This window comes from Scatophagus argus, chromosome 6, assembly GCF_020382885.2.
Source record: "Scatophagus argus isolate fScaArg1 chromosome 6, fScaArg1.pri, whole genome shotgun sequence".
Lineage (NCBI taxonomy): Eukaryota > Metazoa > Chordata > Actinopteri > Scatophagidae > Scatophagus > Scatophagus argus.
The window spans coordinates 1,005,943-1,147,519 of NC_058498.1; the positions used below are offsets into that span (position 1 = coordinate 1,005,943).

General features: G+C 47.0%; 6 protein-coding genes, 2 long non-coding RNA genes and 1 other non-coding gene across 16 annotated transcripts in view; 4 read left to right on the forward strand and 5 right to left on the reverse strand.

Annotated features, from left to right (window-relative positions):
• The window catches only part of diras1a (DIRAS family, GTP-binding RAS-like 1a), a 5,799-nt gene extending 5,733 nt beyond the window's left edge, over positions 1-66 (forward strand). Inside the window, exon 4 of the mRNA XM_046392726.1 lies at positions 1-66. This exon is cut by the window's left edge and continues 731 nt beyond it. The gene's annotated coding sequence lies outside the window, so the exon portion shown is untranslated.
• Positions 67-33,963: 33,897 nt separating this feature from the next.
• trnad-guc lies at positions 33,964-34,035 on the reverse strand. Its single transcript has one exon. It is a non-coding gene; the product is annotated as a tRNA-Asp (tRNA).
• A 22,524-nt stretch (positions 34,036-56,559) lies between these two features.
• Positions 56,560-63,561, reverse strand: LOC124060131. The gene is made up of 3 exons (XR_006843513.1): positions 63,416-63,561; positions 58,629-58,690; positions 56,560-57,011 (listed from the first exon to the last, which is right to left on the reverse strand). It is a non-coding gene; the product is annotated as an uncharacterized LOC124060131 (long non-coding RNA).
• A 129-nt stretch (positions 63,562-63,690) lies between these two features.
• LOC124060130 (growth arrest and DNA damage-inducible protein GADD45 beta-like) lies at positions 63,691-65,375 on the reverse strand. The gene is made up of 4 exons (XM_046390705.1): positions 65,109-65,375; positions 64,813-64,914; positions 64,498-64,720; positions 63,691-64,345 (listed from the first exon to the last, which is right to left on the reverse strand). The coding sequence occupies exons 1-4, from the start codon at positions 65,150-65,152 to the stop codon at positions 64,232-64,234; spliced, it is 483 nt and encodes a 160-aa protein (XP_046246661.1). The 5' UTR covers positions 65,153-65,375; the 3' UTR covers positions 63,691-64,231.
• A 183-nt stretch (positions 65,376-65,558) lies between these two features.
• On the reverse strand, positions 65,559-77,537 carry LOC124060132. Of its 2 annotated transcripts, none has more exons than XR_006843514.1 (3): positions 76,379-77,537; positions 68,744-68,969; positions 65,559-67,019 (listed from the first exon to the last, which is right to left on the reverse strand). It is a non-coding gene; the product is annotated as an uncharacterized LOC124060132 (long non-coding RNA). The 2 variants fall into 2 exon arrangements; XR_006843515.1 differs by lacking the exon at positions 76,379-77,537 and adding an exon at positions 69,540-69,861.
• On the forward strand, positions 69,879-74,939 carry zbtb37 (zinc finger and BTB domain containing 37). Its single transcript, XM_046390704.1, has 4 exons — positions 69,879-70,262; positions 70,935-71,873; positions 71,957-72,056; positions 72,262-74,939. The coding sequence occupies exons 2-4, from the start codon at positions 70,954-70,956 to the stop codon at positions 72,784-72,786; spliced, it is 1,545 nt and encodes a 514-aa protein (XP_046246660.1). The 5' UTR covers positions 69,879-70,262; positions 70,935-70,953; the 3' UTR covers positions 72,787-74,939.
• A 1,556-nt stretch (positions 77,538-79,093) lies between the features above and the next one.
• On the reverse strand, positions 79,094-92,782 carry serpinc1 (serpin peptidase inhibitor, clade C (antithrombin), member 1). Of its 4 annotated transcripts, XM_046390701.1 has the most exons (18): positions 92,637-92,748; positions 92,333-92,450; positions 91,684-91,791; positions 90,919-91,034; positions 90,598-90,782; positions 89,610-89,854; positions 89,436-89,519; positions 88,682-88,768; positions 88,449-88,608; positions 88,244-88,347; positions 87,665-87,773; positions 86,396-87,301; positions 86,180-86,279; positions 85,860-86,082; positions 85,441-85,525; positions 85,054-85,358; positions 83,839-84,935; positions 82,954-83,060 (listed from the first exon to the last, which is right to left on the reverse strand). In XM_046390701.1, the coding sequence occupies exons 2-17, from the start codon at positions 92,410-92,412 to the stop codon at positions 84,377-84,379; spliced, it is 3,456 nt and encodes a 1,151-aa protein (XP_046246657.1). In that variant the 5' UTR covers positions 92,413-92,450; positions 92,637-92,748; the 3' UTR covers positions 82,954-83,060; positions 83,839-84,376. The 4 variants fall into 4 exon arrangements, with proteins under 4 accessions (XP_046246659.1, XP_046246658.1, XP_046246657.1 ...); XM_046390700.1 differs by having other exon boundaries at positions 92,333-92,782; XM_046390703.1 differs by lacking the exons at positions 82,954-83,060; positions 85,054-85,358; positions 85,441-85,525; ... (12 more) ...; positions 92,333-92,450; positions 92,637-92,748 and adding exons at positions 79,094-79,433; positions 79,915-79,979; positions 80,431-80,605; ... (2 more) ...; positions 81,958-82,173; positions 82,312-82,666 and having other exon boundaries at positions 83,839-83,995.
• A 1,818-nt stretch (positions 92,783-94,600) lies between these two features.
• On the forward strand, positions 94,601-113,056 carry ptbp1b (polypyrimidine tract binding protein 1b). 4 transcript variants are annotated; one of them, XR_006843583.1, is made up of 16 exons: positions 94,601-94,710; positions 99,026-99,059; positions 103,298-103,358; positions 103,573-103,745; positions 103,890-104,036; positions 104,612-104,740; positions 105,132-105,242; positions 105,372-105,549; positions 105,854-105,931; positions 106,292-106,434; positions 107,480-107,513; positions 109,098-109,190; positions 110,013-110,229; positions 110,352-110,429; positions 110,796-112,249; positions 112,373-113,056. XR_006843583.1 is itself a non-coding variant. In XM_046391571.1 (15 exons), exons 1-15 carry the CDS (start codon positions 94,703-94,705, stop codon positions 110,926-110,928), a joined length of 1,617 nt encoding a protein of 538 aa, XP_046247527.1. In that variant the 5' UTR covers positions 94,601-94,702; the 3' UTR covers positions 110,929-113,056. The 4 variants fall into 4 exon arrangements, 3 of the variants coding, with proteins under 3 accessions (XP_046247527.1, XP_046247530.1, XP_046247529.1); XM_046391571.1 differs by having other exon boundaries at positions 110,796-113,056; XM_046391574.1 differs by having other exon boundaries at positions 106,310-106,434; positions 110,796-113,056.
• A 7,163-nt stretch (positions 113,057-120,219) lies between these two features.
• The window catches only part of LOC124060776 (ephrin-A2-like), a 54,925-nt gene continuing 33,567 nt past the window's right edge, over positions 120,220-141,577 (forward strand). Inside the window, exon 1 of the mRNA XM_046392074.1 lies at positions 120,220-121,226. Coding sequence (XP_046248030.1) covers positions 121,063-121,226 — 164 coding nt within the window. The 5' untranslated portion in view covers positions 120,220-121,062. The remainder of the gene's footprint in view (positions 121,227-141,577) is intronic.

The window sequence follows — 141,577 nt, forward strand, 5'->3', positions numbered from 1 at the left end:
CTGTGTAAGATATTAGAAGGTTGTCATTGGCAACACCTGATGACATACGAGACGCCAGACGATTGGAGGAGTCAGACAGAAAAACGCTTTATGAATTAGAAAAGAAGACCTGAACCCGAACCCGAGCCCGACGCAGACGGGATGAGGCCAAACAGAACTTTGAGTCCTGCCTGCTTCAGAGTTCAGACAGAAGATGAAGAAAAGCCGCTTTGTGTTTTCAGCTGCTGACCAGTGATTTTATAAACCTGATGAAGATCAGAGCTGCTCTGCGGCTCAGACGGAAACCCAAAGAAAGCAAAGCCGACAGCCATTAACCGGCTGAAGTGAACTTTTCCTTAATCTGATGAGACGACTGACGTCCTCCTGCTGGCGGCTGTGGTCCTCAGCACCAGGATGTTTTCTGCTTCCCGCCTACGTACAGGCTGGACGTGTTCAGCCTCCACGTCAACGCACTCATCGTGGTGTTCGCAGCAGCTGACAGCAGACGCTCTCACGTTAAAGCACCAGGAAACAAGCCGGCCTCTCACTCTGTGTTCACGTCCGTTAGCGGGAACGAGTAGCTGCTGATGGAGAACAGGTGCGGAACAGGTGCAGCCAGGTGTTTCAGGGATGGACGAGTTCGAACTAGCTTGGCTCACTGGAACGAAGGCCAGCCGAGCTCACGGCGGCTCGTCTGACTTCCATGTGGGATCCTGTTAGCTGACAAGCTCGTCGCCACCCGGTGGAGCTGCAGCGACGCTGACACAGCAGTCCTGTACTCAGCAGGGTTTGTGTGTGTGTTTTGTGCAGTAAAAAATGTGTGGAGATTCTTTTGTCCTTCAGGCCTCAGTGTTTAAAGAGAGAAATGCAAAACAACTGCAGGCTGAGTTTCAGTTTGATTCCTGAAGACCACTTAGTGATGGTCCGCTCTGAACCAAACGTTCCTCCTGCCAGCTGAACCCGACTGGACGGATGGAGGTGGTTACCGCTGCTGTCTGTAGCTGTGGTCTGTGCTGTGTGCTGTGTGATGTAGTGACACTGCTGGCGAGCGCCTGACGTCCCTCTTCTCCTCGGACTGCAGCAGGACGTTGGACGTTGGACTGCTCCTTCACCCTGCAGGAAAGACACCTGCTGACGTCAGTTCCTGCACATCTGAGATGCCTTTCCTACCGCGTTTACTTTACGTTTGGATTCTTTTCTGAACATAAGTGGGCTTAACACCTTACGAAGCACAAACACAACGAACTGGAGACGGAAGAAGCACACATTCATCCTGCTGGTCACGTTTTGTGCACCGTGTTTCTTTTCACTGTAAAAAGCTTTTTGGTTCGTGTCTGAGACGTCCCCCCCGTCCCCCCGTCCCCCCGTCGCGTCTCTCCGGCTTTAGCGATATTAAAAATGGCCGCACTTTGTATGCAGGCTGTGCTGGGGCTGCAGAGGGCAAATGAAAAGCTTCGGTCTGTAAAGCGTGACCTGCAGCGACGCCGCAGCTCTCCTGCACAGGTGAGCTGTCACTCACCCAGCAGGGAGGACAACCTCAGAGGAGGCAGCACGAGTCAGCTTTGGTTTGGTTTGGCTGCAGCACAAAGAAATGAGTTTATGAGCGACTGAGTTTCCTTTGACAGGTGCTCCTTCTGCTTACCTGTTTACCTGTTTGTCTGTTTACCTGCTTGTCTGTTTGTGTCGAGCTGCTTGCTGCCAACTGAGCAGTCGACGCCGTCAGCTCCAACAACAGTTTGGACTAAAATTTGCACTAAACCTGGAAACCTTTTGGGGGAAATAACATTTTGAAATTAATTTTTAAAGGCTCCTCCTCACTCTGTCACACCAGGTTTGTAATTCAGATGAATGTTTAATTATTTGTTTTTATGTGATGTATTTGGGGTTTCTTGTGTCAAATTTGAGGCTTTTCAGGCTGAAGAATCATGAGAATGAGAAGCCCTACACGTGTGATCTGACACACACACACACACACACACACACACACACGGCTGCAGCTTGTGTTTTCATTGTTTCTTCTGCTGGATGAGCTGACAGGTTGAGTGCAGCTTCACGTCTGTTCTGACGGTAAACGGAAGCTTTTCTCATGTGAAGAAAGTGAATAAAAACAGCGCTGTTGTACAGAGAACATCTTTGATTCTTTAATACGCAGCCAGTTAAAACTGTTGGATGTGCTGACACGTCACACTGATGGCGAACTCAGAGTAAAACCAGCAAACTCACTTTAACAGTTTGTCTGAATCCTGAAACGCTTCTGGAAATGGGATTCCCAAACGTTCATCAAACCTCTCAGTGTTGTGGGTGTTTTGCCCTGAGCACAGTCTGTCAGGCAGCGCTTCTTCTCAGGCAGCACTCAATACATTTGGACACATTTTCCTGCTGTGTGCACAAAAAGTGTGCACAAATCATACGCATGTACACGATAAACATACCAGCATTTACAGCTGAAACAGAAACCCTGCAGGCCATTCGTACACAGCGACAGTAACAGGAGTCGATCAGGAAGTCTGAAGTCTGGTTTCTTTCCTCCAAAGTCTCGTCTGCTGAATCAAAGGTTAAACCAGTTACAGAAGCAGCTGTTTCAATAAACCAGGTAACGCTGCATCCATCTGTGGAGGCGATGGTGTCACCTCAACCTCCAGAAATATAAAAAGCTGATGATATCTGAGAGAAGAGAGCTGCTGCCACCTGCTGGTCGTGGTGTCACATCACTGCTCAGAGTTTCACAGCACAGCAGGGCGTGCTGAGCAGGCTTTGACGTGTCTGTCAGTGCTAACCCGATCAGACTGATCACACATCAATACAAGCATTAAGTCTTATTCTGCTGCCCTCTGAACTTTAATCTGATTTGATTTTTAGGATGAGATGGTCCTTGTAGAAAAATCAGAAGACATGAGGTGTTGCTTTCAGGATCTTCAGTCTTTGTGTGTCGTGATGTTTCGTCAGTTCGCCTTGTTTCACGTGTGTGGAAAAGAAAGAGGACTCTGCCGCCATCTCGTGGACTGCAGGCTGAATGTCAACAGGCAACAGTTGCTGAGGATTGTGGGAGATTTTTGAAAACTGTTTTCTGTTTACTCCCAAGGCAGGGATGCTCTGATGAAAGACGCCACCTGGATGCATTATGGGAAGTGTTCTGGACTAAACGTCGGGGTGTCTGCTGCTCAGATTTAATTTCCCAGTCTTTAATCTCTCATTGGCTTAATTAAAGTGTAATAACCCTTTAAGGTGTGTTTCAGTGACCCAAAGATGAACCAAACCAGCATGTCTGTAAACACAGCAGGTCAGATTTTAAGTTTCAAAACTCTGTATTTCCACAAGTCCGTTTGAGCGTGTTTATAAATGTTGATTTATGAATATATGCTGTAAGGTATATGTATAATATGCTGTATAGAATAAAAATATGTAAATAAAAGTTGTTAATATTAGTCTTGGTCTTGAGTTTATACTAAAGAAGCTCATTTTAAGGGACGTTTGCCACAGAAAGACCCTCAAGCCATCGTGATGGTTTAGTCATTAAACTCTCTGTTGTTCCATTGACCCCCCCCAGGCCTCCGGGCCCCTCGGCTCCTCGGCTCCTTGGCCTCCGAGCCCCTCGGCCCCTCGGTTCCTTGGCCTCTGGGCCCCTAGGCCCCTCGCAGCGAGGTTTCCCTACTTGTAGTTTTATCATAGGAAAGTCTGGTTCTCAGACGGTTTACGGTGCTCACACTGACTCATCCTCCACCTCCAGCGATGCTAAACACACACCAACCCTGGAAATATTTTCTCCATCGCCGTGGAAACGTCTGTAAAATCCAAAAACTGCTTTGCTTTCTCTGACTTTCCACAGTTTGGGTTTTGTAAGTGTTGCTCCATTAAAACTGTCTGTCTGTTTCGGACGTTGGATGCTTTTAGAAACCTGAAATTGTCTGTGGGTCCATGCTAGCTGGCAGTTAGCGGTTAGCTGGTGGAGGAAGTGAGACAGAAGTTTTTCCTTGTGTGTTGGAGGAGACCAAACTGGAGCTAAAGGAGAGCGAAGACTTTGACTCGTAGCTTCAGCATCTTTCTGCTCCTCTCAGTGTTAAATGACGTTCACTTCAGGAGCTCATCAAACAGTTTGTTCATCAGCTCAAAGACTGTGGATCACAACGGTTCAGTTTAGCTAAAGCAGTTTGGCTCTGAGTGTCACATTGGTGCTGCTAACATGTTAGCTACAGCTGCTAACATGTGAATGTCAGGTGGTGTTTTAGCTTGTTCTGCTGGCCTCAGGTGGGCAAAAACCAATCAGTGTCACTTAGAAAGGCTGAAGCCACAGACAGGATGTGACTTTAACAAGCAGGACGTGTACTCAGACCTACAGTGCAATCAGCCAATCAGGACCACCATCGCCATGTTGATCCAGCAGCATCCAGGTGTATGCTGGACTGTATATATTAAATAATAATGACCTAAAAACATGCAGCAAGAGATTTAGTTCAGCTGTACTAACTTCAGTTTGAAGAACTTAGCTCGAAGCACAAGGAAACTTTAAAACAAGCACAGGAGCAGCACACTGATGATGTCAGAGGGTTGCGATTGGCTGGTTGGAATCCCGATCCAGGAACATAATGTGGGAAGATTCGGGAACGTGTCCTACTTGGCAACATCGCGTTGTGCGAGTTGCATCCTGATATGAAGCGTGTTTGTTGTTTATCTTTGTCGTTCAGCTGCAGGAAAACCAAACACGGCCGAGTACAAGCGAAGCAAACAGAGCGGACACAAACAGCAGCTTCGTCTCTATGGCCTCCTGGGACAAACTGCTGCTGGAGGCGGAGTTTCAGGTGTTCTCGTGATGTCCACGATGGAATCAGGCTGGCAGATGTGAACACTGAGGGTCTGCAGCAGGAATCTGCTCTGCTGTTCCCATCACACTCAGACTCCCAGCAGCCTTCCTGGCATCAGCTCGGGAAAAGACTGGACTGCTGAGAAATCCTGCAGATCAAACAGAGTGTGCCTCACATCTGAAGCCTGAAAATAACCGCATTACTTCTCCAGATTACTGTGAACCCAAGCATGATGGGAACCTGAACAATGAAGGGACAGAGCACCAGGAAACACAGCTTGGAGAAGGACAAAAAGCTACATTTTTCCTTCCAGAAGAATTCAGAAGCGACAGAAACTTTATGCTCAACAACCTGACACTTTGAAGTGAGACGATGATTTCAGTCCTGCTTGGTTCACACGTGGGACGTTACACAGACGAAGCAGGGCGGGGTCGGCTTTGGCTAATGTCCACTGATGTACTCGTACACTTCTACTTCGTAAACGTTTAAAGCAGACTTTTACTTTCAGAGAGTATTTCTTCGGAGTAGTACTCTGAAGTACTCCGCCTCTGCCTGTTCCTCTGCCAGTCGGACATTTGGACAAAAACAAACACATGTCTTACAGGCGCACCACGTCAGCTGCAGACAGGAAGAACCTCCACCCAAATTTGGATGTTGTGTCTCTGGTTACTGACAGCGATGACACTTCAGCAGGAAAAACCCAAAGTTCAGAACGTCGTCGATGACACACTGAAGTTTTCTCTCAGGGTGTTTGACATTTTAAATCCAAACTGTCCCAACTTTGTACATCAGGACTGAATCTGCTGTAACTCTGTGTTTTTCTCTGTTTGTTTGAGTTTAGTGTGTGTGTGTGTGTGTGTGTGTGTGTGTGTGTTGTCAACATGGACTCATCACCAGGTCAGCAGATCAAACACAAACTCTTATCATTACACAAACACATACACACACACACACACACACACACACACACACTCTGTCCTCCTCTCTGACACTGACGGGAACTCTCTCTCTCTCTCTCACTCTCTCTCTCACTCACTCTCTCTCTCTCTCTCTTTACAGTACATCTCCATCCTCCTCGTCTCATCTCATCTCTGCCCTGCGTCTGATTGGTCGACACACCTCAGAGCTGCTCCTTGATTGGCCTGAGACTATCTCAGCATCAGCCAATCAGCTCACTCCGTTGTGGTGGTGCACTGCATCTCGTGAGGGGTCTGACTGCCGGGAAGAGTCAGGAGGGGACGAGCATCACCTCCTCCTTCCCCGCTGCTCACTGTTTCCGGGAAGTAAATGTGTGTGTGTGTGTGTGTGTGTGTGTGTGTGCAGTAAGCGTTCCTACAGGATCGTGACTCAGCATTTGTGCAGGCCTTGAACTCCCTGTTTTATCCGATGGTTTCTGAAAAGGTTTGAGATCAACAGGAAGAGGGATGAAGGTGGGGCAGGTGAGACCTTCAGGTGAGGAAGCAAATGAGGGGAGTCATGGCACATGGACAGCGATGCTTGTGGGTGTATTCTGTAAAATACTGTCCAGTTCTCAAGTAAAACCTCATCCCGTAGTTTCTGTGTGCTGCCACAGCTCGAGGCTCGCAGGTGAAGCTCACACTAAGGTGACAAGCAGATGCAGGAAGTCCAGACAGAAGCAGTCGAGAAGGGTTAACGGGAGACCAGTCACAGACACCTGCAGCCCAGGTGGGTCTGGAGTCCTCTGATAGAAACAGGATACGGTGCCGTGGATCTGCGCTTGACCAGATCCAGGTTTTAGATCAGTCTTTGCAGGTTACACAACACAGAGGCTGAGATGTAACTCACCTGCAGGCAGATCATCAGAAGTCTGATCAACACGGAGATCAATAACCAGGATCAGGGTTGGGGTTAAGGTGCATCGTCTTAACGGTCAAACCAAAACCAGGTCTTCAAATCCAGAACTGAGTGTGTCAGCCATGAGGAGCAGCTGTTTTTCCTTTTTAACTGATTGATTGATTGACATTTAAAGTTTTTCCACTGATTTCAGCAGTTGAGTTTGAAGTTGTGTGTAGGAGAGAAAACAAATCAAAGAAAGTGAGACCAGTCAGATTTACTGATCATTAACTGTGAGCCGCTGCTGCTGACCACCAGGGGGAGCTGTGACATCACAGATCAGCTGGTTTATGAGCTGCAGGTTGTTATGAAGACAACCAGACATCAACATGAGTCACAGACAGACAGACAGACAGACAGACAGACAGAACAATCTCTCCTGACTCACATGTCTGCTTCACTGACCACCTCACTGTCTGTAAATCTTAGACTCTGTCAGTATTTCTGCTGACTTCACTTTCACCTCTCATGACTCAGCTTGAACCATCTCTTCGACCAAAATGACACAAAAACATTACAAAAGTTTAGATCCCTCATTATCTGCGCTTTTGTTTCACACCATCGAAAAACTCAACCAATGCTGCCACTCAAACTGCCAACAAAAAACACAAACTGTTTTCTCTTTCAGCATGTGAAGATGATGTTTGTGGGTTTCTGTAGTTTTTCACTCATTTTTCTTGTCGTACATGTTGACAGACAGAGAGAAGAGCTGCTTTGTTTTCCACAGTGTGATGTGACCTGGCAGTGTGTTTGTGGCAGCAGGCCAACGCTGTTTGCTGAGTCATGTTGTTGACCTGCTCTCTCTCTCTCCTCCTTACTGGAATCAGCCTGTTATGATGAACTTTTATCGCATGTTCTGCTTCCACATGTGATTTTTTCTGCATTTTGTCATCTCTTCTGGTTTTCACTCATTTCGTCGTGTCAGCACGTTCGGCTGCTGCTGTTCTGCACAATCTGCAGTTAATGTGCAGTTTTAGTCGATCGTTATTTTACCATCTGCTGTTCTGCCCTGTTAGCAGGAGACGAGATGTCAGCCTGCACTTTGCTCCTGTCAGATTCACATCAAACGCGCTGCTTGTCGCTCCTGCAGGGGTTCAGATCCCGATGATCCTGCTGATGTGCCCTCGAGTGCCACCATCAGGTGTACACAGCACATATCGAAACATCAGAAACTGATCTCATGCTTTGTGAGAGAAATGATTCACTTGGTGTTTAATAACATCTGATCAGAGTCAGCACTGCTGCTGCCTCACTTCCTCCTCAGCACAGGGGAAATCAGAGCTTCATCATCATCACCAGCAGCAGCTGTGGTTCGGGTTGAGCCGAGCTGGGCGGTTGCCTGGTATCATCAACACATTCCTGGGTGAGGGAGGGTGGAGCAGGGTATAGGTGAAAGAGAAAGTGAAGCTCATGGGAGTCACACAAAGAGAAGGCAGATTGTTTCCCTGCAGCAGCTTACTTGTTTTACTGCTCCACCCTGTTCTCACTGATCTGAGGTCAGTCGGTGTCACAGAGAGCCGTCAGCTTTTCCCCAGCTGCTGCTGCAGGGACTCAAACAGCTGACTGGACTCATCCAGGAGTCGACTCTCAGGTGGTCAGCAGCGTGACAACGCAGAGTAAATCCACAGTGAGGAACAGACATCATGTTCAGACACAAACTGATTTAACGAATCCACTTTTATCTTCAGGTTCTGAGTTCCTCCACATGCTGAACAACCAAAAAGCACACAAATTACACACCACTTCTGTGGTCATTTTGCTTATTTTAACTCATATCATCAGCTTTTCCCAAAACCAACCAAACTGCAACCATAGACAGCAAAACGAACGTCTACCTTCCTCCACGTGTAAAACTCACAAACTGCCGCTGGCTTCAAATGAAATGCATGACATAACATGTGAAATGTCTTGAAATGTGAGTGCTGTTCATCACCACCCACTGAGATCACGCTGGTGAAAAACCTCAAAGGCAAATCGTAATTTTGATAAAAGTCTGAGTTGAAGAAGAGCCACATGCAAACAAGATTGTGTCATCTGCATAACAGCGGACGTTATGAGTCTGCTGGAGAGGTGAAGTGGTGTGTGCAGAGTGTAAATGTGTCATTTGTCTGCACTTTTTATTTCATATGTAACTTCTTTTGTCTTTCTAATCTTTTCCCCCATAAAGTTCCACCTGCTGCAGTCAGACAGAAAACAGCCTGACTCTGCAACTTTCCTCTGCACTAAAATGAACTCAGCAGCAGCTTAACTTATCATAAATGAGCCTGGGAAAAAGTGATTTCGCATGACGACAGCAGCAGAACAGCTCAGTGTGACATGAAAGCCAAGCACTCGAGTCTCCGTTCATTGGAAGCTGCGGTTAAAACCAGAAAACCAGAAAGCCTCAGCGGCGGAGACAGAAGAGAAACTTCAGAGGGGAAGCCCCGCCCGGCAGGCTCGTCCGGTGGGCGGAGCCTGCAGCTCTGTGGGAAAACGAAGGTCATGTGGCACCACCAGTCGCGTTTATAGCATTGCATCGTCTTTAACGGTCAAACCAAAACCGGGTCTTCAAATCCAGAACTGAGTGTGAAAGCCTGAAGTTAAAGGAACAGTCCAACATTTGGTTAAATCCTCTTGTGCTCTGTCTTCTCCTCAGCCACATGTTTCAGATGGATATCATCTCTGTGTGGGTGTCGTCACCGACGTGCACTCGGGTGTTGTACTTCCCTCACAGCAGTAATACCACAATGTAGAAATACTTTGTCACGAGTGAAAAGGCTGCGCTGTGAAGTGAAAGTACATTAGCTTTACACACTTACTTTACTTACACTTACACTAAAACAGAGTTGAGCAGAAAGGCCTGAGCAGGTTCGTATCCTTCAGGTGGTAAATATCTAGTGAACATTGGAACAACATGTCGATCGTGTCCTGAGCAGATCTTCCTCCTCCTCCTCCTCCTCTCTGACTACCACACACTCCTACTCCTCCTCTGAGTGTGTGAATTCATGCTGCAGCGCGTGTGTGTGTGTGCGTGTGGTATAGATTGTATGACTAATGAACACACACACACACACGCACGCACACACACACACACACGCGCACACACACACACGCTGACTGTGACCTTTACAGGGTGACAGCAGACTGAGTCATCGGCATTAGATAACACATGATGATGATGAAGATGAAGATGCATGATGGGGGAAACCCTCTTTTGTAAGTAAGTTGGTAGTTAGTAAAGGTCACATGTGGTCCAAAGCTGTGACTTAAAGGGACAGTTCGCCCCACACCAAAAACCTGCAGTGCTGTAATGTTGCTGAAGATGAACATCACCATCAGTGGGGTCGCGCAGGCCTACTTCAGACCGCACTGTTTCAGAGCACGTTCACACCGCGGCCACTCGAGCATCGAGGCGGATCTCGAGCACAAGGAGCAGGCTGGTCGGACAAACAGCCGACCGCAGGAGAGTCAGTGACCGAACACCACTGACTGCAGCCGTTTGCTCAGCTTCGTCAGGAAAGTCCGACCATGGAACACTACAGTACCACATTTAAGGCAAAGAAAGGATGGTGTCCTGGTGGCGTGCGAGTGTGAGTGCAGAACAAGCTGCCATATTTGATGCTTTTGCAGGACTTTATGCACATTAAGCATATTTTGATGCACACAGACAGCTTTGCAGCTCTAACAGCTTCCACTCTTCTGTGAAGGCTTTCCACAACATGTTGGAGTGTTTCTGTGGGAATTTGTGCCCATTCATGCAGTAGAGCATTTGTGAGGTCACACACTGATGTTGGACCAAAAGACCTGGCTCACAATCTCAAAGTTGGACGTATAGAATTGTCCAGAATGTCTTGGTATGCTGAAGTATTAAGATTTCCCTCCACTGGAAGTCAGGGGCCGAGCCCAGAGCATGAAAGGCAGCCCGATGAAGAGGTGGGTCCCAATACTTTTGTCTACATAGTGAATTTAACTTGAAATGTGCAGAACAAAGCTGAAAACATGTAGTCATTATTCACTTGCTCATTAAATTCTTAGCGCTGGCCTTTCTTTGCTTCCATATTTCGGTCTCAGTGGGTGTTGCTGTTGGAGGAGCTGCTGACCAGCTGAAGGAAATTCTGTTCTTTTCTAAAGAAAAGGCACTTAGTGCTAAAAATAGAGCTGAGAGCTGCAGCCAAACACACACACACACACACACACACACACACACACACTTTCACAGCTAATGACCACGAACTGTGGAGTTCACAGCTGCTTTTAGAAGCACAACACGATGTCAGGTATCAGCACATGTGTCAAAGCAGCGACTGTCTCATGGAGGACATGCTCAGCACTGTCTGAACTCTGTGGTGGGAGGAAAGGTCTCGGAGACATGAAGGACGTGCTGGGGAGGTCTGAGGTGTTTATCATTCCCAGGAAGCAGCGAGCGTTGCGCCGGCCGTCGGGCAGCCTCAGACATGATGACTTGATGTCTGGATGGCTGATGTTGAGCTGCTTGGACTGAGCGTCTCAGAGTCAGAAGAGTCTGTCTTTTGATTGGCTGGCAGGTGTCTGTTAAGGTCATATGTGTGTTCACCTCAGGGTTTAACTTCTGTTTGAAATCAAAGCTGAATCGATCAAAAGATTTTCTGTACGAGCAGAACAGAACAAGAAAAACATGTGGTGTCTGGATGTCTCGGTTGTGATCTTCCAGTGGTGGTTTGACGCTTCCAGCTCCTGTTGGACAGACTCAGCCCTGCTGGTCCAGCTCTGATGGACAGACTGATCTGTGCTGGGACGCTGTGTTCAGGTCAGGACAGCAGACCGGAGGAATGCGTCTCTGTGGTTTCCTGCAGATTCTTCTGGTTTGGCTCGGCGCTCAGCAGCCGCCCGTCCGTCACCTGAGCGGAGCTGCAGCCAGCGGACGCGTCACCAGTCAGGAATGTCGCTTCAGCGGCGCCCAAAATAACTTCAGCACCTTCGGGAAGCAACAACTGGAAGCCGCGGTTGCAGGGAAATAAGCTGTTGACAGCAGGAGACGCTTGTCTGCGTCTTCAGTGCCATTTCTTGAAAATCTACAATGTCAGTGAATCAGGAACCGAAGAAACAAAAGTGATGTAACAGTGAAACTTGACAAACAGGAAGTGGGAGCTGTGATTTAGTCAAGGGCCAACCTTCCAATCAAACCATTAAAGCTGGTGGTGTTTGAGCCTGATGAGCACACAGGAGTCAGCTGAGGACAAGTCTCACTCTTATTGTATAACATTAAACGTCTGATAACACGTTGGTGCTCCAGCTGCCTCAGGAGCCTCTCAGCAAAAACAGAATAACAGCCAGCGGTTTGATGACGCAGTGAAGTCCAGGGGAAGATGTTCTGCCATCAGCATATTTATGATGGGTTCTGTAGCCACACCAATAGATTAAATTAGATTAAATTAAATTAGCTCCAGCATAAAGTGAGCATATGTCCACAGAAGTTCAGTCTCTGGAAACTTTGTGTGGTGCCACACTGAGTCACTGCAGTCTTTCCTCGTTTGAAACGTATCAGTGAAGCTTGTCTTGTTATCTTTTGTTTTGCTCTCAGTGCTCATATTTATCAGTCCTCCCTCTCTCCTTTCTGCTCCACCTCTCGTTTCTGACCTCCTTATCATTCCTCTCCTCCAGCTCTCGTTCCATGATGACCTCCGCCTTTTTATTCCTCCACCCTGACGCAGGATTCCAGCCGAGGAGGAAGTTTTCCTGCTCTGTTAGCGGGAATCAAACAAACGGCCAGGAGGAGTCCACAGGGAGGAGGAGGAGCAGGAGGCTTTCTGACGGTTAGGAAATGATTTCAGCCAGCAGACCTCTGAGAGGAATTTCAACGTCTTCGTGGGAGTTTTTCCTCCAAAATTCATCAGAACAACAACAGCATCAACAGATTCGGTTTGGATCAATCGTCTGACAGTCCAGTCCAAACAGAGCCAGACAATCCTGGACTGGATTCAACACACACACTCACACACACACACACACACACACATGCAGATCTCAACTGTGGTTCTGGGCTGTTGATAAAGTTGTGTGAATGATGATTCTGGGTCTCGTCAGCCTCCTGAACCCTGAAACTGAACCAGGTCTACACCCTAAGTGAGGAGGGCCCACAGTGTGACTGTCGGGGACATAAATCCGGCTCTTGCGTTCGGTGTGAAAGGGCGTAGCCAGCAGGTGTTTATCAGCTCAGCTCTGATTGGCTGTGATGTCAACACGACACCTTGTCCGGTGCGATGCTGCGATGGCTGTCGGAGTCCAGGACATCCATCAGTCTGGGTTCAGTCTGAAAGTAAGAGACGTCCAACACTAACCGCAGCCTCCATGCACTGAGCATGTGCAGAGATCTCTACAGAGATGGGAACCAAACACGATGGCTCACTCTTTCACAACTTCCATCATCAGCAGCGCCCCAAAAATATGAATTCAGAAAGTTACTGATTAAGAGTTCTTAAAACAAGTTTTATCTTCTTCTGGGTGGGAGTCTGGTGAGATTAGGACCTGCTGCTTCCTCAGAGGAACTACTGGCAAAAGAGTTTAAACAGTCTGCATAAAGTGAAACGCTGACATCCACGTCCACAGGAGTGATGATGAATTAGAGGAACACATTAAAGAAAAGAGTGTGTGTGTGTGTGTGTGTATGTGTGTGTGTGGAGGAGGCTGGCTAATGATGATGATGATGATGATGGTGGTGGTGGGAGGAGGTCATGGCTCTGCAGGAGGTCACAGTTGGAGACACATTGTGGGAACAACACACACACACACACAGAGAGTCAGAGGTGTGAAGTCTGGGCTTTGGCTTTCAGTGAGTTCAGGTGCTGATTGTGGCTGTTAGCTTTAATACCTTTTTTTATGTGCGTTTCTTCAGTCGCTGCTCTCACCCACCTGCTGCTTACTGGTTGTACTGGGAGACTCTGGGGGGCTGCTGCTACCGACGCCCCTGCTTCAAGTCCGACTGCTGCAGCAGAGTTCACTACGCGTGTGTGGATGAAGAATCCAGCTGTCAGGGTCGAAGCCCCCAGGCTGTAAATGTTCACAGCTTTCTTCTTCATGTGCTCAGTTATTTCTGTTCTGTAGCATCACGAGCTAGCAGAGCTTCAGAAACGTGGGGTTATGCTAAGCTATTAAACAAGCTATTAGTCAAACGTCTTCAGCTTAATGTTTATATTTTGAGGTTTTACTTTCGTGACGTGTGATCTTCACTGAACAGATCCATCGTGTGTGTGTTTTGGAGGCGTGAAGCTGCAGGAGGACAGTGTGAGAACTTCATGCCCGGCCTGCTCCTCTTCAGCAGGGGGTCGGAGGTCACACGCCCTCGTTTTCATTCATCACCTCCTTTAATCACACACACACACACACACACACACAGTGACCTGCTCCAAACCTCTCCCTTCACACCTGAGCTGTTTGAATCAACACATGGCCTGAAGATCTTCTCACGCCCAGCGTCCTGGTGGCCCTTTTTTGTTCGTTGCTGGGTTGATTTTGTTAGCTTTAAGCAAACTATTTCCAGTCTTTATGCTAAGCTAAGCTAACCAGCTGCTGGCTCATATCAACCTGAACATCTGACTCAGAGAAGAAGAGGATTTTTCTAAATGTTAAGCTTTTTCTTTGAAAATGTCAAAGTTCATCCTGTCCAACAAGTTCACACTTAAGTGTCGTGAACATTTCAGCCTGTAGGAGGCGCTTTTAAGGCTTAAACAGGAGCTAAACTCAGACAGATTCAAACCAACAGCTGCAGCATCTGAAACTCACATTAACTGGACAACTTCCCATGATGCACTGCTCCTCCAACCAGGAGAGTTCATGCACCAGTTAGATTCACACCTCTGCAACTCACACACACACGTGCACACATGCACATGCAAACACACACACATTTTGACTCTAATTAGTTCAATACTTTAATACTCAAATTTTACATTTTGATGAAAGTATTAATCTTTGAGAACCAGCCCTTCTGTGTGGAGTTTGCATGTTCTCCCTGAGCCTGCGTGGGTTTTCTCCGGGTTCTTCCTCCCACAATCCCAAAGACATGCACAAGAGGTTAATTGGCTGCTCTACTTTGCCTCGAGGTGTGTGTGGTTGGCCCTGCGATTGGCTGGCAGCCAGTCCAGGTGAACCTCGCCTCTCGGCTCCCTGCGACCCTGACGGATGAGCAGTATAGAAAATAAATAAATGAATAAATGAGTACAGTAACAGTACTTAAGATAAGATGAAATTTGTTGATCCACAGCGGGAAAATTCACTTGTTGTGGCAGCTCACAAGAACAGAATTTATTTTATTGGTCCAAGTCGGAGTCTTAAAGTATCTGATATCAAATCAAAAGTCATACATGTATTTAGTCCTACATATAAGCTATATACTGCCAATAAAATAAATGAATTCAAAATGCAGCAAAACAGAAGCACAAAATTATATATAACTACAGTACTGGAGTAAATGTACAAAAGTATTTTTCAGTACTGCAGATGAATATGGTCGGTGTTTAGTTCACTGTCCCAGAGTTCACAGGTTGTTTTCTGTTCCGTCTCCCTGCTGCCGAGTCTTCTGGGAAACTCAGACCTCCCACAATGCACCTCTGCCCCAGCAGCTTACCACCACATGGACATGAAGAAGAAGGGCGGCCGGCTGAACCACAGACGTCACTGTGCAGTTTTCAGCCAGCGTTTCCCTGAAGTCCACACTTCTTACAGACACACAGATATAAAAAGACGCTGAAATGACCCAGTTTGTACTGGAGTCAGTAAATCAGAATCCCGGGTCCCAGAACTGAAACCTCCGTCAAACCACCTCCTTTTTTAAACTGTAGATCAACTGTAGGCCACATTTGGTTTTGATGTGCAAATGTAAGTTAATCCAAGTCAAACACAGAAGTTTGTCTGCCTGCCTGATAAAGAGCTCGTTAATAAAACTACAGTACAAGTACTGCTAATCACTAACTGTGAGGAGCACAGCTGGAGGACTTTTCATGTCTCTCCTGCAGTACAGCGTTGTACTGTTACATCTGACCTCTGATCAGCTGACTGTGACTCCTGCATTAATGGAACAGCAGGATGTCAACCGGCTGATTGTTAAAACACACGCAGGACTGAGCTGCTGGCTGGGGACTGGAGTCCGTCTGCAGCTGACAGCTCTGATCTCAGATCTGTTGTCAGAGACCGAAACGCAGCAGGTGTGAAGGAGTGACGCCTCAGACTGTGAGAACATCTCACCTCACCAATCAGACGCCTCAGGTCAGAGGTCAACGACAGCTTCCTGCACCGCGACCCCTGAGGACAGCACGCGACAGCTGTCAGTCAGCAGGCAGACAGGCAGACAGACAGACAAGCAGACAGACAGGTAGGCAGGTAAACTGACAGACAAGCAGACAGAGAGGCAGGTAGGCAGACAGACAGACAGGCAGTCAGTTAGCAGGTTGTTTTGCTCTGGCAAACAGACTTGTGAAAACAATGTTTTGCCCTGATGCTGATGACATCATCAGGGTCTCTGGAGTGGCCTTGATGACATCAGCAGTGACACTCGCACTCCGGTGTGGGAGGTGTGTGTGTGTGTGTATGTTTACAGTGTGTATTGCATAGAGTAGAGAACTAATACAGTACTACCACTGTTACTGCTCCTGTCCTGTACTACTCATGTTACTTCTACTGTTACTGCAACAGCAGCAGTTGGTATTTCTGACATGTATACACTATCCAATCACAGCGCAGCAGAACAAGCCAATCACAGTATGTTGACGCTACCCAGGCCGTCAGGTGTAAATACCTGGATGGCAGCCATGAGGCCACTCTCACCTGAGTGCAAACAGGTGAGAACTCTGTGTTGGTTTCAGGAGAATTTCACTGAGGCTAAATGGCTAAATGAAAAGTAAAGAGTAAACGTTTGTTGTTGTTTTGTTAACCAGCAAACCATGCAAATGGGTTTTTCAGCCCTGAGTTACGTCTGCAGGTACAAACGCAGGGCAAGTGAACATGACTGAGGTGAGAGATCTGGAGTTCAATAGCTGGATGTCGAGAAGAAGTAGCAGGGAGTAACTTCCATCCCCAGTGGAGGTTCTCCCTGCTACTACTACTACTACTACTACCACTACTACTGCTGCTGTTACTACTACTGAGGCTGCTGCTGCAGGTCTGACAATAAGAATGGTGACTAAACCTGGACTGAATTAAAATTCTGTGTCTCCCGTTCATGCTGTTAGCTGACATCCCACACCGTTACCATGACGACAAGCATCTCACTGCCCGGCCTGTAAGTAATGACTTTGCTCACCTACACACACACACAGAGCCTGCTGTGTGTTCAGGATAGTGTGTGCAGTGGCAGGATGGGATAAAATGTTGACGATCAGGTTCGTCACACACCTGACTGATTCAACATGTGAACTATGAGGGTCGACGTGTCGCTGTAAGCTCTGCGGCGTGCAGGCAGGAAACTGCTGTGATCAACGCAAACCGTGACAGAGAGGAAACAGAGCGTGTGTCATCTCGCAGCAGCAGGACGGAGCTGCCGACGGGCGGTGGAGGCCTGTGGGTGCAGCGCGGGTGGGTGACAGTTTCTGTGTTACCAACCGCCGCGCAGCTTTGTTTGATTACACACTAACATGTTAACAGCTTCACTCGTCTTACACACAAGCAACACAAATAATTTGACATTATTTCACCAAACACGTATTGCTGGGAAATTAAATGAGAAATAAGTTTACTTACTGAAAGCTGATTAAGTCTTACAAGCTAATTTAAGTCAGCTCAGAGCACATGGTCTCCATCATCATGAAGATATAAAAACAGCACCACAATGTTGTGTTTGGTATGCAGATGAAACTCGGCTCAGCTCATCAGGGACTGGAGACACTGGTTTGAACCAGCTTCAGAAACTGAACTAACAGACCAACAGAGTGTCATCCGCATCCACACAAACATCAACCTGTGCAGAAAAACACATCGTCCCAATGACCTGAGGGTGGCGCTAGAGGAAATTTCAGTTGTCAAAGTGTGAAGGGTGGAGATGTGGTCTGGTGTGTTAGCTGTAGTTTCTGTCTGAGTGGGCGAGGTAGCCTCAGAGTGGAGGGAGAGCGAGGCGGTGACGTATGGGGAGTCTCCTTTCACTGCAGTCCACATCACTGTAGTCTGTTTACAGTGTGTGGGAGGTCAGAGGTCGGGTTTTCCTGCTCAGATGTCATCAGAGTGTGTGTGTGTGTGTGTGTGAGTGCTTGTTTTGATTCCTCTTCCTGTCTCGTCACTGTGAGGCTCAACCATCCAACCTGCAATCAGAAAAATCTTTACCGACTTCCTGTTTCTCTGTGGCAGAGTGTGAGCAGACTCCTGCAGTGTTTCTCTGATGTGAAACATGGAGCACCTCAGGGCTTCGTTCTTGGCCCACTGATTTTCTCTCTTCGTGTTTCACCTCTTGTTTCTCACTCTCATGATGTTCAGCTGTGTGGGCCTGTTGACGCAGATGTTTATGCCCAAGTTGCTCCATGAGGAGCCTGCTTGTTGGCAGTAAAAGCCTGGATGTTGTGTAAGTCCCTGGTCCTGGACTCTGATGAAACCGAGATGCTGTCCGTTGACCCTGACCGACATCGATGCCAAAAGTCTCAGTGCTAAATTTGATCCCAGCCTCTCTTTGGATCAGCACATTCCTCCTTTTCCCCTCCACATTAAAGGGTTCTCTTGGAGATTTTAATGATCTCAATCAAAGGTTTAAAGACAGAGGTTAAATAAAGTTAAGTTGACTTGAAGGTCACACTGAGCTCGCAGCTCCAGGAACGATTACATCACCGTCGACAACCTTTGACCTCTCTCGTCTGAAACACGGTGCTGTTAGCTCAACACGCTAAACACTGACAACAGAAGAAGACGCACCCTGCTTTTATCTGCTCATAAACAGCCTGAGACTCGTCTTCTGTCTTAAACACAAAGTCTGTCCACAGAGAATTTTACAGTTTCACAGAAACCATCACATGAGCCCTCAGGTGTCCTGGACTTTACCGCTTAAGCTTCCTGATGATTCTGAGGCTTTATGACTTGTGACAAATGGCTTTGACAAATCATTTCTTAACTGCTCCACAGAAGCAGAATAACACACACATGGTGCTTGTAGGTCAGGTGACAAAAACATGTCGATCTGCTGCGTCTGTGGAGGAAGAGGAGGAGGTGCGGGAGTCACGACGGTGGTTTTCCTGCAGGAGGCGGAGCTCTGTCAGACATGATGTGACCATATAAGGCCAGAGAGGGAGGAAGTGGGGATTTCTCTTCAGAGTCACATGACTTCCAGTTACAGTGATGCTCTCACCACAACACACAAACACACACACACACGATGCAGAGTGTGTGTTTATTATTTATGAAGCTGCTTGTTTGCTGCCTCATGTTTCAGTTTGTTCTAAAGTTCCCGCACATTAAATCTTCACTGAGCCATCTGTTTCAGTCCTCGTGTTCCTCTGGGAAACTCTTCACGCCAGCGTCATTTCAAAGAAAGGTCGAGGTCAGAACAAGAAGTCCACCTCTGTGTCCTGCTGGATTCCTGAAGCGCCGATACGACGCTGCATGCTTTTCTAAAAACAGAATTACCAGGAAGACACAGAGAAGCCTGATGGACCACATGACCACACACAGCCAATCACGAGGCCAGGAATAACTGAGCTGCAGAATCTGTTACGGCTGAGCAGAACAGTACACACACACACACATACACACGCACATGCACACACACATACATACACACACACATACAGACATACACACACACACACACACACACACATACAAACACCTACACATGCACGCACACACACACACACACACACACACATACATACAGACAGACACACACACACACATACATACACATACATACACATACACACGCACACACACACACGCGTGCTGTAGGTGGCTGCTGGGTGCTGTTAATGTTTGGTGTCCCTAGATGGAGTTCAGAGAAGGTCTCTGCAGTTTCTGCAGAACTCAGTTACAGTTTACATCCATAGAAACACCAGAGAAGCTCAGACACATTAACACAAGTGAGTAAACACCTTCTGTTTCCTGTAACTGATGCTGCCAGTCCAGCAGAAGCCAGCGCAGACCTCCACCCTGCAGGCCTGTGTGGAGCTCTGCCAGTGTTTATTAGAGCATAACCACAATCTGAAAACAACTTCTTATTGCAGTGAATTTGTACTTTTTAACACAGAGCCGACACCTCCCCCTCCTCCTCCATCTCCCCCTCCTCCTCCTCCTCCATCTCCCCCTCCTCCTCCTCCATCTCCATCTCCCCCTCCTCCTCCATCTCCCCCTCCTCCTCCTTCCCTCAAGTGTAGGTGATTAATAATAATCCTCAGAAGCAGCTGTGTGTGTGTGTGTGTGTGGACAAAAACCTGTTTACAGAGTTGCTCGTGGGGACTCACCTTCCTTATGGGGACCAAAGGTACAAACCTCCGTGTGATTGGCTGAAACGCCGGTCATTCAAGGTGATTACTCACCCAAACGTGTTTTTTTACTGAAAGTGTTGTGTTTAATTGTGTTATTTGTCACAGCCTGATATGTATTTTATTTTGACTCGGTCCCACACACACCGTCCCGCTGCCACAAACGCTCACTAAAGTAAATGTGGATTCATTCGCCGCTGAAAATAGTCCCTAATAATAAATGCACCCTTTACTCGTGTTTGTTTGAAAGAAACCACAAACATGAAACCAAAGATTAGTGAGGTGTTTTTAAAGTCTTCCGGAGGAGCCAATGGGCTGCAGGGCGGGAGTTCTGTAGCACATTTCATACGCAGAGACAAAAAAAGAACATAAAACACATTTAAATTAAAATTAAAAGGCAAATTTAAAGATTAACAACTTTTTGAAAAGGAAAACAAAACTGTGGATCTTTTTGTTTCTTGTCTCAGCTGGTTTCATCAGTCTGACACAAACTTAAACAGAAAATGAAGTTGACAAATGAGGCATTTTATTGGATGTTTTTCTGATGTTTCGTTCAGCGCACGCAACACTGCTGTTCCTGTCTGCATCCGGTGGGACTGAAGACCTGAACCGAGCTCAGACCTGCAGCGTCTCCACAGCCTCACACTCTGCGTGCTCCGTTCAAAATGAAACATCTGCAGACCGGTTTGGATCCACCTGAGGCTGGAGGGGGAGGGGCACCTGTACCTGTATGCAAACCCTGCACCTCACCCCCCCCACCTGCCCTCCCACCACCCTGAGGGAGCCTATTCTGAATCAGAGAACCAACTCCCTGCAGGCCTCAAACACGCACAGAGTGATTTGCATGTTGTGACTGCAGAGGGACACGCACACACACACACACACACACTCACACACACTTTGTGCAGCTGATGACAGACGCTCAGTTCAGTATGAAACAAAAGTCAATTAGTAAAATCAGGCTGTAAGTTTGTTCGCGTGTGTTTGCGTGTGTGTGTTCAGAGCTGCGGTTCAATGAGGGACACGCGAGCAGGAACGAAGGCCTCCGTCAGGGGATCCTTCCTCACCTGAGTGAACGTTCACACCTGATGCCGGTGCTGTGATATTCAGACGGAGGTCTCACACCTGAGCAAAGAATGTGGCTGAATGAACTGAAATCAGCAGAGACATATTCTGCAAAATACACTAAATACAAACAGTGCAAATAAAATGTGTTCTGCCCTCTAATGAGGAAATGATCCCTGCGGGCTCCTGTAACCTCACATCCTGCCCCACTGACCTCCAGTTACAGGTGTAGCTTCAGGCTGACGGCTGCATCCCTCCATCCCCTTCTCTCTGTCCAGCAGGTTCGTCCTGGTCCTCAGCTCGTCCTGCAGGTCTCGGATCAGTTTGAACTTCCCTCCCATCTGCAGGAGGAAACCAGCACCTCACAGGAGAGCCTTGACTGCAGAGCCACAACTGAAGATGTGGTTGGGACGGTCTGAGCTTTTTAACTGGTGCTTTCATACTTCTGTCTGGCTATACACAAGAGAAGTTATTTTGTAATGTGATCCAGAGGAAAATATTAAAAAGCTAAGAGTACAGCAAAGATACAGAAATTGGTTGGATGGCCAGAGAACAACTCTACTTCACTTGTTCCTTCTTTTGCTCTTCACTTCATCCCTTTCTGTCTCTTGCTCTCTTTTAGTCTCATTTTCACTCAGACTTCCCTGTCGGGTTTCCCTTCTTCCCGCCTCGTAAACTCAGTCTGCTGGAGGCTTGTTGTGATGACTCAGCTTCAAGACATCAACTGTAGCGAAGTTTCATTCATCGGTCGGCCTCAACTGTCAGTTTGCTTCAGAAGATGTTTGACCTTCTTCCTTCAGGGCGTCGGATCCTCAGAGCAAACAAAACTGCAGACTGAGTCAGTTAAAGTAACAGAAACTCGCATGCAGGTGTTTTCGGTTATGTGGAGTGATTGGACCTCCCAGTTTGCTTCACGTTGAGCTGCATTCACCAGCAGCTCATGAAGCTTCTGCTGAGACGCCTGGACGGGCTGCAGAGTCACGTCCGCTGACGGCAGGACGGGATGCTTTAGTCTGAAACCAGTCAACAGGGAAACAAAGTAAAAAAGTGGTGCTGTGGCATCGTAGTAGTTTGGTGTCTGGACACAAACCAAATTTCCTTCATGATGACAAAAAGTATTAAAAGGTATTACTGCTGTTAGTGCTACTGCAAATACTCCAAATCCTCTCAGAGTGTGGGAGTTTCCCAGCAGCCTGATCCTCTGTGTGTGTGTGTGTGTGTGTGTGTGTGTGTGTGTGTGTGTGGGAGCCGGCAGGCTGCCCAGTATCACATGATGGGGGGGGAGAGGGGGAGGACTGTGAGAAAGAAGGAAGAGAGGGCGAGAGAGCATGACAGAGACTGAGGAGAGAGAGAAGGAGGCCTGGGAACAAACAGAGAAGAGCGGCCGTCGTAAATAACGACCGTCTGACAAACACAACAAACTCTAAAACCAGAAACACGAAAACACACGAAACCTCTGCAGAAAGACGGACTGTTCAACATTCAGGAGCAGAGCGACAGAAAACAAAGCTACAAATACTCACATTCTGCATGTACGCTAACATAAAGGCAATGACAGACTCCCCGGCAGCCTCTAGCACAGCTATGCTGAATGCTAACATGCCCATGCTGATGTTAGCTGGTTAGCATGCTAACACAAAGTGCAGCCGCAGCGGACGTGAACGTCCCGCTCGTCATGACGACGTTTTGTCACGACTCTCACGAAGCACAAAGCCTTAACGTGCTGAACGTGAAACACACACTGTAACTACGCCCTCAGCTGCGTTTGGTTTCACACGGGACATGACTTTCGGTCTCCGGGTCGATAGCCATGTGTGCGATCTGTCGCTCGACCCCGACCTCCACCCGCTTTGTGACCTCCGTCACACCACGCGGCTGCTCTGACGGCCTGACGCTGAGGCCGTCTGCGTCCGGACGAGACGCTGAGCGATGTGCCAAAAAGGAGGCATTTGATGCCCTGGGAAGTGGAACTAACAGGTTGAGCTGATGATGGCGCTACATGGAGAGTCAGAGGGTCTCCGGCGCTCTTCGCTTCGCTGTGAGGGGAACATGAATGTGTGACCCACTTTAAAGCCACAGCACAGCAGCTGTTGAGTTGTTGTGTCGGGAAAAGGTTTGTGTCAGGTTTCTGAAGGTCTGGATCCAGACACAGTCAGTGGGTCAGGACTCAGACAGGGTTCCTCCTCCTCCCTCCACCCTCGGCACAGCTCGCCACACTCCACACGTTACTGAGCGTGTGCGGGGACCAGGATCTCCTGGCTCAGTCCGGCTTTCCGTCCGCCAGAAATGCAAAGCTGCTGACCGCAGCAGCAGCCAGCAGCCAGCAGTCTGTTTCGAACCAACTCAGAGCCTCTTTGTGTCTGTGAGCTGCTGAGACCGACTGAACCGAGTCTGAACGCGGGGCTCCTCCTCCGCCTGCCCCGTCAGACCGTCAGGGTCAGATCATTAGTCCTGATATAATGCTGCAACAGCTCAAACCACATAATGAGGGGTGAGATGATGATGAAGACGGATCAATAAGATGCTGAGCGTTGAGGCTGCTGTTAGCATCCATTAGCATTATACTGCAGCAGAAGGAAGAGCGAACAGCAGCATAACAGCATTACACAGCAGTGAAAGTCAGTAACATGAGCTCCACCCTCAGCAGCAGCAACACCACAGTGATGAACACATGAACGCATCAATAATCCAGTAATGTGACTACAGCAAACATCTGGGCGCTTCTCCCACCTGAGCTCAGCTCCCTCAGTCCCTCCATGTGAACCTGCTGAGGTTTCGCTCACACTGACTTTCAGCTTGTTTACTTTTTCTGTTTTCCCCAAAACACTGAAATCTGTTTGTTTTCACTCTGTGGTTTTCTGCAGCTCAGGAGCTTTAAGTTCCCCAAAACAGATCGCAATTTCCCAAACCTGGTCTTCCTCCAGCTGGAGTCGGCACGAAACACGACACGGTGACCGCAGCTGCCAGTGGAGGATCTGCTGGCTTATTGATACGCAGCAGCAGCTATCATCAGCTATCAGCTGTCAATCAGTCATCAGGGTGTTTGTGTGTGTTTACATGTGATGTCATGAGGTTGTAGTGACAACACGACAGGAGCAGGTGGGCGGGGCTTCCTGCTGAGTGACAGCTCGGTCCTCGGCTGTGACCACAGTGCAGGCATGTCACTCTTTGTTTGTGTTGTCTTACTGTTTACAGTCTGCTTTACTTTATTTCATTTCGTGTCGTCTTCAGTCCTTTTTGCTTTTGCTTTGTTCTTCCCTGGTTTGTCTACTTCCTGTCAGAGAAAAACATCAAAACCCCCTCAGGACATGCTAGCTGTTGTTTTGAACTTTCAGAAGTTTTGTACTTCTAAACAAGCTAAGCTAAACAAGCTGCTGTTCTATGCTTTGTATGCTTTGCTTTGTAACCAGCTTCAGAACTTTTCATTTCTTAGAGGCTTTCTGTTTTCCTTCTCTAGCTGTGACATTTGATGTGCTGAATTGTTTTGTTGTTTGACAGTCTGTGTGTCACATGCGAACGCGTAAACAGAAGTGACTAATCTGTTTTTATTGTTTTCCAACGCAGATTGAGCTGAAAGTGACATCATGTGATCGTCCTCCTCGGTCTCTCTGCCTCGCTCGCCCACCTGCTCACTCCATCCTCAGCCTCCTCTGATTGGTCCTCTGAGCCCGGCTCACCGTTTGACTCATCCAATCCCGTGGCTGCTTGAGGGGAGGGCTGATGTCATAAGCTGCTGAGTCACCAATCACATGAGATCAGCCCTCGTTCACTCTCCTCCTGTGTTTCCCAAACAGCTTCACCGCTTCCCGAAAGCACATCAGCTGACTGCGTGTGTGTGTGTGTGTGTGTGTGTGACATCATACGGTTCATCTCCTCAGCTGATGTCAGATTACATTTCTAAGTGATGAGGTCATTTTGCAAAAAGAGAAAACCTGGCAACCTGCCAACAGTGTGTGTTATCTGATGTTAACGTGTGTGTGTGTGTGTGTGTGTGTGTGTGTGTGTGTGTGTGTGTGTTATTTCTGCAGCACCTGCACTCACAACATTTCTTTGTGCAGGTTTTTATTTCATTACAAGCAGATGCAGCCTGAGACGCTTTCTGTCCTTGAGATGATGATGATGATGATGATGATGATGATGATGATGATGATGTATGTGATCACAATCATAATAATAATTATTATTGCTGTTACACATAAACTCTCTCACACACACACAAATACAATCTGCACTACATTTCCCCGCTGCAGGACTAATAACGGCCTATCTCATCTCTCATCTTATGTAGACAAAAGTATCCAGACACCTGGCCCTCTTCATGGGGTGTTTTTCAGGGTTTGTTGAAGGCCCTTTTCTATTCCAGCATGACTGTGCCCCAGTGCACAAAGCAAAGCTCCATAAAGACATGGTTGGATGAGTTTGGTGTGGAAGAACTTGACTGGCCCACACAGAGCCCTGACCTCAACCCCATCCAACACCTTTGGGATGAACTGGAACGGAGATTGTGAGCCAGGCCTTTTGGTCCAACATCAGTGTGTGACCTCACAAATGCTCTACTGCATGAATGGGCACAAATTCCCACAGAAACACTCCAACATGTTGTGGAAAGCAGAAGAGAAGAAGAGCTGAAGCTGTTAGAGTGTAGAAACAATGGGACTCCAGCTGTTAGAAACTGTCCTCTGTGTCCTTTGTGACATCTCTGAAGTCATCTCCTCAGGCAGACCTTCTTCAGCTACATTACATCTGACACACAAATGGAGCTGAAAGATTGTGAGTAAAACATTAGTTTGGATGAGGAGGGAGCATATAACACATGTAACAAGTAATTTACATAATAACAATAAAGTTTAACAATAAACAAATCAGTTTACAATTTCCTGCTGTAATTAACACTTAATCTGTGTGTGTGTGTGTGTGTGTGTGTGTGTGTGTGTGCACTGAACACTAATCAGCACAGAAGGAGCCTCAGCAGAAATTGTTTTTCCTTATATGGACAGAGAGTCGCTGGAAAACAAAGGCAGCAGTCACGACACTGAAGGCTGTGTGTGTGTGTGTGTGTGTGTGTGTGTGTGTGTGTGTGTGTGTGTGTGTGTGTGTGTGTGTGCAGATGATGGGTGGGGTGGGGGAGATTCCCTGGAAAACAATAGCAGCTTTTGCTCCATGTTGCAGCATATTTGAGCCAACTATTAATGTCAGCAGTGAGTCAGACAGCCGCCTGGAAAAAAAACCATCCAGAGAGGGAAAACATGCGCTCACTGGAAGGGTGGAGGACGAGGGGGGTGGGGTTCCTGTTAAGCGGGGTCGAGGGGCACGAGTGACCCACAGGCTGATCTCAGAGGGCTGCTGGTCGACGTCATCAGTCAGGAAACTGTGAGAGGAGGCCGGTGCTGCGTTCAGGTTCCCGCAGGAGAGGATGAGAGATTCAGGGGCACCCGGATCAGCTTTCAGGTGGCACACAGACTAAGTGTTTGGTGTGGTGGGTGTGGGGGTGCACATCAGCGTGTGCAGGTTTAAATACTACATTACCCATGAGCCTCAGCTGCTACAGCCTGACAGTAAACGATTTACACTGATGGATGTCTCATCAGGTTTCCACAACTCTTTACCGTCAGCTCAGCACCTGCAGCTGTTTTGAAGCTCTGTGATTGGCTGTTTGTTGGTGAAGTGCACCCTGGGAGTCGTAGTTCTCTCCTCTCCTTCAAGTTTTATGTCTTGTAGCTTTGACTTTTCATCAGAGCAGCAAACGTTTTCTGACTGCGCTGTTCATGTGAAGAGTTTACACGACTGGCACCCTGCAGTACATGTACCGTGCAGTGTATAGTACATGTACAGTACATGTACTGTGTTGCATTTGACACGTTATGTTTGATTAGATTAAAGACAATAAATCATAGACAAGCAGAAGTCTGAAAACTGTAGTAAGATGTTAATGTTGTCTCCATGATGACTTTCAGTCAATGTTGTTAGATGGTGTTGTAATGAACTTGGCAGCCTGAAGGTGGCGCCGACTCGGCTGCAGGTTTGGGTGAAGTTTTGGTTAAAATCAAGACGCTACTGTTTTAAATCTGCTTCACGTGACAAAGAATAAAGCTTTTCTTCTTCTGCTGCTGCTGTCATCAGCCAATCATCACATGTTTCCTGTTTCTGTGAAAGTCAGCTGACACACTCACACACACTCACACACACACACACACACACACACAGAGAGAGAGGCTGGCTGACACTAAAGAGGTGACAACTGATTCTTTCTCTCTCATGCAGATTGTCCCATTACTCAGTGTGTGTGTGTGTGTGTGTGTGTGTGTGTGTGTGTGTGTGTGTGTGTGTATGTGTATGTGTGTGTGTTGTGGGGGAACTCAAACACCCAAATTACCTTGAAGGAAAATTCCAGCCTCAGTTTCCTCCAGAGACCTGAACGCTCATTTGTGGCGCCAACGTTTTCCTCCCAAACCCCCAACTCCTTCTGACTGCACAGTAGCTGAGTGTGTGTGTGTGTGTGTGTGTGTGTGTGCAGCTTGTTGAGAGAAGATACTGAATAAAGTTTGAAGCTGTCAGAGCTGAATAGATCAGGAAATCAGAAGTGAAACTTTGTGAAAAGACAAATGTGGTGGTGATGTAATCCTGACTCATAACATTCATCACAACAGTCCACTCAGGCTGCTCTCTTATCAGTTATTGATTAGATCCTGCAGGATCCAATCAGCAGCTCAGGGACAAGGACAGAAACGTTTTCACTTTGTGGGCTGTTGTGTGCCCACTAAAACAATAAAAGGAGTTAATTCAGTCAGGATTAACATTACAAAGTGTCACTCACTAACATTCACTTGATACCCATTTCAATCCTGCAGGATGGAGGAGATGCAGGAGGTGGAGGAGGTGGGGGAGATGCAGGAGGTGGGGGAGATGCAGGAGATGAAGGGGGTGGGGGAGATGCAGGAGGTGGAGGAGGTGGAGGAGGTGCAGGAGGTGGAGGAGGTGGGGGAGATGCAGGAGGTGCAGGAGATGAAGGGGGTGGAGGAGGTGAGCCCTGCAGTCAGAAGGACTTGCTGCTGTCTTCTTGCTGAAGGACAGAAGGTGCAGCTCTGCAGCAGTCCGGTGTGTTTTTACAGCACATAACTTCACGTTGGCTCCGTGTCAGGAAGCTTCTGGAAATCCTGAAGCGTCGGCTGTTTGTGTGTTTTGTTCCTGGAAGCTTGAATTTTCTCTGAGACGTCAGCGTGAGGCTCTGCTGTCCTTTTGGGAAGTGAGGAGGAAAAATCTGCTACAACTGTAACAGCCTGCAGGCTTCACACTGCTACACACAATACAGTGTGTGTGTGTGTGTGTGTGTGTGTGTGTGTGTGTGTGTGTGTGTGTGTGTGTGTGTGTGTGTGCGTGTGTGTGTGTGTCCTTCAAAGCCTTTTATCAGCTGAGAAGAAATAAGATGCAGTTACAGGAACTGTAAACTAACTGTAATCTGCCCTCAGGCAGCAGCAGAGTGTCAGCCTGACAGACACAGTTTATGGAACACACACAGACACACACACACTCAAACACACACACGTACACACATACATGCACAGACACACACACACACACATACACACAAGTACACACACACACATGCATGCACACACACACACATACACATGCACAGACACGCACGCCCGCACATGTGCAAAGCTTCAGGTCAGGGTTCAGGTCTTAATGTGTACCCTGTCTGTGCACATGTATGCAGGCTTGCAGAAGGCAGGTTACTGCAGTGCAGACACGATTCCGACTCCATGACCTGATTTCTCTGAGTCATGTGGTTCTGCGCCGTGACGCGTCCACCATGTGGACGTTCTGTGCGTACTCGCCATCCTGCTTGCTGTGTGTGCTTTTACATCAATCTTTACGTTTCATGGCGAAGACTTGGAGGTTCAAGGTGAGGCGAGTCTCCTGGACTTGGGTGCAAGTCTACGTGTTGTCCCCTGAAGTGATGGGAACATTGACACACATGAAGATGGCCGACATGTTTCCACTTCCTCCCAACAGTGAAGACAAAACATCCCTGTCAGAGCCGCGGTATCGAGTCCCCGCCCACGCACACTTCCGAGCCAATCAGGAGCAGCGCTCAGCTGTCAGTCATGACATTTCAGTCCCTTTTCATAGCATCAATTAACTAATTAAAGCCAAACTGGTCAGAAAGATGAACACTTGAACAAACATCAGCATCTTAAGAAGGACCCAAAATGACAGAAAGCATCTTTGGGAAAAATTGATTTGGTGTGTACTTTGAGTGTTTAGTTTGGCTCACGTCCCGTCTGATAACATGGAGGGGGAGGAGCTTATCTTAAAAACTGACTTTAATGTGTAAAATGCTTTTGCTGGTAGACAACAGAGTCAGTGTGAAGAGAAACTAAGAGGGTTCAGTTTCAGCAGCAGACAGAGAGAAAGAGGGAGGCTTCTGCACAAACATGACCACATTCTTCACACACACACACACACACACACACACACACACCTCAGGAGTCAGAGTTCAGGTGGAGTTCCTAGAAGTGAACAGACAGAGTCCTGGTTCCTGGGTGGGCCGGCTGACAGAGGGACAAAGCCCAGGCATTCAGCTCACTGCAGGGTCCTGTGTGTGTGTGTGTGTGTGTGTGTGTGTGTGTGTGTGTGTGTGTGTGTGTGTGTGTGTGTGAGGGTTTCAGAGGGATTTCTAAGAAAACCTTGTAGGAGGGGCTGCAGGCTTGCTTTCCTGCTCTGTGAGTTTTTCACTTGCAGCATCTTCTGCTGCCGCCACAAAGGCAGAAGAAGGTCAGCTTTGGCAGAGTTCATTTCAGACTCACATCTGACACTTTCTGATGGATTTCAGCTTTGCTAGCGAAGCACCAACAGACCTGAGATCTGTTTCAGACGGACACACAGACAGACATCATGTCACACACACACACTTTCTCTCCTGTTCCAGATGTTGCTGATGATGTCATCGTCTCAGGGCTTTCTCCCCCATGAATCATCACACACACACACACACACACACACAGAGGGGTGGAAATAACCTTATAAGGAGTGTGTGCAGCAGCAAACCCTTTGTTTGTTTGTTTGTTTGTTTCAGGTGATGCAGGTAAACGCAGCTTGTGGACGAGAGACAGACAGGCTGAGACTCGTCTGCTGATGAAGACCACGTTGGAGGGGCTGAAAGGCCCTGAACAGTCGGTGGGTGCAGGTCTGTGCTGTCTGCCCGAAGCCCTGACTCGGACACAGTGCTGACCACCCGACAGTCTGATGACTCAGCAGAAACCTGCCACATATTCCATCTCTGCTGACTCATGATCTGCATGTCGTTTTATTCTCTTTATTTAAATTTCCCCTCGTGGGCTGTTGTTGCCAGGCAGACAGAAACATTTGCTCAGTACAGATGTGTCACAGCTGGACGTCTTGTTGTTGTTGTTGTTGTTTCTCTCAGGTAACACGTCTGAATTATTGAGCAGCATCTGAGCTTGGTTACTTAGCAATGGGACTCCCTCCTCCTGCTCCTCCTCCTCCTCCTCCGTCGTGGTCGCTGTGTGTTTGTTTTGGAAGGGAAACACCTCAGAGCGGGATCGCCTTACAGCTGACCTCAGAGCAGCTCAGAGAGGCAGGCGGAGCCTCAGCGGCGTTTCTCGGGGATAAAAGCGTCTTTGTGGGGGGGGGGGGTTGCTCTGCCGTCCATCACACTGAAAGTCTTCACTGAGGAGAGGAACAGTGAACAGTCTGTCATGTGATCTGAAAACACACTCACACGAGATGTGTGTGTGTGTTACAGTAATGAGGCTGACTGAGTCACATGGTCTCATGACTGCGATGGACACTGAAGACTCTGTGGATCTCATCACTTATTGTCTCTGAGCTGTTTGGCTTCTCTGACTGACTTGTTTTTGGCTTCAGTTTTCTTTCAGAATGAAGACAACAATAGTCCCCCTTCAGACATGATGTCCCACACCAGAGCGTGTCAGCATGTGTGTTTACAGTAAAACCAAATGCAGTATCTGCTGCAGTTTCCACGCCTGTCAGTCCAGACTAATGCAGTACTCAGTATGTGCAGTGACCTCACTGACAGGGAGCCTCATCACCTGAAGCTCAGTATCATCCAGTCCACTGAGCTGGTGGTGGACCACAAAGCTTCAGACGTGGATGCTGCTGCAGAGAAGCTGCAGGCTGTAAAACATGGAGGCTTCACACACACGTTCAACCCGACAGAATAGAAGGTCACACAGTCAGCAGCAGGAAAGTGTTTAAGTACTGATCAGATTCTATCAGACCTTGGTGTGTTTGCAGCCCGGCTGTCCTGGGAGAACCAGGACCTCCAAACAGGTTTCTGAGTGTTTGTCTCTGGGATGTGGTGCAGTAGAAGAAACAAATACAGTCAAGCATAAAATCTAAATACTGAAGTAAAGTTCAAGTACCTGCAATCTGCATTTAAGTACTTAAGTACTTACTTCAGAATCAGAATCAGAATCAGAATTCTTTATTTGTCACATGTGGATGTGCATCCACAGTGAAATGAAAAAACAACACTCCTTTTAACAACTGTGCAAAAATAATAAAAATACAATTGACATGAGAATTTTTTTTTATTTTTTTTTTTAAAGATAAAAAGTTAAAAAATAGAATAGAATAGAATAAAAAATAAAAAATAAAGATAGAGATCTAACCTCAGTGGCAGAGGGAATGTAAATATACATAAATATACATATCGTATACATAGTATACAAGTATGCATGTGTGTGTACTACTTAAGCACCTGAATAAAATTCTGGTTTTCCTCAAATGCAGCTCATGCAGAAGTCAGGTGATCAGAACATGAGACAGCAGTCGACCACAAAAATACGACATGATGGTGACGTTACGTAATGCATGTGATTGGTTAGTCACAGTGTCACATGCAGCCTCATCAATGCCTGTCTTTGTGTGTGTGTGTGTGTGTGTGTGTGTGTGTGTGTGTCTGTTTGTCCCCTGCAGCTGTTTTGCAGCAGTTAAAGAGTCAGACAGCAGATTTCAGAGTGTTTGCTGCTGGTTAATAATAGAATCAGGCTGGACACCAACAGTTAGCCGACACATGAACTCACCCACAGGCTGCAGTTCAGAAAAACACTGAAGTGTCCTTTAAATAGCAGCCAGAACACAATGAAGCTCAGTGCTGAAGTTCTGACACTCAGACGTGATCTTTAAGGGTTTTTATGACTCAACGGATTGTAAATCATGTGGAGAACGAAAGAGCAAAACAAAACAGCTCAGCACAAAAAGGGAACGGCTGAGTCCAACCTCGTTTACAGACACACACACACACACACACACCGAAATGAGAGAAACATCATCTTTTCATTATCCTGTCAGACAAAAGTGTCTGCGAGCAGATTCAGTTTCATTAGAATTAGAGAGTCTGTTTATTAGCTCAGGGACAACACATTTAACTTTATCACAATCAGGATGGTATTTACTGTATCTTCTGTTTCCTTTGTCACTTCCACTTTTCACTAATCGCTGAGCCGATCGTCAGTTGTTTGATCGACGTGATCAGAAACGAAAAGTTCTGCTGTAAATTGATCCCAGCTCGCCTTTAACGAGTGTTTTAATTAAATCAGAGACTCATCATGTGGATTAATGAATTAATGAGTTGTAAGTTAGCGTCCCTCAGTGTGTGTGTGTGTGTGTGTTAATCTGCTCAGACATCTGCTGTGTGTGTCTGCCCTGACAGCAGTGTGTTCCACAGTTTGGCTTCTCTCACTGTTTGCTTTGTGGGGATTAGACCTGAAGTCCGTCAGCTGTTGGGTTCGTTAGGCTTCATTAACGACGCTTGTTGTGTGTTTTTAACAGATTCATGGGAGGGTTTCAGGTTTCGTGCTGCTCAGAAACCCATCAGAGTTATGAGGTTCTTTTACAGACAGAAACTGCAACACAGGTTTGCTCCAAATGAGCTGTTTTGTTGGTTGGCACGGCAACAAGGTCACAGTCAACGTGTGTGTGTGTGTGTGTGTGTGTGTGTGTGAGGGGTTCCGTGGGTGTGCAGCAGCCTGTAAAAACTTTTAAAAAGTGTTCAAACAGCATCAGGACGGTGCTGAGTCATGAGGAGGACTGCTGCTGTTCATACACACACACACATGCACACACACACTGAAGCAGCATTCTGGGTCAACCCCCCCCCCCCCCAGCCCTTGCTGGCCTCCATCAGCAGCAGATCAGGGAATCCCTAACAATGTTTCGTTGCCTCAGCCTTGTTGCTGCGGTAACTGGACTCACTCACGGTGTACACACACACACACACACACACACACTGTGTACTGCTCACTTCTCCCTCTGAGTGCAGGTCAGTGTTGACTTCTCACCGTCTCAGCCCCTGCGTTCTGTACCAAAGAACGATCCTGGATCAGGTGTTCCCGGGCCACAGTGTTCTACAGCTGTAAGTCTCTGAGACCAGGACATGGTGTTCACACGTGGTTGGAGACATCACACCCCTCCACCCTGGTAAACAAAAAGGTCAGAAACGATCAGCTCCTTCAGGATACTGAAGAGGGCCAAAAGTTCCTGTTAAGAAAGAATCACTTTATTGACAGCATATATGTTTTTACATACACACACTGAATTCGTCTTCTGCATTTATCCCATCCTTAGCTGAACACACACATGCAACACCCGGCAAATTACATGCAGTGAAACACACACAGGAGCAGTGGGCAGCATCAAGCGCCCGGGGAGCATATTGGGGGGTGAAGTGCCTTGCTCAATTTTTTTTCACATTAATCGCTCCACCACACCCAAATTTTTCCTGCCCGTCCGGTGGGGGAATCGAACCAGTGACCCTCCAATCACAAGCCGCTTCTCCAACCTCTAGGCCACGGCTGCCCCAATAAGAAACACTCCCCGTCAGGGAATCGAACCCCGGTCTTCCGCGTGACAGGCGGAGATACTGTCCACTATACTAACGAGGAGATGTTAACTGTTTTAAAGCATCCTGATCGGAAACATCTCGGACTGGTACAGTTCTGGTTCCTGTGTGGCTCAGGACGGGAAAGCTGACCTTCCAGAACATCTCTGGTACCATCCACAGAGTCTCTGCTACATAAGTGATGTCAGCGTCACCCTGACAACAGATACAGGAGTAACCAGAGCTTTGTGTTCAGACACAGAGTGCACACAGTGTTGGCTTATGAGACTGTCAGAGGAAAGAGAACAAAACCATCAGAGATGGCTGAGTGGGATTTCCCAGGTTTTTAATTCTTTCCAACAGTCACTGTTGGTCCTCTGAGTGACCAAATAAGGAAACAGGTTGTTGGCTCAGTGTGGTGTGATGTTTTACTGGAAAGATCCACTGTGAGGCTGAAACAAAGGAAGTGTGAGAGGAGGTCAAACACTCGAGGAATGTGAGGAATGATATGAACGCTTCTCTGGAATCAGGACTTCACTTCGAGTCATAGCAAATACCAAAAACACGACATCAGCCTGTAAGTACCTGCAGTAAATGTACTCTGAACGCCAGCACTGTGCAGCCAGAAGTTAACAGAAGAAGAGAAGTTTTGTCTGGTTTGTGTGGAAGAACGTGACTGTTGGGCGGAAACCAGTTTGTGTCAGGGTGATTCAGGACTTTTAAATTCTTTTAGCTTCTTTTACTCTTTCACACTTCACAGATTTTAAGCTTTTCAAGCATCATTTAATGCCATCCACAGGTTTTGAGTTTTGATGCGCATGAAAGGACAAAATTAAGTGACTTACAATAACATTTTGGTTTTAGTTTAGGTATAAAAAGTACTGTGGCAGACCACAGTTTGGGTGAAATATGTTCACTCACTTTGTGAATGTGACCTAATGATGTTTGAAATGTCCCTTCTTAAAACTACAGGAGAAAACCTGTTTGAGCAGCATGTGATGGTGTCCTGCGTGATGATTGTACTAACATTAACATTAACTAACGTTCTCTTTTCTTTTCCTCTTTATTCTGCATGCTTCTACATTATGACTCACTAACTTTTTAAACTTTTTTACATTCTGGCTTTTGGCTCATTTGCAGCAGTTTACTTGTGTCTCTCTTAAACAAATCAGTCAATAAACATAAAACTGGTGTCGCATCAGACTGTCTGCAACTCGAGACACTGGAGACACTGGACATGGACTGAGACACACACACACGTCTTTCCTGCCTCTGTGTGTGAAACACTGACCTGAGGACCGTTTGTGCTGGAGTCCAGCTGATCTGAGAGCAGCCAACACGACTCCTGTTGTGTTGGCTGCACTAAACTTTGACTTGCGTCAGAGCCTGTGGACATAAAAACCAGCATTTGTACTCTGGGTGCAGTGGGCTGAGGGCCCCGAGGTGGACTCGGCCAGTCTGAAAGGCAGGAGCGAAAAGCCCCTTTGAAGCCCCAGAAACAGAGCTCAGCACAGCCTTGGTGTTTTGACAGGAGCGCCGCAGTACGCCACCAATTTGTGCTGCCCTTTAATCTAAATTTAGCCCAGTTTCAGCCTGGGTGGCTGAAAGAGGAGCTGCAGAACTAAAACTGTCCCCGTCAGTGTTTGTGTTTTGACACTTGGATTACGGTGGTTCCTCTCTGCTCTTCTAATGCAATGGAACTACAGAAGAAACAGTGGAAAAAGTCGTGCAGATCCTGGTCTGAGGACGCTTCACATGGACACTCTTTTCTCTCTTTACTCTGGCTTCAGTTACAGCTTGTTTACAAGGTGGAGAAAAGAGGGCGAGAGAGGCGGGAAGACGGAGAGAAAGAGAGGGAGAGGACTTCCTCCCAACGGCTGGAAATACCGAGAAATGGGGGAAGGGGAAGGGGGGAGACAGAGGGGAGACGAGGGAGGGCTGCAAACATTCCTGCACTGATGCTACGAGCTGCAAAGCACAACAAGACTCCACGCCACAGCACCTCCTCGGCCCACCTGTGGCCTCACAGGGGTGTCGAGCAGATCCTCAGGTGAGTCCAGCTCACAGGCAGGACCAGTTTGTGTTTAACACGTCTCATAAACTTCATCTTTTATTGTGAGATGGCTGTAAGGGAACCCAAGACGCTCAAACAGATAAAATAACTCACTAATTCAAATCTGTGAATTCGTTGACTGTGCGAGTCAAAGCTCACCAAACAGGCCATGTGACCGTTAAACCGCAGCTGATTGGCCGCTGGAGTCGTGTCATCCGTGGACCTGCCGAGGACGAGTAATGAGTGACAGAATAACGACGTCTTTGTCTGTGGCGTCCTGAGGAGACGCGTGGACACTGACGTCTGGTTGTTAATCGTCCACTGAGGACTGATGATTAGATGACCTGCCTCAGCCTGAACGGCAGGAAACACACGGCGTTACGGCATCAGCCCGCAGGACGGGAGATCACTTTGTTTCTCCCTTGTGCTGCTTTACATTAAACGTATAAAAATCATGTGAATGGTTTCAGCTGCTGCAATCCGAAGTGAGCTGTCGTAGCTTTTTAGCTGCTGTTGAAGCTGTCCTGCTCCACAGCACAGCCTGACCTCCCGCCAACAATCAGCCCGAAGAGACAAGCGCCGCCGGTAATCACTCAGACTGCAGAGACAGCAGTTTGTGAGGACGTGCTCACGCATTTTGGAGGTGCTGCTTTCAGGTGTTTCTGGACTTTGTTCACCCTTCATGCATCATATTTGAACATGTTAGTCAGTTACAAAATCGCACACGTGGTTGTTTTGATGAGAGAAACAGGAAGTGATGTCATGTTACAGAGATGGAAAACCAGCCAAACTCACCTCATTTATCAAAAGGGGACCTGACTGGAGCCGATCAGGCGGCGAGGTGCTCCACCTGTTAAAGGTGGGGTGGCCTGTGTCTCTGTCTCTTTCTGTGTAAACATCTTAATACTTTTCACAGAGAACACTTTGTTTTGTTCGATGATTATCCCCTGCAGGAGATTCATCTCATGTCCCAGCACGTCATGTATTTCAGTGAAGGCACTCGGTGTTCTGAGCAGGTAGAAAGTCACTGAGTTAGAGCTGAAGAAAACCACTAATCACATCAGCATGCTGCAGTCTGAACACCGTGTGTTCCTGCAGGAGCTCCAGAAACCTGTGGGCACAAAGCGGGACAGAATTAGGAACACAAAGTCTTTTCAAGAGCTAAGCTGACAGGAAACCTCTTGGTACTCTGCAAAAACACAACTTTAAACGTTATTCACTGAATCTGGTGAAATTAACCATTTGAGCAGCTGAATTTGATGCAGACCTTTGTTCTCCAGGGAAACCAAGCTGCTGTTGAGGCTTCGTCTGTCTGCAGGCTCAGACGGGCAGCAGCTGGTCCTGCAGACCCCGACAGGACGGGTTGGGGTCTGGGGGGGTGCTGAAGATGCCCAATTAGCAGCCAGTCGTCTGTTTTTAATTGACCGGCCGGGTTCTGTGAGCTGAGGACAGATTGCAGAGCTGCAAGTGGTCAGAAAGACTTTGGACACTTCAGCATCTGTCGGTTTGATGCTTTGTTTAAACCAACCGGAGCGTATCCTGTGTTTGTATTGTTGGCGCTCACGGATCTGAACATCAAGACCACATTTCCCATCAGCCCCTCCTGATGCCTCATGTGGATGAACAGGCTGGAGGTGATTTGGTTTTCACTCCTTTTCACCATCTGCTGCCAGCTGAAGATGAGGATCATCTCAGCGTCTGAACATTCAGACAGACAGACCTGCACTGTTTTGCCTCTAAACCGCCCACAGGATGTGAACAAATCTTGGATCAATAACATACAATATAATCAGTAATCTAATTTTCAAGCCCTTTCATTCTGCACTGTAGTGCAGACTTTAGCTTTATCACTTTACAACCTTTTTAAAATAAAACTATAAAACTATATTTAATATTTTTCTTTACTTTAAACTCAAAATGTTACAGTTTTTTCTGATAAAACAATAACTTTATACTGTAATTAGACTTTTTAAGTTATTTCTTTGTGAGCCACAAAGTGACCCAGCGTTCACTTCGTTCTCGTAATGTTTCGTCTTGTTAAATCCAGCGCCGTTCCTCATGAAGTTATCAATATTTGTAGTTTTATTCTCAAATTCCAGCTTTTGTTTTGTCAGATTACAGCCAAACGTTGACAGTTTTCCAATTCTGTTCTCCGGATGTCCCGACAGGTTTTCCGAACAGGGTCCAGACAAGTCGTCCAGGAACAGCCGTCTGAACGTCTGGAAGCCTTTGGTCTGCCGTTTTGTCCTGACGACGTCTTTCAGAGATGTCGTTCAGTGTTGCAGATGGCTTTTGGTCTGACTTTAACGCTTCTGTCAGAGCTACCAAACAGGTTTGCTCTGCCTGTGGACGGATGTCCTGATGTGTCCCGTCCTGCACCAAGTGATGTGAGGTCGGTGTCTTCTGAGATTGACCGACGCTCCTGAGACAACACGTTGATTCAGATGTTCCTGCTGGTGGTTTGACTCCTCCTCCTCCTCCTCCTCCTCCTCCTCAGAGTCGTGACATCCAGGAGTTGATGTTTTGGCTGCTGACAGCTTCCTGTTCTCCCCTGCTGGAACAGGATGAGACCAGAGGGTCCAGAGAGGAAGTCTTCTTCAGATTCTTACCATCAGATCTCATGTTCAGACTCAAACCAGCAGCGTATTGTGTCTGAGGTCTCCTCTTCCTCTGTGCCATGAAAACACATCAGTGAGCCACACTGTTGTTCACCACTAACACACACACACACACAGCATCCTGCTGCCACAAACAAGCACTAACGGTGGATTCATCCGCCACTGAAAATAGTCCTCAGCAAATGCACTATTTCCTCCTCCCTACAGGCATGAATCACATATTTCTAGACTCAGTTTGAGGACATAATTACCTCTGAAGTCCATCATGAACAAACATCCGTAAATCTGCTAGGAAATCACAGGGAAAAAGATGCTCCTTAAAACTGGAGATCATCACGTTGTCAGAGTAAAGATGGCCGTCTGCACATCCAGGGCTACAGCGCTAACAGGAAGTGCTAACAGCTAATGTAGGCCACTTTTAATGCAGACTGTCTGACTAAATGTAAAATTGGGCACAGAGGATTCATCCTGTGGGGACCACGAATGTCTCTGTGCAGTTCTGTCCCAATCCATCCAATCGTATTTCAGTGTGGACCAAAGTGATGAACTGACCAACCTACAGATTTTCCTCGGTTGGATGAAAACGATGTTTTTAACTTTTCTCCTCAGGTTTGTGTGCTGAGGTGACAAATGGGTCACAGAGAAGGACTTTGTCTGACCCACAGATGTCCAGGTGTGTCATGGCCGTTGGTGAGAGACAAAACTCTCCCAGCTCTCCCAGCATCGTCTCCAGCCTTAATGTCTTCCTGTCTTTGTCCTGGTGAGAACTGAGCGTGCTCGGAGTTCCTTCAGGACAACAGAGAGCCTGAACGTGTAGCCTTGACTCTAACTCTGATCTGTCCTCACACTCTGAGCTCTTCTGTTCTCCTGTCGGTCCACCGCCGCTGCGTATTGTTGTCCTGATGTGAACGCTGGACGCCGCTCGCCGCAGCTCCGCTCAGGTCGCCTCACAGGAGACAATAGTCTTTTGTGCTGGAAACAGTGAGCGCTTCCTCTCCACCTCCGCGTCCTTATCGTCCGGTTGCCGCAGCACAAACGACCTGCTGACAAATCAATAAAAAAAACTGGGACAAAAGTCAAAGTCCTGCAGTCAGACAATGAGATGCAGCCTCAGTCGTCTCGCTGGCTGCCGTCCTGTACACATCATTGTTTTATTCTGAGACTGTGCACACAATCAGTCAGGAGAAAGTGAAGTGTCATGTCTGTCCTTCGATGTGAGTGAAAATGGCACCTGAATGAAACCAGACGGTCTGGACTCTCGACTGACAAGCTGTGAGGAGACATCTCAGAGACGGAGACAAATGAACCCAAAACGCACTGACTGAACAGACCCGAGAGAGGGACAGGAGAGACATGTTTACACAGAACAAATATCACATATGTTAACATGTCCTGTTCCTGCTCCTCAGGGGACCAGCAGCAGCCTGCAGCCTGGATTTTATCCCTCAAGGCCACAAAAGGTGATACACAACTCCAGACTGTGAACTTTGCTTCTGCACTATGGGATGCTAAGACCGACTGGCTCTTCCTGACATCTTTTTCTTAATGCTTTGAGTTTCTGGCATATTTGAAATGCTGCACACACACACACACACACTGACCATGTAAGGCTGTGTTGCTTCACTGTGTCTCTGCCTGTTGTTTCCTTGTTTCCCATGAACACTCTGTTCCCTCTGCAGCCTCTCAGGCCTGCACACTTCACGGAAACAAAGTCCTCTGGCATGTGGCGGGCGTCCAGGATCTGGACCTGGATCAGAGGGAGACGGACTCTGTTTACCGTGGCTGCGTTCAGACTAACCGCTGACATCAGGAGGTGACAGTAAAACACAAACTGCTGCAGGTTACTGAAGGTCACTTTCTCTCTCGGTTTCACTTCATGCACAAAGACGAGATTTAAAAGAAATGAGCAGGAAGGTTTGTCACATTCTCACATCATTCTCAGGCCTGAGTGCAAGCTCATAGACCGCCGGTGCATCTCAGGTGACACACTCACACTGCAGTGACAGCATTAACAGACCTGCTCTGTCCTGAGATCACCTCACCTGACGGAGCTCAGGGCACATGAGGGAATCTGACTGATCGGGTCGAAGTGCTGGAAGAAGCCTTTCGGATCAGCAACCTAAAGACACCCGGCTGCCTTCGCTTCCAGCACTTCAACGACCACGACCCGGACGACTGAGAACCCGCAGCGACGCACTGACTCATCAGGCTGCAGAATTAAAGGACCATGCTGGTGTTTTGAATGATCTTTTGTTTCAAAATCCATCCATTATTCAGATTCAGTCCAGCCACTGATTTCACTAAAAGTCCATGAAGTCAACATGCAGGAGATGAAAGTCGCTTTGTTGTCTTGTTGTCATGCAGACATGAGACAAGAGAAGTTTTAACTCATCAAAAGCTGCATTTTGTCCTTATTAATGACATTTGCCGATTTGCTCATTTTGGATGCTAACTGACAAACAAACCCAACATCCGGCACGCAGCTGAGACAGAAGCTAGCAGAGTGTAACATCACCTCCAGCAGCTCGTCCAGATGGAAACATCTGAGAAAGAAACTGGTTGGGTGTGCTGACATGGTGAAAGTTAAAAATAGAAACAGACGTCTGCTCTGTGAGTGTTAATACACAAATAAAATGCTAAAGAGCCATCAGCTGCGTCACTGAGACAGAGGATTATCAGCGCTAAGCTAGCATGCTAATAATGGGAGTGTATTTGCAAACAATTAAGACCTCTTTCAGCGTGTGTGTGTGTGTGTGTGTGTGTGTAGCCTGCAGGCCTCCTCCTGCTGTTTAAACCAATAATGACTGTTAGCATTAGCCTCCTCCCTGAAAGCACACAGAGCTGCTGCAGTGAAACACAACACAATGAAACAGAGTGACCGTGCAGCTGGGGGGTTCTGCTGGACCCGATTCAGACCGCACACTCACTGACTGAGAGCCCTGATCGGGTCAGGGTCTCTGGTCCAAAGTCCCAGTTCTAGAAAAGGATCAGTTCACCCAATTTACAACAACATTTCCTCTCCCTGACAGGTGTGTGTGTTTGTGTTTGTGTGTGCACATGGACATGCATGTGTTGTATGTGTGTGTGCATGTCCTCATATGTGTGTGTTCACATGTCTTGTTGTCAAACTGTTTGAGTCTTCAGCTCAGGTGTGAAAGTCTGACCTCCGCCACACACACACACACACACACACACACACACACACACACACATAGCCTGACCTCAGCGCCTTCCTGTCATGGGGGGAGTCAGCAGGAAGTCAGGAAGAGCACAAAGGTCAAGGGTCAGAAGGAGAAACAGCCTCTGCGTCGCCTTCCTGTTTCACTGATGACATTTCAGTCAGATATAATTTGCTTTTAGTCACTTGTTGACTCCCTGTTGTGTGCTGAGCCCAGCGTCCTGCTGTGACTCACCTTGTTTCAGTCTGCGTAGCTGCAACACAAAAACTGAACCTTAAAAAGATAACCAGAACGGGATCAACCTTATTAAAAGTCGAAGTAAAGCTGCCAAAACTCCTTAAAAACTCCTTAGAACAGCACTTCAAACTAAACCCATGATCTCTCCAAGAAAACCTCATCTTCCTCTAAAATCATATCCTGGGACTATTTCTAAAATATTTTTTTACATACTTTCAGGTCTGCACCGTTTGCATCCACGTTTACTCCGTGTTCACTTGCTTCACCGCTCCGTCGGCTGGTGCGTTTCCACCACAAACTGATAGATGTCGTCGGTGGTCAGAAACATCCCAGCAGGAGAGGAAGGTGGAGAGGATGATGTGAGGGTTAAGAAGAGGAGATGTCAGGTTGGAGGAGGAGGTGGAGCAGGTGTGAAGCTCTGTCCTCTCGACCTCCTCCTCCTCCCAGTGCGCCCAGTAAGGTGAGTCAACAGGACAGAGCTGAGCCACAGCCTGCATAGCATCCTGCTCACACACACACACACACACACACACACACACACACACACACACACAGGTACGCGTGTTTCCAAAGCTCAGGTGTGAATGTGTATAAAAGAAGCAACCAGTGTGTAGAATATTATTTTCCGAAAACATGCAGTTTCAAACCAGCTGATGAAAACAGTCTTATTCCAGCTGTGTTGGATGTTATTGTCAAACACACAGTCAACACACTGACGTCTTTTGTCTGGACTGCACACACACACACACACACACACAAAACACACCTGTCTACAGTGTGTCAGCGTGCAGCTCTGCTGTTCTGTCTGCTGGTTACTATAAACACACACACAGGCCATAAATCAGTCTGACACACACACACACACTCCCTCACATGTAATTATCAACACGCCAGACTCTAAATCCACTTTTTCAGTTCAGCAGCAGATCTGCAGTCACTTCATCCCGCTGATCCTCTGAGCTTATTGTCATTTTCCAGAGAGGATCCAGTAACTGTGATGTAACCCCAGGCTCAAAGAGATACTGAGACTCTCTGATGTTAGCATGTTAGCAGTTAGCTGCCCTGCCGCACCGGTGAGTCGTCACTGGGGCTTCACAGAGTAAAACATTTCACTGTGACAGTTCGTGGTCAAATTTTGTCAAATTGTGTTTTAAAAAAAGCCTGAGCTGACAGTAAAGATAAAATGATAACACAAACGCTTCGTAGTCTGAACCAGGACGTCATCACAGCAGTTTACATTGTTATTTAAAAAGGTGTCCTGGAGCGAGTCTCTGGCAGACAGGTTCTGCTGCAGGACAACAATAACAACACACTGCTAACACGCTGCTAACACGCTGCTAACACGCTAACACCTGAGTCATCACACACATACCAGGATCAGGGAGAGGGAGAGGACTCACCCACAGGAGGACGACTGGGAGGGGCTGCTCTTCACCGTGGAGTTAGAAAGACAGACAGGCAGGCAGACAGACAGACAGGCAGGCAGACAGGCAAGCAGGCAGGCAGACAGACAGGCACCCAGACAGACAGACAGGCAGGCAGACAGACAGACAGACAGACAGGCAGACAGGCAGGCAGGCACACAGACAGGCACACAGACAGACAGGCAGACAGGCAGGCAGACAGACAGGCACACAGACAGACAGGCAGGCAGACAGGCAAGCAGGCAGGCAGACAGACAGACAGACAGACAGGCAGGCAGGCAGGCAGGCACACAGACAGGCACACAGACAGACAGGCAGGCAGGCAGACAGACAGCTGCTGATGATGAAGAAGAAATTTTCAAAGTTTCCAGGAAACGTTTGGCATCAGATTCACAGGCTCACACAGCTGTCTTCAGTCCACTGAACTGCAGCTTCATCAATAAAAGCTTCGGTGTGTTTCTCAGCACTGGGAGAGAGACTCTGCTGTTCAGATCAGATCCACGAGCCAACAGCAAACAGCAGCTGCACGACCTGCACTAAGTGTCACTCTCTTGGTTAGGGATCCTACATACTACAACAACAAAATACTGCATTTTCACCAGGAACATGTGGATGTGCAAACTGAACCTTACTGTGGGTCAACTTTGGGTACTTCTGGTTTAGAAGAAATAAACTCAGTTGTAAGAAATGTGGACTTCATGTTTTCACTGCTTCCTTTTTCTCTGAAGTGTGTGTGTGTGTGAAACTGAAATCATGTTTAGTGTTTGTCACTTCCACATCATAAAAAGTGTGACACCTGATGTGGAAACTGCATGGTTACAGCTATTTGTCCTGCTGTAAAATCCACAGGTTCCTTCTGAGGGGTCAATAATCAGTGAAGAAGAAAAGCTTTAATGTCAGGGTGGTGGGCGGCAGGCAGCGGGCAGTGGGCGGCGGTGGGCGACAGGTGGCGGCGGGCGGCGGCCAACTGAACCAAACATTCTTGCCCGACGGCACGCCGCGCGATCCTTCTAATCAAAAAAGGTTGGGAGCCACTGGACTAATGGATGATACGGCCGCATTAATCCGGTAATTTCTCAGTCAGGTGACACACGAGCAGGGCTTTGTGTTTCTCTGAGTGTTCAAGTGTTTTCCACCTTCTGATCGTCTGCTCAGTGAAGCCTGGTGTTCACTATCAGGTTTGACTTTACGACAGGAAGTTGAGGAGCTCTTGTCCTGTCACTGCAGTGTGGAAACTGTTTAATGGACCTTTAATCTGAAATTAACCACAAGCCACCAGGCTAACATGCTAAACAGGATCACTGTGAGAATAATTTGGTAGAACAGTGTAAATATGAGGTAGACTTAGCACGTCTTTTGTCGGCCCTGTTCTTCTGTCTTCTTTGTGGATCTTACTGCTCAGTGTTTTTGTCTCTGCTCACTTGGATCTGGATCAGAACCAGGGTGGACCTGGAGGATCCAAGACTTTCCAGGGAACACTCTGAACACTCATTTACTGGCTGACAGCAGGGGGGAGTCAAGGAGCACGTGGCAGGAAACACTTGTTGTGGTTAAGCCCGCCACAGTAAAAGCCCTGTGCTCCCCTGACTGCAGTCTCTGAACTGTGTGAATGATTGTTATTGAGCCATACGAGACTTTAATCACTTCACTTGACTCATCCTGCGTTCAGTCGACTCCCTGTTGTCCTCCAGCCTCCTGGTAGACTGTCAGTGAGTAACTCCTGAGCGACTCCCCCCCTCCTCTCAGCCAGCTGCAGGGTGGAAGGAAATGAGAGGTTGAAGCAGAAAGAGGCTGATAAGGAAAAGACTTGAGCTTCCTGTGATCTGGTTTACTGTTTGGACTCAGATCAAAGTCTGTGGTTCAGATGTAAATGAGCACCAAGTGAACACGGAGCTTAAAGACTCACAAAGGAACTGAGGTAGTTTGATGAGTGATGAGCAAAACCATCAAACGCTCCGTTTCATTTCAGTCCACATTCTTGTTTTTTTAATTTGCACATGAAATTTATTGTCCCGTTTGTAAAAATGTCACAGTCATCCTGCAGCCGTGGGCACAAATCCATCCATCCAACCGAAACGTTTGGTCCTCTTCCCCTTTTGTGGTTACATCAAAGCGTTTATGTAGTGCTGACACTGTGGACGAAATGCTTCTGTAACACAGAAATCGTACAATAACTTAACCCAAACAGAGTTAGTCCACCACAGGAAACAGGTCACTGTGTTCATCTCCAGGCTTGTGCTTCTCAATTACTGAACTTAAGCAGCATTTCGAGATACTTGTGCTCAAATGTTGGACTTTTGACTTTTTGAGGATGACTTTGCAGATTCAGGTTATGAAAACAAAATATAATCAACCAATAACTTGTGATATATCGCTACAAATCAAACTAGATCGGAACCAGAGCAGACCTGAAGGCTCATGTAAAGTCGTGAAGATCAGCCCCATCAGCTGCAACTTAGTTCAGTAAAAGAGAGAAACTTGAGTTCAGAAGGTGTTGGGTTGTGTTTTTCTTTTTAGTGAAGATAACACATGGGAGAATATTTCTTTTCTGGACATTTTGTGAGCTTGCTTTGTTTCCTTGTTACAATAAACTCTGAGACAGTTTGTAAAACCTAGCGAACTTAGCTCGTATTCACCTCCCAGCTGAAACTACAGGGGCCTCTAGACTGAACGGGCCGCGGCTAGCTGGTTAGCACGCTAACGTCAGTTACCTCTGCTACACAACACGTCAGCACTGTTGTTTCTTCACATTCTGTTGATGATGTTAGCTCATCGTTTTAACGTTTTAAACTAAAATCTAGACATATTTTACAGACTGCACCTTTAAATGTATTCAGAGACATAAATAAAAATGTTGATCGGAGGAAGAAAAGAAGAAAAATTTTCTTCATGTCGTGGTAGTTAAGGTTGTAATGTGAAGAAGTGAGAAAATGAAAATGATGACGTGAATACAGTTCACGAGAGACGAATGAAGCGACTTTTTGGATTTCGACACACGAAGTCCTTTAAAACGCAGTCGTCTGGTTTAAAAACGAGACGCTGGCGATTCTCCTGCAGCGCCTGCAGGGTTCGTCACCTTCGGTCTGAGCCGACCTGCTCCGAAAGTGAGAGCTCAGGAGGTCATTCATGTCCCTCATCAAGCATCTCTTACTGGTCAGACGTCAACTCAAATGGAAACTGTTAATAGACGGTGGCACAAAGTGCATCAGTTGATCAGTTCATCAGGTCGGACGGTCCGGTTTGTCGCAGGTTTGACCCCGTCAGCAGCCTTTTCCACCACAACGTACCCGAAGAACACGCAGCCTGATGAGACCCGGCGGTGAGTCACGTCTGTGCGTCGGACTCAAACAGGCAGATTATATCACCTTCTCCCTGATGACTCAGAGCTTCACTGCTTCAGATTCACACCCTCCTGATTCCTCCTCACGCTGAATCAGCTCCAGGCTTCAGTTTGCTGAAACGAGCGTCCGGGGGCCTTCCTGTCACAGCTTGAAGAGCTTCGGCTCGTTCAGGCCCCTCGGTGGGCTTTTACTCACTTCTGTGGTCAGAAAAACGCCGCAACAGTCATCTAAAACTGTTTCATGTCGTCCCAGTCAGCACCAGGAGGATTCTGGGAAATGAACCGAGTGTTTAATGGCAGGAATGTGTGATTTTATCAAACTGCTCGGCTCAGGACGAGTCAGCTTGATTACACAGATGACACACACACAAACACATGGAATTGCTAATTAAAACCAAACCGATCAGAATCTTTTCACTCCATCCAGCATCAGTGAAGAAGAAAAGCTTTAATGTCAGGGCTGACGTCTGCAGAGTCACTCAGCAGGTTTCTGAGTGAAAGTCTGAAGCATGATGTAACACGTCTGCTGGATCAGGCCGTGTTTGTCCCATCCAGATGTTGGGAATCTGTTGTTTATCTGGACTGAGACGTAACTTGAGTGTGTGTTGAGACAGCAGAGGAAGACGGTGTGTGTGTGTGTGTGTGTGTGTGATTAAAGCAGACCGGTTCCTGTCTGGGTCCTGTTGTGTCTCTCAGCTCTGGGTTTTCCCCTCTCTGACTCACTTTTACTCTCTGAAACTCTGCTGTTCAGTCCAGTCCTCCCTCGACAGAATCTGACTGATCTGAAGACGTCTCTAAATGAATGTAATTCTTGTTTTTTGTTTTTCGGCTTTTTGTCTGAGTTGAATCTGTAGTGCAGCAGATTTCATTTTAAATCACCACGAGGGTGAAGCTGAAGCTCTGCCTGCTGCTTCTGCAGCTGCTGACTTCATGAACACTCGGCTTCCTTCGCACGTCGGCACGAATCCTTAAACTGCTCTCAGCAGGTGCGATAAAACCGGGCTGCGGCCGTGAAACCAGGCAGCTCATCAGGTGCAGAGTGAAGCTCCCTGACCTCAGATCAGCCGGAGGAGGACGGTCACACGGTCACGGTGGACCATTCACACATGACCAGCTGAGGAGACACGAGGAGGATCAGCCTGATTTATGTTTGTGTGTTCAAGAAGAAGATCACAAACGTCAGGCTCCAGGATGCGTTGACTCAGCGGCTTCGCCTGTTTGCCTTCAGGGCTAAAAACCTTTCGCCCTCCAGTCGGTTAAAGGACGGAGGCGTGTAGTTAAAGAGGGGATCGCGGGTGGAGCAAAGTAAAGTACAAAGAACAAGAAGAAATGCGAATGTCTTTCTGCATGCAAATAAGATGCAAACGTCATGCAAATGAGCTGCAGGACGTGAGCCGCTGCAGCAGGAAGACGTCTTCTCTGCAGGGACAGACGAGTCCAGACGGGACGAGCCTCATCGTGTGTGTGTGTGTGTGTGGTGTGTTTTCCTGATGTTATTTTTAAAAAACACAGGGTCAGCTTTTGATTCAATTTACTGTGAATGTTCACGAAGCAAACATCATGAGGGGTTTTGGTTCCTTTAAAGACACCAGAGCAGAAGTTAAACTGAAACACATCAGACCCTACTGGACTGGTTTCCTTCTAGTTCACTAAAAATACCCAGTTTTAATCACATCATTAAGTCCCAGCCTATCAGACTGAGCTGTGGTCGATTGTTCCACCTCAGCTCCACACTGACTCCGCCCGTCTCGGCCTAGCGGAGGCTCTCTGGCTCCAGACGTGCGGTAAACCCAAAGTGCAGACTTTAATCCGCCTCTCCAGAAACCAGAGGGGGACCACACAGACTCTGCAGACTGGGTTCACGCAGTCTGACTCCCACACAGCATTTACAGACAGTGATTCAGGCCTCTGAGCCGCGCTGCCACCAGAACTCGCTTTTCCAGAATTTTCATTTTTCAGCCGGCGACTGCACAGATCCCGAGTCAGTTTGCCGCCTGCAGATTTCCCTCCTTGTCCCTGCAGAGCTGTTAAAGCGCGTCTGTCTGTCCACAGCAAACTTCTTCCATAAACGGACTTGGTGCCCGTGTTTGTTGTCGGACCTGCAGCCCACCGGCCAGCAGGGCGAGCAGACCTGCTGCTGCTGACGGTTTTCTGGGTGTTGCCGCCGAGTCGCATTCCTGCGTGCTGAGCAGCCGGGCGGGAATGTGAGGAATTCAACCGGCATGTGACAACACTGACAGTCCACACAGACACATTACAACTGACTCACATACAGTCAGAGTGCTGCGAGAACACATTCAGACATCATGATCAGAATCCAGTTTTACACCAAATCTGTTTTTATTCTGCACAGCGTGAACTTTTGGTCCCTCGGACTTCCTGCTGAAACAGAAAACACAAACAGCTGACTGAGTTCTGCAGCAGGGTGACGAGTTCAGAATGATTTGTTGGTGTTTTTCAGCGAGGAGGGGGTCTGTGGGGGGAGCACTGGGTCTCTGGGTCTCGAGGGGAGGGGGTCAGCAGCTGAGCAGGTTTTCTCCCTCTGAAGACAGACAGGAAGGGTTAGGGTTTCACTGTTGAACCTGAAACCTCCGGGCTTGGATGGACTCTCACCGCGTTCATTTCCACGCAGTGTGATGTCACTGCGATGCGTCTGATTCGTGGAGATCTGACCTGTGATCGGTTTAGCTGCTCTGTGGTTTTGGGGTCAGCATCATTATGCAGTGCAGTGAACCGGATTATATTCTGTGTGACTAAGCTGAGTATCTCCCTGTGACCCCCCCCCCCCCCAAGGGTCACAGCTGGGGGCACATTCACACCTTCAGAGCTCGAGAACCTGCAAACACACACACACACTCACTGAGCTGGTTTGTACTGCAACTGGTGCTCAGACCACCTGGGACTAATCGATCAGCTGATTGATGGGAAATGACAGTCAGAGGCTTTGATCGTGGATCATTTGATCGTTTTCTGACATTTTACAACCAGATGATTCACTGAAAACAGTTCTTATGTCACATCATTTAACCTCCAGTTTGATGATGGAGGAGGAATGTGAAGAATGTGGAGAAGCATTTTCATACCTGAACACACCTGAACGTGAGGATGACACACACACACACACACACACACTTGTTATTTGTTTCAACATCCTGCACTGAGCTCTAACTTTTATTCTTCTGTGTGCTGTTATTCAGTGTTGTACAGATAAACTAACTCTGCAGAGTTTGTGTGGATTTAATGGAGAGTTCAAATCAGGCTGTAAACAATCAGATTTACCCGAAAATGAAATTCTGTACTACATTCTTGTAGTGCTGCTACTACAATCCTGATGGCAGCGTGTGTGTGTGTGTGTGTTAAACAGTGACAGCTGATCGGTGTCTGCTCAGCGCTCTCGGGGTCGTGGCCTCAGCTGACCTCCTCAGGTAAATGAGCACAGGTGTGCGGTCTGGACTCTCGCTGACACAGCATTCGCAGCTTTGACGAGCTCACTCAGCTCATTCACTTTGGTTCTCTCTGACCACCCCCTGAAACTGAACCCTGAGCTTCGCCTGTCAGGCTGCTGCCCACTGACTCTGAAGGCGTCTCTTTTCCTGCTGCAGCACCTGAGCAGGTGAGGCCTTCCAGCAGGTCAGGCGTGCGTGGTTTTATCTGCTGCCTCGGCTCCAGTGTTTCAGACGTTTTGGGTGGGACTGTGTGGCAAACAAAGGCCAGAGTCAGCTCCAAACTGTCGTCAGGATTTATCATTTTTGTTTAAGCAGATGATTAGTGCAGGTTTACCTGCAGCTCAGGTGCACTCAGTCAGCTGGGTCACCAGAGTGTGCAGGATTCTTCCTCTGGGGAACATGAATTTCATGACAGTGTGTCCAGCGACTGCCTGAAGGAAAAGAGCAGATGACGTAAAATGTTTCCTGTGGAGACGGCGGCGATGAGGCTCTCGGTTCTCGCTGCCTGCAGGCGTCCGCCGCTCAGAGCTACTGTGACAGTTTGTCTCCTCTCCGTCTGGCGTCAGACATTTGGACCCGGGCTATTTTAAAGTGGGCCGACTCTGGTCTGAGTCAGGGTTCAGAGAAGAAGAGTTTCGTCTGTCGGCTGCGTGTGTGCGTGCGTTTGCGTGTGTGTGTGGGTCGGCCTGGCGTTGTGTTTGCGTCTGTCGGCTGCAGGGCGAAGCCCATAGTCTGCTGTGGGTGTTTGTTTCTGATTTTACACTCCAGAGTGACTGATGAAGCCAGCATGAGTCACACTGAGGCTGGGTGTGTGTGTGTGTGTGTGTGTGTGTGTGTGTGTGTGTGTGTGTGTGTGTTGTAAGATTCCTGCAGCAGCTCCTGTTTATCCTGGAACGTATTTTGGGATGAGTTGTTTTATGCTGCACGCTATCTGCACATTTTCTTCTGCCCCTGCAGAGACACACCTCACCATGTGAGCTTTCACAACGCTGTGTGTGTGTGCGTGTGTGTGTGTGTGTGTGTGTGTGTGCGTGTGTGTGTGTGTGTGTGTGCGTGTTAGCTGTGTTGAGCTGTGCAGCCAGCTCTGTAGCTCCTGCACACTAAGGCCGACGGTCGTCCCGTGTTTTGGAAAGGAGGCCCCTTGCTTAAGTAAAGTAATCAGTGAGTATTTGTACACGGTGGCATTGCTGGGTGTTGGTAAAATATCTCAGTACTTCTCCACCACGTGTGATGACAAACAGGGCGTCATGTGAAGTCCTTTGTGCGTCAGGCTGAGACCTTTACTTTTAAAGGGTTGTTGTGTGACGCAGACTGTTGAGTCTGCTGAGACTTTGACTCGTCCGTCCTGCGACTCACTTCAGACCTGTGGCTAAAAACGTGAGACGTCAGACGCTGTTGTGCCTGCTGGAGCTCAGCCAAACTGTAAACTGTAATTAATACCATTCGGCGTCTCCTGAACCTCACACACATGAACCCCAGATAGTCGGATCAGAGTGACTTCTGTAGGTTTTGTGTATGAGCAGTTTAAGGGTTGGAGTCTGCGATTGGGATGCACAGATTTCTTTTGTTTTCCTGAGGGGGCTCTGCTGCGGTTGGAGCCCCTCGCTCTGCAGGGCGAGGCCTGTGGTGACGGTTTGGTGGTTTGGGGCGTGTGGAGGGTCTTTAGGAGCTGCTGTGGTGTTTTTGGGGGACAGGGTGGGGGCTCTTGAGGTCTATTATTGTCTATTTTTGTCTCTTCTCCTCCTCCTGATATCCAACCAGCAAAGAGAAAAGAGTGCAAGGATGGAGTCAAAGTGCATCAGTAACATTTACTCAAATACAAATTGAGGTACTTGTACTTTACTTGAGTATTTTCATTTTATTCTTCTTCTAAGACACAAAGATAGAACTTCTCACTTACCTTTCCTGTGAAGTTTTCCCGCCATGCTTGGCTCCATGTGTCCGTTGCTCGGCAGGTCAGGTGTGTTATTGTGTGCAGGTTAAATGGAGGTGTGACACTGAGTGAAACTGACACCAAAAGTCGTTACACACCACAGAAGAAGAAGCAGGTGTCGTCCCAGCTGGAGGGGACGAGTGAGACAGCTTGTCCGACCATCTGATTGGCTGTGACGGTTTCTGCTCATTAAGTGGGCGGGACCAGGTGTGTCAGTCACAGTCCATGTCAGGGCGCACTTTGTTCAGGCTGGTATCCGTGGCAACAGAGATGAAGGACTGATGTGAGCTTTCCTGTGCTGCAGCAGGATGAGGACAAGCAGCCACCGGTGTGTTCAGGTGCTGCTGGGAAACCGCCTGCAGATGGGGCTTGAATGCACGCTGGAACAAGATTAAACAATGACAGTTTACTCAAAAATGAAATTCAGTCATCATCTCCCTCCCCAAGTTTCTTCAACCACAAAACATTTGTGGAGCTTCACAGCAAAACAGCATCGCAGCACTCTGCTAAACTGCAGCAGAAGCTGGAGACTAGCTTTAAGAAAACATCAAAGGTGTCCATGCAGCTCATCCAGTAATCCAAGTCTCCAGAAGCACTGAAATCCCCAACTGATTTGATCTGTTATTGACACACTTCGCAAGCTGAAATCTTCACTGTAGCCGCTAAGCTAAAAGCCTCAGCACGTCTGAAGTGGGTGCACGAGCTGGAACTGGACGAGATCAACGAGAACTCGTGACCTCTGCATACCTCATTGTTCACCTGCCGCCCTGAAGCTCACACACAACACAGAGAGCTGCATCTGTACTCATAGAATCTGGGGTTACGACAGAAACTATCGGGGAGGAAAATGAATGCGTGAACTGTTCCTTAAAGATGAGTAGGTTACTGATGCAGTTCAGTCACCAAGTCAAAAAGGAGAAGTGAGACGCACTGTGGTCTCCTGGGGAGACGTATTGCATCCAGCCTGCCTCACCACATCCTGACTTTTCCTTAAACTCCTCCACACGTGACGAAGAGGAGAAGCTGCAGCGTCACACACCAACCAGGCTGACGCACTGAGTGACGACGGGCTGGGATTGGTGGGCTTCAGCCAATCACTGTGCTCACACTCATCACACAAAGACAAAAAGACAAACACACTAACGCACATTCCTGCTACTTATTTCATGATCATAGCAATATTGAGTTTATGTTGCCTGAATTTGTGGTAAAACAGTCTTGTTTTAGCTGTCAATCAACCATTCAGTCAGCTGATACACACAATTTTAAAACACATTTATTCAACATTTTTACATTTTTAGAATTTCTATTTTAAATTCATGATAAAATGATTTCTGATTGCTCAAAAGCTGCTCAAAACCACTAGAATTACGTGCAAAGTCAGTGAGTTATGAATGAACACAGACTGCTGGATTCATCTGAAGTTCATCTTCTTAGCTTCATCGTCACAAAGTCAACCACTGAATTCATTTTAGTTTGGACGCAGACAAAAGAAGCAGATGTTACCCATTTTAGATGTCTGCTTGTTGCAGCTCCTCCTGCTCCTCCTGCCCCTCCTCGTCCTCCTCCTGCTCCTCCTGCCCCTCCTCGTCCTCCTCCTGTCCCTCCTCGTCCTCCTCCTGCTCCTCCTGCCCCTCCTCGTCCTCCTCCTGCCCCTCCTCGTCCTCCTCCTGCTCCTCCTGTCCCTCCTCGTCCTCCTCCTGCCCCTCCTCGTCCTCCTCCTGCTCCTCCTGTCCCTCCTCGTCCTCCTCCTGCTCCTCCTGCCCCTCCTCGTCCTCCTCCTGCTCCTCCTGCCCCTCCTCGTCCTCCTCTTGCTCCTCCTCCTCCTCGTCCTCTTCTTCTTCTTACAAACGGTTCCTGTTTGAACATGGTGTAACCATGACAGTCATCTTGTTTGCTGTGTTTATGTAAACAAAGTGAGAGATGCTGATTGGTGGGGGTCAGCAGTGTGTGTGTGTGTGGGGCCCCTGTGGGGCCCCTGCTCTAAAGACGTTAGTCTCACCGCAGGAGCTTCAGGTAGCATTAGCATTAGCATCAGCGTCACATTATCACGTGACTGACGGACATTTACACTTCAGCCCTGTTTGCTTTAACATTCTCATTTCCTTCATTTGTATTCACGTCCTCTGCTCATTGATCACAGCTTCCAAACTGATCAATAACATTTCGTTTACTGTGATCAGCTGTTTGGCCTCAGGGGCCAATCAGAGAACAACTGAGAGGGACCCAAATGAATAGATTTTTACGTAAAGTTTCTTCTTTTATGCAAAATCTGACACAGTTTTTACAATTCCATCCTGTTAAACAGTCGACTGTCATATTCGATGTTGACAGTTGACCTCATTCAGCATCATTAGCATCATCAACACAGTGGACTCAGATGCTTAGAGTTAAGTAGAACTTAAAACAAATATCTCATTTATCTTCTTCTCACAAATGAAAAAGAAAATAAATAAACATGAAGGTAAAATGAGTTTCTTCAGGCTACTGCAGCCACTCACTTCACCTCCCATGATGCACTGGGCTCCCTGTGGTTCCTCTGTTGTGTGTTGTCATGTGAGCAGAGAGAACCAGCGCAGCCGTGCCATCATGGACGTCCTGAAGACTTCACCTGAGAATCATCTGAGCTCAGCAGGTGAGCTGAGCTCTCTCTCTTACACACACACACACACACACACACACACAGGTCTCTTTGATCCTCCTCCACTCAAGCTGAAGCAGCAGGGAGTTCAGACACACAAACCAGCGCTGCTAGAAGTATTCCTTTACTGCAGCAAGAGTACAAATACAAACATGATTTCTGTATCATAATCAATAACTCCAATTAGAGCAGGTCTAGACCAAACTCTTCAATTAAATTGTAATGTAGAGAACCCAACAACCCCCCTTGAGCAAGCACTTGGCGATGGTGGTGAGGAAAAACTGTCTTTTAGAAGGCCTTGACTGGTTTTTAGCAAAAAGTCAGTGTCCAGCAGTGCACGTCCGTCTGCCAAAGTACAACATGTGCACCTAAAGGTGAAGTAAGAACTGAAAGTACTTTGTACCTTTTTGTGTCTTTGACTGTTTTTGTTTCCTTTGCATGTCTCATATGTTTAGCTGTTGGGATTCCTGTTTTTTTAGCTCAGGTTTGACTCCCAGAATGGGAATGAATGGTTTTCAGAATTTCCTCACTGCAGGACTAATAAAGGTCTAATTTATCTTATTTCGTACTTAAATACACTACTCAATGCACTTAGTAACATTCTGCAGAACATTCATTCACAGGTGGAGGTCTGTGCTGATGGAGTTCAATTACCATCAAGCTCGTCGCCGTAGTTCCTCATTGGCTGAATGGCTGAGTCTTGTTTGCATGTTACTGCAGTCAGCTGGAGGGTTCAGGTGGGGTGGGGGTCTCAGGTGTTTGTCCCTGCAGAAACACCAAACAACAAAGATTTGCATAATGACAGAGAAAAGAACCAAGAGTGACGCTTTGTCCACTCTGACAGTTTCTGTGCAAATACTTCACAGTACATAAAAATGGGCTTTTGAGGTGTTTGTACTTTATTTGTACTTTATCTGATTTTATTTTATTTTATACTTACTACACTGTGACATTTTTTAAGATTCAAGGATTCAAGATTCAAGGAGCTCTATTGTCATTTCACACATGTAGAAACATGAGGTGGAATGAAATTAGTTTCCCCGGTCCCGGTGTAATCCCAATAACCTACAAAATATGTAATACTATAAATATAAAACAACACTATATAAATATAAAAACAACCAGGATAAGAAAAGATATCAACAGTGACAGGGATATAATATATAATATAATAAGCCAACTTAATGTAGTTTTACAAGAGTGAACAAACAGCAGACCAAATCGTCTTCTTATTAAAGGCTTATTACTAATATTTACAGCCTTAATTAGAGTTATTAAATTCAGTAATTGATGGCAGAATGTTGTGAGATAGAATAGCATACAATACAGTATCATCTGCATAAAAACTGATATTATAAGTCCGAGTTAGAGTACAGTTTTTATTGCCGTAGATTTGAATTAGTAGAGGACTAACGTATTAATGAACCTTGAGGTTCTTATATATTAAAAAAATCCTCAAATACTTCATCAGATCTGCAACCGTAAATGTTAAAAATTAAAATAAATATTAAGCTAATTATACAAACTCTGACACTTGAAGACTCGGTTGCCTAGTGGACATTATGTTTCACCACTTTAGTCACTATCCAAGTTTCAACCTGAATTCAGTGGAAATATGACCAGAATTTACAGAGACAAAATGAATTAATTAAGAGGTAAACATGGACGCCATCATTTATTCTGCCTGAGCTTTCATCAACACAACAGGAAAGACTTTGTAGAGACATTTAGATATTTATTTTATATTAACCCACCCAATGAAAATGCATTTCACCTCAGACGTGAAACAGACAGAAGCACAGCAGTACAAGTTGCCTTAAAGATTAAAATACTGAAGAATGAGTTTTTAAATAAAGACATCTCCTTCTTCTTCAGTGTTTTCCAGGTTTCTCCAAGCCTCTCTCTGCAGATCCTGCAGCTCCTCAGCCAGCCGGTCAGTGCAGGTCTGGAGTCCTCAGAGTCCCTCTGGTTTGTGGTCTGGAGCAGAAACAGAAGCTGGAGGGAGGGAGGGGATGTTTGGTTTGAGATCAAAGTGTGGTTTGGGTGGGTGGGGTCAGGTTGGCGGTGGGTGTGGGGGGGGTGCCTCAGCACATGGTCTGTAATTGTGGGCTCGTGCACACAGAGAAAGGAGACTGTGTGATGGTGTTTAGATGAAGCTGCTGATGGTCTCTGATTGGTTAAAGAGAGAAAAATCAGACAAGGAGAAAAGAGAAGAAAGTGGTTTTTACTTTAACATCAAATTAGCAGCAGATTCTCTTCTTTTAACCAATAAAACTCAAAACTGAAACATACATGTGTGCGCACGAATAGAAGAAGAAGAATTTTATAATGCTATTTATACACGCTAAATGTTCTGCAGGTACACTGCCATGGAAAACCAGTAGTACCTGAAAACTATACTTTAATACTGTACTGGAGTAAATGTACTCAGTTATATATTGTACAGATGTTATACATTTGACTACCGTTATTAGAATTATGTGGATTTAGAATAACAAAGGATCTAATACAGAGTCCTGAGGTGCTCCAGTGTTTATTAAAAGGTACTGATGCTCTTTGCTGAAAATATGATTCAGAAAGGAACATTTCAGAGTGGTTTATAGACAGAAATGAGAGCGTGAGATGAGTTGTTTCCATTCTTTGAGGATCTATAAAACTCACTGAATGCAACACAAAATCTAAACTGCAGCCAAGCTGACGGAATTAAACATCAGACGTTTCTGCAAACCACAGATGGCGTTGATTTTGTATGTTTTATCAATAAAATAGAATAGAATAAAAAGAATTTCTCATCATCGAAAATACAATACATGAAATGAAATTAGCAACATGTTATGCATGTTGATGAGCTGACTTTCCTTCTCGGGGGTGGGAGGGGCGGCGGGGGCGTGATGACATCACTGCTCGAGGCCGCTTCAACAACCAACAAACTGGCTCATTTTTGTGACTTCTGGGACATTTTGTAGCCGTCTTTGTGGCACCAACAGCTGATATTTAAAGAAGATGTCAGGAGTTTCCAGTGGCGTTTGTGGTGGCTGAAGCAGGTATTTTAAGGCCAAGCGCGATCTTTTCCTGACCCTGACCAAATGTTTTAGTGCCCAAACCTAAACAGACCTGAAGCACAGCGTTGTCCCAACATGAAGTAGAAAACTGAAAATGTAAATGAGAGTAAAGTTTCAACATAATCCCTGGTTTGCAGAAACGTACTCTGCCAACGTTTATTCTGGCGATTGGGTTGTCAAATTCAGACTTTTAACTTTTCATATTTTTATTTTGCAGCATTTCGTGAGAGTTCTGAAACGGTAAATGAGGGTTTTCTGCTTCACTTTGACCCGTTTTTGCGAGCAGCCTGACACTCAGAAACACACAGCGGCCTCAGCTCTGCGGTTTGGCTCCCGAACACAGCGGAGAGTCGGGGGAGGACGAGTGAGGAGAGGGGAGGGCTGGGGGCAATTCTGCGGCTGGACGGGCGGGGAGACGCCCGGCTCAGTAAATTTAGCCTGAGCTGAGATAAAAATAACCGTCGTGGTCCAGCAGAGATATTTATAGTTCAGACGGTTTGAGCTGCGAGAAGAACGAAGCTCCCTGTTCCCCGACTCACTCCTCAGTGACTCAGTACAGCTGAAACCAGCAGGAGGAGTTCACTCCTAAATGTTTTGTGGACAAACAAACGTAACTACTTCAAGTACATTTTAATGATTTACTTACTTTTACTGAAATAATATCTTTACTTGTAACATAGTGTTTCTACAGTGTGGTCTTAGTACTTCTACTTCAGTAAAGTACCTGAATACTTCCTCCATCATCGTCTCTGTTGTTGGTCATGTCTCAGTCTGATGCTCTATAATCTGCAACAGACAGAATGGTTCAGTATTTGTTATAGTTTCTCCTCTGAAGACGTATTTTATATTTTTACAGCTGTGTTTTATGATGCTGCCACTCATCATCTGTTTGTACAGCAGCGTCCACAAGAGGAGAACATGTTTGTCAGTTATAAAGCTTATATGAATGTTCAAGTGTTACATATGTTCACTTGGATGATCATTTGAACATTCTGTGTTTTAAATGCACGTATGAATGTAAACAACACATTTTTACATCTTCTGGGACGTTTGAGGAGCAGAATTCCCTGCAAACGAAGCCTCCAGGCTGTGGTTTCACTTTTATTTTCTTCTGGAAAAACTGGAGGACGAGCTGGAGGAGGGGATGGAGAATACGGGTGGAGGAGCCTCCACTGTGAGAAGGAAACAGTCAAAGAGACAAAACAGGCGCCGGGCGGAGGTGGAACAGAAACATGAATTTACATGAGACGTGGTTCAGCGCTGTTTACGCTGTCTGGAAAGTCGGTCTCAGTTGGAGTTGGAGGCTCGTCACGTAAACATCTGAAGTCTTCCACTTCCACTGTTGTGGGTTAGCAAGTAACACTATAGTATTACTTGTATTTTTAGTCAGTTTGACTTCTACTTCATCTTAACGCAGTTATTGGAGTTTTTCAGATGTAGTTTTCTTCCCACAGGTTTTTCCTCTCTGGTGTCTTCAGATCAACAGCCGTGTTGTGGTCCAGTCCCGATATGAGTCATCATCATTACGATCATCTCAACTTTTATGTATTTCATCTGTTGGACTACACAGGACCGGATACGTCCAGGTTAACACAGTGTTGGGGGTGGGGTTAAGGACCGACGGTTTGATGTCAGCAGGAATGTGGCCTTTGTGCCAGAAAGTGGTGGTGAGGTGGTCTACGAGCCAATCCTCACCTGAAGTTAAGGGTTCAGGTGAGCCACGTTCACCATCTTAGGTTAGCCTGTTAGCATGCTAACATTAGCTAGTTAGCAGTAAACACAAAGTGTTTCTGCAGGTCATAAACCAAAGAGCTGGACTCTTTAAAACACTGACGTGAGGATGGCGCGGGAGGAAAAGTCAGAGGATCAGAGTTCGTCAAGTTCTCTCAGTGTGGTGAAGTCAAAGCTGTAGAGTTTAAAGTTTAAAACACGCAGAGACAGGAAAGTAAGAGGTGAAAGGTAATGTCAAGTCTTCTGGTTTTCCTTCCAGTAAACAGACCCCCACCCCCCACAAGCACCCAATCCCCCTGAACACACACACACAGGAAGTGGTGTAGTTTCTGGTGTGTGTGTTCATGTTGCAGTTCCCGTCAGAGATCAGAGTGAAGGACAAACATTCAGCAGGTTAACAGAAACCCGTTTACAGATTTCCACACAGAGATTATAACATAACTCACTGTAAAAACGGGCGTGAAGAAACGCGGCGGCATCGTCTGAGTATTTGAGGTGAACGGGTTAAATCTCAGCATAAACTCAGAAGCAGTTTTCCCCTGCAGAGCTCACACTGCGGCGTTTGACCCGCTCAGGTCAAAGGTCACCATCTGATCTACAGCAGCCAGCATCTGCAGCTTCCTGCCCCATCTGCTGTGATGACATCACACAGCGGCAGCCAGTAGAGTCCACAGTCGACAGCAGCGTTTTCGCCTGAATCATTCAGTGGTGCTGCTGCTCAGAAACCTCAGAAAACTTGCTCACATCTTAAACTGTTGGACTGTCCACATACTTTCGGCCATGCTTTAAGCCTGAACCGTCGGGTCACATCAGGAGTGTGTTGTTCACACCACCTCGGTTTACATGGTGCCACTCCAGTGTGTGTGCGTGTGTGCGAGTCTGAAATGCACTGAGGGAGCATGTGGATCTGCATTCATGAGATTCCTCAGAGCGAATGAGTGCGAGGCCTTCACTCAGTGTTGTCCTCAGTGAGACGTCTCAGTGGACAGACAGACGGTCAAAGTCAACCTTCGACTTTTCGTGTGAACGGCAGAACACATTTGGTCAACAGACGATCCAATGGACGAATAACTGAACGAGTCAGTGGTGGTGATCAGCTGCAGAGGAAGTGAAGGAAAAGGTTCTGTAGATCAGGGAGACGTGACAGCTTTAGACCTGATGCTGCCTTCAACAGCCTGCACTCTGTGTCAGAAATCGGAAATTTTCCAGCATTTTTCTCCTTTTGTTCTGTCTCTCAGTGTGTTTCTGTGATCTCTGCCTTCATCCTTCGTGTTGTTCCCTCTGACAGTCCTCTCCTCCTCCTCCTCTTCCTCCTCCTCCTCCTCTTCCTCCTCCTCCTCCTCCTCCCCTGTGACTCATCCCTCTGATGCTCTCCGCTGGTCCTGAAGCAGCCTTACATGGTTAGTGACGCTGCAGCAGGATCTCCCTACGTAACACGCTGCTCGGCTCGACCACGGCTCTGGGCTCCCACCGGCTGCTCGGCCTGACCAATCGGCAGGCTTCGTGTGTTTCCACGGCGACGTGACGCAGGGCTGAGAGCAGGGAGGCCTCCTCGCTGTACGCCGCAGCAGCACAGAAATAACCGTGAGCCACGTTTGTCTAAAAATAAAGCTGCTATTCCTGTGAGATCTACAAAACAGAAAACACACATGGCGGGACATCGCCATCACACATCGTAAATCTCAGCACATTGTTGTCACATTACTCCATTTTCTGTTTTACTAAATTTAGCTTTGGTTCTGCCATCTATAACGCGACAAGCAGGTTGTTCCATTTACAGAAACAGTCTGGATGCATTTCATGGCCAGAGGTCTAAAGGAGAATGTCGGGTTGGGGTTAACGGGTTAGCTTTTAGCTTTCAGGAAACGTGCTGGTTTTGTCCTGTCGGATACATCAAGTCAGTCTCTTTTTTCCAAACTTTAACCAGGAGCCAAAACAAAAACTCCATCATGTTTGGCTGAAATTTACAAAATGTAAACGTTGTGTGTTTCTGATCTCTCAGCATTTGTTTTTAGCAAGTAAATACTTTTAGCCAAATCTGTATGATGGGGAGACAGTAATCTCTGTCTTTCTTTGGTCATGTGACCTCCAGGAGGACTGATGTGTGGCTGAAAGCTCTGGAAAAACCTGGCAGTGTACCTTGAGTCAATCTATTTTTGCCAAAGTTAAGAACAGAACATCATCTTTAAAGAATTGCCAAAAGTCACCAAGTGGTCAATGTCTCTCACAGCAGCCAGGAACAAACATTTCGTATCACAGCTCCAGCTGTGGTGCAGGACTGCTGTTACACTTCCTGTTTTCTGTGTGTGTGTGTGTGTGAGATCAGAGCAGCATTCCTTCCATCATCACACAATGTGTGTCCGTCACATTAAAGTCATGTGACGTCGTGTTTCTGCATCACTGATGTCAGGTCAGTTCATGCAGCTCAGTGTGCCGTCAGGGTGTGAGATGGTCATGTTGTTAATATTATGTAGCCATGACAACCACCTTTTATTGATGTTGAGCGACTTGTGTCACCTGTCGGGACTTTAGAAAATGAAACTTCACATCGTCAGAAAGTGTGAAACCACCAGAGCTGCAGGTGGACTCTGACGACTTCAGTGTGAACTCTCCGTCACAAAGTCTCCATGACGGGTGAAGCGTCCACGTGAAGCCGACAACACATTTTACTGTGTTAGTGTGACATTTTCCTTCAGGCAGCAGACTATTTCTCTCCCTCTAAACCTCTCGGAGTCGCGGCCCCGTCTGCTCCGCTGGCCGGCAGGGACGGGCCGGCTGCCAAAACAAACAGGCCTGTGGCGTCAGCAGAGCAGCGGATTCCCTGTTACAACAGGATGTGACATCAGGATGTGACATCACCAGGAGAGGCCTGAAGCTCTTTGTACAGAGTTGGCTGCAGAGCTTCAGTTTACGGCCCAGCAGGTTACACACAAACACACAGCTGGAAGGACTCAGTGTACTGTGTGTCTGTTCAGGAATATTTAACACACACACACACACACACTGTTCAAAGGAAAACACCACAGGAACAAAAAATAACCTTCAAAGGTCAGGAATGAGAGAAAAACTTGGGAGGGAACCAATGACATGCTGTTCTCTGCTGTTTTGTTCTGTTTAGTGATCAAAAAATACCAAACTGCAGCCATGTGTCTGGTTAGCTACCAGCCACAAATCAAGACTGAGAAGCTAACTAAAAGCTAACTACAAGCTAGCAGGAGTTAGAGGCTAACTGAACAAACTGAGTGTACGAGGTAACTACAGACCTACAAGCTAATGCTAAGCTAGCTGGATCTACAGGTTAACTCTAAACTAGCAAGACCTATAAGCTAACGCTATGCTAACTGAAGTGTACTTGTACAAAGACATTACTGCTAGCAGGCAGTGGTATTTTGGAAGGCCTCAGCGATGGGTTAGCGTAGCTTAGCACAAAGACAGGGAACAGGGGGAAACTGCTAGCCTCCATGTCTTCTGAGCAATGCAGCAAAACTGCTGCTGGTTCACATCCCACAAAACAAGAGCAAATGTAATTAGAGCTCACACACACACACACACACACACACACACACTGGAGATGGCACCATGGAAACGAGGTGGTGTGAATATCTCCCACACACTCGATCACAGTCAGACTCTTATTTTCTGTTTTTACATGCCAAACGGTTCCCACGACTCAGACTGAAACACCAAGTCAAGCGAGCAGAGAAGCTTCAGTTTCCAGTGTGTCTTGTGTTTCTGCAGCGTTTAAAACCAGCTGAAGTTTGAAAGGTTGTACTGACTCACATGAACACCGAATGAAAAGAGAAGGACCGGGGGCTCGTCCTGCAGTTTGCTGGCCTTAGAGCTGCAGGAACACCACACTGGACAGCTGAAAGCCACGCCGATGACGTGTGGCCGAGGCCGAACGCTGATCTGTCATGAGCTAGTAGTGTTTGGGAACCACGGGTCTCTGAACGCTACACAATCAGGCTTTTCTGTCAGTGCAAATAATCAGCAATTTGACGCCATACTTGTCTCACACGCACATGCACGCTGGATGAAACACTCAGAATCAATCATTTCTCCTTCAATAATTTATTCATCAGGTAGTCAGTAAAACAGGTGGGTTCACATATATTACTCTGTTCAATTAAATAATCGGCTGTCCGTCACAGTGTGACTCCAAAGCCTCGCTGAAAACAAGAAACAACAGCTCGTGACGTCACACGTCCTGTAACGTCACGTCAGTTCGTGTGTGTGTGAGAGCACCTGCAGCTCAGGTAGTTGCTCAGTTCAGTTCAGTCACGTGACATTTGATTTAAAAACTCCTCCTCTCTGCAGCTCCAGGACCCGAATCCCCCTGCACAGTCCTCTCCTCCTCCAACGGGACTCCCGCTCCGGCTTCCAGAACCCGTCTGGACCGGTGCCGGCATGTCACGTCCCTCCCCGGACAAATCGATCACCCAATCAGGCAGCAGAAGGGCTTCCGGTTCGGGTCGGTCAATCTCCCATCTCAAACGCCGTTAATCCTCTTCAGCAGGAGGGCGGCCATTTGGACCGTTTCCACTCTTCCTCACCGCTCGCGGCGGTCTGACTCGGTTCGGCTCGTCCCGGTTCGGCTCAGCGGTCCTGCAGATCCAGGCAGGGCACCCACTGGTTCCTGCAGCGGCTCTCCTCACAGAAGCTGCTGATGCTCTGCAGGGCCTGACACTGCAGCGGCTGCACCGGCGGGTTCTGCAAAACACAGCGGACAGGACGGTGAGACTCCCGGTGGGGCGACAGGATGTGCGTTTGCTTCATTCTAGTGCTTGTTTTTAGGAATGATTTACTTGTGCAATTTCATTTCCTGTACTTTTTAAAAATGAAACCTTTCAGGGTGGACTTACAGTGACCAGGATGCAGTGCAGGTCTCGGGGCTCGTTGCCGTTGCTGTCCTCCGTGTCCTCCTCCAGCAGCTGAGCCAGCCGCCTCATGCCGGACACCCGCAGGATGTTGATGTCGTTGTCGCAACAGAAAGCCTGCAGCAGCGTGAAGTGGATCTGCAGCGCGATGTCATCTTCATCCTCCTCATCAGTGGCGAGGAGACACAGGACCACGCTGTCCGGGTCTCTGCAGGAGGAGGAGGGGGAGGTTAATGTCTCCATCTTCACATTTTAATATCAGACGTCATTCCTGATGGAAGCTGAAGAACGCATACTTACACATTCATGAGTTTGGCGGACTCGTAGACTCCCAGCGTGAGGCAGTCCTGCCGCTGAGCCGCGACCAGCAGCTCCTCCAGAGCCTGACTCACCGTCTCCATCCTGCAGAGGCACAGAGGCGGTTAGAACAGCCAGCACACACAAGACTGCACGACTGACGCTGAAAGACGTGGACGATCACACAGAAAACACGAGAACTCACATCTAAAATGTGATCCAAAATGTGACCTGACACCCGTGCAGCTGCGTGCCAGTGCGTGCCAGTGCGTGCTTACGCATCACTCACAACAACTTACTTTTTCTCGGTGCTGTTGGATCCAACGACCTCCTCCAGAGTCATGTTGAAGTCAGTAAAATAATCCACAAGATCCAGGATAGTGAGAAATATCCACAGCGCGGATCGGCTGCTGTCCCGTTCAGTTCCCGTAATAAAGTCCACACAAGCGGTAATCCAGATCGGTACAAAGCTCCGTCCAGAGTCCGTGCAGAAGGATCACGAATTCAGAGAAAAGTCCGCGGGCTGTCGGCAGCGACGAAGCGAGATCTGCTGCCGAAAGCCGAAACTCACCGCACTTTATACGCTCCCGTCGCGGCAGGCGTCACCCCGTCCGGCCGCCCGCCGCCTGATTGGTCAGCAGCTGACAATAGAGCCCCCGTACTCTGCGCCCATTGGCTGAGTGCTCGACAGGCTCAGGCATCCCACGTGGGTGGTTTCGGAGAATCCCCCGCTCTCCCCCCCTCCCCCTCCTCCTTCCCTCCTCTCTCCTAACGCTCTACCAGTTTGTTCTTTCTGAGTAGAGGAATTTCCAGATCTGGCTTCTCCCTGATCCCGGGATCTGCTCCTGCCGCACTGGAAAAGCCGCGGAGTTCACCTGAATCACAGCCGGACGACAGGAAGCTCCCACCCGACACTGCATCCCGTCACACCCGCTCACAAACACCCAACTGCAGCAGCACAGCAGCGGCGATACATAAATTCTTCTTATTATAAATGGAGTCTGGTTGCAGAAGCACAATAAAGGAAGTTCGAGCAGGTGATCAGCTCGTGCCACAGCACGAGGCTGGGCGCAGAGCTGCATTGTGTAACGGAGGCCCGGCTGCAGGTTGTGCAACAGGGGAGTTTAAAACAAAAGATGGAAATGGGTTTAATAAACACTTGGCAAAATTCAGGTCACAGTTTAGGTTCTCGTTTATTTCACAGATGTTTGCACTTGCAGACACTTTGAGGCTCTGCTGCAGTTTCAGCCTCTGGGCCCGGACGAAGACTGTCCCGGACCGGGTCACGGGGCCGGGGCCGGAGCCGTTAAGCCTGCCGAGGCCGGAAGCTGAACCTGAACTGAGCCGAGTGGTGGCAGAAACATCACATTCATAACTGCAGAGTGTTTATTTGAGTAAATGCACGCAGTCGCTCTGCTGTGCTGCATGCACGAGCAGCGCCTGCAGGCCTGAACTCAGGCGCCCCCCATCGGCCCCCCGGCGACACTGCAGCAGTGAAACCTGCAGGACATGTCGGAGCACGCTGGCACTGCGAAACCGGTTCTCGAACTGGGGGGGGCCCGGAGAAGTTTGGGAAGGTTTCAGGGTTCGTTGGGGGGGGTTGGATGCTTTTAGGGGCTTTCAGGCAGAAATGAAGAAGTTTAGGGAGGTTTTGAACAGAGTTTCAGCTGCTGCAGGGAAACTCTGATGAACTCACTGCAGAGTTTCCACACATTAAACCGAAAATTAGCCAGAAGAAACAAACCTGCAGCTTGAATTTGCTCAGAATTGATCACTTTTAGGGGAAAATCAGATTTTCACTGTCTCCGCACCCTGGACCCCTCAAATCCCCGAACATCAGACCTGAATATGAAGCTAACTAACCTCAGATCATCATCAGACTGATGAGGGAAGGCAACATTCAGGACTTCAAATCACTGGTGTCATCTTTACCCTCGTCTTATCACTGAAGGTCTGAGAGCTTAAATGGAAGTTTAAGGGGTCTTAAGGTAAAACGTTTAACTCCTCTTCACCTTCCTGGCACCGATTATGAACATGATCATGTGACGATGGCGTTAAAGGGATATTTGAGGCATAAAGATGAAGTTTAAGGGAGTTTTAAGATGTAAAGGATTCAGAGGGAAATTATTCTGGGGTTTTCTAGAAGAGCTGAAGGGGTTTTAGAGTTCCTCTGGGACGCCGAGGGAGGATGATGATCCACCATCTTCAGCCTGTAAGTGAGTGAGAGAAGGAAGGAAAGACAGATTTATCTGTCTGTGGTCCTGTGGCGCCACCTGCTGGTCACATCCGGGTCATACAGGAGGATTTTAATATTAAATACTTCATCAGCTGGCTTGTTTCACTTTGTGTCATTTGATTCGTTTCATCTCGTCTCCTTTTCACTGATGCTGAAAACTCATTTTTCACTTAAATGTTTTACTGAGTCACTCAAACTCTGACAATAAAACAACATTAAAGTCACATTTTCCGGCCGTTGAAGGAGTTTAAGGTTTACTTTGACAAATGAAAGATTAGTGTTATTACATCCAGTCACACGAGTCGACTTAATGTTCTGTGGATTCATTTAATTGATCAGTTGTTGGACAGATCGACTGATCTCCCAGAGAAATGAAGGACGTTTACGGGACAGTGATTACAGTGATTGATTACTGATGAGATAACAGGAGTCAATCAGGATTGAACTGAAGTTTAATGAGGCTCCTTAGCAGCCAATCACTTCTTTCGTTAATGAAAAGTGTGAAGTGCTGATTGTTTATTAACTGATCATGTGACTTCTGATCAAATCAATCAATGATCCCAATACTGCAGTCCTAATCCTGCTGGGCTTTTAATGTGAAAGTATTGATCACATGACATCACTAATGAATCAGTTCATCTACGGCTTCGCCGATGACGCATTTTAACAAAAGAGTTTCACAAACAGAAAATGAAACTCTTTGAAAAGCCAAAAAGTTCTAAAACGACTTAAAATTTTCTTCAAATGCTTTCGTAGCAGCAGAGTTTAAATACTCGAGTCCCAGTAAGTTTTCACCTGGTGAAACTGAGAGGTTTTCAGGTGTGAAAGAACATTTAAAATTGAAGCTGAAGGATTTTAAAGACACAACTAAAACCCAAATGTCATTTAAAGTTTTAGAACTAAATCTTTGGGAAGATTTAAACTGTAAAATTTAAAGTTGAAAAGTTTCCATGAGTGAAACTGCTGATCAGTGTCATTGATAAAGAGTCAGAAAGTTGAACAAACACAAAACAATCACATGATGATTGACTGATTTTGTACCATTTTAGTTTAAAGCTTGAAGTCCAAATGTTCCCTTTTAATGTGAAACTGCTAATGGCTGGGATCATTCGTCATTGATCACTGATCGGAGGATCGTTAGTCACTTTAAATAACAGCAACATCAGAAGATCACATGACAGAAACTCTGCCAACAGAAAAACAAGACAAAACATTTATTTAAAATATTCCTGTACGGGGCTTTAAACAATTTAAGGAAGTTTAAGGAACTTTCCAGGTATAAAATTAGTGAAAGGGGATTCAAAATCAGAGGGACTTTAAGATAGAAAAGGGAAAGTTTAAGGGATTTTGGGAGGTAAAATATAAAGTTTAAACGTATTATCAAATGTGTGTTAAATTGAATTGTCAACTGTTATTATTATTCCAGGCATAAAGTTAGATCTAAGGGACTTTGAAGTACTAAAGTTAAAAGAATTTTTAAGATGTAAAAGTAAAGTTTAAGAGACACTGAAAGAATAAAACAAAGTTCAAACAATTTTAAGGTTTTCCTGTTTGGTGTTTTTTGACTTTGACTGTTTTCATCTGACGAGTGAATCCAGAGAATTTTGGAATCCACAAACAGATTAATTAAGTTTACAATACACACATGTGGCTTGTTAGTGTGTGTGTGTGTGTGTGTGTGAGTGTGTGTGAACTCACTCTCTCTCCTGCTGGTTGACGCTCGTCTTCAGTCTGCAGTTGTTCCTCTCGGCTTCATTTCCATCTCACACGTCCTTAAATCGGTGATTTTTCCTCTGGAGTCTGGTGGCTCACTGAGAGGGCTGTTGACTTCAATACACACGAGTTTCATTAACAACCGACACACTCAGTGATGATGATGATGATGATGATGATGATGATGATGATGATGAAGTCTTCTTCTCTCCTTTAGGGTGAATAAACAAACATGGAATGATTTATTAAAGATGTTGTGCTCATGTAAAAGTAATAATACAGAAGTGAGCTTTAACAAGTGAAATCCTGCACTTAAATTTTCATTTCAGCAAAAGTATTAAAGAATTAGTATCAAAATGCACTTAAACCACCAAAAGTAAAACATATTCATTAAGCCAAATGGCATATTTCAGAGTAATGTCTTTTACTGCATGAGGATTACTGATGCATTCATGTGCTCAGTTTAATGTTGGAGCTGGTTTATCTGCTGGGCTCTTTGTGAATCTCTGCGCTCGGAGCCTCATCCGTATTATTACGCGTATTTGTTGATTATATTTGGTAATATTAAATCAAACCTGCTAAGTAACTAAAGCTGTCAAATAAATGTAGTGGGGCAGAAATATGAAACAGCAGTAAATGGAAATACTCGAGTACCGAACAAGTACCTCGGTATTAGAGTAAATGTACTTTCATTCACATTCCAACACTGACACTCAATGGAAATAATTAACACCTCATTTAGATTTGAAATTGTTTTTAGAAAAGACTCACAACATTAAACCTGAGACGACAGTTCAGCTTCTGCGACACCTGAGTCTCATCCGGGCCTTTCACAGGTACAAAACTGCACGTCATACTGTTGATTACAAAGTAAAGCGTCACAGAAAAAAGTTTGTCCTGTTTCCGCCTGAGCTGCGCTGAAAACGAGCTGCGATGTGTGTGTGTGTGTGTGTGTGTGTGTGTGTGTTCCACTTTGCCAAACTCCAAGTGCCATGATGACCCCTCTCCTCGCAGATGCATGCCGGGAGGTGGAGTCTTTAAAGCAGCAGCGACTCCCTCCCTCCGCAGGTCCTGGACTACATTTCCCAGCGCCCCCCGCGCATTTTCTTCCTTTCCTCCTTCCTTCCTGCAGCCTCGGCCCTTCTGCCGTGAAAAAGGAAGATGAGAAGCAGCAGCGGTCCGCCGACACTGAACCGACACTGAACCGAGTCTGACACCAAGAAGAATGGCGGCAGAGCGGCTGCTGACGGACCGGAGGCCGAGCTCAGCTGCTGTTCCCCGGCCTTGAGGCCGCCACGACCGCCGCTGCGGTAGCGGAGCCTGGAGGAGCGGCGGGTGGAGCTGCAGCCCGCCGGCCCAAGTCGTGCTGAGCCGAGCCGAGCCGAGCCGAGCCGCCGTCGTCGTCTCCCGAGCTGCCAACGATGCTCAGCTAGCTGCAGGACCGAAGCCTCGACTGCACCGCAACCCGAAACCAGACCCGATCTTCCTCTGCCCCCTCTTTCAGGTGAGAGTTCGACAGCACACCTGAGGTCTGCCAGCGGATCCACCTGGATCAGGTGATAGACTGAAAGTCGTGTCCTGTCAGGTTCTTCTGCAGAGCCTGAACAGGTGGCAGGACTCAGACTCGGGTGTGAGCCCAGTCCTGATCAGGTACTGAAGAGAGTCGGGCAGAACACGTGTTGTCTTGCTGAGGATGAACGTGTTTTTCTACAGAACTGAACGTGACTGAACATCAGTCAGAGGTTTGGTGTTGACCATCAGTCCAGGTTCAGTACCCGTCCTGGTCCCGGAGCCAACAGTGCAAGTGATCAGCACTTCAGTTTCGTTCTTTAGGGTGAATTTTTTGCAGCATCTGTCCTATAACGGGCTGTGGAAAACCTGGTCCTGGATCAGGCTTTAGGAGGCACGAAACATCAGCTGTCACTCACTGCGGTTTCTGTGAGCTCATCAGTTCTGCTGTGACACAAAAGTCCACATTGATCCGCATTTAAGGACAATTACAGGATGTCAGTTGTTTCTCCCCCACATGTTTTCTTTAGACAAACACGTCGAGTTAAATGTTTCAACATGTAGCTGAGCTCGCATCAGAGAAGCTTTAGTGGAATAGTGAACACGTGTTGGTCCAGACTGAAGGTCTTACTGTGATGTCATATCTTGTTTGCTTCTGGTTCTGCAGCGTCCCTGCAGACTGCATCATGGAGCGCTCCGGCAGCATCCAGCTGGACATCCCGGACTTCAGTAACTCGGTCCTGTCTCACCTGAACCAGCTGCGCGTTCAGGGCCGCCTCTGCGACATCGTGGTTAACGTGCAGGGCCAGAGCTTCCGGGCACACAAGGTGGTCCTCGCCGCCAGCTCGCCGTACTTCCGGGACCACATGTCTCTGAGCCAGATGAGCACCGTGTCGCTGACGGTGATCCGTAACCCCACGGTGTTCGAGCAGCTGCTGTCCTTCTGCTACACGGGCCGCCTCTGCCTGCAACTCGCCGACATCATCAGCTACCTGACAGCCGCCAGCTTTCTACAGATGCAGCACATCATTGACCGCTGCACCCAGATCCTGGAGGGTATCCACCTGAAGATCAGTTTGGCCGACCTGGATGAGGAGCCCACAGAGGAGGCGCGGGGTTCTAGGGGAAACAGGACCATGGAGGCCGTGGTGCGAGGCGCCGGTCACCATGGCGGCTTGCGTCTCCTCGGCCCGCGGGGGGGTGCAGACGCGTGTGAGCCGGTCAGTCCTGCCGAGGAGCCGCTCAGCCCACCGCCGACAGTGGAGCACAGCGGACTGGAGGGGTCTGGGGCCACCACCAGCAGGGCGGGCAAAGAGCCGATCCTGCGCATTAACCGTGCCGGTCAGTGGTATGTGGAGACGAGCAGCGAGCCGGAGAGGACCGGCAGCGCTGAGGAGGGCGGCGCCATGGACCGAGTGAGGATCAAGACGGAGAGGATGGAGGAGTGGATCGGAGCAGGTGAGCACCAGGAGGAGGGGGGACCAGTGGAGGAGGGGGCCACCGTGATGATCGACACGTCAGGACGCAGCACGCTGGTGACGGGGCCGGTGGGAGCGATGGGGGGGCGGAGCGCCCAGCCGTCGTCCAGCTTCAGTGAGACGGACAGGTAAGGCACACCTTGACACGCCACAGAGCCCCGGCCTGACTCGTGTGCGGACACGTGTGTGTTGACGTGTGTTTGTGTGTCAGGTTCAGTCCCACCGGCAGCGTCGTCGTCCTGGCAGAGCGTCAGAGAGCGAAGAGCGAGTCCCCCAGCAGGGCAGACGAGCTGCGACAGCCGACCTCTCAGGTACCGTGAAGCAAACCCTCTCAGGTGGACTGCAGGTGGTGTTGTTTTCAAAATCATAGCAGCAGCAGCAACAACAACAACAACAAACACACCGAGAAGTGAAAACATTTCTGCATCCTGTAATTGGTTCAAAGAAGTACAAACTAGCGGAGCGCTTATTGCGTTCTGGTTCTGGTCTGTGTTAACGTTTGGTTGTGCTTGCCAGGGGGAGGAGCATGCGGCATTCGACATGGGTGGCTACGAGGACTACCTGAGGGAGCAGGTAGGAGACCGCTGGTTTCGCTACAACCCCAGACTCACCTGCATCTACTGCTGCAAGTCCTTCAACCAGAAGGGCAGCCTGGACCGCCACATGCGCCTGCACATGGGCATCACGCCGTTCGTCTGTCGCATCTGTGGGAAGAAGTACACCCGCAAGGACCAGCTGGAGTACCACATCCGCAAGCACACCGGCAACAAGCCCTTCCACTGCCATGTCTGCGGCAAGAGCTTCCCTTTCCAGGCCATCCTCAACCAGCACTTCCGCAAAAACCATCCAGGCTGCGCCCCCCAGGAGGCCCACAGCGCCTCCCCTGAGACCACCACCGCCTCCGTCACGTCCAGGGCGGGGCCGAGCGACGAGGCCTCCCCCAGCCAGGAGGAGCCAGAGGGTGGGGGTGGGGGCAGCAGCAGCGGAGGCCAGTACAGTGAGGGTCCCCAGGCCTCGGTCTCCACCACGGGGCCCGACTGACCCCGAGGGAAAGCGGAGGGTAGGTTTCACGGTCGGGCAGGGGGTTACAGAAGTGGAGGGCTGTCTGGTCCTGTTGCACCTGAAGCCAGCAGGATGCCGAACCCGCTAAAGTCAAAGCAGCGTCAGAAAGGACACCTCAGAGTCTGAACTGAGATTTTTTTCCGCTTTAAACCGCATCTACCTTCACTAACCAAACCGAACGGATTAAGCTAAAATGAAGAAACGCCACACACTCCCAACAACCTCATACACCACACGATGCAGTGGTCTTCGTTTGCCTCCGTCTAGTTTGTTATGTTGCAGATTTCTACTTTTATATTTCCAGGTGTTACAGGTTCACAATGCAGCATCACAACAGTCTGTCTGGTGGAAACTTTGCCAAACTACTCAGTGCCAGTTCAACAGTTCAGATCCTTCATATTTGCCTTGAGACAATCTGGAGCTGCGAGGTTAAAAATAATAATAATAACAATAATAATAATAATAATGATGATGATGATGATCCTCTGCGCTCTTTAAGTGCCAGATGGGCTTAAAAAGATTTAGTTGCACCAAAAAGTTCAATGAAACAAGTCTGACTGCTAACGTTCGCTCCCAGTGTGATCGGAGTTTCTCGTCTCTTCCTGTTTGCAGCTTTCGTGCCGACTGAACAAAGTTTAGTGAACGATGTTCTCCACACTGCACAAATTCACGTTACTTCACAAGGCCATCAAGGAAACTCGCGACTTCCTGTTCTCCGTCCTCAGTTAGAAAATATGACCTGTCAGACCTGATCTGAAAGGTTGTACACCTTACAGGACTGCAGCTAATCATTAGTTTCATGGCTGAGTAATCTGCCGATCCTTGAGAAGTAGTTCTCTCACTGTAAAATGTGGGAAAACATAAAAGAAAATCTTAGCACATACGATTGGATTCACATTTTGTTGTGTCACGCAGTCAGCGACAAGCCAAAGAATATTCATATCACAACATGTTGGGCTCCTCCCAGTCGAGGGCAGAGCAGCAGTTTGAAGTTGAATCGTTCCAGTTTACTGACTGAAAAGTGCATTAACAGGAAACTTTCCCACCTCGTTTCACAATGTGTCAATCAGCAAGAATGTTTTCATCTAAAATACCGAGCTACACGTAAAGCTTTGCACTGTCTCGTGGCTTTCTCTGACGTAGAACCTACTCAGGTGTTATCACGTGACCTGAGCACAGGTGGACATGATAACTCCTGTTCATGCTCAAGGCAGTCCTCATGGTTCACAACCTGCTGCTCAAACCCTGGGAAAAGGTTATGGGATGCATTTGAAAGCTCTGGGAGTGAACGTACATCCATTAATCTGTGTCCTCAAGGTGGAAAATGAATCTCCACGCGTGCCTCTGTCATGCCGTGAAAACAGTCGGAATGAAACTCTGATCACGCTGGATTTGTTAATTTGGTTGTAAAATGAGTATAGATTCTTCGTGATATTGTTTGAGTCAGTTTTTAAAGATCCTATAAATTAGAAAGGACCATCTGGCAGCCTGTTGATGAGCAGACTCACAGCAGGACAACTGGACACTGTTGTGTCCGGCCTCAGATAAGCTACACAGCTCAGTTACCTCTCATCACTACGCAATACAGCTGCTGCACTGCACAGCACAGCACCACCGGGGGGCGCTCTGATCCACTCACACAGAGATCTCCGTCAATCTTCTCAGATATTTTTATAACAAGCATGTGTTTTGTGTTTTGTTTTTCTTGGACACTTTTTTGCTCTGACAATGTGTGTGACAAAAGACACAAGCTCCATGTTCAAGGAGGACATGGAGACGGTGTCCCGACCTGATCGGTAACATCTGTTTCAGTTGATGACGCATTAAATCTGCTTCACTTTGAGTAAAAAGTGAAAAAGATAGTTAGCTCACGGCCATAACCGCAGTGTAGCTGAGTTATGCTAACATTAGCCAGTAAGCTAGTGGACTACTTCTCCATCATATACATATTTTATTACAGTGGTTCAAAACCACATTTGATTACAAGAGTTAACAAACTTCATGGTTGTACGCTAGTTAGCTCAAGTTAGCCGAACATGAGCTTTTAAGCGAACATAGTTCAGAGGAAAATACATAAAAAAAAAAAAAACAAGCTGACTGATTATCTACATGCTAACTGATTTCTGCTTACTCATTACATCTAACTGTGTTTTACTTGTTCACCTCAGTTTTTTAAAAAAGCTAACCTGTATGAGCTAGCTGGCTAATGTCAGTTCACTGACATATTCTGTCTAACATTAGGTAGTATCCAGGCCTTTAGGACAACTGTAGTGTTTCTAGGACAGATAGTGAAACTTAGTTGTCCAGAGTCAGGCTTTAATGGATTTCAGTTTCGTCTCTGTGTAGCCACGTGTAGCACAGACACTGGAAGCAGCCTAGCTTCAGTACGAATCTACCTTCCAGTGACTTCACCGACTCTAGCTTGCTAGCTAATGTTAGCTTGCCAGCTAACAGGCAGATTTTCCTGTCAGAACATGGTGTGGAGAAGGTGATCGAAGTTTGTTGAAATGCTTTTCTTCTGGTATTTTCACGGTCACCTGCTGCTCCTGCAGATTACAGTTGCACATGTGCAGTTGAGGTAATGCGCCATAACGTTAGACAGTTGCGATCGGGTTGACGCTGATGGGTAACGACAAAACAAGGAGACAGACCCTGTCAGACCAGATGGATGTAGGAGCCAGGCCATGGAGCTGGACTAAGAAATACCCTCCAGAGGTCGCCTGCTGGAGGGCGGAAGCAGGTTGAACCACCTGGCAACCAAAGGACAGATGACGTGGCCTCGTTGGCCTTCCAAAATGGCAAAACAACTTCAGCACTTATCAGAGAGATGGGATCAAAAACAGAACTTTTTATAAAAACAGAACAATATTAAATCTACACATATTATCAGACAAACATATTTAAACTACTAGGATGTTTTTTGCATAAGAATAATGTCAGTAAGCTAAGGGTTAAAATCAGATGTACGGTAGGCAGGCAGGTAGCACATGGATCGGCTGTAACTGTTTTCCTCCAGAGCTGCGAATCAGATTCTCAGTGGATGGTAAACTTTGTTTTTATGCAAGTGAAGCCAGCGGCTCTGTCCTCAAACTGGCTGGCTGGCTGGACTCGAGTTTCCCTCCCAGATCCTGCCGCCGCTGCACTCACTCTTCAGGCTAAACCAGGAACTATCAGGTATACAGACTCTCTTTTATTCAGTGAATCAGATGCTTACCTTTCCCCACGTAGCAGAACGCTAACAGCTAAACCTCAGTGCGAGCTACGCGCCGCAGAAAGCAAACAAAAAAAAACTCACCTGTAAATAAACTCAATAGCAGCAGGTAAAAAATCCCTGCGAGTCACTGCAGAGGACGACAGAAACACACAAACCAGGGCTGGGCAATATGGAATAAAATCAGTAACTACAAATCCTCTTGCCAGCTTACCACAGCCACAGAAGAGCTTCGATTCTGACTGGCTGGCAGATGTTTGACCCCAGATTTTATTATTTTATGACAAATCAGTTGTGATCTTCACCTCCACCTCATTTCTAACTTCACTAAGTCAGGACGTGTTGTGTATTACTACTCACCGAGTATATAACTGCAGTAAGCTGAAAAGTGTGCACACTGAGACTTAAGCACAAGATGTTCTGTAAAGAGTGACTTCACACCATGCTGAGAGGCACAGTTTTACTGCCCTCTTTGGTTCAAGTTGGTGCTCTGTTGCACATGTAACCACACCTTTCAGTGATGTCACACCGTGTGACATGACGGCGTACACCTGTGCATCGCTGCAGAAAGGTGAGAGGTTAAAGAGATCCTCCCAAAAACACAAACGCGGTTTTCTGGTGGGTTGAGTTGCTTATGTGTGTGGACATGTGGAGCCAAGCTGTTACAGACTGAGTCTGTCATTGAGCATGTGTTCAGTTTTGCTGAAACTAATTTAGATTTGAACAGACGTACTTGCATCATTTGGCTGCCATCAGATTGTGCTTTAAGTTGCTTGCATCTGCTAACTTCTGAAGGACTTCAGCACTTTGGATGAGGCATAAATGCTCTTTCAAAAGAGTCTGAGACAGATTAAACTGGTCAGAACTCCAGTTTTTAGTTCTTAACAACCACGTGCTCATTTCAAACTTTTGTCGTATTAGAAGTTTTGGAAGTGGTGATAATCTCTGGATTCATCAGTGTGTGCAGACTTTTCAGCTGCCTTACAGATCAGTTTTTGGGCCCTTCACTTCAAGAAGAAAACTGACATGTATTTGAAATCCCAGGGGGAATGCAGCTCATTGGCTGTGTTGCATTGAAGTGAAGTTGTGCATCAGGACATACAAAATAAATGTAAGCCAAGACACTGTTTTTACACGCCAAAAACATGAAAAGCGGCCATCTTGCCCAGCTCGGATAAAAACACGTTCGTCCTGCAGAAACTCCAGGAACAAAGAGACTCTGCTAACCCTCAGTGCAGCACAGGAATGAAAAGATTTGTCTTTTCATTGAAATAAATTCCTGCATTGTCTTTTTTCCCCAGCTAATCAAATTATGTAAGACACTGCAAGTCAGCGTTGGCTGCTGGTAATATCTGAATATTACAGACCAAACAGATGAAGAAGAATCTTGGTAAATCAGTCTTAAGTGGTCCAGACCGGGTCTGTCCTCAGGACGTCTGGACGGCTTTCTTGTGACTGTTCTCCTGCCTGCACTGAGGCGTAGTGTCTTTTTGTCTTTAACGAACAACACAGAATTTCAAGCCAGTTTCAGTCAAGAAAAAGCTGCTTCCAGAACAGGCGTTCCAGTCTGGTCTGGTTCTGCTTGAAGAATCTACAAAACAAGGAAAAGTCGGATCAGAGTTGTGTTCAGGCTGCACTTGTGGTTTTTAACCTGAGCTGAGGTGTCATAGACAACTTCAACCAAAGACTCGTTTTTCTTGACATCTGCAGACTTCATACCGAGCTGTCAGTTTCAGAAGGTTTTTCTTTAAATTCAGTCTGATTGGAGTCCCAGGTGGGGGACACAGCAGGTGTGGCTAGTTGGACATTTTGCGCTACACGCTGAAAACAACACCTGCTTTTGGTTTTTGATCATTTCAGACTTCTCACAGCTTTTTGTTAGTAAAGGTCAAATATTTTTCTTCAAATACTTCATTAAATCTGAGAGCATCAGCTCACAGATGTAACGATGCTTCTCAACAGATTGAAAGAGTCTGTACCCAAAGCTTAACTTCAAAATGTAATGAGTGAAAAGCTCAGCGTGACACTTTAACCTCACGATCCCACTTTTCCTCTGCAGTGGTTCTTCAGGTTTGTTTCAGTTTCATGTTCAGTCAAACTGTGAAAACAGCCCAACCTCATCATAATCATCATCCTCACCCTCTGGTCTTCATCGTGTCTTTGAATCAGCCGAGGCTCCAGTTCCTCTGATTCCCTCACTTTGCTTTACGCCAAACGGTTTTGAGTCTCTTCAGCTTCGAGCCTGAAACTTAATGGCTTTTTGTTTTTTTACTTTTTACTGTGTGAATCAAATGTTTAGTATATGAATATCCAATAATCTTGACCACAACATGCCTAATTATAAATCAAATCATTTAGATATATTCACTTAATGAGATTACTCTTTACTGTTGATTCCTCAAAGTATATCCTAATATATCAAAAAATGAGTCAAAGAAAAAATGTTTAGTAAATTAACTTTTAATACTGTACATTTTCTAAGAGGAGGTACTTAAGTTCTGTAGTAGAAGAAGCTGAAAGGTTTTATGTGAAGATCTTTTATGTTGCATGTCTCTGTTGCTAAAACATGTTGGTGGAGGGGTTTGGGTGGGGGTCGGGGAGGGGTGGGGGGTGAGGCCAAAGGTTGATTATTAGTTAAGAAAATGTGAAGAAGCTTCTTTCACCATGACCACTAGATCACTCACAGGTCGCATCTCCTTCAAAGGAAATAAAGCACTTTAAGTGTCGACCAGCACCGACTCGCCTTTCTTCACCCACGCTCATTAACCACACGCACTAATGATCGCTGTGACAAAGAGTAAAATGAGTTAGCAAGCAGGCTTTGAAACAATTACTTTAAAGTAATGGATGAAAGGTCGAGCTGGCTGAGAGGACCAGACAACAGTTGGTATCGTAGGCTAAAGGTGGGCAACAGGTGGAAACGAGCTGGTCTGACCTGAACTCACAGAGATGAACTCAAGTTTGACTAAAGCAACAGCCAAGTTGTATTTAAATGGATTATAACTGCATGCTGTTAATACAAACTGCAGGATGTGGAGGTACTGAACACACACACACAAGGACACACACAAAAAAAAAAAAAAAAAAGTCCGTTGGTCCTTTAAAAGTCGTCATGTAACGTCGTGACCTTTGCTGGGTTGTTAAAAGCGCCGATTTATTTATTTTATTTTTTTTAGCGTTTTGATGATTTTGTGCTCATGAGAGAGCAGGTGTGAAGGCTGACAGCAGCAGACAGTTTTCATTGGTTGCAGGGGTTGGCCACTCGCGCGGTGAATAGCAGCGCATTGATGGTGGACTCTCTGATGAGCAGCAGAAACGGTCTGTCGGCCAGGAAAATCTCTCGGTTTAAGTTGAGGGAGCGTCCGACCGCCACCACAGCGGTGGCCGCCGCCGCCTCGCTGCCCTCCTCGTTCACCTGCGGACCACAGATCACCTTCATTCAGCTCCGACTCAAACACCTGAGGACGCTAACATCATGTCCACTGAATTTTAGGGGGTTTAATATCGAACATACAGTGGACATTTCTGGATTGATTCCAGTATCTATAGATAAAAAACAGTCAAATTTAAAAGTTAGAGTTCCATAAATCGTACAATAAAAAAGCTTCAGTCATTTGCCCACCAGATGCTCACTCAAAGACTTTGAAGGCAGTTAGACTTTCGAGATGGGAAATGCAGTTTACAGTAAAAATGTTTGCAAGCAGCGCGTCACGTGGGGCCAAGAGGATGTGCTGATCTTCAGCATTTTAACCTGAGGAACATCCATCTGGTTTTGTGGTGGAAAACGTAAGTGAACATTTTGAAAACAAATGACTGAGCACCAACTCTGACCCTTAGCTGTAAAGTTAAGCCAGTCAGTGAGCAGCCATCACTGACGTCAGCAGTGAGTAACTGACCTCCAGGAAGGCTTTATGGAAAGCATCCGAGATGTGGAGACCATCACTGCCGTCCTCCAACATGCCTGAAAACACAAAGATTTTTCCTAATTACTGTAACTACCAACAGTGCAAGTTTACGCTGCACCGGTCAAAACCAGCTTACTAATCAATACGTAACTTAACTGATCTCTCAAAGTCATCAGAGTCTTGCTCTTAAAGCTCAGGTAAAGAGAGATCTGTGCTCCTATTGGCCAACGCCACACAAGTTACCAAACTAAAAACCTGCATGTCACGATGCTGGAACATCATAAGATTTGTTTTGGGTTTTCTGACAAGTCATCAGGGTGTCCCACAACCAACAGCACGCACATTACTGTGATCTGGAGAATGGAAATGATAATGACATCGATAAACTTTGATCCTGCAGTGTTTAAGTGAGTTCAGATCACAGATTTTTAACTTCAGAGTGATTTCAGTCTGTGTGCAGAAATATCCCAGTTCATGGTCTGTCCAGGTGTGTCTCCACTGCCTCACCTGGCAGACTGGCCTTCTCGGAGCTGAACAGGTCAGTGAGTCCCATGGCCTCCAGCTTTTCCTTCAGACTGAAACTGTCCTCCACCCTGAACCGAGGGACATGGACCGAGACGGTTTTTTCCGTCATCCCATCCAACCAGTCATTCAGTTTCTTCAGGTCCAGACTCTCTTCGACCTCAACGCACACACAACAGAAATACGTTAAAAACGTCCAAAATGCCATGCTGTCAGTTCTCTCCCGTGGAGTACCACAAGGCTCAGTATCAGGACCACTGCCTTTCTCCCCATTTCTGCTCCCCGTGAACAACATCTATCAGGTCTACAATGTGAAGGTCGTGAGGATTACCTTACTGAGGGTGGTGTCTCTGCCCGGCAGGATGATCACCATGGTGATGTCGTCTCCGCGGTATGGCATCTCTAGCAGCTGCACGTGGTCGTCAGGGAAGGACCTGTACCTGAACTTGGTCTCCTGGTACATCATGTTGACCGAGCAGGTGCGACTCTTGCTGACGTGGAAGTCTGAGATGTACACATTGTCTTTGTCAAACTTGTTCTTCCACTGACCCTGAGCACAGAAATGAGAGTATGTCAACACTCAGGTGGAAACCAGCTAACAAGGAGGGGCTGCCCACGACACCACTGATTTCTGCTGTCACGGCTGAACCTCCTGCAGTTAATCTGAGGCTCATTATGAGGAAACGCAGGGTTGAGAAGACCACAGTTTCTCCTTCTATGTAGACAACCTCCTGCTTTTTATCTCTGATCCTTTGGGTCCTCTCGCACGCATTTTCAAGACAAGTTTAGACACTTTTTAGTCTTTATTTAGTGATAGAAGCGTCAAATGTTAAAAATGAGCCCTAAATTTAAGGCTATGAATTAAATCTTACCAGAAGTGAGCTGCTTCCTATAAACACATTCTTTTCAAGCATTAGCAAATGTTAGCATGCTAAGTACAGCCTCACAGATATGCTAGCATGGCTGGAGACTCAGTCCGGTTAGCAGGTAACAGACCTGATTCCAGTTGTAATCCAACATGTTTAAAAATCATCTGCATGAGCAACAATCAGAATCTCACCACATCACAGACACCAACTGAACCAGAATGAAACACACTCAACAAATCCACTCAACAGACACTTCATCCCTGTTAGAGCTTCAGCTGAGACATCTGAGCAACAACCTGACCTTTAAAGTGATCTCTGAATCTCAGAGCAGCCACACAGGAGGAGGCGTGTATGAGGGACCATCACAGGTACCTTGAAGTAGATGGTGTTGACGAGCACCAGGATCGTGTTGGAGTCCAGCGCCCCCACTGGCAGTGTGTCCTGGATCAGATTCTCCGTCTTGTTGGAGATCCAGTTGTTGATGGTGACCCGGGCATTCTCTGGGTTCTCCTGCAGCACAGAACCAGGGTCATGAGAGTACCTCAGAAGGTAGTCGAAGCTGACGATAATTTGATCAGTTCAATGACTGTTGCTCTTTAAAATGGTTCACGTGATGAAATGCAGTTGTGTTAGGTGACCTCACCTTGAAGTTGAGCGGCAGCAACTTGGCTCCGTACACCATCTCGCTGATGTTCTGGTACGTCTCATTGAAGATCAGAGATTTGTCTCCGAACAGTCGGTTGGCAGAGATCAGTGCGGTGGTCTCATCTTTCTTCCTGTACAGACGGCAGTTGAGTTTGGCAAAGAAGAAATGGACCTGATCTGACGTCTTCTCTTTGATGGTGTCGAACTCGAACACCTGGAGACAGAAACACACAGGAACATGTTTAATCTGCATCAGTCTATAAACAAAGGTGGAGTCTGCAGAACTAGAGGAGCAGAAGTATAAAATGGAAAGGACCTGAGAAAATGTAACTAACGTTACTTTGTCTCTGACCTTCATGATCTGCTCCAGCGTGCGGTTACAGGCTCCCAGTTTGGTCATGGCGAAGGCGGTGGAGATGCTGATGGGGGACATGAAGATGTTGGACTCGGGGGTCTTGCTGAGGGCCAGCTGCTTGTACAGCGACAGCGCGAAGCGTCCATTGGCCTTGGACAGCTCCCAGACTCGGGGGTTGGTGGACTCGGGGACCGGCTCTGGCTCCGAGGTCGGACCCTCGGGGTCTGGGCTGCGGAAGATGCAACGCGGTTCCAGTGGAAGGTCTCTGGGTTTGGCGCTGCAGATGTCCAAACGGAAAGAGGAGACAAACGGCAGGGACGCCAGAACCAACAACCAATTGGCAGCCTTCATTCTGGACAGAAAGCCAATCAGAGGTCAGGTTGGTTTTCTGAGAGGATGACCTGATTTACGGTCTTCATCTCACAGCTGGAATGTGTTTTCTGATGGAAACTAATGATTACAATGTGATTGTCTGAATATTTTTATTTAACCAGGTTTTCTCAAATCTCTTTATGATGAAAAAAGATCCTCAAAGTCACTATCGTGAGACACAAAATAATGACTTAGTATCTTAAAATAAAATAATTACCATTACTTTGAGAAATTTTCTCATTGTGGTAACTTACAGCATCTTTTTTCCATCACGCTGGTGGAAAGACACAAATGTGACCAGAAATCCACAATCAGGACTTTAAAGCTTCATTATCAGACTCCATTAACTGAGTGGGAAGCAGCTGTGCCACAATCTGACTAATCATATTGTTTGATCACAAGAGGACAAAAAGACAAATTAACATCAGCAGACTGAAGAGTTTCATCACTGAGGAAGTCGAGAGAAAAGATTCAGAGAAGTTTCTGCTTTCAACAGCAGAACTGAAAACTGGAAGACATCAGAAAGTTTCATTTACCTCCAGCCTCCTACACAACAAACACTGACTCACACACACAAACACACACACACACACACACACACATCTGTCAATCCCAGTTACTCATCAACCCACTGACTGGGCAAAAGCTTTCCAGCAAAATAAGACGTTTTGCTTTTAACTGAACACTTTTAACATCAAAGTCTAACATTTAAATATTAGAATAATAACAAGACAACGTCAAACTGCCAAATAAAATCTCTCATTTTTGTTGTTTAATCTGCCTGAACTCTTAAATCACGTAAACTTTAGAGTTAAAACAGTATTAGGATGAAGCTCAGAGTTGCAGATTTCAAATTTCAGAACAAATAAAAAGAGAAACATAACCTCCGCTGCAAGTCATTAAATCTGAATGAAATAAAAAAGTGCAGGCTTAATCTCAGTCTTCTGATATCTTTTGACTTTTCTCTCTAAACTGAGATAAAAAGCAGGTTAAATTTTTTCGTGCAGCTGTAATTGAGAAAGACGCACAAAATTGTAGGAAAGATGAAAAAAATAACAAGGGCAAAAATACAAAGAAGCATGAATTGTCATAAAACTCTTTAAAGCATTCAGTGTTTATCTGAACCTGGGAGGAAGATTAATAAAATCTTACCTGAACAGGTAGTGTCAAGCGTGTTCTGGGCCAGATGTGTGCAGTTTGAGCTAAACTCAGGTCAGTGTCCTGCAGTGCTCTGAAAACATCACATCAACCTTTGAGACATTGATCGTCTGTTAGTCAACAGCTCAGAGCTCCAGGAAACGTCTGCCGCTTCTGAACGGTCACTGATCAACCACTGTGACAGCTGCAGGAAGCCCATCTGACCAGCAGGGGGGCAGACCAACAGGTGACAGTCAGCAATGTGAGCTGTAAGCTAATGTTTAACAATCTGAAATACGTATGCATTCAGGTCAGGGTATTAAAGGGATTATCAGATTTATTTGTCAAATCATAAATATAAAAAACTTTGTGCAAAATAACAATTCACATAAAATCAGGAAGAGAAGATCAAACACGCACAAAAAAAACATCATGTGACAAAGTAAAAGTGGCAGATTTCCACACTGAGCACCTCAGATAAACCAGACTTCATTTAAAAAATAGCAGTTTTTACACTTGTGCAGCAGATTTTAGTCCCATCAGCATCTGTGTGTCAGAAGAGTTTGGGCAGCTGTCTGAGGCGGCTCAGGTCCAGGATGTTTCCCACCGATCCTTCTGTCGGACGGCTGCTCGCCTTTACTAAAGATGGCCGCCCGGTGGAACGGTTCTCCTTGTCGTCTGTGTTCTGTTTGGCGTTGCCAACTAAAAGTTGCATCTTCGGCCGCAGGTCGCGGATCAGCTGACTCTGTGGGAGGTGCTTCACATTCTGAGCTTCAGTCAGTGGCTGATGAGTCAACGTCTCCTCAACATCAACCTCCTCCTCTTCCTCGTCCTCCTCCTCAATCAAGCCATACTTCTTCATGTACTTCTTGGTGGCCACAGACATGTTGTTAGGCGAAAGCAGGGAGTCACTGGAGGAGGCGGGGCCTGGGCGGGGCATGTGGCCTCCCAGAGACAGCCTGCTGAGCTGAGAATCACTCAGGTAGCGCAGGGCAATGGCGTTGGCCTCCAGACTCAGATCCACGCTGCCTCCTGGGAGCAAAGAGGTGACTGCCGGCTCAGACACGCTCAGTCTGGACAGAACCGCTGCTGGGTTGATGCTCGCCAGAGTGCTGACAGCAAGCACACAAAGAAACACAGTGAGAACATGTCGGGTTTCCTTCTCAAAATGTTTTTGTCCACAAGTGTAACAAAACACACTGAACAGGTGTGACCAGGTAAGTTCAGTACCTGCTGCTCTCTGCAGTTTGGTGCATCTTCCTCTTAGACTCTGTCAGATCTTCTTCATCCACGTTAACTCCAAGCTGCTGCAGCTGCTGCAGGGTGGCGCTGACCACCGGATCTCCATAACTCTGCTGCTTCTGCTTCTTCTGCATCTTCCTGGACAACAAAGAGGGCTGGGAGGGCTGGGAGGACTGGGAGGAATGGGAGCTGTCTGAAACCACAGACAGGCTCCTCCTCCTTGGCTCCTCCTCCTCCCCCTCCCTCGCTTCCTCTGTGCTGTCTGACTCCTGTAGGCGACTGTTCAGCTGATTCTGAGGATACAAATAAAGCTTTATTTGACATGAAAAGTTGAATCACGTGATCTTGTGGCAGACGCCAGCCGTGTTGCGTTACCATGAGCTCGTGGTAGAAGTCCTGCTGGTCGTCTGCAGGTCTGTACATGCTGACACTCTCTCCCAGAACTGGACTCTGCAGTTCGCTGCAACAAAACCAGCCAAAGTCAGAGTCCAACTCTCAAATCTTTAAAAAGAGGAACTAGTGGAACCTGATTAAAAGACAAAGAAAAGATTCGTACTCGCCCTCACTGTTCTCTCATCCATCACTCGCAACCAACTGCAGTTGACTCTCGAGTAAATGAATGAGTTTCTTTGCACTACTGGTAATAAATCATTCAGATCTTACAAACTCACTGCCGCTAAACATGTTTGTGTTTATGTCTCTGGTCCTCATGGACTGATTTTTACCTGGACATGGAAGTAAAAACAAAAAGTGCTGAAATTTTAGACTCATCTGTGTCAGTAAACAAGTCTCACCTGCGTTGGCTAGAGGGGGAGATGGCAGCCTCCTGACCTGTGATGTCACTGTCCACAGCTCCGCCCACAGGCCTGGTGACAGACAGGTCAGTGTGTGAGGGGGGCACGCAGGAGGCGGAGCTGTGAGAGGACGAGGGGGGAGGTGTGGGTGAAGAAGGTGGAGGAAAATGAGCCTCCTGATGAGGGAGGGGCTGGACAGGATCTGCCCAGAATAGACTTGCACCTGAAAACCAGAGAGTGAGATTGAAAAAAAAACGATGTGATGCCGGCACCTGTCCAGCTGTCTTTACCAAATGAAACACCTGTGCTGGCGTTCTCACCTGTCCCTACAGCAATGCTGGCAGTGCTTTTGGGTGTCTGAGTGCTGACCTGCTGACCGGAGCTCTGAAGTTTCCCCTGAGCCTCCAGCAACATCTGCACCTGAAGACAGGAAACAGTCGGCTATACAGTTTAAATATGTTTGTTTGTGCTACCTACCAGATATGAAATGATACATCTGTGCAACACTCCTTTAAATCAATGAGTTTTGTTCTTACCTGAGCCTGCAGGAGGCGAAGCTGATGGTCCTGATGGAGGAGGAGCTGGTAGGTGTCCGTCGGTATGACTCCCCCCACCTTGTCACAGCACTGGTTCACACAGGAGGGATGGGGGAACCAGGGGGGAGACGCACGGTCTGCTGTCACTAGATGGGAAGGGTAATGTGAGGGGGAGTCACCACACCACGGGGCAGCAGGAGGATGGCTGCAGGGGCACGGAGGAGGGGGGAGGAGGGTGGGGGGAGGAGGAGGACCAGAGAGACGAGTAGAGGGAGAAGAATTGTGGTGGTGGCTGGAGAGGGGAGAGGAGGGGCTGTGGGAAGGAGGAGGAGCTGAGGGAGAAAATGTGTGGTTGGAGAAGGGAGGTGGAGTATGGTGATGGGAGGACAGAGGAGTATCACGGGTGGAGGAGGGACTAGTTGGAAGGTCGTTGGAAGGAACAGGAGGGGTGTGGTGATGGGAGTGAGCAGGAGGAGGTGGAGCAGGGTGAACACTGGAGGGAGGATGAGGAGTGTGGTGGTGGGAGTGAGCAGGAGGAGGTGGAGCAGGGTGAACACTGGAGGGAGGATGAGGAGTGTGGCGATGAGAGGATGCAGCAGGTGGAGGAGCAGCAGCAGGGTGGAGTCCAGGGGAGGAAAAGATGGGGGTGCAGTCGTAGGTGTGGGTGGAGCAGCAGGTGCAGGGCTGCTGCAGGTTGGAGTTGGGGGTACTGTGAAGGTGAAGAGGAGGAGGAGGAGATCTGGGAACTGAGGAAGAGGAGGTGGTGTTTCCATCTGGAGGAGCAGACTTCCTGTCAGAAGCAGCTGGTGGAGGCCGAGGTCTGTGGGCGGGGCCATTCTGAGTGGAGGTGAAGCTGCTGTCAATCAGCAGAGAAAGTTCAGGAACAGACGGCTGAACTCTCCGAGCCTGAAACAAAAACACTCATCAACACCTGCAGGTGAGCACGGGTACTCAACTGTCCTGCTGCTATTGGCTGTCTCTGGTTACCACAGTGGTGATGTCACAGAGGAACATGAAACTCCCAGGGTGCATTTCACTGACAAACAGCTGATTACAGAGCTTCAAACCCATAGAAAACATTCAGTCTGCTGCACACTGAAACAGATTTTCAATGATCTGTTGATTTCCCTTCAAATAGTTTCTTAATTGTCAGCAAAGTAAATATGAAGTCTCCTGTGATGACCTCAGAATCTGTTGTCATGGAAATGTGTTTGTGTTGGTGTCGTCATGACGACTGCAGTGTTGTGATGAAGCTTCAGAGTGAATGACCTGCTGGGCGGGGAGGTGGGGGCTCGGGGACGGTCGTGGAGACAGGTCTTCATCCTCCACTCCGGAGTCCTGATCACTGACTGACAGGCCGGCAGCTGGAGGGGGGGCACTGAGGACAACAACACAAACATTAGACTCCGTCCAGGTCTCTCTGAAAGTGTTTCAAACGGAGACTCCACAGGTTGAAGACCTTCACAGCTTCACAACACATCTAAAATCTGAACTGAATTTCACAATCACACCTGCCACAAAAACCATCATTCTATGGAGGAGGCTGGTCCATCCTCCACCCAGGAAAGAAGAAATTATTATACAGTGTGACATTACAATACAAAACAATACTGTAGCTGCAAAATTAGTTGCCAAATATTTTGGTAATTGATTAATCAAACAAACATTTGCTGCTTTTGCTTTTTTTACTATTTTTGTTCAAGAATCAAAATTGGCCTGAAAACATGTTTACATGAGATGTTAGTTTTTGTTGGACGACCTGAGCAGGTGTTTAACATCTGTAATTAATACAGAGGGAGATGAATCAAGTGTAAGAACAGAACAGAACTGTTCCTTTAAAGGTGGTACCTGTTGAAAGAGCTCCGAGCCTTCCTGAAGATCTCCATCTGTTTGCTGTGATCCTCTGAACTCAGCTCACACTGCAGAGTCTGACCCTCCACCGACCCCACCTGCTGAGAGTCCACATCAGTCCACATTCAGGAGGGACAGTTGTCTTCATGAAAAATCACAACAGCATCTGTGTGTGAGCCTGCGGTGCCAGGTGTGTTGGTACCTGGTACAGTGTAACACACTGGGAGGCGCTCAGCAGCTGGTAGTCCAGCTGTGGTCCCGGTCCCAGTCCTGATCCTGGTCCTCGACACTGGAAGAACTGAGGCGCTCTGTGGGTGGAGCCGAACAGAACAAGAAGGAAACAGCGGCTCTCTGAGAAAACCCTGAAACACAAGAGAAACACAGTGAGACCAGAACAACAACCATCGACTGAATAACTTCCAACAGGAAACTCACCTGTCCTGGAGGGCGGAGCTAAACAGGAACCTTAGACACCACACCCACACTTGAGGGTTGTATACGTGTGTGACTCCGCTCAGCCAGCTGTCACATGACAGGAAGCACAGTTAACCAACACAAACAATAACAAGTGGCACCATTAAGGTTGAACACAAAGCCTCATTCTGACTGCATGGTACAGCTGGCAGCCTCTGATTGGTCAGGTTCCACGCCATCACAGCCTCTGGTAACTGAACTGAGTGCTGACTGTGCCACTGTCCTTCAAGGATTCAAGAATACAAGAATTCAAGGATTTAAGGAACTTTATTGTCATACCAGCTCACATTTACATGTTTATGGTACGAAATTAGGACTCACGTCCCGGGAGCAGTAAGTAGAATATAAAAATATGAGATGAAAAGTTAAAGTTAAAATAGAAATATAAGCTAAATACAAATAGAATATAAAAAGAATATAAAAACTAAACATTTAAATAAAGAAGACGGTTTTAGCATGTGCAGCATAAATATGCACATATTCCAAACTACTTCAGATGAAACCATGAAATAGGACAAGTGGAAATGATTTTGATGAGTTTGATGCTTATCAGACTACAAACAAGACTGGACTTTGGCTGGAAAAACTGAGCCTCAGCGATTATTGTACAACAACTTTAGGATCCCCCCCCCCCCCCTGTCAAAACGGTTCAGGAGCAGCTAGCTGGGAGGTAAAACATGGGAAGACTTTAAATTCTGATTTAAGAGTGACTCACAGTCCGACCAGCGGCAGGCTGGAGGCTTTAGGATCAGACTCCAGCAGCAGGAGGAGTTTTCTGGTCTGATCCATCGTCAGAAACCTGCAAACAACACAAACGCACAAGTTCCAGGTGTGAGGAGGCTCCCTCAGGAGGATCCCGACTCATCTTAAGAGAGGAACTTGTTCTCACCCTCGCTGTCGGTTGGCAGTGTGTGGCGGTCGGTTGATGCTGGTCAGACTCCTCAGCAGAGCTGTGGGGATGACAGGGACGGCTCGGACCGGCTGAACCTCCACGCTGACGGACGGACAGACGGACGACCAGCTGAGGCTGAATGCTGCGGCGTCAGACTGCTGAGAGAGGACAATGCGACCTCTGACCTTTATCACCTGAGACAGATCCAGAGTCTGTCTGCTGCTCACAAACTGCTGCAACATCTGAGACACACACAGTGAGACAGACAGATTTAATGTGTGTGCGCTGCCATTATCATCCAGCTAAAGGTGTGCAGGGAGGTTCTGTCAAACTGTGCTGACATTACACAGCTCCACCTATACTGAACATCACGATCTTTAACCTCACGTGAGCACCAGCGTTCAATTAAAGCTCAGCGTCAATATTTGACCCGTGTTAAATTGTGGAGAAACACATTAATTTAACTCACATTTAATCATCGATGAGCATCAAGTGGTTAGCGACCAAAGAACAACAGGACGATTTGAACAAGCAGCAAAAATCTGCTGACGTCAGCTGGCAGTGACATGAAGGGGGTTGCCATGACGACAGAAGACAGAGCTACTGATAACATAACATTGTTACTCCAGCACAATTAGATGAGTATTACTCTTTAAAGTGCTGCTAATTTTGCTTCAAACACACGTATTTAAAAAGAGACGCGTGTTCAGCATCAGAAACTGGCAGGAAAAATACGAGCAGCCGAAACTGAACAATCACAGCCCCTGAAGCCTGTAAGAGGAGGAGGAGCATCAGCTGCTATTGGCTTGCTAGCTAGCACATCACATCATTTAGACAGAAAGTTCATGTGAGCCATTTGAGTTTGTATCTGGTTTCACAAAAACACACAACAGTATCAGAGGGGATCAAAACATCAAGCAGGCAGGCAGGCAGGCAGACAGACAGACAGACAGACAGACAGACAGACAGCAGGTGTCAAACTCACCTTGAAGCAGTGATGCATCTCAGCCTCTGATTGGACGGCATCAGTTGGCATCTCAGCCTGTGTGGAGAACAAACAGGGAACCAGGATGTCTCCGGGCAGCAGAGCAGAAGGAATCCTGCCCGAGGCTCCGGGCTTATCCCGACCAGGATCGAACCGGTCCAGAGTCACTGTGACCCCCTCTTCATCTGGACCCCAACGACACGCGCAGGACAAAGGAGAGAGTTAATACGAGTATGCTCGCTTCAGTGCTGACAGCAGTCAGAAATTATCCCACTGCGTGTAAGGGGGCCAGTCAGTGTTGAGATGAAGGTGAAGTCTGACCTGCGTCTACAGACACTGATCCCAGGAAGAAGCACTGGAGGCGGGGCTTGTTGCTGTGACGGACGTGGCGCTGAGCCAGGCGCAGAGCTTTCTCCAGCAGCACCAACCGAGGCTTCCTGCATGCATGCACACACACTCAGAACTTGTATACAACAGCAGCTACACACAGAGTCTTTATCTGAAGCCGTGTTCTCAGCTGTGCTCTGTCACATATGTGGCAGCTAGAGTTCAGCTTTCACCAACAACAGTGATGGACATGTATCCAAATCAAACAGCGTCTAAGACACATACTTCCACAAAAAAAAAAAAAAAAAAACCTGAAGGCAAAAATCTAAAGATCTGCACACTGCAATGACAGCTCCCAGAAATTCTGTTTGTCAGTGTTTCCCATCTTCATCGGGCATGTATTAAGTCCAGGCATCGGAATCAGGTCTGTCAGCATATCTCCAGTCTGTGGACTTGCTGATCACCCTCACTGATGAGAGTTCTATGGGGTGGAACATAGAGGGAGACTAACACCTGGTGATGCCACCCACCAGCTTTTTGAACCCCTTGATTTAAAGGGTAGGTGGTGGAGCCCTAAGACACAAGAGCACAGTGACTCCATATACAACAAGACTCTTTCTGTTGAGGAAACTGACTTTGAATGTGACATGACCAAACCTGATCTGAACATCATTTCTAAGTTTGTGTTTGAATCCCACGGGGCTCGCTGGGCTCAGGTCTGGGGTGTGTGTGTGTGTGTGTGTGTGTGTGTGTGTGTACCTATGAGCGCAGAGATGGAGGTGGATCTTCTCTCCTGCGGGGCTGCCATCCCACAGAGCTGATCTGGATTTGGGAAAAGTCAGCGGCGCAAAAGAGCTCACTGAGCTCCTAAACAACAACAGAGAAGATGATGTGATGTTAATGGAGCCGCTGAGTGTCGGCATGAAACAGACCATCTCACTTCTCACCCAGCAAAAAATAACTTTATTCTTATTATCTAAGAGGTGAGAATTATTTTCTTGATCAGCTCATTTCGATCTATTAAAAGTCAGACACAATTAAAATCCTGTGACAGTTTTCTGCAGCTCCAGGTGACTCTCCGAAATGCCGAAGATATTTTTCCTGTTAACTGATATTTCTGTCCTTGTTCTCTGTGGCTCATTAAACGCTCTTCTAATTTTACAATACGAACAATAAAACACAATAAGACAACACACTCTAGTCCTGTAACGTGTTAAAATAAACACCTACTACAGTACGGAACGTCTCCGTGGTCTAAACACAGTCTGAGACAAAGCAGGCTCATCATCACATGACAGCACAAACCCGCAGTACCAAGAAAAACTCTGATCAGCACTTCAATCTTTGCATCCCTGCTTGTGTTATTGCAGCCTGTTACAGAAATGTGAGAGATCGATTGTGAACTCACCTTCCTCTCACATTCTCTGGAGTTACAACCGCCTCAAAAACTCCAGACGGCAGCGCCTGGAGCTTCACCGGACAGCTCATCCCTGCTCCCGTCCACAGAGCCGGTCTGCGAACAGCAACTAAACGCCGAAAACACCGGACACTTCAGCTAACAGCTGCTAACGTTAGCAACGTTAGCTTCCAGCTACCGCGGCATCAGATCCCTCTGTTAGTGTCCTTAACTTACGAAAGCTCGAATCTCCCGGACGATAACTGAACGCTTAATACATCTACGATCTTTGTGAACGAAGATTAGCTTCTATTATCTGAATGTATTTGTTCCAATTTGACTGCAAACACTCCGCACAGGACAAACACTGAACGCTGTTCAATTGTGGCGCTGTTTCTACACTCCACTGGCGGGGCAACTCATCAAGCCAATAGGAAGCTCGGAGGAGCAATTCTGGCCAATGGTGTGTGGCTTCGTTTGCCGTCTTTTTTTGTACTTCTCGTGATGCAGGTTAAATTGACTAAAGCTCGACACCGCCCCCCACAGGTGAAGACACTAATAGACTTTTGTTTAAAGGACCATAGCACAATTTTTGTAAGTTTATTTTCAGCTTGTGATGAATCTTTTTTTCCTTTATTGAACCAATATACAAGACATTAGGATAGTAAAATAATAATGAAAAGATAAACATGTTCATGGGTAATCCAATGTCTTCCACAAGAAAGACCAAACATTACAATTTAAAATGTTACATGTCAACTTTACAACTAATTCAGAGTCCAAAGATTAAAGGGACCAACGTTTAGTTATTTTGATGTGAAATTCAAGCGAATAGAAGAGCAATAGAGTAAATGTAAACAGTCTAAATAATTGTTAGACTACATAATTCAATGGTCTAGTCCTCTTTTCCTCCCTCATGAGGACTTGTATATAGCTGTATATTGTACTGTGTTTACTGTAGTTGTAAATTGTTAATTTATTACCTCTATATTTTTTGTAACAGTTTTTGCACTCTTTTTCTGTTCTTGTGAGCTGCCACGACAAGTGAATTTCCCCACTGCAGGATCAATAAAGTTCATCTTAATTTATTCACACAGGTAAGGTAATTGTGAGTGTGTGTGCTGCATTATTCATGTGTGAGCAGCTGGATCATCTTCAAACACAAAGAGCGCCCTCCTGAAAAGCAGCACGTGGAGGAATTATTTATTAGAGTGTTACTCGACACTGAGTGCAGCAGACGGACAGAAACCTTCCTGCTGCTTACGAACTGCACACACTGAAACCGAACAGTCACAGGTTCAGTCTCTGACATCAGGGACCTGCCTGCTTCTAAAAGCAGACTTCTGTAGTCTGAAAGTTGATGTGCTTGGAGTTCACAGGAAGCAACAACTCCTTCTAACTCTGCTGTAGTCGACAGATTTAACGACACACCAGGCTGTCCCTTTAGTAATGAGTCCTGCATGTGGAGGAGGTGACTCTGCTGTCTCTTCTGTTTCCTCTGCTGACAGGGAAACATTGACAGAGAAAAGAAGTTCACTTTAAAGGTCTTCTAGCAGCACAAAGCCTTACAAACTTCTAACTCTTAGAACTCTTTGTCATCAGAAGACAGCTAGTTAGACCTTTAAAACGGAGCCTTATGAAGCTGGAAAGCTTTATTAAATCTTGGAGAGCCCTACCTTACCTTTGAAGTCATCTATGTTTTATTCTCATAAAGTAAATTAAACGAAAGAAATATAACTGAAGAATTAGCTGAAGAGCTCAAATATATTTAAAAAATCCAAACAAAGAGGCTCCAGTCCTGATCATCTTGTATATTCCTACTTGAAAAGGACTTAATCTGGCCCAAAGAGAAATGTCAGCAGACTCATATCAGCTCGGATCCAGAAATCTTAACCAGAACACAAAAATAGCATCTTTGTTGAATTTAAATAACATGAAACATACTACTACTAAAATATATCATAGATGATGTATGCTTGCCTTATTGGGAACACTTGTAATTTTGTAAAAGACTGGGACTTGTGGACTGCTGAGTCTTTGAAGGACATTTTCATGACTTTAGTCATGTCGGGACGACGTCCACACACCCGAGTGAAATCTGTGTCTGTTCTTCTGTGGCGGGACGTGTGGCCCGATCATAGACAGTCTTCGACCTCTTGAATATCAGGAAAGATGCTTTGTATAATCTCGGGTCTTTGTTGCTCCCCCGTCCAACCAGCCAATCTGCACCTGGAGCCGATTTTGAACGCCCACAATACTTTCTAACCGTCCAATCAGGGAGCGTCCAGTCGGACGCCATTTTGTCAGGTTTCAGCAGCGGTGCTCGGGGTATCCTGCTGGCCGCTGGCTGGAACCTGTTGCTCTGGAGTTCCGTGTTGTGCAATGGACGGGTGAGTTATCCCATCGTCTTACGTGTACACTCAAATTAATTTGATTTTCTTACTGTCTAACGTACACTGGAGAGAAGTAACCCGCGATATGTCGCCAGATGATGTTTTTCTCCAGAGAGCAGCCATTGTTCTTGTTGCTAACTCAGCTGTCGGTAAAGTTGTGTTTGTTAGTAACAGGAAGCTAAGCTAGCCGAGCTAGCTGTAACGTTAGCCTCGGGACGGGCCATTCTCTGCGGACACAGCTCCACACTTAACTCTTCTAACTCAACATGGCACTTAATTGTGGTCTCGCGTACCTACGAAGACGCTCTGCTTTAACATACAACCGTGTAATTAGGATCTGGTTTATAGATTAATTATGGGAAGGATCACCAAGCAGCGAACCCAACTTCCAGCCCAGCTTTGCGGCGTTCTCACGCCCACTGTGGTGTTTTGTGCCGGACACTCCATCCACTGAAAGTTGTGTTTAGTGGATGGAGTGTTGTGTTGCGTGTGTGTCGAGTTGACGAATACTCCAAATAGGTTGTTAAATGTGCAACAGCTTCGATGTTTTTGAGAACAACTTAAAGTGGCCAGCTTTCACAAGCTGTTCGGTTTTACTTGTTCGAAGAAGAACTTGAGCGACTGATCGGTGCTAAAATGTTCTTTAAAATGTAATTGACACCCCAAACCGGAATTTAGCTAAACTTGAATTATTGTCATCTGTAAAACTCTAGATTTTATTTAAAACGATTGTGTTACGTGCGTGTCGAAACAAAAAGTGGTTCCAGTTGATCAGTTAAACTGTAAGAGTCATGTTCTAATAGGTTTATTATTTTGAGAATTAGGAAGTACTTTAAGCTTACGTTTTTTAACGGAGTTCTGTTTAGTACCTCCCTTTGACGACAACAAACGGAAGTAACTTGTTGTTGATGTTGTTTATCTGTGCAGTTTAAATTCAGTACCGCATTTCAAGCTGAATATGTCTGAAATTGAGTTTTAATTCTGGAGTACAGCTTTCCAATAGTTTATTTCAACCCCGATAAGAGTGCAGGTCATTTGAAGACGGAACTGCTCCATTAAGCTGCCAATCAGTTGGTCCTGCAGCTGTTTAATGTTTCTGTTAACCGAAATTAAAACTGATAGGTAAAACCATATTATAGGACATATTTCTATTGACTCCAGTGTTTTTGATTATGTTTGTCGTTATTGACATGCAGGAATCAGTAAGTATATTTACAGTTCATTTTAACACACCCTTGAAAACAGTAAGTTTGTGTTCACTGTACTTTTTAACTGTTAAACATAATAAATGTCGTGCTTGCTGCAGTCAGGAGACTGAGAGGTGTTTGAGTTCCTGATGTGAATATTTGTGCTTTGTCAGGGCTCATTCAGGCCCTGAGGGGTCTCCTTCCTGCTGCTTTACTGTCTGTACAGTCACAGCAGCCTCAGCCCGACCAGCCGGTTTTTCATTTGTTTTATATGTTGCACTAGTGTCTAAGAGTGTCCAATTCTGTGCTTCATGGATTCATTTCATGTGTGACACGTTTGGACGTTTGTGGACATCACTTGTGTATTCTATTCTATTATTCTGTGGCTCTGTGTTTCCTACAAGTTTCCTGAAGAGTATTAATCAGAAAACACAGAGAGCACGTCCAGTTTGTACAGACTCGATTAATTGATTCAAAATTAATTCATAAAGAAGTTTAATGACTAATAGTAATTTAAATTGATAATAATAAGTTTAGAGTCTAAACAAACAAACTCTTGGTTTAGTAAACTTAAAAATGTGCTGAAATCTTCTCTGCTGTCACGCACAGTAAAGTGCCTTTGCAGTCAAGTCTTTCTGCTAATCGTTTGTCCTTTTATAAAAACTCTCCTGACTTATCACACTTTGCTGGGTTACTGTGACAGACGGGATGGCGTGTTACGGTTGTATGTCACAGTTTCTGTTCCACGTCTGGCGTCCGGAGGTTTTGGACTGTTGGCTGGACAAAAGAAGAACTTTGAAGATATCACTTTGATCTCTGGGAAACTGTGACAAGCTTTTATTTTTAAAACATTTTGTGGACTAAATTTGAAAATGCTCTGCACATTAACTGATAATGGGAATAATCGTTAGTTGCAGTCTCAGTGTGTGTCTGTGTTTGTGGTCCGCTCAGCTTCAGTCAGTCTCTTTACGTGTTTTAGTGTCTCCAAAAGGCGCTCATGTTTCTGGGTGCCGTCTGTGTAAAATTGTGAATAATGGCCGGAGAAGTTTTTCAGAGTCTGACGTGATGTCTTTACTCCCAGCTTCCTGTTTTGGAAAACAAAATCCTCACAGAGGAAGAGCAGGAGTGCGAGCAGTCGGCGATTACTTGATCATCGAAATAGTTGTTGCTCAGCTTTAAATCGAATAGCTAACGGATTGAGCTTTAGCAGCAGCATCAGCTCCCCGCATTCTCCATACAGCACAGAGCAGATCAGGTGTGAGCTGATCACAGATTTAACACATCGTTTCACGGGAACAATACAGTTAACCTGCATCGTCGAGCTGCTGCTATGACATGTTTTAACTCCAAACTTCACTTTGCTCTGAAGACGGTCTTTTACCTCTGACCAGGTCACATGACCTCCTTGTTTGAGACACGTATAGCAGGCTGTGTGAACGGTCGGGATCCAGACCGTTGACTTTTATTTGCCGTCACTGCAACAAAGCCAGGAATTGAAAAGACAAAACAGGCAATGAAATAAATGAAAATGGGTGGGTGATTGATACCCAAACGATGAAGTTAATGTTCTCGTACCGAAGTAAATGACCTGTCAGACTTCCTCTACCTTATTATGATTTTACTCCACCACGTGTGTTTTTATGCCTCGGCGCCAGCGATGTCTGAGGTCGGAGGTGATGTGTTTTTGTCCTTCAGGAATTCTGCCAGCCGTCCTCTCTGCAGGGAAAAGCCAACAACAATCTGATTGTGATTCAGTGTACACGGAGACAAGAGGCTTTCACAGGCTGTCTGAGAGAATCGGTGCGCTGCATGCAGCTCTACAATATAATACCTTTTTACCTGATTTAAGTGGTAAAAAACAGAAATCAGTACGTGGGAGTCAGTGCTGATGTTGTGGCCGGCCAGCATGTGCGAGATAGGCTGTATACTACACAGGGCTGTACTGAATAGTTGGTAGCGTTGCTGCTAACATTTGAGTTTGAAATCAACATTCAAATGCTGTGCAGCCTTTTCTGTTTTTTTTGCATGTGTGTTCTTTCTGGTGTTTCTGCACAGTTGCAGAGGTTAGACTATATTGAAAGTATCAGTATCATATTGTTTGAAGAGTTATGATTCCACTGGTGGTTCCGTGGGATTTGTGTCAGACTCCATGTGACTCTGCAAGGCGCTCACCTGTGATGTTAACTGGTAGTGCAGCAGCTAGCCAACAACAGCACACATTACATTTCTACCACCACATTAACAACAGATCTGTTCCAGCTGTTAGTCTTTGCAGCCCAGTCTGCAGAGAGAAGACGTTTGCCCCCCCCAGGTGAAGTCGATTCTCGAATACTGCGTGTCTGCAGCAGTTTGGAAGTAACACATGAGAACTGAGAAGTAGCAGTCTTTATTTACTGATCTGCACCATACGTTGACTACGAAACTCACCACTTCCTGCTTACTGTTTTCTTCCTACTCCGCTGCGTTCACGCCGCTCGCTCTCACTTGCTCAAGCACTCACATTACGAAGTACGCACTGCTCCACCTCTCTTACAGCGGATCACTTCACTCGTTAGGTAATAGAACATCATAAAATATGATGACAGACATTTGAAAGCCTTATTTAAAATAACCAAACCCCATTAGAAACTTCATATGATTTTAAAAAAGGTATTTGGTACAACCCTGATACCGCTCTAAATCTGCAGACAGGTGGCGTGAGAAATTAAAATGTTCATTATCGTCCACCTACACGGGGTCCTCTGTTGTCAATACAGTATCTGTCTTAATATTAGCAGTTATTATTGACTCGCTTAAAGGGAAAATTTTGCTGCACATTGCGACCTGTTAGAGCTGCTGTTTGATGTAGAAGTTCATTCCGAATATCAATGGAATATCAATACTGTGAAGAACCAGAAATGTCGGCTAATCGCCGCGGAGACACACAAGGTTTTAATTCCTGCGGTGGATGAATCGATAGTGACAGTTTTTGTTTTCCAGTCAGCTGTCTCCTCTCTGCTGGGTTTCTTCTTCCTCTGTCCGTCTCCTCAGGCAGCATCTCTTTAACCTCATTTTAACCTTTTATTTTGCTTGTTGTTTTGAGTTTCTCTCCCTGCTGCTTCTAACACGCTTTCTTTTCTTCACAGCAGTGTCCACCAAGATATAACAGTTGGTACTAAGGTAGGCACCTCTGCTTCCTCCTCCTCCTCCTCCTCCTCCGCCGGTTGGTTTGGTTTCTGCTGTGAACGTCTCTGAGGCCGTTTGCTTTTCATTTGTGTCTGACAGGACAAACATGCTGCCATCTGGGAACAATTCAGAGGTTTTCTCTGTGACTGGTGTCGAAGCTGCTCAGTGTTATAAACTCCAGCAGTAATTTAGAAACATTCCACAAGAAGACTGACGATAATCAGATTAGTCAACAACAACAACACACTTATTACATTGTTGCAGGACCAGAACGCCAACTTTACATCCTGTAGTCCAATCAGAACAAACCCTGTCTGCGTGCTTCATCGATCAGCTGCCAGGTTTCACAGAAACGTTTGCTTTCATTTCATTTCTTTGATAGTCAAGTTCCATCAAATCATCACAACCAGGAGATTTAATCAGCTGAGTGTGATTATTGATTAGCTGCCCATAACGTATTAAATGTGGATATTTTCTCTGGCAGTAAACTGAATAAAGCTAAGTTGTCTCCATGGTAACGAGAGATACTGCTGAAACGTACTTTTAAGGTATTTGTACGTTATTTGATTTATATTTTCTGCTACTTTATGCTCCCCTCCACTGCGATTTTTACTGCACCGCATTTATTTGATATCTTCAGTTACTTTTCAGATTCAAATCACTCAGTGTTGATAGGCTGTTACTCGTGACATGTGGCCAATCAGATCATTGTGGGCGGGACATTGAGTCAGGGCACAGAGAAGAAGAAGCTGCATCCGAGCCAAAGTGGAGCATTTTAAATTCACTGATTGTATGTGGAGGAACATTCGGGTGCTGATAACGGGGAACGTGCTGAGCGTCGGCTCAGATCTTCGCTTGGTGCAGTTCAGTTGTCCGTCACGACATCATGTGCTCGCACAACGTACACACAGCATATCACGATTCATTAAGACTGTTTTATTTTAAGGTCTGGCGGTGCGGGGGTCTTTCCTCTCCCCATCGCAGACCCTGAAGGTGCCCAGTTGGACCTGGTGAACGATGAGCTGCTGGAGTCTGCTGATGTCAGGCTGTGGTCAGCAGGGGACCTTTTACAAACTGCGTGTGTGATCTCCCAGCAGCCTTTGCTCACATTCCTCTGCTCTCTCCTCCGTAATCATGTTCGGTATGTAGCCAGCAGCAGAGCGGTAAATGCCGCCGCTGCCGCTGGTTTTAGGACAAAAACCAGAATCTGAGCCAAGACCACATGAAGGCAGAGAGAGGTGATCAGAGAGCAGGATGTGACGGGAGCAGCAGGAGGAGGAGGGGTCCTTTTGGTGATCACATCCACCCTGTTTCCTCCTCTGGCCTCAGGCGAGTCATTTGAAACCACCACTCATCTCGGCTCCCATTAAAGGGACAGTTCAGGCTTTTCTCATGTGCTCAGATTAGCAAATCAGCAGAGAAAATCAGCAGGTCTGAGGTCAGTGACAGCTGCTTGTTCTCCTCTACATTTATCAGTTAGAGAGTCTACAGACTGCGTACAGAGCACTCAGTCTGTAAACTCGAGCAGTGGGTTTAAGGGGCTCACGAACTGGTTTCTGTGCTTCCTCACCCAGACGTATCTCCTGTTGAAACAGGAAGTAATTAATTGTGACTCACAGGTGCAGCAGAATTCAGACACACTTCATGTTAGGAGTTTCTAATTTTGTAGTTAATATCGCTCTTGAGCTTTGGACCAACAGTTTAGAAAGAGTCTCACCACGAGCTTTGGCTCATGTCACACGATCTTCCTCAGAGAAACATTTGCTGTGAATGAACTTGGAAGCTTATCATGTGAGCCGAAATGGATGAGATGTCCTTCAGCTTTCCTAACTTTACTAAGTAGTTTCCTGCAAATGAGAAGCTGCAACTGTTTTAATCGCGATTCATTCACCTGTTTATTTGGTGAATGACTGATCCTTCAGTCTGAAATAAAATTTTAATTTGAAGATGTTCTCTCAGTGTTGTCCGACCAACAGTCCAGAAGCTAAAGACACTCAGTTTACTGTGAGAAACTGAACTCACAGAATAAATGTCTTTTATCAACTATTTGGTTTTTTTTTTAAGCTTTTGTTAGACATCTGATTGTAAAGAGATGACGGCAAACAAGGACAGATGACCAAGATCTTGGTCAGCTAGCAGCTAACAGGATGTTGCAGTTTGGTGCTTTGAACTCCGCAGTCATCAATAAAGTTACCAAGACAAATAACTGAGTATCTAAAGTATTTGACTAACTTTCTGTTCATGGCCGAATTGTTTGAGCTGTACTTGGTTGGAAGAGGAGAAAGAAGCAGAACGTGAGCCAGTAATGAGCAGTAATGACAGCAGACCCCTGTAATGATGTTAGCTGCGAGCTAAAACAAGATGTCTGACTGCGTGTGGATGTTCTGTTCTCCTCGTCGGTCTGAGGCAGGCGCTCCCTCAGCAGCTGACCAGCGTCAGGTTCACATCCACAGAGACGACTCGGGTTTCCGCTCTATTATTCATGTGAGGAGCAGTAAGATGACCTGAGCTCCTTTTGCCTTTGTGATGATACAATGAAACGTTATTTGTACAGCTCTTTTGTCAACAAACTTACTGCATTGTGTGCAGAAAAGCGGCAGACATCTGCTGTTATTTCTGTTTCGCATGGACTGATATTTTCTGTTCACCTGTTTGTCGTAACTCATTCAGTACTGAGAGGGCGAAGTCAGCAGGAGCCCAGAGCAGGCAAAGCGAACACTGGATCTAGAGAGAGACTTTGATGGCTTTGAGCAGCAGAGCAGCAGAGGATTTGAGTTGAGGGGTGTTCACTTGGCTGCAATCTGAAACCTCACCACTAGATGCCACTAAATCCTACACACTGGACCTTTGAGCACCTGCACGTCCTGCAGATGTTTCACCTTTAATGTGACTTATCAACAGCAACAGTGAAGCAGATCGTGTTTTCCTTCAGTGTTATTGGACTGATGAGTTAGTGCTGTGGAAAAGAACGCGAGCGCGTGACACAGTGTGGTTCAGGGTTTAGTGATGTTAGTGATGAGTTCAGTCCCTTCAGACAGGCAGCTGCACATCTCCTTTTCCAGCACCATCTCTCTGTCTATAGTCTCAGGCTGCATCCCGCCCACAACACTTTCCGATTGGTCACACCTCATGAAGAAGAGCCTGTCAACACTGACTTAACGGAAAAAACCCTGAAAAAGATCTGATTGATTTCCGACTGCAGTCTCTGAGCACCTCGACACAAACACGAATATGACTAATTCAGTTAATATGAATACAGGTTTTATCTATTCTTCAGTAATGGTACGTGTCCACCGGAGCGCGTTTCATTGGACGCTTGGTGTGCCACATTTCTCCTCACAACCACTGACAAGCAAATGACACACAACAGCCTGCACCCGATTGGACTCACCCAACATGGCCGCTCGTTTGGAAACTTTTACCTACGTTACGGAAATAGTTACAGGAGCTGCTGTTTCAAAGTTTTCAGGGGTTTCCAGAGGCGGCATATTGCGCTGGATGCCTTTGGTCAGCCTGAAATTAGCCAAGAGCTTAAGCTTACATCCAGCGTGATGCCCATCTCTCAAAACATAATACAGCAAAGAGCATGAAGGAGAAGCGTGGACATGGCGGCTCCTGTGGACACGTACCACAGCAGCAGCTCTCTTTACCCTGTGGATGAGCTCTGCTGCTCCTCTGTGTTGAATCTGTGTGAATCTGCTCTCAGTTGAGATGAGGCTCAGCCTGTTTGTCGACATCTGGTTTTCATTGAGCTCCACAGCACAGGAATTCCCCCCTGGCTGCCTGCTGGGATCGGCGGTTTGAGGGGGGGTCCACTGATCAGGCTGAAGCCGGTGTCAACCCGTCTGATGTTCACTGTTTTGCTCTTCTTATCGTGAAGCACATTCATCATGATTTGTCTGTTGTTGTATTTCTTTGAGATAATTCTGTGTTCAAGGTGCTGTTGGTGAAATGTGACTCTGTAGCGACCTCTGCTGGCAGCAACTTGAGCTGCGTGTGTTGTGTTTGAAAAATCACTTCATGTTTTCACTGTTGCCCCCACTGTTAGTTAACAGACTCAGCTCTTTAGAGACGTGACTGGAGCTCAAGCAGCAAGTCTGCTGATTGAGTAGTCGATGGACAAAAAAAAAATTCGTAAACTTGCAGGTTTCAGCCTCAAATGTGAAGAATCTCTGCTTTAGATTGTCTTATATGATAATAAATATATATAATAACTGATTTTTCTGTTTCAGAGAGGATCTGACGAGCTTTTCTCCAGCGTCTCTAACGGCCCGTATATCATGAGCACCACAGGTTAGATATTGTTTGGTATTTTAAAAATACTCCACATTTCTACGTGCATTACAGAAAAAAACAGCGTAATTCACAGCTTCTGTCCAGTTACAGGGCAGTCCAGAGCAGCCTCATACCCCAAGTCGTATCACATATCACTGGTTCATGTCATGGAGACTCTGGTTTCTGTGCTATGAACTCTTCTTCATCTACTGCTGTTTCCTGTCCTCTGTAGCCAATGGCAACGACAATAAGAAGTTCAAAGGTGACATAAGAGGTCCCGGGGTGCCGTCCAGGGTCATCCACATCCGCAAGCTTCCCAACGACATCACAGAGACTGAGGTGATCAGCCTCGGTCTGCCTTTCGGAGACGTCACCAACCTGCTGATGCTCAAAGCCAAGAACCAGGTGCAGAATATTGAATTTCCCTCAGGATCAATAAAGTATTTATCTATCTGTTTATCTATCTAGGACTTGTACTGGGGATATAGTGTTTTTACACTGTTGTACTGGTACTTCTACTGAAGTAAAGTGTCCTCTGTGTTTCACCAGGCCTTCTTAGAGATGAACTCCGAGGAAGCAGCTCAGAACATGGTGGGTTATTACTCCACAGTGATGCCCATCATCAGGCACCACCCAGTATTTGTCCAGTTTTCCAACCACAAGGAGCTCAAGACTGACAACTCCCCCAACCAGGAGGTACACCCAGTCATCACTGTTAGCACGAGTTAGCATCTATACAGCACCCAGTCACCACTGTTAGCATGAGTTAGCATCTGTACAGCACCCAGTCAACAATGTTAGCATGGATTAGTATCTGTACAACATCCAGTCACCACTGTTAGCGTATATTAGTGTCTGTACAGCACTCAGTCACCACTGTTAGCATGTGTTAGCATCTGTACATCATCCAGTCACCACTGTTAGCATGAGTTAGCATCTGTACAGCACCCAGTCACCACTGTTAGCATGAGTTAGCATCTGTACAGCACCCAGTCACCACTGTTAGCGTGAGTTAGCATCTGTACAGCACCCAGTCACCATTGTTAGTGTGAGTTAGCATCCAACTACTGTTAGTATCTGTACAGAACACTGCACAAATATGGATACATAGATGCCTCACTGGCTGCTGTGTTGTATGTTAACATCACCACCGATATGGGAAGGTCCAGACTGGCCTTTAAACGTAGGAACTGCAGTTTTTTTGCATCGCTGTGTCAGCATCTGTGCATTTCCCACTCACTGTCAACTTGTGTTCATCCTCATCCTGTCAGAGGGCCCAGGCAGCTCTTCGGGCCCTCAGTACGTCTCACGTGGACACTGCTGTGACGGCTCCGAGCTCTGTGCTGAGGGTTGTGGTGGAGAACCTGGTCTACCCTGTCTCACTGGACGCCCTCTGCCAGGTAACACGACACAGCGCTCCAGCATGAGACACGAAGAACTCAAAACATCAGTGGACGTTACTTTGAGTGCCGTTCAGTGTTTGTTGTCCACACTGGGTGGGTTCAGGTGCGGTACTGACTGGAGGTCTCTGGGGATTTAGCAGCATTTGAGTCACAGGTGTTAAATGAAAGAAAACAGATTTGAAGTGTTTAAAAAAACTATTTGGCTTTCAATTAAACGTGTACAGCAAGGAAACTGGAAACTGAAATCCAGCCCGTCAACTAGCCAACCCTCAGTAGGCTAGCTAATGTTAGCATAGCAAACCACAGTATGCTGTCACCCATCTCTGAAGAAATGGGTGACGAGGATCACACCGAGAATTTCATGGTTAATCTCCCATTTGCTCCTCAGATTTTCTCAAAGTTTGGCACCGTGCTGAGGATCATCGTCTTCACCAAAAACAGTCAGTTCCAGGCTCTGCTGCAGTACGCTGACGGAGCGTCTGCCCAGGCAGCTAAACTGGTGAGCATCGCACAAGACTCCGACACCTGAGAGAAAACGTGTTTTCAAACCAACACCTTCCACTTAGCGGTCGTGAGCTTCCTCTCAGGAACAGCTTGTGTTAATGCGCTGCCTGCTGTGTGTTTTCAGTCTCTGGACGGACAGAACATCTACAACGGCTGCTGCACTCTGAGGATCAGCTTCTCCAAACTGACCAGCCTCAACGTCAAATACAACAACGAAAAGAGCCGCGACTTCACCAGACCTGACCTGCCCTCCGGAGACAGCCAGCCCGCCATGGAGCACCCGGCCATGGCTACAGCCTTCAGTGAGACCCCCCCACGAGTCACGTCGCTCAAACCTCGTGAAGCAGACAGATTTTCAAGCTGTTATCTGAGAGTCAGCCAGTCACTTCCTGTTTCTTCCCTTTGGCAGGAAACCTTAGATCAGAATGTTTTTTTGATGCCTGAGTTCACAGTGTAGGATATTTATTCTTCATGGGATGCATGGGGCTCTTTTGTTGCACTCCAGAAAAGCAGCAGTTTTTATGTTGCATTTTAAAAAGGTTACTTTTTCACTACACTTTCGCTTTTTAACTTGACTTAAACTCAGGTGTTGTTTGTTCTCTGCAGCTCCAGGTATCATCTCCGCTGCTCCGTACGCAGGTGCGACTCACGCCTTCCCCCCGGCCTTCACCATCCAGCCTGCAGGTGAGCCTCACCTGCTCAGCTCCAGTCAGACAGATTCACCAGTTTGCACTGACAACACTGAACACACACTCTGTGTTTGACTCATATTTAACATATAAGGCTCACTGCAGCAGAGAAGACTGAGAAAGTTCCTCCACCAAGCAGATGATCCATTTGACAAAGAGTCACTCTGATGTCTTGTGTACAATTTATGTGAATCATAACGTAACAAGCTCATTATGAGATTAGTGCCTTGTGCACACATGCTGGAGGGGGTGGGGATCAGACCTCCGTGGTCTGGGTTGAGTCTGGACTGATGTTGTGCTGTCAGACGTCTCCTGCAGTTGTCAGATTGTTGTTCACTCGTCTCACCTCTCCCAGTGTCCCTCCCCTATCCAGGCCTGTCGGTCCCCGCCCTGCCCGGAGGCCTGGCCTCTCTGTCCCTCCCCGGGGCCACCAGGCTGGGATTCCCCCCCCTGCCTGCTGGAGTCTGTGTCCTGCTGATCAGCAACCTCAACCCCGAGGTGGGTCCTTCACTCTGAGCCTGTCCCTCTCATCGTCATCGTCATCATCACCATCATCCTGAAACATGTCAATCATCCAGCAGGACATCTGAAGGCCAATGCAGAGCTTTAAACTCAGCATTTAATTCATTCGATGATGTTTTATTTTAAACATCAAATTTTTGTCTCCACACAGGAGATGAGATGATAGCAGAGGCCTGTGAGGTCAGCAGTGGATGTAATGTTGCGTTCACATGGACTCGGACAGACGGGCGACACATTAAAAACAAACAGCCGGACAGCAAAGCGAAACACGATGTGTCATTCACAAAGACCTGAATCAAATATATTCCACAAAATTATTTCATCTCTTATTGCATGTTGCTAGAAAATGCATCTTTCTCTTTAAAGTCAGCATTTCCTGCTCTCATCTTCTGAAATGGCATCCGGTTTGCTGTCTGAATGTTTGAATAGATTGAAATGTGGACCTGGTTGCCCTGTCCAGCTGTGGGTTCAGAGAGGAAAGACAAACTAAATCTTATGATGTCAGACTGTCTTTATGAACCTCTTACATCATCAGCATTACAACCAATCAGAGAGCTTGGAGCTCATTAAGACAGGCAGGCATAAACATTCACAGTTCTTCAGATCTGAACTCCAAACAAAGTTTGTCCTCTGTATCCCATCAGAACAGTTTCCTGTTCGGCCCAGTCAGGCAGTTTGATTGGCTGTTTGAGTCTCTAATGTTTGTAATGTCTTGACATTGAATCCTGTTGTCATGAGACCACACACACACACACACACACACACACACACACACACACACATACACATACACATACACACACACATGCCTGTTCAAATGCACACACCTGTCCAGTCATGTGTGAACATGTTATCTGACCCCATCCTCTGCAAAGGTAATTAACCTCCTGATTGACCCCTCACCTGTCTTTTTTTCCCTTTTTAATTTGTTGCCATGGAAACGCCTCGGACCCTCCACCTGTCCTGCCCTCCCACCTTTACCTGTCCTGTCCCTCCGCTGCCTTCTCTACTGTCTTTAAAGAGAGTTACGCCCCACTGCCTCTTTATTCTCTTCGGTATGTTGTCACTAGCTTCTTATTTTGAATTATCTGTACCACCTGGTTGTTCTGATTTTAAGTTTCTGTTTGTTTGTTTGTTTGTTTTTTTCCTCTTTTTCATTTGTTTTTTAATGAAAAAAATGAGTGTCTGCTGGTTTTGCCAGATTTTGCGTGTTGATTTGAGTTTATTCACAATATTTGCAGCTTTTGCTTTCAGATGTCAGCTCAGGTGTGCTGAGCGCAGGTGAACGGACCACAACTCAGAAACCACACGCAGAAAGAAAGAGACTTCAGTATCCGATCATGAAAAGAGAAAATCCCTGCTGCTTGACAGAAGGCAGCTGATGTTTTTAGTTTCTGTCTGATTATTTTGTTCTGGAAAGCTGAATGTTTGAGACGGTTAAAGTCTAAAATGGTCACAGAGCTCGTAGTGATTGTTTTAAAGTGCTTATTTTTCACAGTGAAATGAAATGAAGAATTTTGAGCCGCCTGAACATCTTTAAAGGTTCAGTTCACTGAATTCACAAAGGCTGGCCTGATGTTTGCTCCGTCTCGGACACAGCGAGGGCGTTTGAAACATTCACGCTTTTCAACATGTTTTAGTGGCTACCAAACTCAGCTCATTGCAGGTTGGCAGCATTAATCTTACAAACATTAAATCTGTTCCACATAGAAGCGCGACAGGGTGAGACGGTGGACAGAGATGCTGCTGTCACACTTCATCTGCGGTCAATTCCTTTTCGCTGTGAGACTCAGGGAAGCGTTTTGGTTGGCTGAGGCGCCTTACATGATCCTGACCTCTTGATAACCAGAAGCAGATCTCGTTACTCCTGTGATGAGGAGTCTAATATTTTTCTCTTTCGTGAATGCAACGTGCTCCTGTAGTTTCCCACTGTGGAGGCAACAAAAGCTTACTGATCTCGACTGAAATTTATTTAGGCTGAATCTGATGGCAGCAGTTCTCATTTGGTTTTGCGCTGAGCTCCATTCACCTCCACAGTGTCTGGCTGAAGAAGCATTTTCCCGTTGATGGTTAGATGAGAGTTTCTCTCTCAGTCCAAGCTGCATTTATTGTGTCTCATGTTATTTCAGAGTTTTTGAGTTTGCATGCCGGGTTTCTTTTAGTTTGCATGTCGTCAGTGCTGAATCAGCTGCTCTTTTTGTTTTTTTTTCAGTCAACATTCCCATAATTCATAGCTCCTACATGGTGTTAATCTGCCATTTTAATTTCCTCTGCCCGTTACCCTGAATTTCCTCACTGCATTTCCTGTGTGTAACATTCAGAAACTCCTGCCTTCTAAATTAAATTCACCAATTTGTTGGCCACTTTCCAATGGCGGCGGCTCATTGCTGCTCCTCCCTTCACCTCCGGGGTTTTACATCTCAGCTCAGATTTTTCTTTGTTATGACATCAAAGTGAGCCCCCATTTCTCTGTAAAATCTCCTCCAGATAATTTGAGCATCAGGTTAAGGGTCAGTGGTTTGGCAGGCTGCAGTCAGTTACAGTTTTCTGTAGGAGTAGCTTCATGTCCTCATCATCTTGTTTACAGCCTCCCGTGTAAGGGAATTTAACCTTTTATTTATTTCTGGCTGTGTGTTAAGGTGTTTACGGTGACGTGATGAGAGTGAAGATTCTCTTCAACAAGAAGGAGAACGCTCTGGTTCAGATGTCTGACAGCACACAGGCTCAGCTAGGTAACCAGCCGCACATGCTCAGTGGGCTCCTGTGGTCTGCAGCCGCACTGCTGCTGCTTGATTCTGTTTGGAAATGTTCTTTTCTCTGAGGCGTCTGTTGACAGCATACAATACTGATATAGCACTCAGCAGTATTTCCCTATACAGACGCTGGTAAAAGTACACTATATAGACAAAAGTATCCAGACACCTCATGGAGCTGTCTCTCAGGGTTTGGGCTCGGCCCCTGACTTCCAGTGAAGGGAAATCTTAATGCTTCAGCATACCAAGACATTTTGGACAATGCTATGCTTCCAACTTTGTGGCAACAGTTTGTTGAAGGCCCTTTTCTATTCCAGCATGACTGTGCCCCAGTGCACAAAGCAAAGCTCCATAAAGACATGGTTGGATGAGTTTGGTGTGGAAGAACTTGACTGGCCCACACAGAGCCCTGACCTCAACCCCATCCAACACCTTTGGGATGAACTGGAACGGAGATTGTGAGCCAGGCCTTTTGGTCCAACATCAGTGTGTGACCTCACAAATGCTCTACTGCATGAATGGGCACAAATTCCCACAGAAACACTCCAACATGTTGTGGAAAGCCTTCACAGAAGAGTGGAAGCTGTTAGAGCTGACTTTAATGAGACGTCATTAAAGTCCCTGTTGGTGTGATGGGCAGCCGTCCCAATACTTTTGTCTATATAGCGTATGTGTTAGTTACAATTTCATAGTTTGGATTTGTGTTAACATTTTCATCTGCATGTAATCTTGACTCTTGGAAGTGCAGTGTAGTGGTCAGTCAGAAACTTGAGTGGTGTTCTTCACCTGGTTGGTTTGCAGCCATGAGCCACCTCAGTGGCCAGAAGCTGCATGGGAAGCCTCTGCGCATCACGCTGTCCAAACACACCAGCGTCCAGCTGCCCCGGGAAGGCCACGAGGACCAGGGCTTGACCAAAGACTACAGCAACTCCCCCCTGCACCGCTTCAAGAAGCCCGGCTCCAAAAACTACTCCAACATCTTCCCACCTTCTGCCACACTACACCTGTCCAACATCCCGTAAGTCCTCGAACGGCAGGTGCACATTGACCGCCCGGCCTGCAGACCACCTGAGGAACCCTGCATACACGTTAACCGCGTGTGGGTAATGTGACCTTGTCATTCTGCTTTTCTGTTTGTAGCCCCTCTGTGGTTGAAGACGACCTCAGGATGTTGTTTTCCAGCTCAGGAGCTGTGGTCAAGGCCTTCAAGTTTTTCCAGTGAGTCACCTCGTGCTGTTTGTGCTCTCAGAGTCCCGTCGATGCGTGTCTTGTCCACTGCCCCGCCTGGTGCTGAAGACCTCGTCCCTGCACTCAGAGCTAAACCTTTTGTCCTGCCGTCAAGCCTCTCTGTAGCCTTGGTCCTGGTCCTGAGCTTCCTGTCCCGTGTTAGCTGTGCTCTGAAACTTTTCCTCATAGGCCTCACTCTTATAGATCTCTTGTGTTTGTCCTGAAGTGTTCGTCCTAGCCCTGTAACCCCATGTCCATTTCCCTTCCTGAAACTTTCATTCATGGCTGACCCTCTTATGGTGACCTTAGGGACTTCCTGTGTAGAGTCTGACAGCCTCCTGTTGGTTTCTCCTTCAGGAAGGACCACAAGATGGCCCTGATCCAGATGGGCTCGGTGGAGGAGGCCATCGAGTGCCTCATCCAGTTCCACAACCACGACCTGGGAGAGAACCACCACCTGCGGGTCTCCTTCTCCAAGTCCTCCATCTGAGCCTCAGACTTCACCATCTGAACCCGACTCGATGGTGTCCACTACACTCCGATCATTCCACCGCATGCCTGCAGAAACCATCGCGAAGTCTGGTGTAACGTTAAATTATTTTTTATAGAAGTTGTTTTGTGGTCCTTAGCCTGCACGGAGGATTAGATCAGAGAAAACTGGAGCAAGTCTGAATCCTGCGTTTAATCTCAGAAGTCCGGGAATAAAGTCAGTATTCTGAGAGTGTCAGCATTGTTGGAATAAGCCGGAATTGTCAGATTATTGTCGGGATTCGCACTGCAGTCGTGTTCTTGTGTTTGTGTCCGCATGATTTGAAGTCGATACCTTTTAGCCTCTCTTGCCTTTTCACTTCAGTCCCAGAATTAAGGCACTGAAGTCAGCCTTCTAAATTTGTCCTCTGGAGCTTCGGACTTTAGCAACTGAAAATGTGTTCTTTAATCTGAGACTCCCGGACGTTTTCCTGTGCTCAGAATCCTTGTGTCTTTAAATGATCAGCTCTGACCAGGTGTGCTGTGAGCCCGGGCCTCGACGAGAGGGGCTCGCCGTCAGACCGTGACCCTGTGCCTTAGTCCTCACATCTCTGCAAAGAGCAGGTTTACAGCTGATGAAAGGTTTACTGTCGCTGAGATGTTTGACAGATGTATCTGTATTCTCTGTGTGTTTTATTGGTGTTGTTTTCCAGTCCTTTGTTAGTGTTTTGTACTGCTGGTTACTGTAGCGTCGAACATGTGAACTGATCCTGTTTTAGCGGGTTTGCTGGGTCTTTGCTCTTAGATGAAATTTTCGTTATTTCTGTTCCTTTTTGATTTCTTTATTTCCATGTATGCAATCACATTTTATTCAAATCAAATATCGTAGCAATATTTTAATCATTCCTGAACTTCTGTTTGCTGGGTCTGCGGGCGTCTCGGCGAGCTCGGCGGCTCTTCCTGCCGCTGCGCTGCCTTTTACGCTCCGCAGACGGAGGTTGTTTAGTTTCGTCGATGTTCTGTTGGACTTGTGAATCATGATGTTGCTCGCCTTGCTTCTCTGAACGGTTTTATTTATAAGTTTGTGATCCACTACAGCTGAAACCAAAAACGGCCTTCAAGATGCAAACAAATCCGCCTGCCTCAGGTTTTCTGGTTTTAAGGACTAAACTAAGATAAGCATACGGTGAACTGGTTCAGGCTTTGTTGGTGTTTTCCTGTGGGAATGTTTTTATTCATTTCTCGACCACTTCGCTGGATTCAGCCCACCGGTGCGACTCGGTCTATTGCAAAACCAGATGTAACGTGGAGTGCCTTGAACGCAGCGCTGAGTCGTACATCAGGTATTAATTCCTCTTAACTCTGAGATGAAAGTTTGACGGAGAAGAAGCCCCGCAGGCGTCAGAAATGTCATGAAACCAGAAGATGCTGGTTTGGTTTATCTGTGTGTCTTAATATCATTACAGCGACATTCCAGCTGCTCAGACGTCCACCTGAACCTCGGAGTGGCTGCAGGTCATTACAGGTGTGGTGCATTCATGACTCCTGGGACAAACAACTGCTGTTTCCCAGTTCAGGCTCTTCCTCCTTCATTTCCAGGCTATACAGAAGTCCTGACTCAGTCCAGGGGTTCAGACGTTTGCCGCCTTCTGCCTGAACTCGATTCAGCACTCTTTAGAGACACCTGCTTCAGTCTGAACACACCTGAGTGATCTCTGTCACAGCTGTCACGGTGAGAACAGGTGTGTTCTGCCACGTGTCTTTATCAGATGAAGTGGACCAATGAATAAACTCCTGCGGGAGGTAAATAATAGTTTTGTTTCTGATCCTCACAGAAGTTCCTTTAAGTTCAGTAGCTACATCAGACACAGTGTTTTTTCCCAGGTGACCTGAATGCATCACAGCCCCTTGGTGTCAGGTGAGATGGGCGAGGCAGGACTGGGACCAGTGAGTCTGTAACAGGTGGAGGGAGGGTGGGGGAGGTGTTCAACTGTACATACGTGTTTTATATCACAGTTAGGTGTCTGAGAGCTGATTGTTGGTTTTATATCTGATGAAACGTGTATATTTTGATTCAAGTGTGCGACCGGTTCTGAGCCTTACTGTGTCACAAAGGAAAAAAAAACAGATTAAATCACTTTTTATCAAAAGCTCTGAAGACTCGAGTCGTTTGTCCGAATCCTCTCGACACGAGAGCTGAAAGGCAGCTCGATGAGCTGTCGTCTCACCCTGCTACGAGTACTACCATTAGTACTACTACAGCGTACACGCAGTGCGGCTCCTCGGACGGCCGTTTCCTGACAAACTGCTGTTTATCTGATGAATTTATATCAAACATCAAGTCGACTTTTAATTCTGAGTTGAGTCAAAGTCGCAAACTGTTGATGTGTTGGACGATCAGGACCAGCAGGAGGCAGCAAACCCCCACCAGTACAGACTCGCACACACACACACACACACACACACACATATTTTTAGATTCAGGTTTATTTTGGTCTTTATAAATATGAAATTTGTGTGTTAATGTGATTTCTGATATGAAGAGGGAGATTTAAGCCTGCAGCCTGATTACCACTTCTGTGATCTTTTCTTCATCATGTTCTTCATGCTGCGTCATGTTTCAGGCCCTGATGTTGTTAATGCTGCGTCATGTTTCAGGTCCTGATGTTGTTAATGCTGCGTCATGTTTCAGGTCTTGATGTTCTTCATGCTGCGTCATGTTTCAGGCCCTGATGTTGTTAATGCTGCGTCATGTTTCAGGTCCTGATGTTCTTCATGCTGCGTCATGTTTCAGGCCCTGATGTTGTTAATGCTGCGTCATGTTTCAGGCCTTGATGTTGTTAATGCTGCGTCATGTTTGAGGTCCTGATGTGGTCATTGTGGCTGTGTTAAACTGCCTTCTGGATTCAGAGGGCCAAAGTAAAACCGGGGTGAGTTCTGTGTAACAGTGGGAGAGCAGTGGAGACAATAAAACACAAGAAGAAGAAAAGAGGAAGCCGGAAGGAGGGGAGCAGCAGAGATAATGAAACAGAAGACGAGAAGTGAAGCGTTGAGTTTAATATTCCGTCCTGTGGAAACGACAATAGAAGATCTGAGGCTTTTACAGACTGGAGGAGGAAGTTCATATCCGTGTCTTCTTAGTCCCAGCCCGACCCCCCTCCCCCACTCTGGACCGGTGACACGCAGCCGAACAAAGAGGGATTGTGGGAAAAAAAAAACTCCGGCATGCCAGCTTGGTCTCACACTGTCAAACTGAAATCGTTCCAGTCCGAGCTGAAAAGTTTTAGCATAATCCTCCAAAATACCCTCAAACCCCCCAGCACACACACACACACACACACACACACACACGGATGTGTGTTTGATTAGTGGACAGAAACACCAACATTCTGTGCAGCAGTGATCAGGAACGTTTTCACCATCTGATTTCACTGCAGAACTTTGCTTTAAAGCCAGATGGTAGGAAGTACTGCCTCTCCACACACCTGGAGAACACCTGTCCACCTCCCCACGAGGGAAATGTGTGCTCACCTGATGCACAGCACCTGGCAGCCTGCAGGAAAGCCTCTCATTCTGACTTCAACTCGCTTTATTTGATAAAGGAGTGAAATCGGAAATCACTTCCTCTGATCTTTCCAAACTCCAAAGTTCTGTCAGGATGAAAGCAGTCGAGGCTCCGCTGGGCTCAGTTTTGCGGATTAACGATTTCAGCCTCGCCGTTCGGGATGTTGCACCTGACAGGTTTGCTCCGAGCTCAGACACCTGACAGGTGAAATGTTCCCCGTGAGATCAGTCGCCACAGTACAACAGAGGAGAGACAAATTCAGTCAGCTAACACAAATACGACGGACAACACAGCAATCAACCAATCGCGGAGCTTCATTTTCTGCATGGTTCTTCTGACGGTTACCGTCAGTAGAAACCTGAGGAAACGTCACACTGACTGATCGTGGATCAGTTTGGGGTGAAGCAGCAGCTGAGGCTCATAGGAGAACAAAGTCTGAACCAAAGTGTGAAGAATTCAAACTAAAAGAATGCAAACCTGCAGGATGGTGACGACCAGGAGAGTCTGTAGGCTGCAGCTTCAGGTGTCCTTCCTCCTCCTTCTCCTCCTCCTCTTCCTCCTACTTCTCCTCCTGGTGGCTGGTGTGTCCCTCAGACTCTAAACGCGTCACTGCGATCACATTTCATAAACATTCTGAACTTTTGTTTGTTCATTTAGGAGATCAAATCAATGAAACTTCAGGAGTTTCTTGTTTTTCTTTTCAGGCAGTTTTATATTTTTGTGGTGAAAGTTTATTTGTGTGTAATTTACATGATATGAGAGGAATGTCAGGTGTCAACTGTTTATTCTGCCGCTGGACTAAGTCATATTAACGTTAGATTAACGTCAGACAAACGTTAGATGAGTTTCCGTGAGCTCTGATCCTGTCCTCTCTGGTTTAATCAGAGCCTGCAGTGATGCGTTCAGGTACGAGCACCTGTTGGATCCCCACAGTGTCTCTGAAGAGGAGCCTCTGGTGTCGCTGCAGGATGTGATTAAAAGTGGACGAGGAGGAGGAGGAGCATGGCGGCTCTTCCTCCCGATGCCGCCTGCAGCCACAATGCTGTCACTTCCTCTTCTGGTCAGGAATTGAACTGGAGGCAGAGACAGGAAGCCATTTCTGCTGGATCATATTCTCAGAGTCTGAAAAGTGTCCACCTGCCTGGACCAGACCCAACTGGTCCACAGCTCTGCAGGGTGATGACATCATGAACTCGAGCCCTGCCCTGATTGGCTGACAGGTGACCCATCCTGTCCTGATATGTTCAGTCTTCTGTGACGCACTTTGACGTTTTCAGTTTCAGGTTCTACTTCATGATCCGATGAACTCAGATTTGTTTGTGTTTGTGACTTAATGAGATCTGATGAAGGACTCTTTCTAACTGGACGACCTGTCAGCTGCCATGTGATGACATCATGGAGGGTGAACGTTTAACGTCACGTAAAAATCGAAGACGATCATCCTTCACTTTGTGCTCAGACTTCAAGAGAGATGCAGAAGAAAAGGAGCAGGAAAAAGAATAAAACGACATCGTTCACTCTTCTCTGTCATCTCACCTTTGAGCCAATGACGTGACTCTTTACTCGATGACCTCAGCAGTCGTGTCATAAAGTCCTGATCCTGGATGTTGAAGTGCTTTATGCTGGTGTACTTCAGACCTGTAGTCGAGTATTTTTCTGTTGTCTCGCTGCTCGAGTTCCTTCAGTCTGATGTGAGTTCTTGTCCTCCTCTGAGGTGATTTTTTCGGGTAGTTTGGGAGGCAGCGGGGGACATATTGGCTGAGCTCACCAAGGTGTGCTAATGCCTGGTGGGCAACTACTTTAAATGCTAATTCTCCGCAGCCTCCATCCTGCACCCAAAAATATCAGCCGTCCCGCTAACTACCTCTGAGCCAATCTCTTCCTCCACATTTCCTCCACCTCCGCCGCTCGGCTGCTCCCCGCCGAGTGGCCGCCGCAAACAAACACAACATGGCTGTCAAACAGCTAATCCGCCCGCCGCAACGCCGTGTTTGTCTCGTGTGCAACGGCTGCTCGATGAGCAGTCACGCGTGTTTGACGTGTTTGAGGGGGAGAAGGAGAGGAAAACAGTGTTTAGGCGGGAAGCGGAGGAAGAGGAGAGTCTCAGCGTGCAGCTAATGGCCGTCCGGCTGACAGGTCCATCATGGATTTAACCGGCCGCCTCGGCTGCTTTGCATCCGTCTGACAGCTTCAGTGCTTCTGCCTAAAAGGCAGATTATGCAAACGTTCGGTTCACCGGCCTCCATCACCACCATCAGCGACCCCCCCCGGGCCGCTCCGTCCTGGTGTCTCTGTGATTGGAGGCCGTCCTGCAGGAAGCCGGCAGGTAATTTTGTCCACGTGTGATGAAACGTGAATAATTGTCCATTTTCAGAAGCAAAACTCGTCCTCTGGGTGGTAATTAACCCCTTAATTCTCTCTGAAATGATGCTGACTGGTTGCATTTGTAGAAAACACCTAAAACACACACACACACACACACACACACACACACACACTCGGGTCAATTAAAGGTGGACAAATCAGCAGACAGGCCATTAATTCGTCTGTCTGTCTGATTGGGAGGTCGAACCCCTGCAGGGACGCTTCGTCTCCTTCAACAAGGACAAACACCAAAAGGAGACACAGCAGGGTTCCTCTGAGATCTCAGGTTCTGTGTGGAACCAAAGAAACTTCCAGTCTGTTTCACATAAAAGCTGGAGGACAAAGAGCTTTGAACTCCTCCTGATTTGGACAGACTCACGTCTGGAAGAGGTCCAGCTGGCGTCAGGGACGTGTCTGTGGCTTGAACTCTCTTCTTCTGAGGTCGTCGTCCTGGTTTTATTTCTCCTTCCTGACATTTTGCTCATCGTTTTATTCGTTAAAGTTGTTACCGAGGAGGGAAAATAAACTAACGACTTTGCTAGCATTCAGCAACACGTTAGCACACCTGGCTAACAGGTCCACAGGTTATCAACATGGACTTGATGGCCTCCTGACTGTTCAGCAGTTTGCTCTCTGACGGTGACACACAGCGAACGAGCTTCAGGAGTTTCCTCCATTTTGGTCTCTGCTGCTCTCCGTCCACTCAGACGTCAGCTCCATCAGGACGGTTTCTGATTGGTCTTCGGTGTGTGTCAAAGCTCAATACAGTGGAAGTCGTCACATGGCCCTGACTTTGCTCTTCATCGTCATCAGCAGTGGAGTCTTGCGATTGGTTGGCTCTCTCCAGGTGAAAGCATCTTTCGTCAGGTGGACGTGGACGAGCTCTGATTGGTCGACCTCCAATGCGTAATTACAGAAAGACCATCTTGTAAACACGTTTACATCAACATCCGAATCCCCAACTTGTTTTCTTTATGACTCTAATCAGACCACCGTGTTGGTCATTAAAGCCAGCCAGTCTCCACAGAAACTGATCCAAACTGCTGACACACACACACACACACACACCTGAGCAGCGTGTCATCCAGCAGACTCCTCATGACTTCCTGTCTGTGATTTACTTCAATCCAGACTCGTTCAGTTTGAACGGCTCAGCGTGGAGTCAAACAGCTTCGCCGTCGCCCTGAGCGTGATCAGGCGGGACTACGTCCTGGCCGTCGCCCTGACTGTGATCAGGCGGGACTACGTCCTGGCCGTCGCCCTGACTGTGATCAGGCGGGACTACGTCCTGAGAGCTCGATGTTCTCCTTTTACCAAAACGCTCACCAGGGCTTCAGTATTTTGTTTCCTGGACGTCAGCCTCTCTGAAGAGAAGCAGCTCACAGCCTCCTGCAGCCACAGGCTCAGGGATGGTCTGAAGGAGGGCAGGCGCTCCCCTGACCTGGACCAGTTCTCGGTGGATTTCCCTCACCCACCAGCCGGGCCACAGTCGGTGTAAGACGTTCCCACAGCGACTGCACCCTCTGGCTGGTCGTCCACCTTCTGCGTCTGCGTCAAACATCACAGCATCAGAGCAGATTTTATTCAGTCTGCATCAGCCAGTTGTGCTGCAGCTGTTTCAGTCGTCTGTTAACTTCCTTCACGTTTGGTTGTTCACTGACACACACACGTTTGTCCCTGTGATGCTGATGACGACCAGCAGGGGGCAGAGTTCAACAGACCAGCACTCGGTTGGGACTCAGATCTGATTTATGGTCTTCACGAGTCAAGAATCAAAACAGGATTACAGAATTACATCAGAATGTTCTGTTAACACAACAAAATCATCTTCAACTGGAGATTAACTCCGTGAATGCAATCCAATACGCAGTAAAGTAGAAAAATACACAAAAATCAGTTGACAATGAAAAGTAATTCACGTGAGGCTTTACAGGTGAGAATTCATCCCTCAGCTATGACTGACAGGTAAGAAGATTACAGCTGTGGTTTTATGTGCTTCAATGAGTTTAATAACTTCACGATGCTCCTTCAACACTCAGTCTGCCTGTACAGACGCCCGGCGGGACACAAACGCCCACGTGGCTTTTACTCCAAAGGCCGCAGTGTGAAGGGACACGTTTGCCGGTCCCAGTGTTGAACAACCAGTATCCACTTGGACGTGTGTGAGAAGTGAACCGTCCTCTGTCAGTAGTCTGGGACAAGCTGATCTCAGAACAGCTCGTGTTAATGTTAGCTGCTGTCCTCTGCAGGCTGACCCCATCAGGCCCCTGAGGATTCTGGGAGAAATCTGTCCTCTGTGCTGGGACCTGGACCCGGAGCCAGACGTCCCAGAAGTTTGGACTTGGGGAATGAGCCAGTCGGGGAGCTCGTCCGATGACCAGCAGATCAGCCAGGCTGCACTCGTGCTGATGCTGAGGCCTTCTTGTCATCTGATCCTGCATCAGCCGCTGGAGGCCGTCATTGCGTTCGTCCCTGTGAAAACACCCGCCGGGCCGTCCGGGCTGATGCTACCCGCTCCTCGTGTTCTCCGGCCTCAGCTGTAATGAGAACAGACTGATGTAATGTGGTGAGTCTCTCTCTCTCTCCCTCGGCCTACATGGTCAGTGGTTGTCGAACGCCCGGCGGTCTCTGCATTTATTCATGGGACCCTCTGAAAGTTTAATAGCGCAGCTCCATTAATCTGTGGGCCTGTTTTAAAAGCAAGAATTAAAGATTCATCTCTCCCTCACCCCTCCTCACCCCTCCGTCTCCCCCTCTCCTCCAAAGCTGACACACTGAAATATTTATGAGTGCTGAATCACTGGATGAGGAGCTTCACTGCTGCTGGAGGACAGAAGTACTGTATGAAGACTACTGTAAGTCCCTCAGTGTCGCCACCACAGTCTGAATCACTTCCACTGGGCCTCCCGAGCCCCCCCACCCTGGGTGCAGCTTCTGAGCCCCCTCCCCACTCCCGGTGCAGCTTCTGAGCCCCCCCCCCCACCCTGGGTGCAGCTTCTGAGCCCCCTCCCCACTCCCGGTGCAGCTTCTGAGCCCCCTCCCCACCCCGGGTGCAGCTTCTGAGCCCCCTCCAACCACCCCAGCTTCTGCTCAATGGGCAGGCAAACACTAAAACAAGTAAGAGTGAAGAAGGACAAAACGTCGATGTGAGCTGTGGTGGAGCAGGAAACAGCAGTAAATGTACCTCAAACTGATACTTGAGTAGAAGTACTCAGTTACTTTCTGGCTGTTTTGTATTCCCCAGTTTAATGTAGAAGACCTGAACTCAGCTGTCCACACACTTTTGGCCGTGAAGGCGACATCTGATTGGAGAGAGAGACGGGGGGGGGCACCGTGAGTCAGAAGCTCCGCCCCCGGGGACGCACCGGGAGCAGCAGTCAGGACTGAGCCGGTAACCGAGCCAAACGCTCCGCCTGCAGCTCCGACTAAACTTTGACTCGGGTTTTCTTCTTCTTTGTCCTTTTCTCTGGTCCTGCCCGCTCGGCTCTGTTCGGTTCGGTCCGGCCCGGTCCGGTCTGCTGCGACTGAGGGAAGCGAGCGAACCCCGAAAGTTTGAGTGCGGGAGCAGAGAGGAGGGATCCGGGGAGGGGAGCGGGAGCAGAGACTCCTGCTGCGGGGTCTTGAACTTGCAGAGCGGCTCCAAACAGCCGGAGAGCAGCGGCGGGGACGTCCGGGGCGCAGCTCGGCGTCCGAGCTCCTCTTCGGCGGGAGCAGCAGAGTCTCAAAGTGTCGAGCAGTTACATAAAGAGGACAGAAATCCTGAATGAGAGCTCGGAGCGGGGACACATCCGAGTTTGGTCTCCAGCAGAGAGCAGGACGCACATGGACGGACTGGTTCGCGGTCCTGCTGCGGGTCTGATCCGGTTCTGACTGAGTGAAAATGAAACTTGAGGACAGTTTGTCCTCCTGGACACGGATTTGGACCAAGTTGCCGCTTTCTAGAGACAACCCGTCGCCGTGAAGGTTCCCCCTCCTCATATAAAGAAGCGGTTCGTGATAAAATGGATTACTGTCGCTCTGCCTGCTGGGAAACAATCAGTTAGACGCGTGCGAGCGGGAGAATGAAGCTAATAATCGATGAGAATTGAGCATTGATCAAACCAGCCGTTCTGTCCGCATGCTGCCCACCGCGGGACGCTGTTCTCCTCTCAGTCTTTGATGCGCTTCGGTTCTGGTTCTGGTCCCTGCGGGTCTCCACGCGCTCAGAGCTGAAGAGAAGAGACGCGGATGTTCGCCGCGCCGCCGCGCATGGAGCGCACCGGGCGGCCGCCGCCGCCGCGGCTGCTGCTCCTGCTGCTGCTCGGCCTGCTGCTCCGACTCTGCTGCGCCGTCACCGACGACCGCCTCATCTCCGACCGGTACGCCGTCTACTGGAACAGCTCCAACCCCAGGTAAGACCCGGACCCGAGCCGGGCTGCGAAACAAAAGAAAAGAAAAAACTTTTATTTCATGATAAATCAGTTTTAGTTGAGTGGACCTTAAACGAGTCTAAAGGTTAAATCACGAACGTTCATCGAGTTCCACTCAACGTGAAAAGTTCCTGCTTTTTTCTGACTGATTCGGTTTGTGGAAAGAGAACAAAGAGGTTTAAAGGTGATGTGAGGTTCTAATCCTCAAAGTTCCACTCAGCGCAACTCAAACGGACGTGAAGCTGCTCCGCTCCGTTTAAATAAAACCAACGAATCTCAGGTGCAGGATGTGAAAATGTCCACTTAATTCTGTCGAGTGTGTAAAACAACATCAAATCTGAAGTGCAGCTGAAACAATTCATCAGTTTAAAGAAGTAATTTTAATGATCGATAAAGTGAAAACGTCCCAGTTTGTTTTCTGCCGTTTCACTGACCGAACGGGTCATCAGCCCAGGCGTAAAATCATCCCTAAGTGCATCCGTCCCTCTGTCTGTCTGTCCACCTACCTGTCCATCCGTCCCTCTGTCTGTCTGTCCACCTATCTGTCCATCCGTCCCTCTGTCTGTCTGTCCATCCGTCCCTCTGTCTGTCTGTCCATCTATCTGTCCATCCGTCCCTCTGTCTGTCTGTCCACCTAAAAAATGACCCAGACGGTTTTGGTCTGGAAACCCGAGTCGAAGGGGAGAAAAACCCCGAAGAGTCGAGCGTTTGGAGCGACTTTAGTGTTGATGTGTGGAAACTGAGGAGCAGCTGAACGAGTGCGAATCGCTGAGAAAAGGTTTTCGCTTGTGGTCCACCTGAACCCGCCTACGGTCCGGCTCCTGCAGTGACCTTTGACCTCTGCTGTCACCAACTTGTCACCTTTGCACCCGACTCACTTCGGTCAGAACTGACTGCAGTTCAAGGCTCACTGCTCTGCCGTTTGATTGGCTGGCTGCTCTCTGAACCATCCAATGGGAGCCTGCGGTGTTCTGCTTTTATTTTGGAGGTTAGACAGAGGAAATGTTCAGATTTTAGGCCCCAAGAACTGTGTGTGTGTGTGTGTGTGTGTGTGTGATTAAAAACAGCCTGTTTTCAGCACATGAAGCTGAACCCCAGCCTGCAGTTTATCGGCACACCTGGAGATTCAGCGTTTTCACTGGACAGTATGAAACATAAGCGGAGACGTTAGACTCTGATGATACGATTACCGTTGCTCTGCTGAACTGGATGGAAACATCAGAAAACAACGCGACTTCGTACTGAACCTTCATCAAATAGAAAACAGAGAAAATCAGTAATAAAGACCTGCCTCGAATAGAAGCCGCCTTCAAAATAAAGGCCCGCTCTGTGTAAAGGTGTGAGAGTGGCGGTGTGTCGGCCATCTTTGCACATGTCAGTGTGCTGTCCTCTGGCCTCGGCTACTTTTGAGAATTTTTGTTGTTTTTGAGAGAAGCTTTGTGTTGTGTTTAAACCCCCGACAGCTAGATGGCAGTGTTGTGATCTGTCTCTAGCCTGAGAACACAGGAAGCAACATATCACCTGACTTACGGTATCGCAGTACAATGAATCATAACGATGCGTATCGTATCACCAGCCGTCGTATCGAGGTGTGTGTCGTGTAGCATGAATTTTAAATCCCCGTTTCACACACGGAGGAATGTTAGATTTCCTATGAACAGAGCGAAATATTTCTCATGGCAAATTTCTGTGTGTGAATGATGTCTTCACGTGTGATTAGCGTGTGAAATGTGCTTCACGTGTGGAGAGGATGTTGTCTTCACGCCTTCAGTGAGTGTTCATTTGTGTACCAGCTCAGTACGAGTACCCATCAGTTTGTACTGCGTCTGACACCAGAAATACTTGCAGTCCAACCAAACCTCAGCCAAAAAGGTGAGGATTTTGTTTGAAGATGGAAACGCGGGCACGATTCACACTTTGTGATTTCAGATCACAAAAATGTGATCAATCTTAACACTGCTGCATCGATCATGTGCAAGGAGGCAACAGAACACACCGTAATACTGCATACAGTATGTGTGTACTGTAGTTTCCACTCACCGCGTGGTACTGCAGTGTCCTCTGTGTGTGTGTGTGTATGTCAAATAGCTGCAGAAATAACTGAGAACTGAGTGAAATGAGGTATTTTTACTGCATTAATATGACAGCTGCAGTATTTTCATGGTGACCACAGAACTCAGTTATTATTTTATTGATCTGTGGTATAAAGATGTGATTTATTAATAACGTGAGAACATTCAGAGCATCTGATCTGAAACTGATGTGAGCTCACCGTGTTTTCACTGCTTGCTGTTTGTGGTACTTTGTGGTACTTTGTGGTACTTTTCTGCGGTTGTTGGAGCTCACAGTGTTGTGACTTTGTACTGATCTCAGAGCAGCCTACACTGTACATTTGGACATTTTTCTCTCAATCCTCCACAACATCAAACGACTAAAATATTATTTTTTCTTGTTGAGATGAAATCTTTCTTGTTAAAATCTGGAAAATAATTTTTTTAAAAATTTATTTTTCATCTCCAGCAGAAACCAGAATAAGAACTCAGAACAAACCGTCCAAACCTTCTGACTTTCATCTTCATCTTTTGTTCTGGACGTCGATGTGCTTTTTTTAGCCGAAAATAATCAGAATCCTTGCTTATCGTTTTGTGTTTGCTGAATTTTTCTCAGAGAGCAGATCTGAGCTGATGTGCGTGACGTGAATGTGGAGGTCGGAGTGCGAGCGCGGCAGCTTTTGTCTCGACTGACTTCGGCGTCGTTGGAGGTTTGGCTCCAGCTGGTGGCCTTCGCTGCGTCTCAAACACTCGACACCAAAACTCAGTTGAATTTATTTGTAGTTTTTAGACGACAGATGAGGAAACGGTTTCTTTGCTGTGCTCTCAGGTTTTCATGGTTTCCTGTTTCTCATCAGGTCGGACTTCTTTGTGTTCACAGCAGGCCTGCAGGTCGTGAGACGCTTCTCTGGTCTCAGATCAGTTCAGAGCAGCTGATCTCACTCACAGCACTCATTTGTAATTATCTGTGTGTGTGTGTGTGTTTGCTGTTATTTTTTTGTCGACTTGCGGTTTTATTCTCAAACGCAATCAGTGTCCAGTTTATTAGAAAGAGCCGGTAGCGAATCGCCTGTTGTTCACTTTGTGCTGCTCACTGATATAAATGTGCTGGACAGAAAATTAGAAACGCACGTCTAGAGCCGCCACGATCAGTCGACGAAAAGAAATAAGTGACCGGTCATTTTGATAATCGATGAATCGTTTTTTGTCTTCAGTGTCTTTGGGTTTTGGACTGTTGGTTGGACAAAAAGCAGAAATCTGATGATGAGCTCTGCAGAACCGACGAGACGTTTTACAGAATAAATTATGAATCGTCAAAGCGATGGTCAAATCAGTTGGTTGGTGGCGGCGCCAGTCGCCGAGGTGACGCAGTGACCTCGTGTGACCTTCACGAGCAGCAAACTTTAATTTAACAAGCGAGCAGACTGAACCTCGTTGAGGTTAAATCAGCGGCTCCACGTGATGACTGACGTGGCCTCCACACTCGGTCGTCCGTCTGTCTGCTGTGTTTGAACACACACAGTGCAGTGTGAACGCTTGCTTTTCCGACTGACAGTAAATGTCGGTGAACCTCTCATCTTGTTTTTTCAGATATGTCTAAATTAATCGATGGATCATTTGTCAGTTTTCCGTCTTCACATGTCTTCTTTTGTCCGTCCAGGGACAGAAACAGGAAAATGTTCACATTTCAGTTGATTCTCTTAAAAAAACGACTGAAATGATTCATCAGAATACGGTAATTAAATAATCGATCAGAAGGTTTGACTCTGTGCTCAGCGGCTTCCTGTTTTCTTGTAAGAATGTAAACGTGGGAGTACTTCTTTTTGTGAATTTGTTCTAGTGGGCTTTTTGTCCCTGCTGTGTTGCCGTACACCTCTTTAAAAACCACTGCAGTATTTCTTTGTGTACTTTTGCTGCAGTTTTCTGTCACCAGACCTTCTGCTGTTCGGAGGTCAAATCAAACATTTTTCAGTTGTGACTGTGGACTCAGTTTCAGTAAATGAAATTACAGGGAAATGAAGTGTTCCTCTGTGGCTGCGGCGTCCCGGAGCCAAAAACCCCAAAAATGTTAACTTCATTAAGTTTTCCTCAAAGCGAAAACCTCCATAAAAACGTCCCAGAGCGAGCAAAACCCAGGAGGAGGACGGAGAGAGCCGAGTTTGGAGCGCAGCGAGAAGCTCCTGATGGATTTAATAAAAAACCAACGTGTGAGTCAGACAAACAACGGAAAACATGAGTTCATCCTGAACGAATCCACGTCAGACTGGTTCACCGTCTGCAGGCTCAGATTCTCTCCCACAACAACAGAAACACACGAGGAATGCAGCGGTCTGCTCCTTTATTCTTCTTCAGGTCTGCGTTCGACCGCATTCCGACACTTCAGGAGCTCAACAAGAAAAGTGATCGGACCTCCGCTGACTTCGAGTTGGAAGTCAAATTACAGCCTGTGTTTGTTTATTTAACCTGTGAGTGTGAAAGCAGAAAACTCAAAGTTCCCACACTGTGTCTGACCCTTAAGTTTGCAGCTTTATTTTTACAATTCATTTTTTCTACACATTCGCACACTTCGCATCACATGCGACTGCTCTGTCCACAAACTTCTGGCCACGCAGTCAAACGTCGCTGCAGTTTTTTCCCTGTCTTTGTGTCCATCAGCAGCGTGTCCTCAGCAAGTCCAGTTTTTGGACATGTTGTCCGTCACTGTGTGAAGGCTGAGAGACACGTGAGGACAGACTGATGGATGTCGGAGACTTTCGGCCAACACAAACATGTGACGAGGCTGCAGGTCTGTCAGGAAACCACACTTCAGGAGAAGCACCTGAATGCACCGTCAGTTTCTGGTTTCTCAGACACACCAGTTAACTACAGCTGTGAGGACGCACACACAGTGAAAAGTGTCCCAGAACCCCCAGTAAAGAACCAGTTCTGCAGACTGGAGTACTCGTACTGCATTAATGAGAGTAGAACTGTGAAACTCGTCTCAGTTCTTCATCTGTGAAGTTCAGGTTATTGATCAGATTCACGATCGTTTATCGTCATCGTCTTCGCTCGTCACGTCTGATTGACGAAGTGGCTCATTAACTCGTTAACTCCTTCCCTTTTCTCGGGGCTTAGGGTTTTTTGGGGGCACGTTGGCGTCCGTTGGTCCGTCTCTCCGCGCTGCTGGAGGAGAAAATGGCGGACGGTTTTGTTCAGAGTGAGAAACAGCAACGCACAGCTGCAGCCGCCATTTTGTTCTGCCTCTTGGTCAGACTCCCCTCCTCCTCCTCCTCCTCCTCATCTGCCCTGTAACCCCCTCAGCCTGCCCGAGGAGCAGCTGGTGTCCCTTCAGACACACGGAGACGCTGAAATGTCTTAAAACTGACAGAAAAGCAGAAACACGAACAGCTTAAGTAAAACGTAGAAGTAAAAGCAGTAAAATATACGTCTCACACTGAAGTTTTTGTCCCGTGATGTCCCACCAAACTGACACAGTTTGAAGTTCTTCAGGATCAGATTCTTCATGTCCGCCATCTGCAGAGTGAGCTGCTGATGATGTACGTGTCTTTGACTGAAATCCCTGTGATGTTTACTTCGCTGATTTTTGTAAATTTGTGCTTATTCTGAAGAAGACGTTTGAGAGCAGTTGGGACAGGAGCGGCGACAGACTGGGACACACCTGTCCGTCCTGTCCTCAGGTAAACGGGTTTGCCGGCTTTCAGACCTTTGCTTTGCGGCGTCCGTGTGGCGAGCTGATGTTTGAACATCTGGACTCGGTCTGCAGCTTTCAGACGTCACTGCGCTCAAACCGGATGCTGCCTTCACAGGTGAAACGTGACCCGAGCTGGATTCTGTGTCAGCTCGCTCTCAGATGGGACGTTCACAAACAGTTTGGATGTTTCAGTGTCACTGTGGTGTGGAAGCTTTGTGGTTTGCTGTAGGTCACACGACGCCGCTCTGCAGGTCATCCCTGCCTCTGATTGGCTCGGTGGGTCCTGTGTGAGTGTGTTCACACAGTAACAAACATCACACAGGAACTTAGTCGAATCAACTGATGTTTCCTCATTAACTTAGCATAAACATTAAAGTTTGTTTTAACTTCATTAAACTCGAAAGTCTCCTGACTGGAAATGAGTGCGATGAATGAACCGCACTGAGGACTGACTGATTATAACACTTGACATGTCGCATGTGGGACCAAAGTGCCAGACAATGCATTTGAAAAGCAGCAGTGATGTCTCTTTCCTGACTCGGGATCCACAGAGCTTGTTGTGAGCCGTCTCATGGAGGAACTATTTTCTTTCCGTATCACCGCGCAGAAGGAAACGTGCAGCTACTCGTGGATGAGAGGCTAGCTAGCTAAAACTAGCTAAGCTAACTAAGCTAACGTTACAGCACAGCCGAGGACGCCGACGTTAATGTTTACATCCCGCCCTGCGACGAGCACGAGCCTCTCGTCCACGAGTGGACGTTTCCTTCTGCACAGCGACGCGTAAATAAAATAGTTCCTACGTGAAAGTGCTCTTCAGACCGAGAAATGAGATTGTAATGTTTTTCTCAGATTAACATGACTTTGAGCCAATTATTAATTAACTCACATATTAAAGGTGGCAGTTTAACTTCTATGTGTACGTTGACACAAGCCCAAATTATTTCCACTGCAGCAAATGTGACCTGTAGTTCGCTGTGTTACGTGAAATGAATCTTTACTGTTAGCCGCACGATGTGTGTTGTGTTCCTGGAAATCGGTGGTGTAATTTCGGGTGGATGTGGTTTGTGTCGGCCGTGATGGGAGCCGAGCAGATCGTCCAGGCAGCAGGAAACATGCTTGTTTTTTGTTGGCAGCGTGGACCAATGGCGTGGCAGCATGGCGTCAGCGGGGAGAGGTTTCTGTCAGAGCCGCTCCTCCAGTTATTTTTATATTCTCTCCTCCTCGTGTCTCAGCACTTCATCATGCTTTCTGCTCCCCGCTCATGCATTTTAATGTCTGACCCACATTTCATTGGATCTGCACACACACACACGCACACACACACACACACACACACACACACACACACACACACACACACACACACACACACTCGCACACACTCGCACACACCAGGGAAACTTTGAAGTCCTGGCTCGAGCACACTGAGGAGGAGGAGGAGGGTGAAGAGCTGCAACCTTTCACTGTTTTCTGATGAAATTTGGCCTGAAAAGCAGCAGAAAGAGTCGAGCGGGTCAGATCAGGAGACGAGCTGCACTGCAGCCAGAACTCTCTGAAGATTTCACTTTGAGCTTTTATTTCACGTTTCTGCATGGAGTCCTGTTGTACAGGAGCAGCCCGAAGCCTGACGGGAGCCTCTCGTTCTCCTTCAGTGTCAGATGTTTCAGATCAGTTTCATCCAGGACGTGTTTAGCATAGCTTAGCACAAAGACTGGAAGCAGGGGCAAACCGTTAGCCTCGGCGGCTAAATACAGAAAAAACCTTCATGTGTCAGAAGGTTTTCATCACACTGGAAAAAATTCTTGATTCTCATGATTTGAAACTTGAGTCAAGTGAGCAACAGAAGACCAGCTTCTTCTCTGACCTGAGAACAGGTGAAGTCAGCTGGAGAAGAAACTGAACGATTTGCTAAATCTGATATTTTTTTAGTGAAGTTCTGAATGCGGGTCGGTTGCAGTGTCGTATTCCATCTTTTTAAAATGGCTAAATAAAAAGGACGATTTCTCCAAGCATTTTATGACCACATCCAAACAGCTCTGAATTTATCAAACACAATTCCACATTTTCAGTTACGCCTTCGGTCTCTCATTTTCCTGTGTGATGTTCACACGAGTCACATTAATCCAAACAGTTCAGCCTGGTCTCACAGATACAAACATAAAAACTGAGTGATTACGATCATACAGTTAATAATTTTTGCGTTTTCTTTTGAACGGCAATTTCATGAATGGTCTGATTTAGCAGCTCTAATTACAGCTTGATCTCTGTGGTCCTTGAAAGTTTGTGAATGGACAGTTTGAACAGGGATGTTTGTTTATCTGTCAGGAGGCAACATGCCTTAAACAGCACCGTGTGGAGGCCTGTTCTGAGGTGTTTTCTCCTTGATTTTATTTTGTACAAAAATAGAAACTGAAGAAAAGTGGGCCGTGTTGCGTCCTTGAATTTTAGGGAACTAGTCCTGGAAAAATCTTGAAAGGTCCTTGAATTTGAGTGTGTGCTGCAGTCCGTCTGTGTTGCCGTCATGAACACGATAATCTTTGGTTTCAAATAAAAAGTCACAACGAGCTGGAAAGACGGATTCAATTCATGTTCTTTCAGGACTTCTACTCACTTTTCATTTTACCTGCTAAAAGTCTCACTGACATTAAAATCTGTTTTTTTAATAAAATAAAAAAATAATCACAGATAAGTGAAGACCTGAAATGCTGGATTTGAATTCAGCGACTCAGATGTCTGTGTGCTGATCCAGGAGCAGCTGAGCCGGTCTGAGATGTGGACTGAAACCACTTTAATTGTTGCTGTGGATCAGGTTTTGTATTGATCACGTCTGATGGTGGATTTCTGGACAATGAAACGACTGGAGGACGAATTCATTTTTATATTCAGACTGAACTGGGTCTTCATGTTGATAAGAATATTTTTGGGAAATTGAATCTGAAATAACAAAGAAAGTAAAAAATTACATTTTTAATGAGATCTTAAAATTTCATATTTTCAAACATTTCATCAGCCATTTTATCAGTCATTCACTTTTAAATTACAGGAAGCTGACAGGAAGCTGAACGCTGACTGTGGATCAGATTTAATTGTTAATATTGTTATTGTGAGTTATTATAACCATATAATACATATAATACAATAACCATTTAGTGACGGCACTAATGTCAAAGTTTTGTTCCTGGAGAATCTCAGAACAGCACCAGTCCCCGTCAGTGCAGAAGTCACCCGAGTCCAGCTGGTCGTCAAATCCGAGGACAAACCAGCAGAATGTCCTCAGGACGAACTCACTGCTGTCACTGCTGTCCAACAGCTAACGCTAAAGCGCTAACTGTGACGCGGCCTGACGGCCACACAGAACTTCGTTTGTCTGGGTTGTAGCTGCTCGCGTTTCCAGCCGCAAACAGCTGGTGAGTCTCTTCGCATCGTTCACGTCTTGTCTTGTGACAAATTAAGGAGACCAATAAGAGCATCGATAAAATCCCAGCGACCCCATGCGGACGCGTGACGTGACGGTAACCTGATCCGGGCCCACAGGTGGCTGCTGCTCCTGATTGGTCCGCCGGGTCCTCGGCGAGGGATCCTGGAGGTTTGTGGAGCTCGGAGCAGATGGTGAACCCTGACCCCGCAGGCAGCCTGAGATTTGAGGAGGGCGAAGACAAACAGAGAAACGTTACCATGTGAGCCGTGTGAGCCGTGTGAGCGGCAGGCTGTCAGGACTGTCAGTCACAGGCTCCCCGAACGGCCCCACGTGTTCTTTTTCTGGAGGATGAGGAGGTGGATTTGACATCCATCCTCCAACACGTTTCTCTTCTCCTGTTTCTCTTGCAGTCAAATATTTGAATTGAGATCTTTTGTTCTCTGTTTGGTTCTCTATAAGTGATGTAGAGTGACAGAAAGCAGCTGGTCGTGGAATAACATGCAGCTGGAAGTGACTGATAATTAATAATTTGTGTTTTCTTGCTGTTTTGCTTGTTGCTGCACATCAGCTGAATGTTCTTTCTTTACGTTATTATCGTCTCTGATTATTGGTGGCAGCATGAAAAATAATATTAAAATGTTGGGGAAATAAAACAGGTTTAAAACCAAATGAAAAGTTATCTGTAAAGCCTCAAAAATAGAACCAATGAAAATAAACAGGACACAGAATTTAGTTAAAACTTCAGCGTCCCAGTTGTCTCCACTACTCGGCCATCACATGTTTCTGTTTACTTTCATCTCTGACACAAATGTATCAACTCCGAGTACTTTTACCTCCAGACTGTACTCGGTTGAAGTACTTCAGTTTTTACTCTAACCTTGTTGTGTTGTCACATTAAACTGCAGTTTGTGTTTAGCTCTGTCTGCTAGCTCCGCTAGCTGTTAGCTCCGCTAGCTGTTAGCTCCGTTAGCCAAACACACAGCAGGAATCTCATCTCTGAGAATGTAAAAGTTTTCCGATCGAGGCAGCGAGCAGACGTTAAAATGAGCTCATGTAAACTTTGTGACGAAGCAACATCCACAAAAAGGTGCATTTCACATAAAAACACAAACAAGAAACAACTTTACTGGACCAGAACAACTGAAACTGGAAATGACATGACAGGAGCAGCAGTGAGAGGGATGAGAGGCTGGAGTGTGTGTGTGTGTGTGTGTGTGTGTGTGTGTGGTGATGATATTACAAACACACTTCTGTGATTTGTAACATGAATTAAAACACACACATCTGTTGTTTTCTATGTCTCAAGTCTCAGTTTGACCACATTCACTCCTCACGCCCATCTGTCAGTACGATGCCTTCAGGGTCGGTACGATGCCTTCAGGGTCGGTACGATGCCTTCAGAGTCGGTACGATGCCTTCAGAGTCGGTACGATGCCTTCGGTGTCGGTACGATGCCTTCGGTGTCGGTACGATGCCTTCAGAGTCGGTACGATGCCTTCGGTGTCGGTACGATGCCTTCAGAGTCGGTACGATGCCTTCGGTGTCGGTACGATGCCTTCAGTGTCGGTACGATGCCTTTATTGTTGTTACGATGCTTTCGGTGTCTACAGCTGATATCTCTAAAAGTCACTTACTCACACAGGACCAATGTAGTTGGATAAAGAGGAAAAATCTGAAATTGATTGTGGGGTGAACTGTTCCTTTAGCTCAGAAGTAAACACGCACTCCAGTTCAACTCACTGACATCCGATCAGTCACTTAAACTGATCGCGAGTCTTTCAGTGTTTGGATCAAGTTTATTGAGTCCAGCTGTTGCGTCTCACACATTTCATCTGAACAGGTGTGATGCAGCCAGAGATCAGCTCCGCCCACTGACATGCTCATGGTCCAGGTGTTGTCCTATCAGCTGTGCCGTGTGTCTCCGCTCTGTGTGTCTAAACAGGATTAGCTTGCAGCTCAGGTGTTCCTCTAACAGGATTAGTGAGTCCTCCTGAGCGCTCTCGCCGCTGTTAATCCGAATTATCGACGGCTGAAAACAAAAGGTGTGTTTGTGGAGACACAGAGGGCAGTGATTCAGGGCGGGTGGCGTTTAACCTCCCCTCCCCTTCGGGTTCTGTTGAGGCCGACACGTGTCGTCGGGCTCCTGAATGACCCTTCTGGAGGTGGGAGGAGCCTTGCGGTGAGCTGGAGGGCTGCAGGGCGCGGGTTCAGGTCCCGGCGGTCCAACTGTGGAGCATCAGGAGGCTGGCGGTCCTCCTGACCTGCTGCCGACGTGCCCCGCAGCACGCGGCGCGGTTAACCCCGGTCAGCGTTGTGCCGCCGCAGGCCTCAGACCTGCTGCTCACTCGGCTGATTCACTACCAGCTGCTGCTTCTTCTTCTTCTTCTTCTTCTTCTTCTTCTCAAATCCCAGCCCGCAGCAGTTTGAAGTTTGGCTTTGTGGAGCGAAATTCGACAGAATTCGTCGTCGTGTTCCAGATGATTTTCTGGTTATTTCAAACGCTCGCCGCAGACGAAGTCACAGCACTTCACTTTAATAAAGCTTCCCTTTGGATTCTTTAAATGTTGTGATCAAAAGTCGAGATACAAGACACGTTTTACAATCTACAGTTTAACATTTTCAAACTGAAGGTCAAACTGAAAATCTTTTTTTTCTTACAAATACTGAGTTTTAATAAAACAGAAACGTTGAACTTTAAGTCAAACATTAACCGAAATGTTGGGTACTTCGATGTCCGGTCGAGTTGAACTCACGTATCACCAGACCTCCTGTGTGGGGGGTCGACACGTCGGCCCGCTGAGCTCGTTCGCCTCCGGGAGCGACTTTCAAATCCAGTCCAAACCAGTCGGCTGTTCCTGCTCAGAGGAGTTCAAGGTTTCAGTTTCATGTTCCAGATGTTGTTTGTTTTACCTTCTGCTTTTTAAGTTCGGGAACTGAATTCCGGTTCCAAGTTTGAACCGACTCCAAAACAATCGGGTACCCGTAAAAAGAATTTCCGTCCCCAAAGTCGTCGACCCTTCATACCTCCAGGGCCCGTCTGTGTCGTGCGTCAGCGTGTCAGCGGTCGGGGCGGCGGGCTGCTAACCCGCCAGCCAGCGTTAGCATGTCGCTGTCATGTCTGAGCTGAATTTTTCCTTTGTTCCATTGAGTTTGCTGAGGCCGATCGGACGCTGAACACACCACGGCAGAACAACCCGGACAAAACGAGGCCTTCGGGGCCACGTTGTAATCCTCACATATTGAACACAAGCAGCTGATTTCATCGGACGGCGCTCGAGCAGTCGGTCAGCTCGTTTTTCACCAGAAACCTTTTTTCAGCAGATTTTTGGTGACAATATCTGATTTCCTGTTTTGGAAATTAAAAAAAAAAAGAACTTTGTTTTTTGGCTGTGTGTTTCAACAGCTTCACTCGCCTTTTTGTGCATTTTACTTTCAGTTTAAAAACAGAACTAACAGCGCCATCATTTCCACAGGAAGTAAATAATTTAGTGCTGATTACAGCGACATCCCAGAGATGAATGAATGAACGAATCGATCGCAGGTGAACACGAAGTCACGAGTGTTTCTGTTCAGATCAGGTCGCTGCTCCGTCTCACTGTGTGTTTCTCTCTGTGAAGTCTTTTTACCTAATTTGTTTATTCATTTACACTTTCTGTGTGTGTGTGTGTGTGTGTGTGTGTGTGTGTGTGTGTGTGTGTGTGTGTGAGAAGCTTTACTTCCTTTTTTTAAAGCAACACGACTCCTTCAAGGCCGTCCCCAATTCTGTCTGTCACGTTCAGCTTAAATTCTGTTTACTGGTTTTTCTGTTGACTGCATGAGCATCAGCAGGAGGGAGTCTGTGACCTCAGCACAACAACAACAACGAGTGTGTTCGCTGACCGGAGAAAAGATGGCCGAAAGAGGCCGAACATCCGCAGGATTATTTCCTCCACGTGTTCAGCGCTGAGGGGATGAAAACCCACAGAGGTCACGACGACGAGAAGAAAACAAATGAGTGCAGTACACCAACATAAAAATACTCCCGTACAAGTAAAAGCCCCGCATGAAAATCCTGCTTGAACTAAAGTGCAGAAGTACGAGCAGAAATTAGCATAAAGCCCAAATACTGAAGTACAAATACTTCAAAATGAACGACATGTGGTCCCGCTTTGGTTTGAAGTAAAATCTGATGATTAACGATGATTCGTAACTTTGATTCGTTTAAAACAAGTTTTCAGCTGATTTCGGCGCCGTGAGAACATGATGAGAACTGATTGTGTTTGATTTTATCTGCTGTTATTATTCTGTGTTTTTTAAGCTGCGGTGCACTGAGCTCTCCGGGCCACCGTACTTCACTCGCATTCCCCCAGCTCACTGCTGACCGAGTATTTCAGTTGTCTGTTCCCACGTGAGCTCCTGCTTTACAAACATGTTTTATTTCACATTAGGAGCTCAAACGCTGATTTTCAGTTTCAGCTTCATGTTGATAAAAAGTGAATAAATTAAATTCAGTCCTCCAGCAGCCGACAGCGAGGAGCTGGTTTCAGTTTGTTTCTCCGGAATCCGTGTTTGACATTGATGTGAAGGTGGATTTTAATGAGGAGCGTTTGAATTCTGCCTGGTGACAGCCCAGCGGGGCGGGTGGAGTGATGTGGGGGTGGAGGGGCTTCTGAACTGGATGTTTGGCTCTTTGTTAAGCCTCTTCATCTGTACACCCCCACCCTCCCCCACCTCCCCCTTCATCCTTCACCCGCCCCTGAAGGTTAATTGAAGTCGTCAGAACTGATCTGAGGCCAGTCCTCCTCCTCTTCCTCCTCTTCGTCATGTGGTTCATCAGACAGGTGAGGAAAAATGACGGTGAGGAGGAGACAGTTAGCGCTGGAGCTAACCGCTAACTGCTCACATGATGATTGGTTTTCCTCCGTCTCAGTTTTTCCTCCAACACTCACAAACTTGAGTTTGTGCTGCAGCGACGAGCTCACCGTAGACACACACACATCACTGCGTTCACACTCGGCATGAGAGCATTTGACCAATCAGATGGACTCCTGGACCGCGCCCTCACACCGCTGGTCGATCAGATGAAGCTCCAGAGAGCCCCGCCTGTCCTCAGATCAGTCGCTGTCAGTGTGGAGGCGACCGCCATCGCCATCGGCGACAGCTGCACGGTCACATGACCTGCCATCGCAGACGGCTACACGGTCACATGACCTGCCATCGCTGATGGCTGCATGGTCACATGACCTGCCATCGCCGATGGCTGCATGGTCATGTGACCGTCTGCAACATAAGAAACGTGTCATGGAGGACAGACAGACCTGATTCAGTCAGTCAGTCATGATGGATGCCACAGCGGGAGTGCATCAGTCCTGACAGCCTCCTCGACACTGGTGGGTGAGACAGGCGGGTGAGACAGGCAGGTGAGACAGGCGGGTGAGACAGGCGACCCTCACGGCTCAAAGCAGGTGGATCCCACAGAGGTGGTTGTGATGACTTGTGTGTTCGTCAGCTGTAGACCCAAAGTATGACATAACGCTGCGTTGTCCGTTTGTATAGCAGTAGATGGAGTGATTGTAGTACATGAACCAAGAACACACACACACACACACACACACAGGTACAAGTACAGGTACTCGTGAGGACAAAATTCTGACACGTGGCTCCAGTTTGTGTCCGCAGGTTAAAACCTGCTTTGACCTCTAAATCAGCAGCTGAAGGTGAACTCGACTCATTGTGACCCGACTGATTCTGTTTCGTCTGGACCAGACAAACAAACAAACAAACAAACAAACAAACGTTCTTCTGACAGCGCGAGGTTTCCTCTCGGAGCTCGTGTTGTTCAGCAGACCTCTGTGAGCTCACGTCAGAGCAGAAACTCTTTAATGTTTGCTCTTATTTATTATAAATGACCTGGAATTCCTGCTCGGAGACGACTCATGAATCATTGAGGGCCGACCAATCAGAGCTGGAACCTCAATGCTTTTTGTTGCTGTTCTGCGTGTCGTCGCAGAACATACAGGTTCATATCTGATCATTTAAGCACTTCCTCAGATGATTTTATTTCAGTTTTATGACCTCTGATGCAGGATTCCTGATCGGTTCTGTCTGAACTCCAGCTGCTGAATGTTCTCCTCCGGGTTCTTCCTGTTCCTCTTCCTGTTCCTCGTCTCTGTTTGCCAGACAGGCCGATGATCAGTTCGCTGACACGATCGATAATCAATAATCGCTTGCAAGCTTCAGCATCTCATCAGCTGCTCTGAGACAGCAGAAGCAGCAGTTCCAGGAGTACGGTGCTGAAACGTGGGCCGAGTTCTCCGACAGCCATGTTTCTGTGCTGGTCGTGTTGATGAAATACTGAAGAAGTCAACAGTTTGGTTTGGTGCAGCTTCACGTTGCAGCACACACACACACACACACACACACACACACACAGGGTACAGATATTATTAGAAAGTTGAAATCCCCTCAGAGCGTCTCTGAACATGAGGCGGGTCTCGTCTTCAGCAGCTACGTGTCCTACAGGCCTGAGAAAACGTGTCCGCGGTACTCGTACTCTGACCTCGTCCTCCATCATCCATCTGAGCTGCACAACACGCAGCTGAGAACAGAACCAGTTCATTAGTGTTTCCCTCAGGAGGCGTCTGGAGTTAATTAATCAGCAGAGCAGTTTCCTGCTTTTTATCGACCTTTTGATCTGTGATGGATGTTTCATTTCCGATTCACCTCTGCGCTCGCGGCTCTTTGGGTCTCGTGACTGTTGGAAACGGTCGGGTCTGAAGCCTGAAGCTGAGAGAAGGCTTCAGGTCTGGCTGAGCCGGATCAGGTTTGTGTGGAGCGAAGCGAGCAGCCGGCTGGTGTTTCACGAGCGTCAGCGTGGTGCTGAAGCACCAGGATTTGGTCTGAATTTAAATCTGACCTACTTTTCTTGTCATCAGAAGGCGTGAATCTGTTTTTCTTCCTCGTCTGAGGGGGTGAGGAGGAGGAGGAGGGAGACAGGAAACTCTGTAAGCGGACTTTTCCCCAGACGGAGGGGAAGCACCAACAGATTTACACCAGGATGAAGCTTTCAGACCAGAAAGGTTTTTTAGTCTTTCTTCTGCGAGCAGCTTTGGCTGCGTCTCCATCGCTGCCCTAAACTGTCAGGCCTCTCCTTCCCCTCGTCTCCTTTCATTCATTCAGAAACCTGACAGAAACTAAATCTGCCTTTTCTTCAACACTTTTTCCTCCACCTGAGCCGGAGCTCCCGCTGGCTGCGGCGGCGTTGTGTCGGCCGCGGCGCTGCAGCTCCAGAGTTAATGGGATTATGCAGATGGCAGAGCTCTTAAAGCGCCCATTTGAAGTGTTTAATGGAGATTATGGAAATGGTCGAGCGGCTCAGACCTTCGCTCGCTCAATGAAAAGACGACACAATGACAAGAAAGGAGCAGAGGAGCAGCTGCGGCGGCGAACCGGCCCAGGGATGTCGGGGTGAAGGGTCGGCCGGATGACTGACAGCTCGATGCCTGGCTCTGGAGCACTTGAGCCGGGCGGCGAGTTGCTGGTCCTGACCCAGTCGGCAGAATAAATGTTGACATCGGCAAACGTTTCTTCGTGTTTCTGTTTTTTAATGTCGTGTTCTCTCGTCAGGTTTAGGCACAAAAACCACCTGGTTGGGTCGGGAAGAGATGGTGGAACAAAAGCAAAAATGAACTGAAACAGTTTGTAGATGTTGTGCCTAGAGTTCGAACACCATAGCATCAATCAGACCATCGCTGGAACCATCTCTCTTAATCATCTAAGGAAGGGATGGACTCGATTAAGGAGAGAATGGGATTTCAAGTTTTGTAAAATTTGTTGGAGCACCCCTTTATATTGTCCCTGATTTATTCTAAGTGTAAAAGTGACATTAGATCCTTCAGCCAAGAGTTAGAGGAGGATTCTTATCCTTCCAATGAAATAAAATACGACTACGGACTACCAGAGACGCGAAAGCGATAAAGTTGTTTTCCCTGTTGGTGAAGTGTGTGACTTCTTCAGGCACACCAAAGATGGAGGTTATCCAGTATTGTAGGACGAGGACCAGAATGAGCTTAACCTCGGACAGGAATAAACGTGTGTGTGGCGGCTGGTGACGGAGAGCACCTGTCACGTGTCACTTCAGACACTTTAAAAAGTTTTTAAAGTTCTAAACATGTTCTGTAAGTGATGACATGACGCATCTGAGGACTGTAGGAAAGTACAACACTAACATCTTCATCTGTTGTCACGATGATCGTGAACAGTGGAAACACGGCGTCGATTGTGTTTCTGTACTTGTATATGATTGGTCAGTGCAGCTCGTTGCGGGTTGAAGTTCGACTTGTTCGCGGGTGTCTTGACACACTGACCTCGTTCAGATGAGCCAGCAGCACTGAGTACTGAGTACTGAGTACTACTCAGTCATACATGGATGTTGGTGTCAGTCCTGACTGAAGCAGAATGAGACTAGATAAGCTGTTAAAACGGACATTTTTTAAATGCAGTTCTGAACGCGGTTTGTCTCGTTTCCAAACCTTCACTCCGTCCATTAAGAAGTGAGAGAACCAGCTGAGTTTTGGTGCTTTCACGTTTAGTTTGAGAAGCAGAAGATGAAGTCCTCTCAAGTGAAATTAAATCTTTGGATCAGTTAGCTTCCTGCTGTTTGTCTTCTTCCTCTAAACTGATGTGATTGGAGACTCTCAGTGATTATTCATTTATTTTCTCTGTGCACTCCACTCTCTGTGTTTCTATTCTCTGCACATGTTTCTCTTACTCATTCATAAAAAATGCAGCGTGTTAATAATAAATCCTAATATTTTCTCCTGCCGGCCGGCGACTCGAGCGGCGAGGATAAACATGGCGGCAGAAGAAAAGAGGAACGCCGTCAGTGTTTCACGCTCTGATTACTGCGACGTCTTAACGAGGTTTACATGACGCAGTCCGCACAGGTCACCACACCCAACACCCACACACACACACACACACACACACACAACGCCGTCTCTCCGTCTTTAAAGGAGCAGACTGCTGATTTTTCTTCAGATCTCTGGCAGATCAGTTTTCAGGCTGCTGCTGCTTTCCCTCACTTTAAAGCTGAATTACCAACCGTGTGAATCTGACTTTCATCATAACAATTCAAACAGAACCAGCACAAAAATGCAATTGAACCTTAAGAAGCAGACACGCACACTCACAGCTGTATCGGTTAGCAGGAACTCACTGACTGTCTGACTTCAAAAGAGTGTTTTTTAAAAAGTGTTTTTTAAAGATTTAATGTGTAGTATTTAAAATGTCTAAAAACGATTGGACTTTTGTCGAGTTGTTTTCTTATGTCATCCCAAAAGTTCAAACCAGAGAAATTTGTAGTTTTATTCAAGCTAACGGTGCGTTTCGGGGGAGTCAGAGAGTGAGGAAGGAAGTCAGCAAACATCTCTAACGTGAATTAAACTTCAAGACAACAACTCCCACGATCTCAGGCTGCTTACGTCCTCTGCTTGAGACCCCACTGCCAGAAGCTACAAATGTGGCTTTATGGTGCAGCTCGAAGTCTTGGATGTGAGGGGAATGAGACATAATGTTTACGAGCAGCTCCTGAATGCACCACGTTCTTGGTCGACTTGGACGTTCGTATCGAGCGGTCGGTTTCAGAATCGTTATAAACGTTGTTTGATCGATTTAAGAATCAGTTATTTCCTACTACAGCGACTCTGATCAGCTGATCGGCTGATCAGTCAGAGTATTGATGACGACATCATTCAAACTGTGATGTCACTGATGTGATGTTTAAATGTGGTTTTTAAACTCAGGAAAGCAGCAGAACAGAAGAGAGGAGGATGAGATGAGGGGTGGAAAACAAACAGGAGGAGAGGTGTTAGGCCCCCGGTTACTGTGATCCCTGCTCTCTGATTGGCTGACGCTCAGCGTTCCCGGGATTGGTTGACGGTTCAGGGGGCTCTGTGATTGGCTCATGGTCTGCAGACTGTCTCAGAGCAGCCAGTAATAATTGATGGAGAGTGTGTGTGTGTGTGTGTGTGTGTGTGTTTTCCATAAATACACCATCTTCTGCAGCATTAAACACTGTTCTCTGTGTTTATGTCTCCTTTTCTAAAAACCTTCGCCTCCTTTTCTTTTCCCCTCCTTCATCTCATCAGAAATTTCATCCTGTCAGAGTTTTAATTTTGTCTGTTTTACTTTTAGTTTATTTGCACACACACAGAGGATTGAGGGCACTGCGAGATTTAAAAAAACGTAAAGGACTTAAAGAAAACTCATCAATAAAGAGGAAGAAATATCTAAAATGTAAAAAACAGAAAGCCTACAGAAGGAAATAGAAAAACCTCAATAGCCGATAAGTCCCAACAATATAAAAGTACATCATAGTGTACAAGTGGAAAGTGCGGAGGAGAAATTCAGCCACGGCGAACTCATCTCATGTAAAAGACGTTTTAAGGTGATGGCGTGTGAGGCGCCACGTCAGGCTCACACGTTAACGTTGTGACGAGCTAACAAACTGCTCACACGAACACGGCAGCCGATTCCTCTGAACGGAACTCACAGCCTGTCTGATTCTCCGAGCTGAGACGCGCTGAAACAACGTGAGCACGAGGTTTAATTACAGGAGAGAGGAAACAGGAAGCGTCTCCGAGTGCGTTTGCTTTGTTTCCTGAGCTCAGCTTGCAGCATCGACCGAGACTCAGGACCGCTGGACCGAAGGGTCTTGATGTCTCCCATCCTTGGTTTTCTGTCCTGTTGCTGCTTTGTTCCCAGCAGCCTTTGTAGCCCTGTGGGACATGTCTCCTTCCTGGACAGAGAAGTTCATGAGGAAAGCAGCTGTCCTCCCTCCCTCCCTCCTTCCTCCCTACCCTTCTCACCTCCACCAGCTCATGGCTCCTTGGAGGATGTCGCCATGGGGACGTCCTCTCTGGCTGCCGTGGCGATGAGCTGTAGGCTGACGGCGAAACAAGGTGAAGACAGCTCAGGGTCCCGTCTGTGTCCACCGGAACCCTGAGGCATGTTGGGACCTGTCAGGGACGGGTTCCACGCAGAACCACAGAGCGGTTCTTCAGGTTCAGATAACAGTTCTCCAGGTTCTACGCGGAAGTAGTTTCAAACTGTGATGAATCTTCAGCTCCATGTTTCTGGCTCCTCAGTGTCCTTCTCTTCATGTGGACATGTTTGTCCCACGGCTGTTCTTCTG

What these genes read in the sequence shown, in the direction of transcription:
- LOC124060130 (XM_046390705.1), bottom strand. Translation starts at nt 65,152, where the DNA reads ATGACTCTGGAGGAGGTCGTTGGATCCAACAGCACCGAGAAAAA. An exon ending in TCCAACAGCACCGAGAAAAA is followed by an intron (nt 64,915 to 65,108) that starts GTAAGTTGTTGT and finishes GTGCCTCTGCAG; the next exon opens with GATGGAGACGGTGAGTCAGG. An exon ending in TGCACTGCATCCTGGTCACT is followed by an intron (nt 64,346 to 64,497) that starts GTAAGTCCACCC and finishes TGTGTTTTGCAG; the next exon opens with AACCCGCCGGTGCAGCCGCT.
- zbtb37 (XM_046390704.1), top strand. Translation starts at nt 70,954, where the DNA reads ATGGAGCGCTCCGGCAGCATCCAGCTGGACATCCCGGACTTCAGTAAC. An exon ending in AGCTTCAGTGAGACGGACAG is followed by an intron (nt 71,874 to 71,956) that starts GTAAGGCACACC and finishes TTTGTGTGTCAG; the next exon opens with GTTCAGTCCCACCGGCAGCG. An exon ending in TGCGACAGCCGACCTCTCAG is followed by an intron (nt 72,057 to 72,261) that starts GTACCGTGAAGC and finishes TGTGCTTGCCAG; the next exon opens with GGGGAGGAGCATGCGGCATT.
- serpinc1 (XM_046390700.1), bottom strand. Translation starts at nt 92,412, where the DNA reads ATGAGCTGTCCGGTGAAGCTCCAGGCGCTGCCGTCTGGAGTTTTTGAG. An exon ending in ATCAGTGTCTGTAGACGCAG is followed by an intron (nt 90,783 to 90,918) that starts GTCAGACTTCAC and finishes GTTGGGGTCCAG; the next exon opens with ATGAAGAGGGGGTCACAGTG. An exon ending in CAGCATTGCTGTAGGGACAG is followed by an intron (nt 86,083 to 86,179) that starts GTGAGAACGCCA and finishes TCTGGTTTTCAG; the next exon opens with GTGCAAGTCTATTCTGGGCA.
- ptbp1b (XM_046391571.1), top strand. An exon ending in TCAGCAACCTCAACCCCGAG is followed by an intron (nt 106,435 to 107,479) that starts GTGGGTCCTTCA and finishes CTGTCTTTAAAG; the next exon opens with AGAGTTACGCCCCACTGCCT. An exon ending in CTACACCTGTCCAACATCCC is followed by an intron (nt 110,230 to 110,351) that starts GTAAGTCCTCGA and finishes TTCTGTTTGTAG; the next exon opens with CCCCTCTGTGGTTGAAGACG.